This window comes from Somniosus microcephalus, chromosome 1 (genome assembly GCF_052327205.1).
Source record: "Somniosus microcephalus isolate GS21.2 chromosome 1, FLI_Smic_1.0, whole genome shotgun sequence".
Classification (NCBI taxonomy): Eukaryota; Metazoa; Chordata; class Chondrichthyes; order Squaliformes; family Somniosidae; genus Somniosus; species Somniosus microcephalus.
The window spans coordinates 157,316,883-157,461,061 of NC_140987.1; positions in this window are offsets into that span (position 1 = coordinate 157,316,883).

The following is a 144,179-nucleotide window of genomic DNA, read 5'->3' on the forward strand; positions in this document are numbered from 1 at the left end:
TTGATTTCACAGTCACCAGCTCAGATACTGAAGCTGCGCATATCGTAGAGGATAACATAGAGGCGGGATCTGCACGGGGTGACACACAAGTGCGGTGCAGCCAGGGCAGGGGGACAGGATAGCGCAGGTGCCAGCTCACTGGAGGGTGAGGTTGCACATAAGTTCTGCAGCAGAGGACTCAGGTGAGGACTTCGATGGGCCAGGCTACAGAAGAAGGCTGATGAGTGTACACAAGGAAATGCTTGGTGCACTAGAAAGCCTGCCTAAAAGCCTACATTCAATGTCAAGGAGCATGGTGGAGTCTGACTCCAACTTGAAACAGGGCTTTGTGCAGAGCTTGGAGCCCATCTTTTCCAGCATGGAACAGGTGGCCAACTCCATCAACACACTTGTGGACCCAACCATGATGCAGTGTCTGATGGCCAATGTCTCAGCTTCCATTGCAGCACAAACAGCTTCCACCAAAAGTTTGAGTGCTGCAGTGGATGCTCAGACTGATGTTATGCAAGCTCAGCTTGCTGTCATGCAATACAGTTATGGCAATACAAAAGGAATATGTCTCCACAGGTTGAGATACGGCCCCTGATGTTGGCCTTTGTTTTTGTAATTCACTGCGGATGTTGTAACATTCCAACACAATGGTAACTGCAGCTAACCTTGGTTCCCAGACTAGCTGTACTCTGTCTCATCCTTATTGTTGGCTAATATCCAACTTTAACCCACAGCCTCTCTATTCGACTATAGCAATCCCCATTCTCACCCCAGGTTTTCTGGTTACAGCTTACTCACAGTGTTGTGTATGTACCTTTAAGAGAAGAACTGATTTTATACTGCAGTACCGGCAGTGACCACCCCTGTATAAAAGGCCCTAGCAGGCTTCTGTACTTCAGTCTGACGTTACCCTCTGTTCAGCAAAATACCTGTTTAATTGTTCTCCCGCAGTCCGTGTATTATTGAGGCGCGGACTTTACAGTGGCGACGAGCAAGTTCGAACTCACCTGCAGTACTGCATCACCTCATGGGGCTCTTTCCCTGAGAAGAAGTTTCTTGGAGGTCGAAGTCAGAGCAACGGGCGTCGACCGCGGGCAACCGCCCAAGGATCCATCGGTGTTCGGAGAATTGCGGGAGAGGCTGTGGAGAGCTGGGCTTGGCTCCCCAGTCAAGGTGTTCCAGCAAATAGTGCTGGTAGCCGGTAGTGCACTGACCCTTCCGGACTGCGGCGGGCTCGAGCTCGATCGAGCGGCTCTACAAAAAGGGCCACGCAGCGTCGCCGGGAGGAAAGAGAGAGAGAGAGGGTGGAGCGCAAAGGACGCGGTCGGTGCTCAAGAACCGGGCAGCGTAGAGGAAATAAAACGAGGGGAAGGAAAAGTGAGATGCGCCGAAGCCGTGGGTCACCGCCATTACCCTGTAGAACGCTAGGAGCAGCATGGCAGCAAGGGGAAGAAGGAAAAGCGCGGGAGGCGCCAGTTTATTCCATTGGGGAAGAAGGAAAAGCGTGGGAGGCACCATTTTATTCCATTGGGGAAGAAGAAAAAGCACAGGAGGCGCCATTTTAAATCACCCAAGATGCCGAAGAGTGGCAGTATCACTGCTTTCGACAATGAGGTAGAAGACTGGGCCATGTACGTGGAAAGAATTGAAGTGTACTGCAATGCCAATGAGGTGGCCAATGGAAAGAAGGCGCCGGTATTATTAAATTTAATGGGCGCGAGAACGTACGGCCTATTGCGGAATTTAATTACCCCAGCTAAACCAATGGAGAAAAGTTTGAAGAGATTGTTAATATCTTACAGGAACACCTAAACCCTACACCGCTGCTGATAGCAGAAAGATTCAAGTTCCATAAAAGAAACCAGCACAAAGATGAGAACAATGCTGACTATCTTACAGAACTACACAAGTTATCGAAGCACTGCCAGTTCGGAGCAGGACTGGCAGACACCTTATGGGATAAGTTTGTCTGCAGGCTCCAGAGTGAAGGAACCCAGAAACGACTACTTTCGGAAAAGAACCTGACGTTAGAACAGGCTTTCAGCATGGCAGTATCCTATGAAGCAGCAGCACGGGGAGCTGCGGAAATACAACAGAAACCACAAGAATACAGCGCTAACGAAATGGCGTATGGAGCAGAAAAGTGCTATCGCTGCGGCAGAACAACCCATGATCAGAAGGACTGCTGGTTTAAGGACAAAGTATGCAGGCAATGCGGGAAAATGGGACATATAGCAAGAGTCTGCAGGTCGGGAAAGAAAACCAACACTACAAGAACTACTAAGGAAAAGTACAAGAAAGTAAAAAAAATGACAGACAGTAGTTCAGAAGATCAGGAGAGTGATAACGACTCCGGGAGCAGGAGACTAAGTTGTCTAAAGTTACACAACGTGATCGCAAAGGAGGATCACCGAACCATTTGGGTCACCCTCATGATAGCAGGGTCCCAAGTAAAGATGGAATTGGATACAGGATCAGCCCTAACTGTCATGAATGGATGAGACTATGAGCGGCTATTCTCACACATACTCTTAAAGGACACGTCCATTGTATTGAAGACATACACAGGGCAAAAAGTCTACCCCAGAGGAAAAATAAGGGTGCCAGTTAAATATAACAGCAAGGAAACACAGAAACTGTTTCTATATATACTACAAGATGGAGGACCACCATTATTGGGACGTGAATGGATCCGAAAAATACAATTGGATTGGCATTCCATTCAGGCGCTAACTGTGACTGACAAAAAAGATGATGACGTCACACCTGGACGACTGTCACAAATTCTAACTGACACGAAAGAGGTGTTCCAACAAGGACTCTAAAAGGAGTAAAGGCAATGATAAAAATCAAGGATAACGCAAAACAAAAATTTTTTACGGCCAGACCGGTGCCGTACGCGATCCGCCCAGCCATCGAGGCAGAGCTGGAGAGTCTGGAGCATTCGGGTGTGCTGTCCAAGGTGGATTGGAGCAAGTGGGCCACACCCATTGTTCCTGTAATGAAGAAATCATTGAGCAGCACGCCTGGGGAGCCGAAGAAGGTTCGCATCTGTGGGGACTTCAAGGTAACTGTGAACCCAGTCCTGCACACAGTACAATATCCACTTCCATGGATAGAAGATATTTTCGCCTCACTATCTGGAGGGAAACGCTTTACGAAGATTGATCTGGCACAAGCGTATCTACAAATGGAGGTGGAAGAAGCATCTGGGAAATACCTCACGATAAACACTCGACTGGTATTCGGGGTAGCATCAGCCCCGGCTATTTGGCAGAGGGCAATGGAACAAGTCCTGCAAGGGATCCCAGGGACCCAGTGTTATTTGGATGACATCCTGGTGACGGGCGAAAATGACAGTGAACACCTTGCCAACCTGGAGCAGGTGCTCACTAGATTGCAGGAATATGGGCTACGAGTCAACCGCCCCAAATGCGAGTTCTTCAGGAGACAAATATGGTATTGTGGCCACATGATTGATGAGGAAGGGTTGCATAAGTCGCCAGACAAGATTGAGGCTGTAGTCAAGGCTCCAGCACCGGAAAATGTGTCGCAGCTGAGGTCATTTCTCGGGCTGGTGAACTACTACCATAAGGTCTTGCCGAATTTATCTACAATTCTGCACCCACTGAACGCCCTGCTGCAAACTGGAGTAACATGGAAATGGAGTGATGAGTGTAAGCGTGCCTTTCAGAAATGTAAATGCCTAATCACTTCAAAAGAAGTATTGGCCCACTACAACCCAACACTACCGATTCGGTTGGCATGTGGTGCGTCTCCCTACGGCATTGGAGCGGTGTTGTCACACAAATTCCTTGACGGTTCAGAGAGGCCAATAGCCTTTGCGTCACGATCGTTAACCTCAGCCGAGCGTAACTACGCCCAGATTGACAGGGAGGCCCTCAGCCTGGTGTGGGGGGTGAAGAAGTTCAATCACTATCTGCACGGGCAGAAATTCATCCTACTGACTGATCATCAGCCCCTGGTCTCCATTTTTAACCCAAAGAAGGGCGTTCCGGTGATGACGGCGCAACGGCTGTAAAGATGGTCACCTTTTCTAGGGGCACATCAGTACGACATAGAATACAAGGGTACGAAGCAGCATGGAAATGCTGATGGGCTGTCACGCCTACCGTTGCCTACGGTAGAGGAAGCACCTGCAGTGGACCCTGTTGAGATATTCCATGCGACCATAGTCGAATGTCTGCCTGTTACAAACTCAAGTATAGAGAAGGAAACCCGAAATGACCCGACACTCTCTCGGGTCGATGATTTGATGGTGAAGGGATGGCCAGCACATGGCGACTCACTGTTGCCAGCATTCTCGCCAAGGAAAGAACAGCTGTCAGTGTGCCGGGGGACCTTGATGTGTGGATCCCGAGTGCTAATTCCACCCAAGTTGAGAGACAGAGAACATAAGAACATAAGAACATAAGAAATATGAGCAGGAGTAGGCCAATCGGCCCCTCGAGCCTGCTCCGCCATTCAATAAGATCATGGCTGATCTGATCCTAACCGCCAATCCACTATCACAGAACCATCTCCTGAATCTAACAGAATTAGACACACGAAATAGGAGCAGGATCAGGCTACCTGGCCCTTGGGCCCGCTCCGCTACCCACAGGGCCATGACCGATCCAAACCTAGACTCATGTCCAAATTCCTGCCCGCTCCCCGTAACCCTTAATTCCCTTTACTTCTAGGAAACTGTCTATTTCTGTTTTAAATTTATGTAATGATGTAGCTTCTACAGCTTTTTGGGGCAGCATATTCCATGGACCTACCACCCTCTGAGTGAAGTAGTTCCTCCTCATCTCAGTTTTGAAAGAGCAGCCCCTTATTCTAAGACTATGCCCCCTAGTTCTAGTTTCACCCATCATCGGGAACATCCTCCCCGCATCCACCCGATCCAACCCCTTCACAATCTTATATGTTTCAATAAGATCGCCTCTCATTCTTCTGAACTCCAATGAGTAGAGTCCCAATCTACTCAACCTCTCCTCATATGTCCATCCCCTCATCCCCGGGATTAACCGAGTGAACCTTCTTTGTACTGACTCGAGAGCAAGTATGTCCTTTTTTATGTATGGACACCAAAACTGTACGCAGTATTCCAGGTGCGGTCTCACCAATACCTTGTACAACTGAAGCAATACCTCCCTATTTTTATATTCTATCCCCCTAGCAATGAAAGCCAACATTCCATTGGCCTTCTTAATCACTTGCTGCACCTGCATACTAACCTTTTGAGTTTCGTGCACCAGGACCCCCAGATCCCTTTGTACTTCAGTACTTTCCAGTTTCTTGCCATTAAGATAATAACTTGCTCTACGATTTTTCCTGCCAAAGTGCATAACCTCACACTTTCCAGTATTGTATTCCATCGGCCAAATCTCTGCCCACTTACTTAGCCTGTCTATGTCCCCTCGCAGGTTTTTATGTCCTCCTCACTCACTACTTTCCCTCCCATCTTAGTATCATCTGCAAACTTTGATATGTTACACTCAGTCCCCTCCTCCAAATCGTTAATATAGATTGTAAAGAGTTGGGGACACAGCACTGACCCCTGCGGAACACCACTAGTTACTGATTGCCAGTCTGAGAATGAACCATTTATCCCAACTCTCTGCCTTCTGTTAGATAGCCAATCCTCTATCCATGCCAGAATATTACCCCCAATCCCATGATTTTTTATCTTAAGCAATAATCTTTTGTGTGGCACCTTGTCAAATGCCTTTTGGAAGTCTAAATACACTACGTCCACTGGTTCCCCTTTATCCACCCTATATGTTACTTCCTCAAAGAACTCCAGCAAATTTGTCAAACATGACTTCCCCTTCATAAAACCATGCTGACTTTGTCCTATTAAATTATGATTATCCAAATATCCTGTTACTTTCTCCTGGACTCCAAAATTTTACCTACCACAGATGTTAGGCTAACCGATCTATAGTTTCCAGCCTTCTGTCTACTGCCCTTTTTAAATAAGGGTGTTACATTAGCAGTTTTCCAGTCTGCTGGGACCTTTGCCGAGTCCAGGGAATTTTGGAAAATTATTACCAATGCATCCACAATCCCTACCGCCACTTCCCTCAAGACCCTAGGATGTAAGCCATCAGGTCCAGGTGATTTATCCGCTTCCTTAGTGATTTTGATCGTGTTTAGCTCCTCCCCCCCTTTAGCCCCCTGTTTGTCCAGTGTTGGGATATTCTTAGTGTCTTCTACTGTAAAGACTGATACAAAATATTCATTCAGTGTTTTTGCCATCTCCATATTTCCCACCATTAATTTCCCGGTCTCATCTTCTAAGGGACCAACATTTACTTTAGCCACCCTTTTTCTTTTTATATAACTATAAAAACTCTTATTATCTGTTTTTATATTTTTTGCTAATTTACTTTCATAATCTATCTTCCCTTTCTTAATCAATCGTTTTGTTATTTTTTGCTGTCTTTTAAAGTTTTCCCAATCCTCTATCCTCCCACTCGATTTGGCTACCTTATATGCCCTTGTTTTTAGTTGAATACTATCCTTAATTTCTTTACTTAGCCACGGATGGCTGTCCTTTCTTTTACACCCTTTTCTTCTCAGTGGAATATATTTTTTTTGGAAGTTGTAAAATAACTCCTTAAATGTACAGCACTGATCATGTATCGTCTTACCCTTTAATCTATTTTCCCAATCCACTCTGCTCAATTCCACTCTCATACCTTCATAGTCTCCTTTATTCAAGCTTAGCACGCTTGTTTGAGATCCAACCTTCTCACCCTCTAATTGAATATGGAATTCAACCATGTTATGGTCACTCATTCCAAGGGGATCCTTTACTAGGACATTTTTAATTAATCCTGTCTCGTTACACAGGACCAGATCTAAGGTTGCTTGCTCCCTGGTCGGTTCAGTTACATACTGCTCAAGAAACCCATCCCTAATACACTCAATGAACTCATCCTCAAGGCAGCCCTGCCCAATTTGATTTGTCCAATTAATATGATAATTAAAATCCCCCATAATTATAGATGTTCCCTTATTACAAGCCTCAACTATTTCCTGATTGATACTCCGTCCAACAGAGCTGCCACTGTTCGGAGGCCTATAGACTACGCCCACTAGTGTTTTTTTCCCCTTATTATTCCTTACCTCCACCCAAACTGTTTCATTATCCTGATCTTTTGACCGAATATCATTTCTCTGTATTACAGTGATTCCTTCCTTTATTAACATAGCCACCCCACCTCCCCTTCCTTCCTGCCTGTCCTTCCTGATCGTTAAATAACCTGGTATGTTTAATTCCCAGGCATTGTCACCCTGCAGCCATGTTTCTGTAATGGCCACAAGATCATACCCATATGTAGTTATTTGTGCCATTAACTCGTCTATTTTGTTACGAATGCTACGTGCATTCAGATAGAGAACTTTCAAATATGTTTTGTGACACTTAGTTCCTGCTTTTGCCCTTTTTATTACTTTACCTTTTACTCCATACCTTCTGCCCCTTCCTGACACGCTCTGGTTTTTAATTTCCCCACTGCTACCTAAGTCTATGACCTTCTCTGTTGTCATTTTTATTATTTGCTCTCTAGGAACCTCCCCCCCACTAGTTAGTTTAAAGCCCCCTCTACAGCCCTAGTTATATGATCCGCCAGGACTCTAATCCCAGTACTGGCCAAGTGAAGCCCGTCCCAATGGAACAGCTCCCTCCTGCCCCAGTACTGGTGCCAGTGTCCCAGGAAGCAAAACCCATTTCTCCCACACCAGTCTTTGAGCCACGCATTTAACTCTCTAATTTTATTTGTCCTAGCCAAATTTGCTCGTGGCTCAGGTAATAATCCAGAGATTATTACCCTTGTGGTTCTGCTTTTTAATTTGGCCCCTAGCTGCTCAAACTCCCTCAGCATAACCTCCTTCCTTGTCCTATCTATGTCGTTGGTACCAACATGGACCACGACAACTGGATCCTCCCCCTCCCACTCCAAGTTTCTCGCCAGTCCAGAGGAGATGTCCTTAGCCCTGGCACCGGGCAGGCAACACAGCCTTCGGGACTCTCGCTCTCGGCTGCAAAGAACTCTATCTATCCCCCTAATGATACTATCCCCTACCACTACAACATTTCTTTTAACTCCCCCCACTTGAATGGCCCCGCGCTCCACGGTGCTGTGGCCAGGTTGCTCATCCGCCCCGCAGTCCCTGTTCCCATCCTCACAGGGAGTAAGAGCCTCGAACCTGTTGGACAAGTGCAAGGGCTGCGGCTCCTCCAACACTACCTCCTGGATCCCCGTACCTGCCTCACTTCTAGTCACACCATCCTGACCCTGGCCACGGACTACATCTGAATTAATTAATCTAATTGGTGTGAATATCTCGTGATGCACAGAGTCCAGGTAACTCTCCCCCTCCCTGATGTGTCTCAGTGTTTGAAGCTCGGACTCCAGCTCTTCAACACGGAGTTGGAATTCCTCGAGCAGCCAACACTTACTGCAAATGTGATCACCGTGAGCATCAATGGTGTCCACCAGCTCCCACATATTGCAGCAGCAACACATCACCTGATCTCCCATTCTATGTAATTAATTAAATTTATTAATATTATTCTTAAATACCCTCTGTCCCGATTCTAGATGGTGAATATCACACCTTAGAAACTATAAACCAAAGAGATTTAAGCTTAAAAGGGAGAAATACTTGCCAACCAATCACTTACCCGCTTTCTGGTGACGTCACACTTGGATTACTTTTTACCTCTCTCCTTCCCTCCGAGTTCCCAGACTGGAGACTGGTAAACCTTCCTGGTCTCTGGGGCCTTTTATAGCCCCGCTCTGCCGCTCGAGTTTCCCGCCGACACTGTGAGGCCTTACCTGGTCTCTGGGACTTTTATAGCCCCACTGCTGCCGCTGAAACACCCGCCAACGCACTGAGGCCAACTGGTCTCTGGGACTTTTATAGCCCCGCTGCTGCCGCTGAAACACCTGCCAACGCACTGAGGCCTACCTGGTCTCTGGGACTTTTATAGCCCCGCTGCTGCCGCTGAGTTCCCGCCGACGCACTGAGGCCTTACCTGGGTCTCTGGGACTTTTATAGCCCCGCTGCTGCCGCTGAGTTCCCGCCGACGCACTGAGGCCTTACCTGGTCTCTGGGACTTTTATAGCCCCGCTGCTGCCGCTGATTTCCCGCCGACGCACTGAGGCCTTACCTGGTCTCTGGGACTTTTATAGCCCCGCTGCTGCCGCTGAGTTCCGGCCGATGCTCAATGAGCTTCATGAAGGTCATCTGGGAGGGGTAAAAATGAAAAGCCTAGCCAGGGCTTATGTGTGGTGGCCGGGAATCGATAAACAAATCGAGGACCTGACCAAGAGCTGCTCAGGATGCCAGAAAGTCCAAAATGCACCACCACAGGCCCCTCTACACCCATGGGAGTGGCCCTCATCTCTATGGCAACGGGTACACATTGATTTTGCTGGTCCATTTATGGACTCAATGGCCTAGAAATTCAGTTGCGTTCGCCAGCCGTTAACGCCATAAGAGGGGTAGATTTCCAGCGCTAGGCACTTAGCGCCCGGGCGCAGGTCGATCTGCGCCTACGCCCAACTTCAGTTGACATTTAGCGCCGGCGCAAAGTGTTTGCGCCCGCTCAGCTGCGCGCGCAGCTTATGACGTCATTTCGTCGTGCAACGCTGTTTGTGCGCCCCAAACCGGAAATTCAGTGGCGCCCGCCCAATGTGGGCGTGGCGCTGTTAAGAACTGTGAAGTGGAACGCAGCAGAGGCCCTGCGGGCCTCGGGGAGCGCTAATTAAAGGGCACTTACACTGAACTATAAAGGCCAGCCATTTTGCTGCAATGACTTTAGTGCTTTGGATTTCTGGACAGAGATCAAGGAACAGATCTTACTGATTTGGGACAACATAGGAGAGGTATTTTTGGCTTCTGGCCAGAGCTTGGAAATTTGACTCATTGTGATTTCACTGTTTGCAAGTTTATTATGGGGGCTGCATGGGGTTCCAACCCTCAGTTCCAGCATTATGTGCGAAGGGCTCGCAGACGCTGTGTGAGAGGGCCAGCCATGCCTAGACGCAGAGGGGCCATCAGGCGTCGGCAACGTAGGCCTTACCCACTCAGGGAATACCGGCAGCAGGTGTCCTATCTCACCATGACTGCCGCGCATTGTGTTAAGAGGCTGCGCTTCAGAAGGGAGGTGGTTGCAGAGATCTGCCAGCTGCTTCACAGAGATCTGCATCCACAGCTGATGTGCAGGACGTCTCTCTCGGTGGAAGTGAAGGTCACGGTGGCTCTGAACTTTTATGCAAGCGGCTCCTTCCAAGCCGCTGCTGGGGACATAGCGAACATCTCCCAGTTCGCCGTGCATCGCTGCATCCGGCAGGTCCCCGAAGCCCTTTTCGCAAGGAGACACCAATTCATCTCCTTCCCCATGACCCTAGAGAGGCAGGAGCAGCGTGCAGTCGGATTTGTCAGGATCGCCGACTTCCCCATGGTGCAGGGCGCCATTGACTGCACGCATGTGGCTATGCGGGCACCTATCGACAATGCCGAGGATTACCGCAACCGGAAGGGCTACCATTCCCTCAATGTACAGCTGGTGTGTGACCACAGGCAGCGCATCCTAGCTGTCAATGCCCGCTTTCCAGGAAGCAGCCACGATGCATTTATCCTGCGCCAGACTACTGTGGCTGACATGTTCGAGGCACAGCCTCCACCAAGGGGATGGCTTATCGGGGACAAGGGCTACCCTTTGTGTACATGGCTCATGACCCCGCTCCGCGCACCCAGGACCCCTGCGGAGGAGGCATACAACGAAAGCCATCAAGCCACAAGGAACATCATAGAGCAAACGATTGGCGTCCTCAAGCAACGGTCCCGCTGCCTGGATCATTCCGGCAGATCTCTACAGTATTCGCCGGATAGAGTCTCCCAGTTCGTCGTCGTTTGCTGCATGCTGCACAACCTGGCTATCCGCAGGACTCAGGCACTGCCACCTCGCGTTGGACCACCACCTCAGGAGGACGAGCAGGAGGACCATGAGGAGGAGGAGGAGGTTGAGGAGTACCAGCCCAGGAGGGAGCCACAAGGTCCAAGGGCCGTCCGCCGGCGGCTTATTGAACGACACTTCTAGGCCCCCTGTCAGGGAATGGCCTGTGGCAATGAACGCACCTGAATGCAGCCGCTCCGCAAGCCCTCAGCCGGTTAACGCAACAACCACTTGAAACATGACACCTGGACAAGCTGAATAATTAAAAAGCTTTATTTAACAAACTCAGGGCCCTTCCCACATGAAACAGAAAAACAGACAAGACCCCCAAAAGACAGTCAAAAACATATCTCACTCCCACAACCTGGGGAGGAATAACAAAAATCGTCCATCCAATTGGCCTTCATCTTCGGCCTTACCAAAATAAGCCCCCCCCCTCCAGAACACAAACACCCCCATATAAAAAAAACAGTTGGCAACACACTCTACTTGGTGTGCCGAGAGGGCGAGACCTTGTGCAGGCTTCTCCGGCCCCTGCCCGACCTGTTGCTCCGCCTCAACCTGGGCCCTGTGGGTGTTGCAAGGCTGGGGGAAGGCTCCTGAGGGGCACAATGCGTGACGGCAGATGCCCTTGGGGGTCGGCCTAGACGAGGTCCGGCCCTGGAGGGGCCGGCTGCTGACTGCTGCAGCTGTGGCTGGCCAGCATCAGTCTCTCCAGCAGCTCATCGCACCTTGGCTGGGGGAGTGGCAGTGGCGGCTGCAGCAATGGGGGCAAGCTGGCTGATGCCAGGCGCTCGCTGATCGCCAGAGACACTGGCACTCGGCCGGGCTGGCACTGCAGCAAGCGCAGCAATCTGGTGAAGGCCAGACCGCTGTGCTGCAGCAGGGCGGCGGGTGCCCTGGCGATGCTTCCGTGACACAGCGAGTGTGGCAGAAGTGAGTGCGCGAATTGCCCTGGTCTGTGCCCGCATCAGATCAGCCAGTGTCTGGACGGCACCACTCATGAACTCGCGACTCGCGTCCTGTGCTGCTGCGAGTTGGTCGACACCCCTGGCCTGTGCTGCCGTGAGTTGCTCGACACCCCTGGCCTGTGAGTCCCCGAAATTGGCCACACTATGAGCCAGTGACTCAATGGCCTGAGGCAACTGTCCCACAACCCCCATGAACTCGTTGTGGCGCCGCTCCAAGGCCGCGGACATTTCATCAAGGAGGCGCACCTCCTGGGCGAGGACCGTCTCCGGACTGGAGGGCGGACTCTCCCTCTGGGGAGAAGGCCGCCGAGCTGCCCAACCCTTCCCGCGTGCCTGGACGCCACTGGGCCCAGGAATTGCCCTCCCCTGCAACACTTCCCCCCTCTGGGGAGAAGGCAGCCGTGCTGCCCGACCCTTCCCACGTGCCTGGACGCCACTGGGCCCAGGAACTGCCCTCCCCTGCAACACTTCCCCCCTCTGGGGAGAAGGCAGCCGTGCTGCCCGACCCTTCCCGCGTGCCTGGACGCCACTGGGCCCAGGAGCTACACCCCCCTGCAACACTTCCCCCTGGCTCTCCTCCAGGCAAGACGTGTCCCCTCCATTGCCATCCCCTGGCGCGGATGAGGGTTCCCCCGATGTGCCGCCTTCCTCTTGGTCCTCGTCGTACTCCTCTTCCGAGGGACTGGCACTCTCAGCTTCAGGGACCTCCTCCTCACCAGCTGAAAGCAGGAAGGCACAAGAGTAGCTTTAGAGTGAGGACAGGGCATCAGCGAGGGAGGCATGAGTGGTGCCATTATGCGCATTGGTGGGATAGTGGCAAAGGATGTAGATCTGAAGCGCAAGGGGAACCAGAGAGGTCCAAACGGTCATGTCCTTACCATTGGGTCCCAGCACAGGGTCGGCATCTCCAATAGCAACGGGGCCAGTCACCTGGCCATGCATGAGTCGAGCCACGCTCTCCTCCAGCTGACTGAGCTCCTGGAACTGGGCACGGCCTCCCCCGGTGACAGTCTGGCTCTTCAAATTCCGCGCCAGCTTGGCCTGCAAGAGAAAGGATGGCCTCTAAGTACAGTGTGGTGCCCTGTTGTTGTGTGCACTGCCTCCCATGGTCGAATAGCTTGGCCAGTGTGTTAAGTGCAGAGAGTGCTATTGATGATCATGCCAGTGCCATAGCTGCGGGAGGAGGGCTGGCCATTAGGCCTTTGAGGTCCCTTTGCCCATAATGTGAGGTGCACATGCAAGGATGAGGAGGACACTGGAAAGGGTACTCACCCTGACCAACCGACTGAGGTCGTTGTACTTCTTGCGGCATTGGTCACCAGTCCTGGGGACATCGCTGTTGGCTGACACCCTCTGGGCGATTTCCCTCCAGGCTCTCCTGTACTGCCTCCTGGGAGCCTTCTTGCCACTGTCCGGGCACAAGATCTCTCTGTTCTTTTCCAACCCCCTAAGCAGCACCCTCAAAGCATGCTCTGAGGAGCGCTGCGCTCGTTCACGGGCCTTCTGCATGGCTTCAGGCGCTATTTGGGTCCACCAGCAGTGTTCAGGCCTAGCTGCAGGGCTCCACTATCCAGGGCGTGGCTGCAGACAAAGTCGACCCTTCCCCCTTTAAGAGCTGGCCGGCGTCAGGGTGTCTGCTGTCAATCAAAACATGACCGCACCTGCGCTGCGCCCGGCCTCGGCGTTATCAGTCCGCACCGCCGGCTTAGCGCCTAAAGATAGGAGTGCAACGCCAGTTTCAGCGCTCGCCCAAACTCCTTGGCCAAAGCTACTGAATTTCGGCGAAGTGGCCTCCACTTTCCGGCGGGCGCTAACTTTAGCGCCCGCCCGACTGTACCGCCCCAAAAGTGGCTATACTGAATTTCTAGGCCAATGTTTCTAATCACCGTGGATGCCCATTCGAAATGGCCAGAGGTCATCAAAATGTCCTCCACCACCACGGAGAAAACTATTGCAGTCCTACGGACCATCTTCGTCAGGAATGGCTTGCCAGAACAGATTTGCTCCGACAATGGGCCACAGTTTGTGTCCGAGGATTTCCGGAGGTTTCTGAGGAATAATGGGGTGAAACATTACACATCTGCCCCATATCATCCAGCCACAAATGGATTGGCTGAAAGGTTTGTTCAGACCTTTAAAAAGGCAATAAAGGTGATGTATAACGACGACATACCACTACAGCACAAGGTAGATAATTTCTTGTTTGCTTACCGGAATGCGACACATGCAGTCACCAACCAAGCTCCAGCCATAATGTTCTTCAACCGAAGGCTAAGATGTCGCCTGGATTTGCTCAAACCAAAAATAAGACGAGATGTTGAGGATAAGCAATTCCAGCACATCAACGAGAAGCCAACCAGAAGCTTCAAGATAGGACAACCAGCCTTGGCCCGCGACTACCGAACAGAAAAATGGCAGCCAGGAACGATATGCACACAGCAGGGACCACTAATGTACACAGTGGATGTTGGAGAGAGCATCGTGAGATGCCATGCTGACCAGATTCTGGAGTCACAGGAACAAGCCAAACCTACACCACGAGCATGTGCACCTGGTAATGAGCCCGAAGTACAGATTGCGTCTACCTCAGAAGCAGTGGTATTGGAAGCTGATGAACCAACCAATGACAATGAGCCAGAATCGACTCCACCGCAAGAACAGGATACTCGAGAAAGGCGCTATCCAGTCAGGATTAGGAAGCCTCCTCAAAGACTGATCTTATAAATGATTATTTCAGTTGATGTATATAGTACCGAGAAAATTGTAATTGTAATTAGTTATTATTTAGTGTTAAATGAATGTTATGTACTGTTTATCTAAAAGGGGAGGAATTGTTGTGTATGTACCTTTAAGAGAAGAACTGATTTTATACTGCAGTACCGGCAGTGACCACCCCTGTATAAAAGGCCCTAGCAGGCTTCTGTACTTCAGTCTGACGTTACCCTCTGTTCAGTAAAATACCTGTTTAATTGTTCTCCCACAGTCCGTGTATTATTGAGGCGCGGACTTTACACACGGGCTTTTAATTATAAGTAGAAGGGTTACGTCTAATTCAGGTTATCATTACATACAGTTGATGATTGCAGACTTTTATATTTAATTCTTACACACGGTTATAAATCCATTACTGATGATTCTAAGATACTGATGATTATAAGATAGTAGAGCAAGTATTCTAAAAACCAACTAATCCATGATAATCTTACACTATGGAAAGCACCAAAAACATGTAGAATTGTAGCAACTGCTGGAAGAAATCAAACCACAACTAGCCTGTAAGTAGTTGATGATCCTTTCAAATAGCACTGGAGGCGGGTACTTCCTGCTGCTGATCAAGTATTCAGCTTTCGGAGGTTAAGGGAAGGCGTCGGCTGGAATGTGGCGCTCCCAAAGGGCAGCACTGGCGTCAAATCAGTGTTGCATGCTGATTGATGTCATGATCTGCCTGCTCTGTATACTTTCGGCGGACATTAACTGCGCTCCTGCTAACCCCTTTACTAAGATGGCGTCTGGCACGCTTCACATCATAAGTGTGTGCAGGAGCCATTTTGGAACCCTAAGGGCACTCGTAGCACCCAAATATTGGGTGCTACCAAGCGCTATGTCTTGCTCAAATTCTCCAACAGCAAGTCACTACCTGAAGGAATGAGACTCCACGGGGGGAAACATTCGGTTGCTTTGTGCCTAAAGGGTGCTAACAGGGCGCATAGCAACTAGCGCCTGGGCGCAGCGCCGCCAGCACCTCCCACAAAATTCAGCGGGAGGTTAGCGGCGGCAGTAACCGTTAGCGCCCCGCGGCGCTGCGATCTTCAGTAGAGCCTCCTGACTTACCGCCGGACACTATGTCTGACAGTGTCAGGGGGGCCTACCTGCAGCTGGGGCGGCGCTAATTAAAGGCGAGGTGCTGAGTGACCATTTTTGTTGCTGGCTGCCTGCCAGCACCTGCCCCCGATGCCTTCCCCGGTCTTCTGAGAAGCTCCCACCCCTGTGGAGTGTCGGCTGCACTCCGTGAGCCCGGCACTTTTCTTGAGTGCTGGGCTCTTTTGCCGGCACTCCGATCCCCGGGGGCCCAGCTGGGCCCCGAGTTGTGCTGCGCTATGCCTCTCCCCTTTAAGAAGGCCTGCAGTACTGCAACATGTAGCACCGCGATATTCCCACGCAGCGCACTAAGAGGGAGGCGGGGCACTTCCAGTAGCACCCCGCTTCCCTCTTGGGGTGCTACCGATGAATTTCAGCTGCAGGGGCCCTAATTATTTGTAGCGCCCCAGCGAAGTTAGCACCCCAAAGGGGGCGCGACTTAATTGTTCACTTTCTGGGCCAGAGATGTTGATTGGCAATCATTAACAATTTTCACATCGTTCTAAAGGTACTTACGCTGTTAATTACTAGACTTAACTTTTTGTGGCCTGTTTCATGAGCAATTAATGTGGAAATGCAACAAGTTCATGAAATTCACAGGGAGGTTAAGGGCACGATGCCGTTTTCGTGAAGCTAATGGCCAATAATCCAACAACTTGTGGTGATTCGCAATTCACCATTATCACAGTGCTGTTTAAAATATTGGGATTTTTTAAATTAATTTTTAAAATTGGAATTCATAAAGAAAAATTCTAAATGATTAGAATTTTCTTAAAAATGCACTAAATTAATTGTATACTATGAAACACTAAATGAATTCCCCAAAAAATCACAAACTAATTTCATAAAATAGTTCTTTTCTTAGTTACCAAAATACAATAATACCTCTGTGTTATAACTGTTTGAGTTGTTGAAATTGATTTTTAAAAATGACTCCCAAGTGGGCCAACCTCCATTGTTTATTCAATTTGATGGAGCAGCTTATTGTCTCATAAACTCACTGATTCATATATTGCTTAATTATAATCCACCAGGAGGCTGTTTCTGATTAAACTGAATGTGGTCTCCCAACAGTTGCACTCTTCAGTATCTCAATGCTTCTTGCACAAAACAGGCCCTATCATTTTTCACCAGGTTAAAAATGGCCAGCAATGTGAATCTGATTGTTTACAGTAGTCAGATTTAAAGTGTATTACTCAGTAAAGTTCTCTGTGATGATTATATGATATTTCAGATGGGACTGATACAGAAAGCAGTTAAAAATATATATCGCAAAGGATATAGAGATTAAGCTGAACACAAAATCCAAGCATTATATTTCATAGAATGATTTGGAGCAGGCCACGATTCATTGAAAATGGACAAAAAACAGTTCACTAACATTTTGAGAACTGAACACTGGTTCTTAGTTGCTTTTGTAAAAGCTGCTGCTTATTAGCAAAATTCGGATTTTATAGAATAATTTAATTACTTACAGAAAGGTGGTGGAAAGTTCGGTTTTGCAAAATCAGCAAAGGTTTTGTCAAAAGGAGCTGTGAAATTACAGAGCTGGAATAGCCAGTTCAGTTAGGAATCACATTTTGGGCTTATCCTCTAGAGGAAATAGTACTGACACCTGAATATTTATTCATTGTTCAGGTGTACATATCAGCAGATGTTAGATCATGATATGAGTTTTTGGGGTACAGTTTAGGTCACTTGTATTTGGGATCAACATAATGTACATGCAGGTATAATGGGGAAGATGTTGTATACATAGACGAAAAATATGGCTAATGGCGCTTGCAACATTCAATTGAAATATTGTTCAGTGAGTTTGCCTTTTACCTCTGATGTCAGTATTTATATGTTGTATTTTGGTGTAGGATCCTTATAGCTGGGGCAGGGATGTGTTCTTTTGTGGTATACACATGACTATCAGGTAATCTATACCAGCAAATTGATTGGTGATACCTACATCTCCGCACGAGTACTGTCCACCACGCCCAGTACTTTGGAGAATGCAGAAACAGCATATAATCATGGCTATTTGCACAACTATTTGTATGCATTCCTAGAGAAATAAGTGATCCTGCACGCCTTCCAGGACAGTATATCAGTTACCTGCTACTGATCAATCTGGTTACTTCCGCCTTCGTAATATCGCTCGACTCCACCCCTACCTCAGCCTATCTGCTGCAGAAACCCTCATTGTCTTTGTCACCTCTAGAATCAACTATTCTGACGCTTTCCTGGCTGGCTTCCCAGCCCCCATCCTCCGTAAACTTCAACTCATCGACAACTCTGATCCCCCTAACCTATGCCAAACTCTGATCCCACTATCATAAGTTCCACTTACCCATCGTCCCTTTCCTCGCTAACCTGCATTAGTTCCCAGTTCCCTAATGCCACAAATCTAAGATTACCATCCCTGTGCTCAAATCCCTTCATAGGCTTTCCCCTCTGTAACCTTCTCAAGCCTTATAACCCTCCAAGAACTCTGCATTCCTCCTACTGTGGCCTCTTGGGCATCCCAAAATCTCTGCCCCTTCCCCTCCCCTCCCCTCCCCCATCCACTATTGACAGCAGTGTCTTCTGTTGTCTAGGAACCACACTCTGGAATTCTCTCCCTAAATCCTTCCATCTCTCCACCTCCCTCTCCATCCTTAAGACCCTCCTTCAAATCTACTTCTTTGACCAATTGTTTGGTCACCTCACCTAATAACGCCTTCTTTGGCTCAGTTTTCATTTTTTAATTGCGCCTCTTTAAAGCACCTTTGGATGTTTTTCAATATTAAAGGGCTATATAAATGTAAGTTACAGTTGTTGCTGTTAGTAGACCTAATCATCTGGCTATTAACTCTGATTGATGTTTGCTGACAATTTCAAATTCAGAGACAAATAAGTTGGAGTCACCAAGGACAACTTCCAATTTGAGCACATTTTTGTAAGGTGCAGAGTTCTCAAAATTCCCGCACTCCCCAAGTTATGGATCAAGAGACCCTGTTTTGGACAAGTTATTGAAAACAGGGTACCCAAAATGGCTTCTGTAAACCTCGTGACCAATACTGACAGGATTTTTAAAAGCAAGGCTCTGCCAACAAGCAGGCCCGGAGACGAAACATTAAAATGCAGGAATCTGTGAACAGAGACCCTGTGGAGCCAGCCAGACAAAGTAAACAAGGAATACGCATTTATTCGACTCGAATCGAATCAAAATAGATTGGGCCTATAATCGTGGCCATTAAGTTTCTGCATGTTTAATGGGTAACAGTTCACAGTGGCCATTAAGTCAGGATGGGGACAATTAGATCTTACCCATGACAAAACAACCAGGACATCGGGGCCATTAGACCCAGAGACAACCACTCCAAAAGTAGTTAAATTAAATGGTTGTAATCATTTAAAACAGCCTGCCAAAAGTTAAACAATGGACTGACCTGATTTGGCGCGCAGATAAGGAGTTGAAGAAACAGATATAATTGGAGGCCCATCGAGTGGCAATCGCTCTCTTGCTCTTGCTCTTGCTCTTGCTCTTGCTCTTGACTTTGACTTTGGTCTGTGGTCTTGGGCTGCTGCCATTCATACTCGCGCCCTGGCCTCGTGGTGGGCTCTCTTCTCGCTCCCCGCACCGCTCAACAACCGAGGATTCCCATCACACCGGGGCTAAACACGGGAGGAGAACGAGACCCGAGTTCAATACCACACCGGACACGCAGGCCACAAAGGGGCGAGACGAGACGAGACGAAGAAGAAGGTAACCGATAAAAGCAGAGAAGGGAAGCGAAAGACGCATTGATAAAAACCAAACGCCTAGTTATAAGTTGGCGTTTGGTGAAGAAAAGTGGTAACGCATGTATGGACAGCGAGAATAAGTTGGCGTTTTGAACACTGCGAATAAGCTGGCGTTAGACACGGGTGTCCACGCCGCAATGAATATACTGACATTCAAAGTATGGTTAGTAAAATCGAATAAGCAGTGAAAACCGCCAACCGACCCCCAACCGCAATATTACCACCGCCGACCGCCCGAGGGAGAAGAAGAAAACCCATCGCAACGAGACGACGACGGTAGCTGAGGAAAGGAGGGTGCTTCGCAGCAACAAATTCAGTGCCGCGCCCTGAGACCACATGGCGACGGGGTACCCCAAAGGACAGCAGGACCAACCCTCAAAACTCACAACCGTTAAAGCAACAGGTTTTGGATTGGTGAGCATGAATTCCTGGCCCCTCATAGCTTAATCTAGTTAGGTATAGGGGTGGGATAAGGATAAGGGGATTGTTAATGTAGTTGTTTTTCCCTCGATGTGCCGTGTGTTCCCCATTCCCATATAAGTATAATTATTGTTTCATACCAACAATTTTTCATAAGATTGTTGTATTCTGCTTTTAATAAAACCTTGGTTTTCTTATACCAAACCACTTGTCTACTCGATTTTCTGCATCGCCGCCTGTACCTCTGTCTAGAACCCAGGGGTGTGGGAGCAATTCGAACCGCTCAAGGGACAGTCAGAGGCGAACCTGACTGGGCACATGTGCCACATGCCACCCACTGCAGAAAATGGCGACCGCGGCAGGACTCCGGCAACAGGGGTGTGACGCAGTAGATAATGGTTCAGATGAGCAAACCATGATGGAGGAAAGGATTTCTGATTATGTGTTTAGCAAGGTGAATATCACAAAGAAGTGGATCACCACTCTGTTAAGGGCTGGGCATCCGGTAGATGCAGCAGCTAAGTGGACAGAGGGAAAGGAACACAAGAAGTCCTTAGAGAAGGCAGTCTGGCTGCTGTATTTCAAAAAGCAGGTCCAGCTTTTGGACAGGCTCGTTGCAGCACAGGCAGCCGAGTTAAAGGAGTCAGCCCTGGAGATCCAGGATAAGGCTCTAGCAGGGGAGAAGTTAATGGTAGCATTGCAGGCCTTGAATCAGGAGAGGTTGCATTTAATGGGAGAACACAAGGCCCAGTTGGAATACCTACAGTGCCAATTCACCGAAGCCAAGGGTAATGAGTTAAGGTTGCGGGAAAAGAACGCCCGCTTGGCAAGGCAAGTTAGGGAACAGGAAGAGAAAATACAGGAGGTAAAGGCAGCTTATAAGCTAGCGAGCGAACAGAGGTTTGAAGATGCAGATCATGGCCCCTGCAAGGAGCAGATAGAAAATCTGAGCCTGGCCCTCAGGAAGGCAAAAGGCATGGTGTGCCTCATAAGCCCAAAGGCAGGTCAGGCGGATTTTATGGGGAACGAGGGGAGGACAGTTCAAACATCATTGGTAGTGCCCAGGGACGACCCGGTTTAGGAACAGGAGGTCTCACGACAACCACCCGTAGCGCCAGGGTTCAGTGAGGTCTGGCAGCAAGGGGGGGTGGCGCCAGAGGTGGGAGCGGAGGTGGAGCAACCCCCACCAGAGAGGCAGGAGCCGGGACCGATATGCCCAGCACGGCATCGGAGGTTCAGCCCACCCATCAATGGCGACGATGAGGGACCCCTCCAAAACCAGTTCGTATTACCCTATAGCATCCAACAGCTAAGGGCTATGGTGAGCCATATCCCAAGGCTCTCCGAAAAGGGAGACTCCTTGATCCACTTCAGGGAAGTAGAGCAGGCAGCCAGCGTCAACGACTGCGATGGTGCTGAGCAGGCCAAGATGCTGCTATTCTCCCTGGAGAGTAGGCTCCTCCAATCCCTCTCTGACGAGTGGAAGAAGGGGCACAGCGGGTATGAGGAGCTCAGGGATGAAGTTCTGGAGGCCATGGGGATGAATGAGGGAAGTCCTTTCTCCCGTGTGGAGAAGACGGTCCAGCTCACAGGGGAAACCCCGCAGGCTTTCGCGGACTGGTTATGGCCGGTGTACCGGAGTGCCTGTCCGGGGACACCTAACCGGGCATTCCTGAACGGGGATCCCCTGGCCCATTGGCTCCGATGCCTGGTGGCGAACAGCTTGCCACAGGTCCGGGCCAAGGCGGAGGCCTGCCTCGACCCCAAGAATCCCCAGACCACCGAGCTTACGGTGATCAGACAGTTGACCCTAGCCTATAAGAACAGTAGGGGAATTGTGCACACCCACCTAAGGGGAAGGTGCATGAGGTAAAACCCGGACCGGATAGGAAAGAGTGGCATCAGGAAGGGAGTAACCCACCCAACACAAAGACGAATTGTTACGGGTGTGGAAAGGATTGTCATTGGCGGAAGGAGTGTAAAAACCCTTGGAAAGACAACAAGGGAAAGAATTCCACAGCCCCAGCCCAAAAGGCAGAGGCCGGAATCCCTCCCGCCGCGGTCGAGTCATTTTTGGACACCATGAGGTCCTTATTGACTGGCCACGGGACAGTAGCAGCCGCTACCGGTGCTCTGACCCCATCAGCCCCATCCAACCCACAGCCCTGACTAGAGCCAGCGCAGCCTGTTTACCTGTGTTCTCTCCGGTACGATGAATGGAAAAGACCCTTCGTGGAGATGGAGGTGGAGAAAGTGATGGGGACCTATCTGTCGGACACAGGGGCATCATACACCGTGGTCCATTCAGCTAACCCCACCACCTCGCCTCGATCTAACGGGGTCCCATACAGTCTGTCGGGGTTCACAGGCAAAGAACAGGCCGGCTCATTTTCCATCCTGCTCGCCATTCGTTTAGGACCGCTCCGCTTCAAGTGGACCTGTGTCCTGATGAAGTGGGAAGTGGGGGGTGGAAGAGGGGTCCTGGGAGCCGACTTTATTGTAGGCCACGGGATCCTAGTAGATTTGAGAAATCATTGCCTATGGGGTACAAGTAAAGGAAAGGACGGTGAGGTAGTAGTAATCCCAGGGAAGGATGGGAAGGGGACCTTATGCACCATGAAGCCCAAAGAGGGTTATAACCTCGAGCTTATGGTCAGTAATACCTCACAGGAGTTCCAGGCATTTGTGCAGGCCCACCTGGCCACATTTGCCACACACAAACACGACTGCGGGAGGGTCAACGGGTTTGAGGTCAGCGTAGACGGTGACCCCATGGCCCGACCACAGAAACAGTATAACTTCCCCAGGGAGCAGAGCCAGACATGGAAGCAGCTATGTCCTCTTTAGTACAGCAGGGAGTTCTGAGACCGATAGCCACCCACGTGGACTCTCCATTGTAGTCGGTTAGAAAGCCGGACAATTCCTGGAGGGCCACGGTGGACTATCGGGTGTTCAATAGTAACATCCCAGCTTGTGCACCCACGGTAGCAGCAGTTGCCAACCTGATAGGAAGTATCCCAGCATCCGCGACCACTTTCACGGTGCTGGATATTTCCAACGGGTTTTTGTCCACCCCTTTAAGGAGGGAGGATCAGTACAAGTTTGCCTTTACGTTTAAAGGGCAACAGTACACGTGGAACTGCTTGCCTCAGGGCTTCCACAACAGCCCCAGCATTTTCCATCAGTGCATGGCAAACAGTTTAAAGGATTTCAGTCAGCCCAGACAGTTGGTAAAATATGTGGATGACCTGCTTCTCTTCACCAATTCGAGAGAGGAGCATGGCCCACTATTGTCCGAACTGCTGGAGCTGCTTGGGCAGAAGGGTTTTAAAGTAGACCCCAAGAAAGCGCAGATCGGCCAGCAGGAGGTGAAATTCCTAGGCCTGACCGTACGTGCTGGAGAAAGGGCCATAGATAAGGCTAGGAGAGAAGCGGTACAAGAGTTACCAGTCCCCAACACAGTAACGGGTGTGAGGTCATTTCTAGGGCTAACCGGGTACTGCAGGGACTTTATTGAGGATTTTGCAGCCACAGCGGCCCCTCTGCTCCGACTCCTACACAAGGGAGTGGAGTGGGTTTTGGATGAGGGCTGCCAGGCAACATTTGTCAGGCTCAAGAAGGACTTGCAGACCACACCAGCTCTAGGGGCCATAGAGGGGGGGAAAGAGTTTTTCCTGGAGGTAGCAGCCAGTGGGGATAGCTTGAGTGCTGTGCTGCTCCAAGAGCGGCACGGCAGGCTAAGGCTGGTGGTCTACTCCTCCAGGATACTCACGGATGTGGAGAGGAGCTACTCCAACTGTGAGCGGCACCTTTTGGCCACACATTGGGCTGTGAAAAGATCACTGATCTTCACAGGCACCTCTCCCATCACCCTCCTCACCCATCACACACCCACCCAGATGCTTCTGGATGGGAGGATCAAGGATGGAACAGTGAGCAGTGCCCGCATTGCCCGCTGGACCCTGCTCCTCTCACAGTGAAGGGTCTCTGTGAGCCAAAGCTCGCAGCCAACCTGGTATATCCTGGAACAGCCCACTGGTGTTCCATAGAAGGGGTTTGGGAAGTGAACATAGGTTTACGGGCCGGGATACACCCCACAGGCCGCAAGATCTATGTAGACGGTTCCAGCACGGTATCTGCTGGCGAGCGTCTCACGGTGTGTGGAGTTAGTGGCCTAGAAATCGAGTTGACACCGCGCCAGGGCTTTAGCACCAGAAATTTAGCGCCGGCGCTAATTCCCTTGCGCGCACCAAAAATTCAGTAGCGCCGCGCCCAGACGGCTGCCGGCGCTACTGGTGGGCGTGAGCGCCTCCCAATGGGCGCTGACTGCCGCATTGCGGCGCTAATCCGGCGCTGCGGGACCCGATGCGGTGCGGCAGGCTGGGGAAGTGCAGGCCTCCTCCTTCAGTTAAGGAGGAGCTGCCTGCACCCGCCCGCTGTCCGTTCAAATATTGAAAAAAATGAGCCCAGCACCTCGGACAAGTGCCGGGCTTGCAGGCCAGACGCATCTGTTCCGCGGGGGGGGGGTGGAGGAGTCCGGGGAGGGAGGTGCGGGCAGGCGGCCGGCGGGAAAGCGGCCGGCCGCCGCGCGACCTTAATGCGCCGGCGCTAACTCGGGGAAGACTCGGTTGCCAGAGTCTTAGTTGCGGCTGCCACGGGCGAGGCGGCCGCAACTGAATTTCGGCGCTGGGGCCCGTCGGCATGGCAACCGGGACGCTGCGCACACCGATGACGTCATCGGTGCCGGCGCAGCGCTACCGGCTTAACGCCGACGGAAGGGCCCCACTCAATTTCCCAACTGGCCATAACTCCGGCGCTAGGCCCTCTAGCGCCTCAAATGCGGCGCTAAGGCTACTCAATTTCTAGGCCTATGACCCAGCAGCAAACATTGCCCTGCGATTAAGCTCCCCAGCACCATGAGCGCCCAGCAGGCTGAGCTGTCTGCGGTAGTGTACGTCGTTACACACCCCGAAATCTCCCCCACCCCATACACGAATTGCTCGGACAGCATGTTTACGTGCAATTCGTGTACAGAGTACCTGGCCATCTGGTCCCGCCGCGGATACACCTCCGCCGACGGGAGACCCCTCACAGTAAAACCCCTGCTGGAAAAGATCCTAGCCGCAGTGGGGGAGGAAGGGGAGGTTTTCATCCACAAGGCGAAAGCCCATTCCTCCACAGAACCCCGCAGCCAAGGCAACCAGCAGGCTGACTTGCTCGCCAAGGAGGGTGCCCGCACAGGCACTTTCTGGGACCCATATGGGTCCAGACCCATGGCGGCAGTCAAAGGTAGGGACGGGACACAAGGGAGTGCAGGGGTAGCTTTAGCCCTGGACCTTAAGACGGTCCAAGCCCAAGACCCCGTCCTCAAAGCAGTCCTCAGTGCAGTGACTGAGGGGAAAAGGGTAGAGTGTCCGTACGGCACAGCAACCCTCCCCGTAAAAGAGGGCATGCTGTTCCGGGGGGAACAGTGGGTTGTGCCGCAGCAACACCGGAGGGAATTCCTTCAACTGGCCCATGAGGGTCCAGGAGCGGGACACCCCAGGCCTGAGACCACCTGGCAGCGTGTGGAACAGGCGGGATGGTGGCTGGGACTCAGGGAAGATGTCCGCGAGTTCTGCGCCGGCTGTCTTATGTGCGCTGCTATCAGGAGGTTAGAGGGACCATGGCAGTCGATACAGGTCGACTACATCGGGCCCCTGCCCACCGCCCAGGGAGGCTATAAGTACTGCCTAGTCCTGGTAGATGTGTTCATGAAATGGGTAGAGGCCTTCCCCTGCAGAACGGCCACAGCTCTGGGTACTGCCAGGATCCTGGTCCGGGAAGTTTTCTCGCGGTGGGGACTACGACAGTGTGTGGAGTCTGACCAAGGGAGTCACTTCACCGGGCAGGTGATGCAGAACACCCTTATGCTGCTAGGCATCGAGGGGAAGTGGCACGTGGCCCACAACCCACAGTCATCAGGGATTGTGGAAAGAATGAATAGGGCCCTAAAAGAAAGGTTGAGGAAGGAGACGGTAGAGTCGCCCCGGAAATGGGCTGAGGTCCTACCGTTGGTTCTGGTGGGAATCCGGGCCAGCCAGTCCAAGAGCACGGGGTACTTCGCGTACGAGCTGATGACTGGGCAGGGTTATGCGGACCCCCACCCATGTATTAGCCCCGGTGCTCACGGAGGGTCAGCTCAGAGAGGTAAGCCGGAACAGGTTCGCCCAAAACCTCTTTGAGCACCTTAAACAGATCCACGAGCAGGCAGCTGGGAACATGGGAAAGCAGCATCGGAGCAACCGATTGCTGCTCGAACCCCGAAGGCACCACGAGTGGGAGGTAGGAGATCAGGTCATGGTGAGGAACTATGCCCAAGTAGGGAGTTTGGAACCATTATACATGGGGCCCTACAGCATTGTAGACAAAGCCAGCCCCATGCTATACGCCGTTAAAATGCCTCAGTGCACAAAATGGTTCCACATTAATCAGTGCAAACTGTTTAAACCCGAAAGGAGAAAACAGCCAGTTGGGGTAAGGTCTGAGGATAGAGATCCTCAGCCTGCAGCAGGAGCGAGTTCACAGACTGCACAGGCAGGCGCTGTGGCTTGCTTAATGGGAGGGGCCATCCCGCCCACCGATTGGGATACTCCCCCACTCTTCTGGGATCTAGAGGAGGAGGGACCCGAGGGCGAAAACCCCGCCCCGGACCCAGTTATGGGACCTGGGGACGGAGACTCTCAGCTTGCGAAGAGTTACCTGCCCCTAGCCCAGGTTCGGGAGAGGTAAAGCCTGAGGGCGGGGAACCCCAGCCAGCGGCAGTGGTGAGCCCACAGGCCACGCCGGAGGGGGCAGTGGTTCGGTTTAAAGCACCGCCAGCCAGGAAAACCCCACCCGCCAAAGCCCCTAGAAGGTCCCCACGGACGCCCCAGCCAAGGAAACCGTGGTCACCAGCTCCCCAGTTCAAAGGGACAGCCTCCTGAGTCAGGGGGAAGTCCAAGGACAGAGGTCCCCAGCCAGCAGCCATGGGCAGTGAGGGGCCAACAGTGCAGGATAGTGCGGCCATGCCGGAGGGAGCGGTGTGCCGCAGCCCAACCAGGAATTAGGCTGGCCACCCGGAGACGGGCGGCGGATGTATATAGTTTAGGTAATTTAAGTTTAGGTATTTAGCTTAAGTTTGGGTGTTTTAACTTAAGTTAAGTAAGGTGGCAGGTAGTTTTAATTAAGTAGTAATCTGCTTAGAGTGTGTGTATTAGAATCGAGGTCGCGAGACCCGACTATGTTTCACCCAAGCCAGAGAATCTCCTCGGTGTTATGTCCGTGTATAATCAGACACAGACTGCGGAGAACGGTACAAATGATGTTTACTCAACGTGGCTCAGACTGCAACTGAACTGTACAGATTACTACTCAATGTTATATACAGGTGTGGTCACTGCCGGTACTACAGTATACATGAGCTGTAAAAAGTAGTTCTCCCCCTTAAAGGTACATACATTACAATTCCTCCCCTTTTAGATTAACAGTACCATAACACTCATTTAACAATTAAATATCAAACGAATTACAATTAACACTTTTAACATGCAACATTAGCTGAAAATAGTCTATTTAAAAATTCAGTCTTTGGGGAGGCTTCCTGATCCTTTCTGGATAGCGCCTTTCCCGAGTGTCTTGCTGTTGGTGCGGAGGCGATTCTGGCCCCCTGTCGTCGGTTGGTTCATCAGCTTCCGATGCTACTGTTTCTGGGGTAGATGCTTCCTGTACGTTGGGTTCATCACCAGGTACGTATGGGCGAGGCATGGGGTTGACTTGTTCCTGTGACTCTAGGATCTGGTCAGCATGGTGCCTCATGATGCTCTCCCCAACGTCCACTGTGTACATTAGTGGGCCCTGCCACGTGCATATCGTTCCTGGCTGCCATTTTTCTGTTCGGTAGTCGCGGGCCAAGACTGGTTGCCCTACATTGAAGTTCCTTGTTGGCTTCTCATGGATGTGCTGGAATTGCTTACTCTCAACATCTCTTCGTACGTTTGGTCTGAGCAAATCAAGGCGAGATCTTAACCTTCGGTTAAAGAACATCATGGCTGGGGCCTGGTTGGTGACTGCATGTGTCGCATTCCGGTAGGTGAACAGGAAATTGTCCACCTGGCGCTGCAGCGGAATGTTGTCATTGTACATAGCCTTTATTGCCTTCGGAAAGGTTTGTACGAACCTCTCAGCCAATCCATTTGTGGCTGGATGATACGGGGCGGATGTGTAATGCCTTACCCCATTCTTTTTCAAGAACCTCCGGAACTCTTCGGACACAAACTGTGGTCCGTTGTCGGAGCAAATCTGTTCTGGCAAGCCATTCCTGGCAAAAATGGTCCGTAGGACTGCAATAGTTTTCCCCGTGGTGGTGGAGGACATTTTGATGACCTCAGGCCATTTCGAGTGCGCATCCACGGCTATTAAAAACATTGAGTCCATGAATGGACCAGCAAAATCAATATGCACCCGTTGCTATGGAGATGAGGGCCACTCCCATGGGTGTAGAGGGGCCTGTGGTGGTGCATTTTGGACTTTCTGGCATCCTGAGCAGCTCTTGGTCAGGTCCTCGATTTGTTTATCGATTCCCAGCCACCACACATAAGCCCTGGCTAGGCTTTTCATTTTTACCCCTCCCAGATGACCCTCATGAAGCTCATTGAGCACTCTATCCCTTAACTTGGGTGGAATTACCACTCGGGATCCACACGTCAAGGTCCCCCGACACACTGACAGCTGTTCTCTCCTTGTCGAGAATGCTGGCAACAGTGAGTCGCCATGTGCTGGCCATCCCTTCACCGTCAAATCATATACCCGAGACAGTGTTGGGTCATTTCGGGTTTCCTTTTTGATACAAGCATTAGTTACCGGTAGGTATTCAACTATAGTCGAATGGAATATTTCGACAGGATCCACTGCTGGTGCTTCCTCCGCAGTAGGCAGTGGCAGGCATGATAGCCCATCAGCATTTCCATGCTGTTTCGTGCCCTTAAATTCAATCTCATAGTGGTGCGCCCCTAGAAAAAGTGACCATCTTTGTAGTCGTTGCGCAGTCATCACCGGAACACCCTTCTTCGGATTAAAAATGGAGACAAGAGGCTGGTGATCAGGCAGCAAGGTGAATTTCTGCCCGTGCAGATAGTGATAGAACTTTTTCACTCCCCACACTAGGCTGAGGGCCTCCCTGTCAATCTGGGCGTAGTTACGCTCGGCTGAGGTTAGTGATCGTAACGCAAAGGCTATTGGCCTCTCTGAGCCGTCCGAGAATTTGTGCGACAGCACCGCTCCAATGCCGTAGGTTGACGCATCACATGCCAACTGAATTGGTAATGCTGGGTTGTAATGGGCCAATACCTCTTTCGATGTGTTAGTGTTTTGCTCTTCTGGAAAGCTCGTCTACATTCGTCACTCCACTTCCATGGCACCCCAGTTTGCAGTAGGGTGTTCAGCTGGTGTAGTATTGTAGACAAATTTGGCAAGAACTTATGGTAGTAGTTTACCAGCCCGAGGAACGACCGCAGTTGTGACACATTTTCCGGTGCTGGAGCCTTGAATACAGCCTCAATCTTCTCTGGGGACTTATGTAATCCCTCTTTATCGATAACGTGGCCACAATACGAGATCTGTTTTCTAAAATACTCGCATTTGGGGCGGTTAGCTCGGAGCACATATTCCTGCAATCTAGTGAACACCTGCTCCAGGTTGGCAAGGTGATCACTATCATTTTCGCCCATGACCAGGATGTCGTCCAAATAACACTGGGTCCCTGGGATCTTTTGCAGGACTTGTTCCATTGCCCTCTGCCAAATAGCCGGAGCTGATGCTACCCCGAATACCAGCCGGTTGTATTGGTAGAGACCTTTATGGGTGTTGAATGTGAGGTATTTTTTTGATGCTTCTTCTACCTCCATTTGCAGATACACCTGGGCCAGATCAATCTTAGTGAAGCGTTTCCCTCCAGATAGTGAGGCAAAAATATCTTCAATCCGCGGAAGTGGATATTGTACGGTGTGAAGGACCGGGTTCACTGTTACCTTAAAGTCCCCACAGATGTGAACCTTCCTTGGTTCCCCAGGCGTGCTGCTCAACGACTTTTTCATCACAGGGACGATGGGTGTAGCCCACTCGCTCCAGTCTACCTTGGACAGTACACCTGAACGTTCCAGACTCGCCAGCTCTGCTTCGATGGCTGGGCGGATCGCATTAAAAATTTTGGACTTGCGTTTTCTTCAATTTTAATGGTCGCTGTCATGCCTTTTAGTGTTCCGAGTCCTTGCTGGAACACTTCTTTCGCGTCAGTTAGGATCTTTGACAGTCACCCAGGTGTGACGTCGTCATCCTTTTTGTCAGCCACAGTCAGTGCCTGTATGGAATGCCAATCCAGTTGTATTTTCCGGATCCAGTCACGTCCCAGTAATGGTGGTCCTCCATCTTGCAATACATACAGTTTTGGTGTTTCCTTACCGTTATATATAACGGTTGTATTGATTTCTTTGTGGGTTCAATGATGAGACATTTATGAAAGAGAATGAGTTTTAATCTAAAGTCTGTTCAACTCTTTATACAGCATTCAGGAGACACCATTATGCTAGTGATGCCTCTAGAACAAAACTGAAACTAAACTAACTGCCTTGCTTCTCTCGGTCACATGACCTCTGCTGGTCAGGCACAAGCAATCAATACATGCAATCATGCTGGTAGGCATCATAATCGAACAGGCAAATAACATCACTATTTGCTGATATCATTACATCTCCTTTTCTTAAAACAAAAGTATTTTACTTTTAACTAACAACATGTTTTCTTTGTAATAATCTGCATTTTAACTGTAACACTTAATGAACTTACATTATCATTATCATGATCAAGGTTTTTTAACCTTGCTTTGTGTGTTCACATGAAATATGTAACTACACTAGAACTTGAAGAAAGAATATGATAACATTACTTCCTTCTATAACAATAGTCCTTAAATTTGCTCAATGAGTCTCTCAGGAGGCTTCACGTGTCTTGAGGATTTTCTGATTGATTGTCCTTGAATCTGAGTTGTTGCCTCAGATGATTGGTTCTCAGCTGTGTGATCAGGTTGTTCAAAAGTATCAGTCTCTTGACCTGCTGTGGCTGGTCCCATGAGAAGATCTCGACGATTTCTTCTCAGAACAGCACCCTCATCTGTCTGAATGGTGTATGATCTTGGTTGAACTTCACTCAGGACAGTTCCCTTCTGAGTCCATGTGTTTGTTTTGTCTTTGAACCTTACTTGGTCACCAGTGTGGAGTTCAGGTAGGTTTTGTGTTCCTCTGTCATAGTAGTACTTTTGCTTTTCTTTCTGTTGTTCTTTGAACTTCCTCACTTTCTCCCCCTCTTTTGTTTTCAGTAGGTTCTCCGGGATGGGTAGCTTTGACCTTTGCCGATGTCCCATAAGGAGTTGGGCTGGTGAAAAACGACACTCGAGCGGCGTTGTGCGGTATACAAGCATGCTTTGGTAGAAGTCAGTTCCACTGTCTTTTGCCTTGTACTTCAGTCTTTTCACTGTGTTTGCGGGCTCTCCTGGGTCAACAGCTCTGGACAACGTGTCTGCTGTATACGTCAGCTTACCCGGTGTGTACGCAACATTCAGTTCATCATAGACTGTCTCTCCTTCGCTTTCCACAATGAGGACTCTCTTTACCAGGTTCAGTCTCTCACAGGCTTTTAAACCTAGTATGGCTTGCACATCCTTTGGCACCACGATTAATGCTAGCGTGTGCTCTCTGTCCTTGTGTGTTACTTTGACAATGCATCTTCCTTTCACTGGTATATCAGTACCTGTGTATCCTGTCACTTTCACTTTTATTCCATGTATCTTTGGTCTGGGTCTAATTTTCTTAAAATCAGTCTCTGATATCACATTAACTTGTGCTCCAGTATCCAATTTAAATGGAATGTGTATGTCATTCACTTTTAGTGTCAACATCCAGTCTCTTTCTTCTTTTTTGTTTTCAGACACAACATCTACATTGAACTCCTCTATCTCGCTTTCATCTACTGCATGGACCTTGCTTTGTTGCATTTGGTTATTACAGCAACGGGCATAATGGTTGTTTTTGTTGCAATTATTGCATTTTTTACCATATGCTGGACACTTTTTTGGTGGATGCTGTGTACCGCATCGACTACATGGCTTTCGATTGTCCCTTTCATTTTCGTTCGCTGGCCACGCCTCTTTTTTCACATTGGCGCTCTTTTTGTTAAACGGTTTGTGTCCGTTCTTACTCACTGCATCCACGTTGCAGCTACTGTCACTGAACAGCTCCTTTGCCTGCGAATTCACAGTTTCTGTAGCCCTACACAGTGCTATGGCTTTTCCCAGGTCTAGATCTTGCTCTCTTAGCAGTCATTCCCTTAGACCATTACCTGGAATACCACACACCAGTCTGTCTTTTATCAGCGAGTCTGTCAGTCCCCCAAATTCACACGATTTGCTTCTGTTTCTCAGTTCAGTCACATACTGATCAATAGTCTCACCCGTTTTCTGTACACATGTGAAAAATCTGTGCCTCTCAAACGTCACGTTACGTTTAGGTATGCAGTAGGCCTCAAACTGTTCCATTATTTTATCTAGTTTCATTTTGTCTCCATTAGCAACGAATGTGAAGTTATTATACACCTCCAGCGCTTCATCACCTACGACATGTAAGAACAGTGATGATTTCTGTTTATTACTTTTCTCGTCAGCTCCGATTGCTGATAAATACAACCCCACACGTTGTTTGAATCTCCTCCAATTTTCAGCCACATTACCTGTCAATTGAAGCGTCGCCGTGGGAGTAAACCTTCTATTCTTTCACTTCGTTAGCTATTCTCTAATGGTAAGCAACGATGTTCTCTTTTGGCTTGCTAATCTGTGGAGAGCTGATTTAACTTCAGAGTTTTTCTCTTCATCTCTTTCAGCCACTTCTGACACCATGTATTGATTTCTTTGTGGGTTCAATGATGAGACATTTATGAAAGAGAGTGGCCTAGAAATTCATTATAGCCACTTTTGGGGCGGTAAAGTCGGGCGGCCGCTAAAGTTTGCGCCCGGCGCAAATTCGAGGCCACTTCGCCGATATTCATTAGCTTCGCCTTAAGAGTTTGCTCGAGCGCTAAAACTGATGATGCACGGCTCTCTTTAGGCGCTAAGCCGGGGGTGCTGAGCGATACCGCCGAGGCCGGGCGCAGCGCAGGTGCGGCCATTTCTTGATTGACAGCAGACACCCTGGCGCCGGCCAGCTCTTAAGGGGGAAGGGTCAACTTGGTCTGCTGCCACGCCCTGCACACTGGAGCCCTCCAGCTAGGCCTGAACACTGCTGCTGGACCCATATAGCGCCTCAAAGTATGGAGAAGGCCCGTGAACGAGCGCAGCGCTTCTCAGAGCTTGATCTGAGGGTGCTGGTTAGCGCTGTGGAGAAGAGACGCCATATTTTGTTCCCAGACAATGGGAGGAAGCCGCCGACCCGCGTCTACCAGAGAGCCTGGAGGCATGTCGCCACCAGGGTGACATCGAACAGTGAGGTCACCAGGAGCGCGGTACAATGCCACAAGAAACTAAATGACCTCGCCAGGATTGTCAGGGTGAGTACCCTTTCCAGTGTCCTCCTCATCCTTGCATGTGCACCTCACATTATGGGCAAAGGGACCTGAAAGCCCTAATGGCTAGCCCTCATGCAGCAGCTATGGGTCAGTCATGAACATCAATTGCACATTGTACACTTAACACACTGGCCAGGCTATTCGACCATGGGAGGCAGTGCACACAAGATCAGGGCTACACACTGGCCAGGTTATTCAACCATGGGAGGCAGTGCACACAAGATCAGGGCTACAGACTGGCCAGGCTATTCGACCATGGGAGGCAGTGCACACAAGATCAGGGCTACACACTGTACTTAGAGGCCATCCTTTCTCTTGCAGGCCAAGCTGGCCAATAATAAGAGGAGCCGGACTGTGACCGGGGGAGGCGGACCCCAGATCCAGCCGCTCACCAAGCTGCAACAGCGCATGGAGCGCATCATGGGTGCCCGGGTGATTGGCCCCGTTGCATCTGGAGATGCCGACCCTGTTCTGGGCACCAATGGTAAGGACATCATTTTTTGGACCTCTCTCGTCCCACTTGCGCATCAGATCTACATCCTTTGCCACTGTCCGACCAATGCGCTGAATGCCACCACTCATGCATCCCTCGCTGACGCCCTCTCCTCACTCTAAAGCTACTCTTGTGCCTTCCTGCTTTCAGATGGTGAGGAGGAGATCCCTGAAGTTGCCAGTGACAGCCCCTCAGAAGAGGAGGAGGAGGAGGAGCAAGAGGAAGGCGGCCCATCAGGGGAACCCTCAGCCGCGGCAAGCCATGCCACTGTAGGGGAGACGTCTTCCCTGGAGGGGAGCGTGGGGGAAGGGTTGGAGGGGAGTCCAATTGTTGGGCCCAGCGGCGTCCAGCAACGCAGGAAGGGTCGGCCAGTTCGGCGGCCTTCTCCCCAGAGGGAGAGTCCGGCCTCCAGTCCGGGGACGGTCAACGCCGAGGAGATGCGCCGCCTCGAGGACATGTCCGCGGACTCGGAGCGCCGGCACACGGAGCTCATGGGGGTAGTGGGACGGATGCCTGAGGCCATGCAGTCCCTGTCTCGGAGTGTCACCGAATTCGGGGCCTCTGTGGCAGCGACTGGCCAGGTGATCAGTGGTGCTGTGCAGTCACTGGCTGCTCTGATGCGGTCACAGAACAGGGCAACACGGGCACTCACTGCTGCCACACTCGCTGTGTCAGCCTGGCATCGCCAGGGCACCCGGCCCGCTGCAGCAGCACAGCGGTCTGTCCCTTGGCAGATTGCTGCGCATGCTGCAGTGCTGGCCCGGCCGAGTGCCAGTGTCTCAGGCGACCAGCGAGCGCCTGCCATCCGCCAGCTTGCCCCCATTGCTCCAGCCACCACTGCCACTCCCCCAGTGGAGCTGCCACGAGCTGCTGCAGCGACTGATGCTGGCCAGCCACAGCTGCAGCATTCACCAGCTGGCCCCTCGAGGGCCAGACCTCGTCTAGGCCGACCCCCAAGGGCATCTGTCATCACGACATGTGCCCCTCAGGAGCCATCCCCCAGCCTTGCAGCAGCCACTGGCCTCACTTTGAGGAGGAGCAGCAGGGCGTCCAGGGGCCGGCAAAGTTTGCAGAGGGCATCGCCCTTGCGGGACACAAAGTAGAGGGTGTGTCCAAATGTTGTGTTTTTTGGTATGTTTGTTTTTTGAAGGCCGAGGATGAGGCCATTTTTGTTGACATCTTTTGTTAATCCTCCCCAGGTTGTGGGAGTGAGTCATGTGTGTGAGTGTTTTTTGGGGGTTTTGTGTGTTCTTGGTTTTCATGTGGGAAGGGCCCTGAGTTTGTACAATAAACCATTTTATTTATTCACATTGTCCATGTTTGATCTTTGAAGTGTTTGTTGCCTTAACCGGCTGAGGGCTTGCGGAGCGGCTGCAATCATGTTCTTTCATTGGCACAAGCCATTCCCTGACAGGGGGCCTAGAAGTGACGTTCAATAAGCCGCCGACGGGCGGCCCTTGGACCTTCTGCCTCCCTCCTGGGCTGGTACTCCTCGTCCTCCTCCTCCTCATGCTCCTCCTGCTCCTCCTCCTGAGGTGGTGGTCCAACGTGAGGTGGCAGTGCCTGAGTCCTGCGGATAGCCAGGTTGTGCAGCATGCAGCAAACGACGACGAATTGGGAGACTCGCTCCTGCGAATACTGGAGGGCTCCCCCGGAGCGATCCAGACAGCGGAACCATTGCTTCAGGACGCCGATTGTTTGTTCGATGAGGTTCCTGGTCGCTTGATGGCTCTCGTTGTATGCCTCTTCAGCAGGGGTCGTGGGCGCGCGGAGCGGGGTCATGAGCCAGGTACACAAAGGAGAGCCTTTGTCCCCGATAAGCCATCCTCTTGGGTGAGGCTGTGCCTGGAACATGTCAGCCACAGTTGTCTGTCGCAGGATAAAGGCATCGTGGCTGCTGCCTGGAAAGCGGGCATTGGCAGCTAGGATGCGCTGCCTGTGGTCACACACCAGCTGTACGTTGAGGGAATGGTAGCCCTTCCGGTTGCGGTAATCCTCGGCATGCTCCAGAGGTGCCCGCAAAGCCACATGCGTGCAGTCAATGGCGCCCTGCACCATGGGGAAGCCCGCTAATCTTGCAAATCCCACTGCACGCTGCTGCTGCTTGTCCAGGGTCATGGGGAAGGAGATGAATTGACGTCTCCTTCTGAAAAGGGCATTGGTCACCTGGCGGATGCAGCAATGCACGGCGAACTGGGAGATGTTAGCGATGTCCCCAGCAGCGGATTGGAAGGAGCCGGTGGCATAGAAGTTGAGAGCCACCGTCACCTTCACTGCCACCGACAGAGACGTCCTGCGCATCAGCTGTGGACGCAGATCTCTGTGAAGCAGCTGGCAGATCTCTGCAACCACCTCCCTTCTGAATCGCAGCCTCCTAACACACTGCGCGGCAGACATGTTGAGATAGGAGAACTGCTGGCGGTATACCCTGGGTGGGTAAGGCCTCACTTGGCGACGCCTGTTGCCCCCTCTGTGTCTAGCCAGGGCTGCCACTCTCTCACGGCGTCTGTAAGCCCTTCTGGCATAAGGCTGAAACTCAGCGTTGGCACCCAATGCAGCCCCCATAATATGCTGGCAAACACTGAGACCTCAATGAAGGCAAAGAGAATTGCACAGCTCTGGCCTGAAGCCAAAAAGACCTGTCCTAGTGTTGGGCCAAAGCAGTAAGCTCTCTTCCTTGGTCTCTCTCCAAAAATCCGTTGCACAAGAGTGAATGCTGCAAAATGGCTGCCCTTTATAGTGCAGGGTAAGTGCCCTTTAATTTGCGCTCCCCGCGGCCCGCCTCGGCTGTGTACCGTTCCACTTCACAGTCGTTAGGGCCGCCCGGCGCACAATGGGGCGGCGCGAGTGAAGTTCCGGTTCCGGGCGCACAAAGGGCGTTGCACGACGAAATGACGTCATGATTTGCGCGCGCAGCTGAGCGCGCGCAAAGACTTTGCGCCGGCGCTAAATGTCTACTGAAGTTGGGGCGAGGCGCAGATCGCGCTGCGCCCGGGCGCTAAGCGCCTAGCGCTCGAGATCTGCTCCTCCTAAGGCACTAACGCCTGGCGCAGCCAACTGAATTTCTAGGCCCATGAGTTTTAATCTAAAGTCTGTTCAACTCTTTATACAGCATTCAGGAGACACCATTATGCTAGTGATGCCTCTAGAACAAAACTGAAACTAAACTAACTGCCTTGCTTCTCTCGGTCACATGACCTCTGCTGGTCAGGCACAAGCAATCAATACATGCAATCATGCTGGTAGGCATCATAATCGAACAGGCAAATAACATCACTATTTGCTGATATCATTACAACGGTCACCCTTATTTTTCCTTTGGGGTAGACTTTTTGCCCCGTGTACGTCTTCACAATAATTTTTGTGTCTCTCAAGGGTATGTGTGAGAATAGCCGCTCGTAGTCCCATCGGTTTATGACTGTTAGGGCTGATCCTGTGTCCAATTCCATCTTTACCTGGACTCCTGCTATCTTGAGAGTGACCTAAATGGTTCGGTGATCCTCTGTTGTGATCACATTATGTCGTTTCAGACAACTCAGTTCCCTGCTTTCGGAGTCGTTATCACTCTTTTGTTCATCTGAACTATTCTCCGTTATCTTATGTACCTTATTGTACTTTCCTTTGGTCAGTTTCTTATTGCTGGTTTTCTTTCCCGACCTGCAGACTCGTGCTATGTGTCCTACTTTTCCGCACTGTCTGCACACTTTGTCTTTGAACCAGCAATCATTCTGGTCATGTGTTGTTCTGCCGCAGCGATAGAACTTCTCTGTTCCACATGACATTTCGTTTGTGCCATATTCTTGCAGTCTCTGTTGTATCTCTGCAACGCCCCGTGCTGCTGCTTCATATGATACCGCAATGCTGAAAGCCTTTTCTGGTGTAAGGTCCTTTTCAGATAAAAGCCTTTTCTGGGTTCCTTCACTTTGAAGCCCACACACAAACTTGTCCCTTAAAGTATCTGCTAGTCCCGTTCCAAACTGGCAGTGTTTCGATAGCTTGCGCAGTTCTGTTAAATACTCAGCATTACATTCATCTTTATGCTGGTTCCTTTTGTGAAACTTAAATCTTTCTGCTATCAGCAGCGGTGTGGGGTTTAAGCGGTCCTGTAGGATTGACACTATGTTTTCAAAATCCTTTTCTCATAGGGTCATAGAGTTTTACAGCACAGAAAGAGGCCTTTCGGCCCATCGTGTCTGCGCCGCCCATCCATCCCTGTCCAGTCTAATCCCATTTTCCAGCATTTGGTCCATAGCCTTGTATGCAATGGCATTTCAAGTGCTCATCCAAATGCTTCTTGAATGTTGTGAGGGTTCCTGCCTCTACCACCCTTTCAGGCATTGAGTTCCACATTCCAACCACCCTCTGGGTGAAGAAGTTCCTCCTCAAATCCCCTCTAAATCTCCTGCCCCTTACCCTGAATCTATGCCCCCTTGTTATTGACCCCCCTACTAAGGGGAAAAGTTCCTCTTTATCTACCCTATCTATGCCCCTCATCATTTTGTACACCTCAATCAGGTCCCCCCTCAGCCTTCTTTGCTCCAAGGAAAACAACCCCAGCCTGTCCAGCCTCTCTTCATAGCTGAGGCGCTCCATCCCAGGTAACATCCTGGTGAATCTTCTCTGCACCCTCTCCAAAGCAATCACATCCTTCCTATAGTGAGGCAACCAGAACTGCACACAGTACTCCAGCTGTGGCCTCACCAGCGTTTTGTACAGCTCCATCATAACCTCCCTGCTCTTATATTCTATGCCTCGGCTAATGAAGGCAAGTATCCCATATGCCTTTTTAACCACCTTATCTACCTGTTCCGCTGCCTTCAGGGATCTATGTACATGTACACCAAGGTCCCTCTGACCCTCTGTACTTCCTAGGGTCCTACCACTCATTGTGTATTCCCTTGCCTTATTTGTCCGTCCAAAATGCATCACCTCGCACTTTTCAGGGTTAAATTCCATTTGCCACTTTTCCGCCCATCTGACCAACCCGTTTATATCGTCCTGTAGCCTGAGGCTTTCCTCCTCGCAATTTACCACCCCACCAATTTTCGTGTCATCTGCGAACTTACTGATCATACCTTTTACATTCTCATCCAAATCATTTATGTAGATCACAAACAACAAGGGACCCAGCACCGATCCCTGAGGTACCCCACTGGACACAGGCTTCCAGTCACAAAAGCAACCTTCGACCATCACCCTCTGCCTCCTGCCACTCAGCCAGTTTAGGATCCAACGCGCCAAGGCACCCTGGATCCCATGGGCTCTTACCTTCTTGACCAGTCTCCTATGCGGGACTTTGTCAAAAGCTTTACTGAAGTCCATGTAAACCACATCCACAGCATTTCCCTCATCCACCCCCCTAGTCACCCCCTCGAAAAATTCAATCAGATTTGTCAGACATGATTTACCCTTGACAAAGCCATGCTGACTATCCCCGATTAATCCTTGCCTCTCCAAGTGGAGACTAATTTTGTCCCTCAGAATTTTTTCCAATAATTTCCCTACCACAGATGTTAGGCTCACTGGCCTGTAATTCCCTGGTTTATCCCTGCTACCCTTCTTGAATAATGGTACTGTGTTAGCTGTTCTCCAGTCCTCTGGTACATCCCCTGTGGCCAGAGAGGTTCTGAAAATTTGTGTCAGAGCCCCTGCAATCTCCTCCTTTGCCTCCCACAGCAGCCTGGGATACATCTCGTCCGGGCCTGGGGATTTATCCACTTTTTGGCCTGCTAAAACCGCTAGCACCTCCTCCCTCTCGATGCTAATATGTTCAAGTATGTCACAGTCCCCTTGCCCGATTTCTATGTCTGCATCGTCTTTCTCCATAGTGAACACAGATGCAAACAATTAATTTAAAACCCCGCCTACCTCATCTGGCTCTACACACAGATTGCCACTTTGGTCCCTAATGGGCCCTACCCTTTCCCTGGTTATCCTCTTGCCCTTAATATACTTCTACTGGCTTCTCTGTGGTTACTAGGTTTCGTAGTAAGCCATACGTTTTTGCACCCATTGAATTCAACAATACCAGCGCTTTCTTGTCATCTGGCACTTCATTCGCCTTGCAGTATACTTCTATGCGTTCGACATATGTCGTCCAATCTTCGACTTCATTGTCGAACGCTGTGATACTGCCACTATTCGGCATTTTTGGGTTTGGTTAGACTGGCTTAAAATGGCGTCTCCCGTGCTTTCCGTTCTTCCCCGCTGCGGCTTAAAATGGCGTCTCCCGCACTGCTGCCAACGCCGCTCTCGGCGGTCCTCGTGGCAAATGGCGATGCCCTGTGGGTTTCACGCGCTGCTCCTGCGCTGCTGCCAATGCCGCTCCCTGCGGTCCTCATGGCAATGGCAGCGCCTCGCGTTTTCCTGTGCGCCTCTCTCCCCCGTTGACGCTGCTCAGCCCTTGAACACCGGCTGCGCTCTGCTCTCTCTCGTCTCTCTCCCCCATTGACGCCGCTCGGTCCTGAACACCGGCTGCGCCCTGTGCGCTCTGCCCTCTCTCTCTCCCCCGTCGACGCTGCTCGGTCTTTTTCTGTACCGCTCGGTCGGGCTCTAGCCCACCGCTGTCCGGGAAGGGTCTGCACAGTCCCTGTTGCCAGCCCGTTTCGCTGGACCACCGTGACTGGAAAGCCAAGCCTGGCTCTCGACAGCCTCCCCTGTGATGCTCAAATCTCCGCTGGATGACTGGGCGGTTGCCCGTGGTTGACGCCCGTGCTTCTGGACTCGACCTTCTTCCACTGTTCTCCAGGAGCGAATCCCTGGGATGTGATGCAGAGTTGCAGGTAGGTTCGAATCTGCCTCGTCGCCACTGTTATGTCCGTGTATAATCAGACACAGACTGTGGAGAACGGTACAAACGGTGTTTACTCAATGTGGCTCAGACTGCAACTGAACTGTACAGATTACTACTCAACGTTATATACAGGTGTGGTCACTGCCGGTACTACAGTATACATGAGCTGTAAAAAGTAGTTCTCCCCCTTAAAGGTACATACATTACACTCGGGACCTGGATATATGTTCTTGTATCCCTTTGCAGAGAATGAAGGGGGGCGTACTCCTACTCGCCCTACTAGGGATGAGCGTCGGAAAGCGAGGCGACGTGGAGGACTCTCACATCTACGGGTGCTCAGGAGAAAAGGCTCCAGTGGTGACTGCCGGGAGCAGCGAACAAGGCGCGGAGGGACCTGCCATCTACACCCACGAAGGCAGATGGCCCGGGTGGTTGGGATCAAACTCCACCCGATACTCCAGCCAGACCGGATTCACCTATGGGGAGGCCTCCCTCCCCTGCCCCAGCATACAGGTTGTGGCCTCACGGATCGGGGTCACTGAAGGAAAACGCGTGTGCCTGACTTGCACAGGACAGATTCCCCTGGGAAGATGGTGGTGGCTCAGAAAGCTGAGCACGGACATGGGGGATCGTACAGCTGACTGGGAACGGATTGGAAACGATGGTCACCGGGACCCAAGAAGGGACTAGTGTATGTTGGGACAAGTGGTGGGAGTCGGAGCAGGGAATCTATGTCTGTATGTGGGGGTCGAAAAGGGCCTGCCCTACAGGCATATCTATCATCGTCTCCGCATCATGGCAGGATAAGGGGAAGGGGGTGGAATGGGATTCCCACCTGCACACATGCATAGTCCCACGGTACCCAGCCCCAGTTAAAGCCACTGAGCTAGTGGCACGTGCCCGGAAGTCCTTGCCCACGACTCAGGCAGCAAGGACACACAGGGAGGGGTGCCCCACCACCACCAGGAGACCAATGAATGGGCTGGTATTGGTGCCTACGGATCAGGTACTGTACCAGGGGGTACACTACGCGGTAGCCGCTGTGATTTTAAATCTCACCGAGGTACCCTTACCGGAGTGGTGTCCCAAAGAAACAGAGCAGCTATACCAGGCCCTATTAAAGGAGATGTTCAGGAAATTTTATGAGTTCTATTTCGCCAATGTCGACAAAACCCAACTGTGCACCACACACCGTGAGTTTTTGAGTATTGCAGGGAGACAAAGAAGGGGAGTGTGGAATGATGTTTTTACTGCATTTAACACTGGGTCCTCTGTCATCAACAGTCTGGATGCCATAGAGCTGCAGACCCAGATAAACGGTTTAAAAACACAGTTAAGGAAGATATTAATGGATGAGAACAAAGTAGTGGGCTCGGAGTTACATGAGGACCAGGCCAGTACAGTCCATTTAAAAGAGATTATACCGGAGCTGGAGAAGTACGCAAAGACTGGAAATGCCCTCATAAGGGAGGACAGAAATGCTTCTGACCAGGCTGCGCAGAACGAGGTGTGCGTGCTGTATGGGGCATGGATGCTGGGCGAGGACCGCAGTAATCTGGAGGATTTAAAACAGGGTTTAGTCCCCTCCTGGATCAGCAACAAACACCTCACAGCCCTCCATCCATTTGAGAATGCATTAAGCCCGTGCCAACTCCGGCTAGCTTCCGAGGCCTACCCAGTCCCAGTGGATTGTGGGCAGTCCAACCACACCATCATGGGAATAGTAGTTAAAATGGGTAGGACAGCCCAACCCGCACCGGTATACAGGGTTGAGAACATTGGAGTCATTCAAGGGGGTGCACACATTCGTTTCACAGCGGTCCCACCTTACGTCATAAAGTGGGAGCACGCTATGACAGGTACTGACCTCTCGGGGTGCCGGAGCTGGGGAGCACACATAATCCTGTGTCCCCAGCACTGGAACGCCTATTCAAAACTACAGTGCGGGTTTAAAGCTGTTGGCGCAAAACCTATAAATTGCACCATGGAGGCAATGGCACAAGGCCATGTTCCCCCACAGGTAGCATATATAGGAGGTGAGACATGTTGTGTCACCACAGGCATGCCCCACTACCAGCATAGACAGCATAGCTGGTGTCCGATAAGTGACAGCAGCTTCTGCTTTAAACCCGAGGCAGAAGTTCAAGTGGCCCAGGAACGAATTGTCCCCATTCCTGAACCCTCCACTGTTCACCTCACTGTAAAGGAGAATTTTACCAATTTGCAGAAGTATGTTGCGCATTTCAGCTATGAAATTTCCCCTCTCCCAAAACACCTTACCAAGATACTCAAAGCTGTTATAGTTTCACAGAAACATTTTTACACTCTGGAGCAGAAAACAGTAGAGATAGGGCTAAGATATTGGACATTGTGATCCCACCCTGGTGGGACATTTTCAATAATATAGAGGTCCCTTCGTGGATTAGGCTGGCTTCCCACATTCTCATGGTTTCCCAGTTGGGGATAGTATTGTACCTCGTCTGCACTCAGTGCGAGGGAAAGGGTCAGACACTAGAATTCTAAAACCAGAGGATCTGGAAGGAACATTACATGAAGGTGGAGGGAGATACACCTGTTTGAGTTTTTTTTATTTCTGATTAAAGATTGTTTTTTTGTGTTTGTTGTTTTAATAAAGATTTTTCAACGCGTTGTTAATAAAGATGTATGTGTACCAAGTGGTGCAGGGGTGTTGGACCCCCTTCATGCTTGGATGTGTGTAAACATAGAAACATAGAAACATAGAAACATAGAAGATAGGAGCAGGAGTAGGCCATTCGGCCCATCGAGCCTGCTCCACCATTCAATGAGATCATGGCTGATCGTCCAAATTCAGTACCCTGTTCCTGCCTTCTCTCCATATCCCTTGATCCCCCTAGCCTTAAGAAATATATCCAACACCTTCTTGAATATATTTAATGAATTGGCCTCTACTGCCTTCTTTGGTAGAGAATTCCACAGGTTCACCACTCCCTGGGTGAAGAAATTCCTCCTCATCTCTGTCCTAAATGGCTTACCCCTTATCCTTAGACTGTGACCCCTGGTTCTGGACTCCCCGACCATCGGGAACATCCTTCCAGCATCTAGTCTGTCTAGTCATGTTAGAATTTTATAAGTTTCGATGAGGTCCCCTCTCATTCTTCTAAACTCCAGCGAGTACAAGCCCAATCGAGCCTAACATCAGTGGTAGGGAAATTATTGGAAAAAATTCTGAGGGACAGAATTAGTCTCCACTTGGAGAGGCACGGATTAATTATGGATAGCCAGCATGGCTTTGTCAAGGGAAGGTCATGTCTGACCAATTTGATTGAATTTTTTGAGGGGGTGACTAGGTGTGTGGATGAGGGTAGTGCAGTGGATGTGGTTTACATGGATTTCAGTAAGGCTTTTGATAAAGTCCCGCATAGGAGACTGGCCAGGAAGGTAAGAGCCCATGGGATCCAGGGTGCCTTGGCACATTGGATCCAAAACTGGCTTAGTGGCAGAAGGCAGAGGGTGATGGTGGAAGGTTGTTTTTGAGACTGGAAGCCTGTGTCCAGTGGGGTACCGCAGGGGTCGGTGCTGGGTCCCTTGCTGTTTGTGGTCTACATTAATGATTTGGATGTGAATGTAAAAGGTTTGATCAGTAAGTTCGCAGATGACATGAAAATTGGTGGGGTGGTAAATAGCAAGGAGGGAAGCCTCAGGCTACAGGACAATATAGATGGGTTGATCAGATGGGCGGAACAGTGGCAAATGGAATTTAACCCTGAAAAGTGTGAGGTGATGCATTTTGGATAGACTAACAAGGCATGGGAATACACAATGAATGGTAAGACCCTATCAAAGACAGAGGATCAGAGGGACATTGGTGTGCATGTACATAGACCCCTGATGGCAGCAGAACAGGTGGATAAGGTGGTTAAAAAGGCATATGGGATACTTGCCTTCATTAGCCGAGGCATAGAATATAAGAGCAGGGAGGTTATGATGGAGCTGTACAAAATGCTGGTAAGGCCACAGCTGGAGTACTGTGTGCAGTTCTGGTCGCCACACTATAGGAAGGATGTGATTGCTTTGGAGAGGGTGCAGAGGAGATTCATCAGGATGTTACCTGGGCTGGAGCGCTTCAGCTATGAAGAGAGACTGGACAGGCTGGGGTTGTTTTCCTTAGAGCAGAGAAGGCTGAGGGGGGACCTGATTGAGGTGTACAAAATTATGAGGGGCATAGATAGGTATAGAAAGGAACTTTTCCCCTTAGTAGAGGGGTCAATAACAAGGGGGCAAAGATTCAAGGTAAGGGGCAGGAGGTTTAGAGGGGATTTGAGGAAAAACATTTTCACCCAGAGGGTGGTTGGAATCTGGAACTCACTGCCTGAAAGGGTGGTAGAGGCAGGAACCCTCACAACATTCAAGAAGCATTTGGATGAGCACTTGAAATGCCATAGCATACAAGACTATGGACCAAATGCTGGAAAATGGGATTAGATTAGACAGGGCTTGATGGCCTGTAGAATTCGCAAAATTGAACATTGTCCTATAAGGTTCTAATGGCAGAAAAGGCCTTAACTTTTAAAGACTGTTTTAAAAGAAGCCCAGAAAAAGGGGCACACAAAATGTCCACCAGATCCCGTGACCAGCGTTTGGGACACTTTAAAATGGTTCCTGCAGTCCACAGACAGCTTTTGTGGATTCAGCCCACAGTAGGTTCTGGAAGGCAGTTTCAGGGAAAACGAAACCAGACAGAGCCCCATACATATAGATTGGATGCAGATCCGATCAGATCGGCCTGTAGATAAAGGCCATCTAAATGTTTACCCAGACAAAGGGGAACAGATTCAAGTTCGAAGAAGGACATTAAAGACAATACAGGGTCATTCTAGACCAGAGATGGCAGTTACCGGCCATCCCGAAGATACTTTAAAAACAAAGACTACCCCGCTGTGCTACAAGCCCGCCAAAAGTTAAACTAAGACTAACCTTGATTTGGCGGGAGATAAGGGCCTCTTTGAAAAGTATAACTGGAGTCCTGGGGTAGCGTTGAAGGGTAGAGGAAGGAATTCGGATTGGAGTCCTGGGGTAAAAGCCCAGAGAGAGAACTGGGATCGGAGACCATCGGGTTTTCGGTAGCCCTTGAGGAGCATCAGCTTCATTGTTGCAGAGTTCGAGTGGAGACGACGGAGGATCGAGATTCGAGAGGTTCGAGAGGGGAGATCAAGTCAGCATCCAGCCCCGGGGTAACTGTCGGGAGATCATCGACCTACCCGGGACATTGACGAGACGAGATGAAACCCATATTACAATGGTAAAACAGATGGCCTCTCTCCACACCGATGTCCAGGCCTGCTAACATCCAGCCTGTCCGAGTCCATTACCCCGAGGGAGGAAGGAGTGTGTCGCAGCACGCTGCGTTCCGCTGACCATGTGGAGACAGGATGCCTGAGAGGATCAAAACGCAGACTTCAAAACCTCTATGTTTCTAACTGGGATTGGTGAGCATGTTTCTGGCCCCTCGTAATCTAATCTAGCTAGGCTTAGGGGGTGGGCATTTTGGGTATAATTTAACAATGAGTTGTTGTCCCTCGATGTTCCGTGTGTTTCCCTATTTCAGGATGAACCTTGTAAAGCATAATATGCCTGTAGATATGTTGGTTAGTACTGTATTATGATTTGTTTTTCCCTCCCATGTACCTTATTGGCTTATATTTAATTTTTCCTCCATGCAGGAAAATTTCTATTTGTTTCATTAAACTTGGTCTATAGAGTATTCTCTGCATTGCAGTTCCTGCCTCAAAGTGCAGTGTATAGAACCGAAGGGGTGAGTGAGTCAAACCACTCGGTGAATTACTGTGCGAGAGAGCAAGGCCTCTAGAGCGAGAGAGAGAGACCTCGGTGATCGAAAACCCCTTACAGAAAATGGCGACCGCGACAGGACACTGTCAGCAGGATTGCAATGTATTAGACCCAGGTTTAAATGGACAAAATGTTATGGATGAGAGGATAGTGGATTATGTTTTTGGCAAGGTAAATCTCACTAAGCAGTGGATTTCCGATCTCTTACTGGATGGGCGTCCGGTAGACACAGCCGTCAGGTGGACAGAGAGTAAAGAACATAAAAAGTCAGTAGAGAAGGCAGTGTGGCTGATGTGCTACAAAAGACAAGCCCAGATTTTGGATAAAGTCGTTGCAGCGCAGGCAGCCAAGATCAAAACCCAGGCTTCAGTGATAGAGGAAAAGGCCATGGGTGGGGAAAAGCTCATCGCAGCGCTTCACGCGCTGAATCAGGAACGCCAAACTGTAGCCAGCCAACATCAGGCTAAAGTAGAGTACCTGGAATGCCAGGTTACAGAGGCAAAGTTGCATGAAGCGAGGATACGGGAGTAAAGTGCCCGCCTCGCACAACAGCTAAGAGCGCAGGAGGAGAGAGTAGTAGAGGTCAAGGCAGCTTACAAGCTGGCCATTGAGAACGGGTTTGAGGGCGCAGACTATGGCCCCTGCCAGAAGGCATTAGAAGACCTAAGAATGGCCCTGGCAAAGGCAAAAGGCATGGTATGCCTCGTAAGCCCAAAAGCGAGTCAAATAGACTTCTTGAAGGAATCCAAAAGACCGATTCCACACGAAGTAGTTGTGGCACCAGCCACTGAAGCCTCAGCACCGCTGAGCTATAATGAGGTTTGGCCCGAAGTGGGGGTGGTAGAAGGGGAGGAAGCCGAGGTAGAACCGGAGGAGGAACAATCCCTGGTAGTGAAGCCGGAGCCGGCACCAATGTGTCCTACTCGGCACCAGAGGTACGGTCCCGTCGACGCGAATGGCGCTGATGGACCCCTCCTGAACCAGATTGTGTTGCCCCATGGTGCCCAACAACTCAGAGCGATGGTGAGCCACCTCCCAAAACTCACCGAGAAGGGAGATCCCTCAGTCCATTTCAGGGAGGTAGAGGAGACAGCCGCCGTCAATGATTGTGATGATCCTGAACAGGCGAAGATGTTGCTATTCTCCCTGGATAGCACAATCCTTCAGTGCCTCTCAGACAGGAGTAAGAGGGGACGGAAAGGGTATGTGGAACATAGGGACGAGGTCCTGGAGGTTATGGGAGTTGACGACGGCAATCCGTTCCTCCGTGTGGAAGGGACTGTGCAGCTAACTGGAGAACCCCCACGGGTTTTCGCAGAAAGGCTGTGGCTAGTGTATCGGCGCAGCTGTCCGGGCATGCCTGAGGGGTCGCAATGAACGGTGTTCAGCGAGTTCATTGGCTCCGCTGCCTGGTTGCCAACAGCTTACCACAGATACAGGCCCAAGCCAAATCTTGGTTTGACCCCCAAGGTCCCGGTACCACAGAGGAGACAGTGCTCCGACAGCTCACCATTGCATACAAGAATTGCAGGAGTCAGGAGGCACCTCCCTCTAAGGGAAAAGTGCATGAGGCAAAACCCGCAGCCCCAAGTAAAAAGGAGTGGCATCAGGAGGGGAATTGCCCTCCCCAGGCCAAGCTCAATTGCTACGGGTGTGGGAAGGATGGACATTGGCGCAGGGACTGTAAAAATCCGTGGAAGGATAATAAGGGAAGATCTCCCGCAGCCCAAGCCCAAGCCCAGACCGCCGCCCCAGAAAAGGGAACTGGTGCAGCTATGGATCCCGCTGCAATAGAGTCAATTATAGAGGCAATGCGGTCTCTTATGATCTCGCAGGGGAGGGTAGCAGTCACCACCGGTCCTGTCATTCCCACAGCCCCGATCGTTTCACCCAAATGACTGGAGCCCGTGCAGCCCATTTACCTGTGTCCGTTGCGATATGATTTATGGAGACGACCCCTCGTGGAGATGAAGCTAGAAGAGGTAAAAGGGACCTATCTGGTGGATACGGGGGCATCGTGCACCGTGATCCACGCAGCTAACCCTACCACCTCACCTCTGTCCACCGGGGTTCCATATGTTCTGTCGGGCTTCACGGGCAAAGAACAAGCTGGCGCATTCTCCATCCCTCTCTCCATTCATTTAGGACCACTCCGCACCACGTGGAAGTGTGTACTGATGAAGTGGGAGATGGAGGGGGGAAAAGGGATCCTTGGGTCCGATTTCTTAGTGGAACACGGGATTCTCATGGATCTTAGAAATCACTGTCTCTGGGGAACGAGTACGGGTGAGAAAGGAAAAAGGGGTTTCAAGGTGAAACCAAAGAAGGCACGGATCGGCCAGCAGGAAGTAAAATTTCTGGGTCTGACCATCCGCGCTGGAGAGAGGGCCATAGACAAGGCCAGACGGGAACTGGTACAAGACCCACCGGTCCCCACCACTTGCATAGTGGAGGTGCCCTGGCGCACTAAATGGTTTCACATAAATCAGTGCAAACTATTTAAGCCGGGTGCAAAAGAAACAACAACCGAAGCCAGGTCTGAGGGTAAAAATCCTCAGCCTGAGGCGTGCAAATAGTCACAGATCACACAGGCTGGAACCGCAGCCTGCTTGAGGGGAGGAGCTATCCCGCTTACCTGGGAGGTCTCCCCATTGGCCTGGGACTCGGACGGGGAAGAGCCCGAACAGCTAGGCCCCGCCCTTGACACGATTCTGGAGGAGGTAGAGTCGCAGGACGGAGGTCCCGTCCTCGGCTCAAGCTCGGAGGTAGAATTTGGGGGCGGAGATTCTCCACCTGTAGGGACAGGTAGGGAGGAGTCGTCTGCCACAGACCCAAATCCCGAAGGGGCGGAGCCTGACGGAAGGGAGCTGAAGCCGGCAGTCGTGGTGGAGCCACGGGCTGTGAGGGCTAAAGTCCCAACCAAAGGTCCACTCGCTAAGGGAGCCTCGCCCAAGGCACCCCCTCGCAGGTCGTCTCGAACACCTCAGCCAGTAAAGCCCTGGCCAGATTCCCCCTACTTCAGCAGACACTGACTTGGGAAATCCCTAGAAAGACGCAGTCCCCAATTGGCAGCAAAAGGCTGCAAGGGACTCAAGCTACAGGTCAGTGTGGCCCCGCCACAGGGAGCGGTGAGCTGCAGTCCAAACTGGGATTAGGTAGGCCGCCCGGGGACGGGCGGCGCTGTACATAAGTTTAGTTAAGTTTAAGGTTGGTTAAATATAAGGTGTGTACATTTTTAAGGTGATGGGTGTTATAAGGAATAGTTTTAGAATTTGCACAGCATGTGTGTTTGCTTTGGATCGAGGTCGAAAGACCCGATCATGCCTTCACCTAGGCCAGAATCTCTCGGGAACCTGGCTGTATCATTTAATCTGTTGCAGGAACCAAAGGCACAATGGAAAGGATTCTCATCGTGTTCGTGGTGATCGGGTGTAGCTTGGCTTACCGGGGCTACACCAAGGACTCCATCATATATGGATGTCCCGGGGACACAGCCCCCATCGCGACTGATGGGACAGGAGTACGGGACGTTGAAGAAACAGCTACCTACTTCCATGAAGGGAGGTGGCCAGGATGGCTGGGGTCGAACTCTACGGAATACTCCAGCCAGTCCGGATTTGCAAACAGAGAGACTTCTCTAATGTGTACCAGGGTGAGGATCCTCGCGCCCAGTGTCAGCGTCACCGTCGGAAGGAAGATATGTTTGATATGCCATGGACATGTTCCTTTGGACAGATGGTGGTGGCTCCGGAAGCTGAGCAAGACCATGAAGAACTCCACGGTCGAGTGGGAGCGACTGGGTAACAATACCCATCGGACTATTATGGGGACTCATGGGGGATTGAGTGTCTGTTGGGACAAATGGTGGGAACCAGATGAGGGGATTTACACCTGTATGTGGGGTTCAGAACGCGTCTGCCCCACAGGCGTCTCCATCTTTTTCCAAAGACAGTGGCAGGATGCTGGGAAAGGGATGAGGTTGGACGTCAGCACACGGGCGTGCAGAGTCCCATACTCTCAGATCCCAGTGAATGCCACTGAGCCCATCACCCGCCCCCGCAAGCCCCTGCCCACGATTCCAGTAGCAAAAGCCCGCAAGGAAGGGTGCCCCACCACTACCAAGGGACACGGGAACGGATTGGTATTAGTGCCCACAGGTCAGGTGCTGTACCAAGGGGTGCACTACGCGGTGGCCTCGGTGATTTTAAACTTCACCGAGGTGCGATTGCCAGAGTGGTGCCCCAAGGAAACGGAGCAATTGTACCAGGTCCTGTTAACAAACATGTTCAGACAATTTTATGAGTTCGACTTTGCCGATGTCGAAAGAGTCGGATTGTACACCACACCACATGAGGTCTTGGACAGGGTAGGGAGACAAAGAAGGGGTACAGTCAATGATATTTTTACCGCATTTAACACAGGGACTTCCGTCATCAACACTCTGGATGACGTGGAGCTGCAGACTCAGATCAATGGTTTAAAAGGATGGTTAAGAAAGATACTGACGGATGAGAATAAGGTAGTGGGTTCTGAGTTACATGAGGACCAGGCCATGACACTACACTTAAAAGAAATCATAGCTGAGCTGGAGAAACACGCTAAAACGGTAAATGCTCTCATCAGAGAGGATCGGAATGCGTTAGATCAGGCTGCGTAGAAAGAAGCGTGCGTGCTGTACGTGGCGTGGTTACTGGGCGACAGCTGCAGTCATCTGGAGGATTGAAAACAAGGTTTGGTCCCCTCCTGGATTGGCAATAAGCACCTCGCAGCCCTCCACCCTTTTGAGAACGCATTAAGTCCGTGCCAGCTCAGACTAGCTTCAGAGGCCTACCCAGTCCCAGTGGACTGTGGGCGGTCTAATCACACCATTATGGGTATAGTGGTAAGAATGCCGGTTATGGGAAAGATAGCTAAACCCGCCCTGGTATACAGGGTGGAAAACATTGGAGTCATTCAAGGGGGTGCACACATTCGCTACACAGCGGTCCCACCGTACGTCATTCGATGGGAGCATGCAATGACGGGTACCGACCTCTCGGGGTGCCGGAGCCGGGGAGCACACATCATCCTGTGTCCGCAGCACTTGAATGCCTATTCGAAACCACAGTGCAGGTTCAGAACTGCTGGCGCGAAACCTATAAATTGCACCATGGAGGCAATGGCACAAGGCCATGTGCCCCCGCAGGTGGCATATATAGGAGGTGGGACATACTGTGTCACCACTGCAGCGCCCCACTACCAACATGGACAGCACGGCTGGTGTCTGGTCAGTGACAGCAGTTTCTGCTTCAAACCCAAGGCAGAAGTTCAAGTGGCCCAAGAGCAAATTGTCCCTATTCCTGAACCGTCCACTGTTCACCTCACTGTCAAGAAAAATTTCACCGATCTGGAACGATTCGTTGCACATTCCCCCGCTCCCTGAACACCTCACCAAGATACTGAAAGCCATTGCCATTTCACAGATATATTTTTACACGCTGGAGCAGAAGAATTTAGAAATAGGGGCAGACATATTAGATATAGTGACCCCACAGTGGTGGGACCTGTTCAGTAATATAGAAGTCCCTTCTTGGATTAGGATAGCCTCCCACATCCTTGTAGTATGTTAGATTTTTATAGTGATTTATTTACTTTTTGTACATTGTAAGAGGGACAAACGTTTCCAAAAGTATGAGAACAGAGGAGGGTGGAGGGAGCATTATGTGCGGGTAGACGAGGAGACACCCATTTAAATTTTGCTGCTATGTATAGAGTTAAAGTTTCCCTCCCTCCTCTATTTTTGATCGTATTCATGTGTGATTTTGTGTGTATTTTCTTTCTTTATTATTTTTATTGAAGTTTATTATGTGTGTTGTTGTTAATAAAAATAATATGTATGAACCAGGTGGTGTAGGGGTATTAGGCCCCCCTCCACGCCTGGAAATGTGTGTATCAGATTTTAATTCCAATGTACTGCCATCTATAGATGCTTAATGTACACTGTGGGTTTTTCTGAAATGGGAAATGCATGTGTCGTGGGGTCATAGACAGGTAAATACAGGGGATGGTTTAATTATGGAGAGTCAGAAAATTTTGCTCACACAGAATTATGATACTTCAAGCAAGTTATAGTATCATCAGGGGGGACTGTAGAATTCGCAAAATTGAACATTGTCCTATAAGGGTCTATTGGCAGAAAAGGCCTTAATTTTTCAAGACTGTTTTAAAAGAAGCCCAGAAAAAGGGGCACACAAAATGGCCACCAGACCCCATGACCAGCTTTTGGGACACTTTGAAATGGTTCCTGCAGTCCTCAGACAGCTTTTGTGGATTCAGCCCACAGTAGGTTCTAGAAGGCAGTTTCAGGGAAAACGAAACCAGACAGAGCCCCATACATATAGGTTGGATGCAGATCCGATCAGATCGGCCTGTAGATAAAGGCCATCTAAATGTTTACCCAGACAAAGGGGAACAGATTTAAGTTCGAAGAAGCACATTGAAGACAATACAGGGTCATTCTAGACCAGAGATGGCAGTTACCGGCCATCCCGAAGATACATTAAAAACAAAGACTAACCCGCTGTGCTACAAGCCCGCCAAAAGTTAAACAAAGACTAACCTTGATTTGGCGGGAGATAAGGGCCTCTTTGAAAAGTATAACTGGAGTCCTGGGGTAGCATTGAAGGGTAGAGGAAGGAATTCGGATTGGAGTCCTGGGGTAAAAGCCCGGAGAGAGAACTGGGATCGGAGACCATCGGGTTTTCGGTAGCCATTGAGGAGCATCAGCTTCATTGGTGCAGAGTTTGAGTGGAGACGACGGAGGATCGAGATTCGAGAGGTTCGAGAGGGGAGATCAAGTCAGCATCCAGCCCCGGGGTAACTGTCGGGAGATCATCGACCAACCCCGGGACGTTGACGAGATGAGAAGAAACCCATATGACAATGGTAAAACAGATGGCCTCTCTCCACACCGATGTCCAGGCCTGCTAACATCCAGCCTGTCCGAGTCCATTAGCCCAAGGGAGGAAAGAGTGTGTCGCAGCCCACTGCGTTCCGCTGACCACGTGGAGACAGGACGCCTGAGAGGATCAAAACGCAGACTTCAAAACCTCTATGTTTCTAACTGGGATTGGTGAGCATGTTTCTGGCTCCTCGTAATCTAATCTAGCTAGGCTTAGGGGGTGGGCATTTTGGGTATAATTTAACAATGAGTTGTTGTCCCTCGATGTTCCGTGTGTTTCCCTATTTCAGGATGAACCTTGTAAAGCATAATATGCCTGAAGATATGTTGGTTAGTACTGTATTATGATTTGTTTATCCCTCCCATGTACCTTATTGGCTTATATTTAATTTTTCCTCCATGCAGGAAAATTTCTATTTGTTTCATTAAACTTGGTCTATAGAGTATTCTCTGCATTGCAGTTCCTGCCTCAAAGTGCAGTGTATAGAACCTAAGGGGTGAGTGGGTCAAACCACTCGGTGAATTACTGTGCAAGAGAGCGAGGCCTCTAGAGCGAGACCTCGGCGATCGAAAACCCCTTACAGGCCGGCGTGGACGCGATGGGCCGAAGGACCTCCTTCTGTGCTGTATAACTGTATGACTCTATGACTAATCTCTCCTCATACGTCATTCCTGCCATCCCAGGTATCAGCCTGGTGAATCTTTGCTGCACTCCTTCCATGGCAAGAATATCCTTCCTCAGATAAGGCGACCAAAACTGCACACAATACTCCAGATGTCGTCTCACCAAGGCCCTGTACAACTGCAGCAAGACATCCTTGTTCCTGTACTCAAACCCTCTTGCTACGAAGGCCAACATACCATTTGCCTTCTTAACCGCCTGCTGCACCTGCATGCTTACTTTCAGCGACTGGTGCACAAGGACACCCAGGTCTCGTTGCACTTCCACTTCTCCCAATCTATTGCCATTCAGATAATAATCTGCCTTCCTGTTTTTGACACCAAAGTGGATAACCTCGCATTTATCCACGTTATATTGCATCTGACATGCTTCTGCCCAATCACCCAACCTGTCCAAATCATACTGGAGTTTCTCAGTATCCTCCTCACAGCACACACCCCCACCCAGCTTTGTGTCGTCTGCAAACTTGGAGATATTACATCTAGTTCCCTCATCCAGATCATTAATATATATTGTGAATAGTTGGGGTCCAAGGACTGATCCCTGTGGTACTCCACTAGTCACTGCCTGCCACTCGGAAAAGAGTCGTTTATTCCAACTCTTTGCTTTCTGTCTGCCAACCAGTTCTCCATCCAAGTCAATACCTTGCCCCCAATCCCATGTGCCTTAATTTTACACGCTAATCTCTTATGCAGGGCCTTATCGAAAGCCTTTTGAAAATCCAAATACACCACATCCACTGGTTCTCCCTTATCTATTTTACCAGTTACATCCTCAAAAAATTCCAGTAGATTAGTCAAGCACGATTTACCTTTTGTAAATCCATGTTGACTTTGTCCGATCCGGTTACTTTTTTCTAAGTGCTCTGCTATTACATCCTTTATAATGGACTCTAGCATTTTCCCCACTACCGATGTTAGGTCTGTAATTCCCTGTTTTCTCTCTACCACCCTTTTTGAACAGTGGGGTAACATTAGCTACCCGCCAATCCATGGATACTGTTCCAGAGTCTATTGAATTTTGGAAGATGACCCGCAATGCATCTACTATTTCTAGGGCCAATTAAATGTCTGTAATTATTCTATGTATATTTATGTACACTACATTTTCGCAGAATGGGAAGTGCATGTGTCGTGGGTATGTTGGACAGGTAATTACAGGGGAAGGTTGACTATGGAGGGTCGAAATTTTGCTCACCTTATCAGGATGATACTTAAAGCAAGTTTAGTATCAACGGGGGGAGTGTAAGGTGCAGGGTTCTCAAAATTCCCGCACTCCCCAAGTTATGGATCAAGAGACCCTGTTTTGGACAAGTTATTGAAAACAGGGTACACAAAATGGCTTGTGTAAACCTCGTGACCAATACTGACAGGATTTTTAAAAGCAAGGCTCTGCCAACAAGCAGGCCCGGAGACGAAACATTAAAATGTAGGAATCTGTGAACAGAGACTCTGTGGAGCCAGCCAGACAAAGTAAACAAGGAATACGTATTTATTCGACTCGAATCAAATCAAAATAGAATGGGCCTATAATCGTGGCCATTAAGTTTCTGCATGTTTAATGGGTAACAGCTCACAGTGGCCATTAAGTCAGGATGGGGACAATTAGGTCTTATCCATAACAAAACAACCAGGACATCGGGGCCATTAGACCCGGAGACAACCACTCCAAAAGTAGTTAAATTAAATGGTTGTAATCATTTAAAACAGCCTGCCAAAAGTTAAACAATGTACTGACCTGATTTGGCGCACAGATAAGGAGTTGAAGAAATTGGTATAATTGGAGGCCCATCGAGTGGCAATCGCTCCCTTGACTCTTGCTCTTGACTTTGATATTGGTCTCTGGCCTTGGGCTGCTGCCACTCGTACTCACGCCCTGGCCTCGTGGCGGGCTCTCTTCTCGCTCCCCGCACCGCTCAACAGCCGAGGATTCCCATCACACCGGCGCCAAACGCGGGAGGAGAACGAGGCCCGAGTTCAATACCACACCGGACACACAGGCCACAAAGGGGAGAGACGAGACGAGACAAAAAAGAAGGTAACCGATAAAAGCAGAGAAGGGCAGCGAAAGATGCATTGATAAAAACCAAACGCCTAGTTATAAGCTGGCGTTTGGTGAAGAAAAGTGGTAACGCATGTATGAACAGTGAGAATAAGTTGGCGTTTTGAACACTGCGAATAAGCTGGCGTTAGGCGCAGGTGTCCACGCCGCAATGAATATACTGGCGTTCAAATGATGGGTAGTAAAATCGAATAAACAGTGAAAGCCGCCAACCGACCCCCAACCGCAATATTACCGCCGACGACCGCCCGAGGGAGAAGAAGAAGAAAACCTATCGCAACGAGACGGCGATGGTAGCTGAGGAAAGGAGGGTGCTTCGCAGCAACAAATTCAGTGCCGCGCCCTGAGACCACGTGGCGACGGGGTACCCCAAAGACAGCAGGACCAACCCTCAAAACTCACAACCGTTAAAGCAACAGGTTTTGGATTGGTGAGCATGAATTCCTGGCCCCTCATAGCTTAATCTAGTTAGGTATAGGGGTGGGATAAGGGTAAGGGGATTGTTAATGTAATTGTTTTTCCCTCGATGTGCTGTGTGTTCCCCATTCCCATATAAGTATAATTATTGTTTTTGCCTGTATTTCATACCAGTAATTTTTCATAAGATTGTTGTATTCTGCTTTTAATAAAATCTTGGTTTTCTTACACCAAACCACTTGTCTACTCGATTTTCTGCATCACCGCCTGTACCTAAGTCCGGTGTCTGGAACCCAGGGGTGTGGGAGCGATTCGAACCGCTCAAGGGACAGTCAGAGGCGAAGCTGACTGGGCGCACGCGCCACACGCCACCCCCTACATTTTAGTTCTTAACTTCCTATTGAACTACAACATCCTATATCATTTTTCTGGCACACTAAGGTAATTGAGCCATGGCTGGTATGCCCTTTTACAGGAATAAGCCCTTGTCTTGACTACTCGCCTTTGTCATTATCATGTTATCCTTTCGTCCTGATTTTCTTCTGACAAAACAAGTCCAAAGCTTTTCCATTGTTGCAATCAAACTAACCAACTTCCGTCGGGCAATTGAATGTCTAGTCCAGATGGTGTAAAGGCTAAGTGATATCAGATAATAGAGTCTTATTCAATTTTAATTGAATCTGTTGTTAAAAATGAGCTCATTTGTTGTTTTTGTTCTACTGATAGTAACCATCATGGAGTTAAACCCTGATAGGAAAATATGATTTGGTATATATTAATGTTAATTCTGCCATTTCCTCATTGGAATCAGTTCAAAAATTATGAACAATTTGAAAGTAAGTGTTAAAGAAACTAAATGTAATTCTAAACAAGCAACCATGTGGTTTAAAATAAAAAGGAAAAATGTCATTGTTAAGATAGTCGACAATGGAATTTGATCGGGACACATTAGCTTGTTTATTATTAATATTGCACAGAGTGATTTCAACTTACATATACTTTGAATCAAATTAATCCTAGGGGTAGCCAAATCTCCTGTTGAATTTCACTGTGTAGTTATCATTTCCTTACGATTTACTTCCTCTAATCTTATTTAGTGCTAATAAATTCAGCCAGAAGTATTGGATTGCGTCAATCTTCTCTCTGGAGTTTGAGAATCTATGAAATATCCAAATCCTGCACAAAACTAATCATTCTACTGCAACTGACCAGGTTTTTATGGAACAAAAGGTATAATCACAATCCTGTGTTTGTCTTTCCACCCATAGCTCTCTCTAAACAGTTAAAATGTGTGGTTGTTCACAAGTAAGTAGACTATCAAAAATGCCTGCCAACTACGTTAAAAAGGTTTGCCTTTCCCATTTAGATGCAATTTCTTTTGTGTTTCTGTCAAATCAGTTAATCTGTTTTTTAGTTATTAATGATCTCCCATAGTGCTGTGAAACTGTAAGGTATATTATAGTAACCAATAGTTTGCTTTCAGTTTGGGTGTACATGTTCCAATCTGGTGGACTGCATAGTTAATCTGAAAAATTTGTTTTGCAAAATCAAGCTGTAAGGTTGTCAGTTGATGTCATTTTAGGTGCACACTGCATCACAGTAAAAACATCAATGATACATTTTGCATTCATTAAACTTTTCATCCGGAGTTTTTTATTCTTTATTCGTTCCCGGGATGTGGGCATTGCTGGCAAAGCCAGCCTTTATTGCCCATCCCTAATTAGTCTTGAGAAGGTGGTGGTGAGCCACCTTCTTGAACCGCTGCAGTCTGTGTGGTGAAGGTACTCCCACAGTGCTGTTAGGGAGGGAGTTCCAGGATTTTGACCCAGCGACGATAATGGAATGGCGATATATTTCCAATGCAGGGTGGTGTGTAACTTGGAGGGGAACTTGCAGGTGATGGTGTTCCCATAACTCTGCTGCCTTGTCCTTCTAGGTGGTAGAGGTGCTGCCGAAGAAGACTTGGCGAGTTGCTGCAATGCATCTTTTAGATGATACACACTGCAACCATGGTGCGCCGGTGGTGGAGGGAGTGAATGTTTAAGGTGGTGGATGGGATGCCAATCAAGAAGGGCTGCTTTGTCCTGGATGGTGTCGAGCTTCTTGAGTGTTGCTGGAGTTGCACTCATCTAGTCAAGTGGAGAGTATTCCATCACACTCCTGACTTGTGCCTTGTAGATGGTGGAAAGGCTTTGGAGAATCAGGAAGTGAGACACTCGCCACAGAATACCTAGCCTCTGACCTGCTCTTGTAGCCACAATATTTATGTGGCAGGTCCAGTGGCAGGTCAATGGTGATCCCCAGGATGTTGATGTTGGGGGATTCAGCGATGGTAATGTCATTGAATGTCAAGGGGTTAGACGCTTGCTTGTTGGAGATAGTCATTGCCTGGCACTTGCGTGGTATGAATGCTACTTGCCACTTATCAGCCCAAGCGTGAATGTCATCCAGGTCTTGCTGCATTCGGGCATGGACTGCTTCATTATCTGAGGAGTTGCGAATGGAACTGAACACTGTGCAGTCATCAGCAAACACACCCACCTCTGACCTTATGATGGAGGGAAGGTCTTTGATGAAGCATCTGAAGATGGTAGCGCCTAGGACACTGCCCAGAGGAACTCCTGCAGCAATGTCCTGGGGCTGAGATGATTGACCTCCAACAACTACAACCAACTTCATTTTTGCTAGGTATGACTCCAGCCAGTGGAGAGTTTTCCCCCTGATTCCCATTGACTTCAATTTTACTAGGGCTCCTTGATGTCAAGGGCAGTCATTCTCACCTCACCTCCGGAATTCAGCTCTTCTGTCCATGATTGAACCAAGGCTGTAATGAGGTCTGGAGCTGATTAGTACTGACGGAAGCCAAACTGAGCATTGGTGAGCAGGTTATTGTTGAGTAAGTGCCGCTTGATAGCACTGTCGACGACACCTTCCATCACTTTGCTGATTAATGAGAGTAGACTTATGGGGCATTAATTGGCTGGACTGGATTTGTCCTGCTTTTGGTGGACAGGACATACCTGGGCAGTTTTCCACATTGTCGGGTAGATGGCAGTGTTGTAGTTGTACTGGAACAGCTTGGCTAGAGGAGCACCTAATTCTGGAGCACAAGTCCTCAGCACGACAGCCAGGATATATTCAGGGCCCATAGCCTTTGCTGCATCCAGTGCGCTCAGCTGCTTTTTGATATCACGTGGAGTGAATCGAATTGGCTGAAGACTGGCTTCTGTGATGGTGGTGACCTCAGGAGGAGGCCGATATGGATCTCCCAGTTCACGGTTCATTGCTGCATCCGTCAGGTCACAAATGCCCTCTATAAAAGGAGACGAGAGTACATCTCTTTCCCCATGACCTCGGACAAGCAGCATGAACACGCTATGGGCTTTGCGAGGATAGCGGGTTTCCCCATGGTGCAGGGCGCAATTGACTGCACGCATGTGGCTTTGCGTGCTCCGCATGAGAATGCAGAGGATTTCCGCAACCGAAAGTGGTTCTATTCCTTAAACGTGCAGTTGGTCTGTGACCACAGACAGCTGATACTTGCTGTCAATGCCTGTTATCCTGGCAGCAGCCACGATGCATTCATCCTGCGCCAGACTACTGTGGCAGAACTTTTCCAGACACCGTATCACCCAGGTGGTTGGCTTCTCGGGCAAGGTTTATCCACTGTGCACCTGGCTGATGACACCGCTCTATACGCCCAACACCCCTGCTGAGCTGCGGTACAACGAGAGCCATCTAGCTACCAGGAACATCATTGAGCATACAATCGGCGTGCTCAAGCAACGGTTCCGCTGTCTGGACCATTCTGGAGGAGCCCTGCAGCACTCGCCTGAGCAAGTCTCCCTCTTCATTGTTGTGTGCTGCATGCTGCATAACCTGGCAATCCTCAGGACCCAGGCAATGCCACCAGGCCTTGGAGCACCACCAGAGGAGGAGGAGGAGGAAGAGGAGGAGGATGATCATCAGCAACACCAAGGCGGGAGGGAGGCCCACAATGTAGAAACTGGAAGAGCCGTCCGTCAACGGCTGATAGCAAGCCCCATCTAGGCCCCTGCTGAGGAAATGGTTTCTGCCATTGAGAACAACATGAATGAAACCAACCCGCAACCCCTAAGCCGACCAAGGCAGCAATGATTGCAAAGACCAAGCATGTACATTTTGAATACAAAAACTTATTTATTTTACAAACTGTGTGTGTGTCATTTCCTCATGACAAACTAATAGAAAGAAACACAAAAAAACAGTCATTAACATAACTGGTTCTCACAACCTGGAGACAATGCACAAAGCACGAAACAAACGTTTGACCACGAACCTCGGCCTTTAATAAATAAATGACCAACATTTTGTCACACCTCCTACTTTTTGCCCTTCGAGGGTGATCTCCTTCCCTTGCGTACTTCCCCCCCTTCCCACTCTACTTCTCCTCCGTAATGGGACCCCAGTGGCTGCAGCAAGGCTGGTGGAAGGCTGCTGATTGTCAGAACCTGAGACTGCAGATGCCCTTGAAGGACGGCCTCGACCAGCTCTGGGCCTGGAGGGCCCGGCTGCAGACTGCACCAACTCTGCATGGGCAGCAGCAGTCTGTCCTACAGGCGGTGGCAAGTGTAGTGGAGAAGTGACAGTGGTGGCATAAGGAATGCTGTCATCTTGAGAGAGGACAGCAACTCCCTGCTCGACCGACACACTAGCACTTCCACGGGGCATCACTTCAGCATCCGGAGCAATCTGCTGGAGCACAGATTGCTGGCCTGCTGCGGCGCAGTGAGGGCCGGGGAAATGTGTTTGAACCAGCGAGGATGGCAGCAGTCAGTGCTTGCATGGCCTCAATCTGAGTCTGCATGAGAGCAGTCAGAGATGGGGTCACGGCAGCCAGTGACTGAATTGCAGCACTAAACATTTGCGTTGCATCCGCCTCTGCTACAGCGAATAGCTCCACACTCCTTGCCAGTGATTCAATGCATTTGGGCACCCTTCCCACTGCACCCATGAGCTCAGTGTGCATGTCCACCACCTGGGTGTTCATTTCAGTGATGAGCCGCTCCTCCTCTGCGTCCAGTGCAGTAGGACTCGTTGGCATACTCTCCCTCCGGGGAGAAGGCCCCCGAGCTTCCCTACCCCCCATCACGTTGCTGCAGCCCACTGGGTCCTGGAGCTTCACCCTCATCAGACCCGTCCCCCTTGCTCCCCTCCAGGGAAGGCATGTTCCCAGTGTGGGTATGGGCTTCCTCAGGAGAGGGTGGCGCTGATGCTCCGGCTACATCTTCCTCCTCACCTGCAGCTTCACTCCCACTGGCAGCTTGAGGGCCCGTCTCCTCAGCTGGTGAATCACCATCTGAAAGCAGGGAGGTACAAGAATGGCTTTAGCATGAGGACAGGGTGGCAGTAAGGGAGGAATGAGTGCAGCGATTTAGTAAGTTGGATTGAAAGTGTCAAAGGCTGGTGTTGTGAGGCACAAGTGGAAGGAAAGAGGACAAAAAGGTGATGACCTTACCATTGCTGTCCAGAACGGGGTCGGCCTCTCCAGTGATGACGGGACCGATCACCCGGCTTGCCACAATCCTCTGGACGCACTCCTCAACATCGCTGAGAAATTGCAGCTGAGGCCGTCCTCCACCCGCCCGTTGCTGCTGTCTACTATTATGAGGTAGCTTGGCCTGCAAGAAAAAGGATGGTGTCTGAGTAAATATACAGCCATGGTCTTGCCTGATGTGCTTCCCATAGGTGAATAGCCCTTACTGTATGCAGCCATGGTCTTGCCTGATGTGCCTCCCATAGGTGAATAGCCCTTACAGTATGCAAAGTGTGGAATGTGCATGTGTGTTTCATGAGAGGGCCATAGGTGTTGGATGAGTGTTGGGCATTGGGGTTTTAAGACCCTCTGGCCATAGAGTGAGGTTGAGATGGAGGGATGGAGAGGTATTGAAAAACAGCCACTCACCCTGACGACCTGAGTGAGGTCATTGAACTTTTTTCTACATTGTATATGGGTCCTGGGCACCATGCTCCTGGAGGAGATGCTCTGTGCCACCTCCCTCCACACTCTTTTGTAATCGTGTGGCAAAGACCTCCTGCCACTCTTTGGGTACTGTATTGATCTTCGGCACTCCACCGCGCCAACCAGAGCCTCCAAAGCCCACTCGCTGAAGCGCTGTGCTCGCTCCCTGGTCCTCTCCATAGTCCTTGGCTGCAAGATTTAGGCACAGGTCTCTCCAGGCCGAGATTCAAGGCTCTAATGAGCAGGGTGTGGCTGGAGAGCAAGATCGACCCTCCCCTTTAAGAACTGTCTGGCGTCAGTGAGTCAGTGTTCCATCACTAACTGACAGCAACTGCGCTGCACCCGCGTTCTGAGTTAGCGCCTCGCTCCTCGGCCTTTGTGCCTTAAGAGATGTGTGTAGCACCTGATTTAGTGCTCCAATCACCTCCGGGGGCGATAGAAGCCAAGTTTGCAGTCGGAGGTGATAATTAGCACCAGGCACTAAACTTTGCGCACGGCCGATAATCGCACCCCAAACGGGGCGATACTGAATTTTTCCCCCATAAGATGCTGAGGGGGCTTGACAAGGTAGATGCAAAGAAGATGTTTCCCCTCATGGGGGAATCTAGAACTAGGGGGCATAGTTTCAGAATAAGGGGAAATCCATTTCAAAAAGGAGATGAGGAGGAATTTCTTTTCTTAGAGGGTCGTGAATCTGTGGAATTCTCTACCCTAGAAAGCTGTGGAGGCTGGATCATTGAATATATTTAAGGTGGAGAGAGACAGATTTTTGAATGATAAGGAGTCAAGGGTTATGTGGAGCGTGCAGGGAAGTGGAGTTCCCTCTAAGAGAAGAAATCATCTTATGGGGGAAAAATTCAGTATCGCCCCGTCTGGGGTGCGATTATCAGCCGTGCGCAAAGTTTAGCGCCTGGTGCTAATTATCATCTGATGATGTGGAATCTGTATGGGTAGAATTGAGAAATACTAAGGGGAAAAAAACATTAGTGGAGGTGGTATATAGACCTCCAAACAGTAAGGCGGAGGTTGGGGATGGCATTAAAAGGGAAATTAAAGAAGCATGCAATAAGGGCACAGCAGTCATCATGGGTGACTTTAATCTACATATAGATTGGGCTAACCAAATTAGTAACAATATACTGTGGAGGAGGAATTCCTGGAGTGTTTACGGGATGGTTTCCTGGACCAATATGTCGAGGAACCAGCCAGAGATCAGGCCATCTTAGACTGGGTATTATGTAATGAGAAAGGATTAATTAGCAATCTTGTTGTACGAGGCCACTTGGGTCGGAGCGATCATAATATGATCGAATTCTTCATTAAGATGGAGAATGAAGTAGTTGACTCAGAAACTAGGGTCCTCAATTTAAATAAAGGAAACTATGATGGTCTGAGGAGCGAGTTGGGTAGGATTGATTGGGGAATGGCACTCAAAGGGTTGACAGTGGATAGGCAATGGCAAACATTCAAAGACCGAATGGATGAACTACAGAAGTTGTTCATCCCAGTTTGGCATAAAAATAAAACAAAAAAGGTGACTCAACCATGGCTAACAAGGGAAATTAGGGATAGCATAAGATCCAAGGAGAGGACATACAAATTGGCCAGAAAAAGCAATAATCCTGAGGATTGGGAGCAGTTAAGGATTCAACAAAGGAGGACAAAGGGATTAATTAAGAAAGGGAAAATAGAATATGAGAATAAGCTTTCAGGGAACATAAAAACTGACTGTAAAAGCTTTTATAGATATGTGAAGAGAAAAAGATTGGTGAAGTCAAGCGTAGGTCCCTTGCAGTCAGAATCGGTGAAATTTATAATGGGGAACAAAGAAATGGCAGACCAACTAAATACATATTTTGGTTCTGTCTTCACAAAGGAGGACACAAATAACCTCCCAGAAATACCAGGGAACATAGGGTCTGATGAAAGGGTGGAACTGAAAGAAATCAGTATTTGTAGGGAAATGGTGTTAGGGAAATTGATGGGACTGAAGGCCGATAAATCCCCAGGGCCTGATAATCTACATCCCAGGGAACTTAAGGAAGTGGCCCCAGAAATAGTAGATGCATTGCTGGTCATCTTCCAGAACTCAATAGACTCTGGAACAGTACCCATGGATTGGAGGGTAGCTAATGTTACCCCACTATTCAAAAAAGGTGGTAGAGAGAAAAAGCGGGGAATTATAGGCCTAGAAATTCAGTTGGTTGCGCCAGCCGTTAGTGCCTTAGGAGGAGTAGATGTCGGGCGCTAGGCGGGTAGCGCCCGGGCGCAGCACGAACTGCGCCTCGCCCCAACTTCACTAGAGATTTAGCGGCGGCGCAAAGTCTTTGCGCGCGCTCAGCTGCGCGCGCAGATCATGACGTCATTTCCTCGTGCAACGCCCTTTGTGCGCCCCCAACCGGAACTTCAGTGGCAACGCCCCATTGTGCGCCTGGCGCCCCTAGCGACTGTTAGAGTGGAACGGTGCTCAGCCGATGCGGGGGGGCGCAAATTAAAGGGCACTCCTCCTGCAATATAAAAGGCTGCCATTTCGCAGCACTCCCTCTTGCGAAACGGATCTTTGGAGAGAGACCAAGGTAGATAGCTTTCTGCTTTGGCCCAACACTCGGACAGGTACTTCTGGCTTCAGGCCACAGCTTTCCACTAGTCTTTGCCTTCATTGACATCTCATTGTTTGCCAGCATATTATGGGGGCTGCAATGGGTGTCAACGCTGGCTTTCTCAATTACATCCAAAGGGCTCACAGACGCCGTGAGAGAGTGGCAGCCCTGGCTAGATGGAGAGGGGCAACAGGCGTCGGCAAAGGAGGCCTTACCCACCCAGGGTATACCGCCAGCAGTTCTCCTATCTCAACATGTCTAAGGAGCAGTGTGTTCGGAGGCTGCGATTCAGAAGGGACGTGGTCACAGAGATCTGCCAGCTGCTTGGCGGTGATCTGCAGCCACAGCTGAGGAGCAGGACGTCTCTGTCGGTGGCAGTGAAGGTGACGGTGGCTCTCAACTTCTATGCCACCGGCTCCTTCCAATCCGCTACTGGGGACATTGCCAACATCTCCCAGTTCGCCGTGCATTGCTGCATCCGCCAGGTCACCAATGCCCTTTTCAAAAGGAGACGTCAGTTCATCTCCTTTTCCATGGCCCTTGCCAAGCAGCAACAGCGTGCAATGGGCTTTGCAGCATTCGCGGGCTTCCCCATGGTACAGGGCGCCATTGACTGCACGCATGTGGCTTTGCGGGCACCTCTGGAGAATGCCGAGGATTACCGCAACTGGAAGGGCTACCATTCGCTGAACGTCCAGCTGGTGTGTGACCACAGGCAGCTCATCCTAGCTGTCAATGCCCGCTTTCCAGGCAGCAGCCACGATGCCTTCATCCTGCGACAGACTTCTGTGGCAGACATGTTCCAGGCCCAGCCTCACCCACGAGGATGGCTTATCAGGGACAAAGGCTATCCTTTGTGTACCTGGCTGATGACCCCGCTCCGTGCGCCCAGCACCCCTGCTGAAGAGGGATACAACGAGAGCCATCAAGCGACCAGGAACATCATCGAACAAACAATCGGCGTCCTGAAACAACGGTTCCGCTGTCTGGATCGTTCCGGTGGAGCCCTACAGTATTCGCCGGAGCGAGTCTCCCATTTCGTGGTCGTTTGCTGCATGCTGCACAACCTGGCTATCCGCAGGACTCAGCCACTGCCACCACAGATTGGAGGACCACCTGAGGAGGAGGAGGAGGAGGAGGAGGACCAGCACAGGAGGGAGGCAGAAAGTACAAGGGCCACCCGTCACTGGCTTATTGAACGTCGGTTCTGTTGAGTCTGTGGGTCCCAGTTATGCGTATGATCAATCACTGGACACAGACAACAAGAATAACTTTTAACAGGTCTTTACTATTCGGAGGTCAGGGCTGAACTGCCCAGCAAATCCCTACACAACACTTATATACCGGTGTGGTCACCACCGGTATTACAGTATACAGCAACCAAGAGAAAGTAGTACATCTCTTAAGGTAGTTCTGTCAAGGTGGAACAGGTTACATACACCACAATCCTCCCTTTTTAGCTTAACAGTTATATCCCCATTTAACATAACATAATAACATATATATATATACAACTTCATGCAAAACAGTTCAAAGATTCAGTCTCTGAGGAGGCCTCCTGATTCGAGCTGGATAACGCCTTTCAGGGGTCTCTGATTCTCGTTGCTGGGGTGACTCATCTAGTTGGTCTCTTATGGGTTGGACATCATCATCAGGTACATTCACTTCTGAGGTAGATGCTTCAGGTTCACTAACTTCTTCCACGGCTGTCTCTGCCGTAACCATGGGTTCGACCCTTGTTCTCGATTCTACCAGTTGGTCGGCATGACACCGTATTACATTTTCACCAATATCTACCGTGTACATCAGGGGTCCTTGTCTGGCCCTAATTGTTCCAGATTGCCATTTCTCGTTTTTATAGTCCCTGGCTAACACTGGTTGTCCTATTTCGAAACTCCGAGTGGTCTTGCTATTTATATGCTGGAACTGTTTGTTTTCAACTTCCCTCCGCACATTTGGTTTTAACAAGTCCAACCTGGACCGCAACCTCCTGTTATAGAACATCATGGCAGGACTTTGGTTTGTCACTGCATGAGTGGCGTTTCGATATGCCAGTAGGAATTTGTCCACCTTGTGTTGTAGTGGAATCTGATCTTCGCTCATGGCCTTTACTGCATTTTTGAACGTTTGTACAAATCTCTCGGCCAACCCGTTTGTAGCTGGATGATATGAGGCAGAGGTATAATGTTTCACCCCATTCTTCTTCATGAATTTCTGGAATTCTTCTGACACGAACTGCGGTCCGTTGTCTGAACATATTTGATCTGGCAATCCATTTCTTGCAAATATCGTTCTTAGCACCACGATCGTCTTTTCCGAGGTAGTGGTAGTCATCTTAATCACTTCTGGCCATTTAGAATGTGCGTCCACCGCAATTAAAAACATGGAGTCCATGAATGGACCAGCAAAGTCTATATGTACACGTTGCCATGGAGTTGAAGGCCATTCCCATGGATGCAGCGGTGCAATCGGAGGTGCATTTTGCACTTTTTGGCACCCTGAACAGCTTTTCGTCAGATCCTCTATCTGTTGGTCGATAGCCTGCCACCACACATAAGCCCTAGTAAGGCTTTTCATCTTGACTCCCCCCAAATGACCTTCATGCAGTTCCTTTAGAACTCTCCCTCTTAACTTAGGAGGAATAATCACCCTTGTTCCTTACATCAATGTTCCTTGACAGACGGACAGCTGTTCTCGTCTTGCTGAGAATGCCAGTAACAGTGGATCACCATGTGCTGGCCATCCCTTCACTGTCACTTCGTAGACCCGGGACAGTGTCGGGTCATTCCTGGTTTCTCTTTCAATACTTGCATTGGTGACTGGTAAACATTCGATGATGGTCGAGTGAAATAACTCAACAGGGTCAACCGTCGGTGCCTCCTCCTCTGCAGGTAGTGGCAGGCGCGACAGCCCATCAGCATTACCATGCTGCTTTGTACCTTTGAATTCAATCTGATATTGATGTGCCCCTAGGAAAAGGGACCATCTCTGGAGTCTCTGTGCTGTCATCACTGAAACACCCTCCTTAGGGTTAAAAATGGATACCAACGGCTGGTGGTCTGTCAGAAGCGTGAACTTTTGGCCCTGCAGGTAATGATTAAACTTCTTTACTCCCCACACAAGGCTGAGAGCCTCCCTATCTATCTGAGCATAGTTGCGCTCAGCGGAGGTCAATGATCTGGATGCGAACGCAACTGGCCTCTCCAGGCCATTTGGCAACTTGTGTGAGAGTACTGCCCCAATAGCATATGGAGAAGCATCACAAGCCAAACGAATAGGCAGCGTTGGGTTGAAGTGAGCCAACACTTCCTCTGAGGTGATCAATGCCTTGCTTTTGCGAAAGGCCCTCTTACAGTCCTCGCTCCACTTCCATGGTACTCCCTTCTGCAAAAGAGCGTTCAGCGGGTGCAGCACCATGGATAAATTTGGCAGAAACTTATGGTAATACTTAATCAACCCTAGGAACGACCTCAACTGGGATACATTATCCGGAGCGGGAGCCTTCACAACAGCTTCGATCTTGTCAGGAGACTTATGAAGCCCCTCCTGGTCAATGACATGACCACAGTACGAGATCCTCTTCTGAAAGAACTCACATTTCTGGCGATTAACTCGAAGTCCATATTCTTTCAATCTGGTGAGCACCAGTTCCAAATTTGCAAGGTGTTCCTCGTCATCATCTCCTGTAATCAGAATATTGTCCAGGTAACATTGTGTGCCTGGAATTCCCTGTAATACCTGCTCCATGGCCCTCTGCCAAATTGCTGGAGCCGATGCCACTCCAAAAACCAGTCTATTATACCGGTACAAGCCTCTATGCGTGTTGATCGTGAGATACTGGCGTGACTCTTCCTCAACTTCCATCTGTAAGTACGCCTGCGCCAGGTCTATCTTGGTGAAGTGTTTCCCACCAGACAACGAAGCGAAGATATCCTCAATCCGCGGAAGCGGATACTGCACCGTGTGAAGCACCGGATTAACAGTGATCTTGAAATCTCCACAGATGCGAACCTTCCCCGGTTCCCCCGGCTTGTTGCTCAATGAACGCTTCATGACGGGAACAATGGGCGTGGCCCACTCACTCCAGTCTACCTTAGACAGTACTCCTGAACATTCTAGCCCTTCCAGCTCAGCTTCCACAGCAGGTCGTATCGCATAAGGTACCGGTCTGGCTTTGAAAAATTTCGGGTTTGCATGTTCTTCAACCTTGATGTTTGCCGTAATTCCTCTCAGTGTTCCCAGTCCCTGTTGAAACACCTCTTTAGCATCGTCCAATATTCTGGACAATCGTTTAGGTTTGACATCTTTTTTACCGGAATCTACCGTTAGTGCTTTTAAGGAATGCCAGTCCATATTTATTTTCCTAATCCACTCCCGTCCCAGTAGTGGTGGACCTCCCTCAGGTAGCACATATAAGTCCATTCCTCGGCTTTCTTTGCCCTTGTGGACCACCTTTACCTCTATCTTCCCGATGGGGTATACTCTTTGCCCCGTGTATGTTTTCAATACAATCTCCGTATTCTGTAGGGGAATATGTGGGAATAATCTTTTGTAATCTTGCTTATTCATGACCGTCAATGCCGATCCAGTGTCCAATTCCATCTTCACTTGGACTCCTGCTATCTGAAGTGTGACCCAAATTGTTTGGAGGTCTGCTTCCTTACCAACATTGTGTACTCTTAGACTACCCAGTTCATTACTGCTGGAGTCTGAATCTGACTTCTGTTCGTTCGAACTGTTCTCTGTCACCTTGTGTACCTTTTTGTACTTTTCCTGTGGTGACTTTTTGTTGCTGGTCTTCTTTCCTGACCGGCATACTTTAGCTATGTGACCAAGCCTGCCACATTTTCTGCATTCCTGATTTTTGAACCAGCACTGGTTCTGATTGTGCGTTGCCTTTCCACAACGATAACATTTTACTGTACCCAAGACCATTTGATTGGTGCTGAGTTCCGGTGACCGTAGCTGCATTTCCGCCGTGCCTCTCGCTGCGGCTTCGTGCGATGCTGCAATAGTGACAGCTTTATCAAGCGTAAGATCATTCTCCTCAAGCAGTCGCTTTTGTGTTCCTTCTTTTAACAATCCACACACAAATTTATCTCTCAGCGCATCTGCTAGTCCTATTCCAAACTGACAGTACTTTGCTAGCTTACGCAGTTCAATTAAAAATTCAGCGTTGTTTTCGTCTTTCAGCTGCGTTCTTCTGTAAAATTTAAATCATTCCGCTATCATCAGCGGCGTGGGGTTTAAATGATTTTTCAGGACAGTAACAATATTCGCGAAAGTCTGATCCGCCGGTTTATTTGGTGATAGAAGGTGCTTCAATAGCCCGTATGTCTTCGCACCCATTGAGCTTAATAAGGTTAGTGCTTTCTCATCATCTGGTACCTTATTTGCTTTACAATAAACTTCCATGCGTTCTACATACGTGGTCCAATCTTCGATATCGCTATCAAAGGTATTAATGTTCCCATGTTTAGGCATCCTTGCAAGTTTTTTAAATTTTTCTTTTTCTCAAAATGGCGGCTTCCCGCGCTTGTCTTCTTCCCCCGCCTACTAAAATGGCAGCTTCCCGCGCTTGGCGGTCTTTCCCACGCTCGTCTTCTTCCCCCGCCGACTACAATGGCGGATTCCCGCGTTTGCCTTCTTCCCCCGCTGGCTGCAATGGCGATTGCCTTATTGCTGCTGTTCTCGCCTCCCCAGCGGTTCTCAATTCCCCGACGCTGCTTTGCCTCGCAGCCCCGCTTGCAGCCCGGTCCTTTACACCGGCTGCGTTTGAGTTCTCCGCGGCTCTCGTGCCTTAAGCTGCCCCAGTCGCTGTGCCTCTCGGCCTCGATTGCAGCCCGGCCCTTTTTACCGGCCGTGGTCGAGTTCTCCGCCCTTATTCCTCCGTTTTCCCTCCCTTACTCCACAGCCAACGCGGCTGACTTTCTGCTCGTGTCGCTGATCGGCTTACCCACCACCGTGGTAGAAGGGATGATCACTGCCTGTCGCTGATGGAGGGCTTCGTAGTCAGAATTTTTTTTTCTTTTTAACCCGGGTTCTCGATGCCTCCCGTGCGATGGTGCTCAGCAGGATGATGAGGGCGGATGCCTCTTCTCGACGCCCGTTCTGAGGACGAAGCTGCCTTGGATGTAAAACTGCCGCAGGGTAAGATCGGACTCGTCGCCACTGTTGAGCCTGTGTGTCCCAGTTATGCGTATGATCAATCACTGGACACAGACAACAAGAATAACTTTTAACAGGTCTTTACTATTCGGAGGTCAGGGCTGAACTGCCCAGCAAATCCCTACACAACACTTATATACCGGTGTGGTCACCACCGGTATTACAGTATACAGCAACCAAGAGAAAGTAGTACATCTCTTAAGGTAGTTCTCTTAAGGTGGAACAGGTTACATACACCACAGGTTCTAGGCCCCCTCTCAGGGACTGGCTTGTGCCAATGTCAGCAGATGAATGTAGCCGCTCCACAAGCCCTCAGCCGAGCAGGGCAACCAGGACTTAACCAAAAAACCATGCACACTGCAATTTAACAACAATAATTTATTGAAAACCTCTGCCCTTCCCACATGACATGCTCATGTGGAGAAGCCCCCTCCAAAAACACAAAACTACCAGCCTCGGCCTTACAAAAAGAAAGAAAGACACCAGTCTCGGCCTTACAAAAAGAAAGAAAGACACCAGTCTCGGCCTTACAAAAAGAAAGAAAGACACCAGTCTCGGCCTTACAAAAAGAAAGAAAGACACCAGTCTTGGCCTTACACAAAAACAACTGCACCAGTGTCAGCCTTACAACAAGCACCAGGCATTTGTGCATACCTCTACTTTTTGCCCTGCGAGGGCGATGCCTTGCGCATCCTTGCCTGGCCCCTGCCCGCCCTGCTGCTCCTCCTCAATGGGAGCCCAGTGGCTGCAGCAAGGCTGGGGGAAGGCTGCTGAGGGGCAGATGGCGAGATGGCAGATGCCCTTGGGGGTCGGCCTGCACCAGCTCTGGCCTTGGAGTGGCCGGCTGCTGACTGCTCCAACTCTGGCTGGGCGGCAGCAGTCTGTCCAGCAGCTCGTGGCAGCTGCAATGGCGGAGTGGCAGTGTCGGCTGCAGGAATGGTGGCAACCTGGCACATCGCAGGTGCTCGCTGGTCGCCTGACACATTGGCACTCGCACGGGCCAGCACTGCAGCATGCGCAGCAAACAGCTGAAGGACAGACTGCTGGGCTGCTGCTGCATGGCGAGTGCCCTGGCGATGCCTGGCTGATCCAGCGAGGGTGGCAGCAGTTAGTGCCCGTGTGGCCCTGGTCTGTGTCCGCATGACACCAGCCAGTGAATGGACGGCACGACTGAGCACTTGGCTAGAAGCCGACTGTGCTGCCGCGAAGTCCTGCAGACTCCTGGCCTGTGCTGCCGCAATGTCCTGCAGACTCCTGGCCTGTGCTGCTCTGAATAGTTCCAGACTCCTGGCCTGTGCTGCACTGAATTGTTGCAGACTCCAGGCCTGTGCTGCCCCGAATTCCTGCACACTCCTTGCCAGTGACTCTATGGAGTCAGGCATCCTTGCCACTGCAGCCATGAGCTCAGTGTGCCTGCACTCAGCCTGGACAGCCATTTCCTCTAGGAGGCGCACCTCCTCTGCGCTGACCATCGCAGGACTGGAGGCCGCACTCACCCTCTGGGGAGAAGTCCGCTGAACTTCCCCACCCCTCCCGCGTTGCTGCAGGCCACTGGGCCCCGGAGCTTCACTCTCCTCCGACCCTTCCCCCCGGCTCCCCTCCAGGGAAGACGTGTCCCCTACATCGCCATGGGCTGGCGCGGCTGTGGGTGGCACTGATGGGCCGGCTTCCTCTTCCTCCTCCTCGTCTTCCGAAGGGCTGACAGTGGCAGCTTGAGGGCCCGCCTCCTCACCTGGCGATTCACCATCTGAAAGCAGGAAGGCACAAGAGTAGCTTTAGAGTGAGGACAGGGCGGCAGCGAGGGAGGCATGAGTGGTGCCATTCACCGCATTGGTCAGACAGTGGCAAAGGATGCTGATCTGATGCGCAAGTGGAACGAGAGAGGTCCAAAACGTGATGCCCTTACCATTGGTGCCCAGAACAGGGTCGGCATCTCCACTGGTGACGGGGCCAATCAGCCGGCCTCCCATAATGCGCTCCACACGCTGGTCAAGGTCGGAGAGCTCTTTGAGGTCAGGACGGCCTCCCCGGTCTCAGTTCGGTTGCGCCGGTTGTGCGCAACCTTGGCCTGCAAGAGAAAGGACGGCCTCTAAGTACAGTGTGTAGCCCTGATCTTGTCTGCACTGCCTCCCATGGTCGAATAGCTTGGACAGTGTGTAGCCCTGATCTTGTCTGCAATGCCTCCCATGGTCGAATAGCTTGGACAGTGTGTAAAGTGCTGAATGTGCAATTGATTTTCATGCCAGTCCCATAGCTGCTGGATGAGGGCTGGCCATTAGGGCTTTCAGGTCCCTTTGCCCATAATGTGAGGTTCACATGCAAGGATGAGGAGGACACTGGAAAGGGTACTCACCCTGACAACCCAAGTGAGGTCGTTGAACTTCTTCCGGCATTGCACAGGAGTCCTGGCAACCACGCTGTTGGACACCTCCCTCCAGGCTTTCCGGTAGGCGCTGGGCAGCGGCCTCTTGCCACCTTCTGGGAACAAAACATGGCGCCTGCGCTCCACTCCGCCAACCAGCACCCTCAGGTCACCGTCGCTGAAGCGCTGCGCTCTCTCCCTGGCCTTCTCCATAGTCCTGGGCGTTGTACAGGTGAAGCTGAAGTGGTCAGGCCTAGGTTGAGGGCTGCAGTGTGCAGGGCGTGGCAGGCAAACAAATCCACCCTCCCCCTTTAAGAGAAGACCGGCGCCAGAGTGTCTGCCGTCAATCAAGAACTCGCCGCACCTGCGCTGCACCCGGCCTCGGGGCTATCGCTCAGCACCGCCGGCTTAGCGCCTAAAGATAGTCGTGCATCGCCTGCTTTAGCGCAGCAGCAACCTCTTGGGGCGATGCGACTGAATATCGGAAAAGGGGGCGTGACTTTGCGCCGGGCGCAAACTTTAGCGGCCGCCCGACTTTACCGCCCCAAAAGTGGCTATACTGAATTTCTAGGCCATAGACCGGTAAGCCTGACATCGGTAGTGGGGAAAATGCTAGAGTCCATTATAAAAGATGTAATAGCAGAGCACTTGGAAAGCAGTGACAGGATCGGACAAAGTCAACATGGATTTACAAAAGGTGAATCATGCTTGACTAATCGACTGGAATTTTTTGAGGATGTAACTGGTAAAATAGATAAGAGAGAACCAGTGGATGTGGTGTATTTGGACTTTCAGAAGGCCTTCGATAAGGTCCCGCATAAGAGATTAGCGTGCAAAATTAAGGCACATGGGATTGGGGGCAAGGTATTGACTTGGATAGAGAACTGGTTGGCGGACAGAAAGCAAAGAGTTGGAATAAACGGGTCGTTTTCCGAGTGGCAAGCAGTGACTAGTGGGGTACCGCAAGGATCGGTCCTAGGACCCCAGCTGTTCACAATATATATTAATGATCTGGACGAGGGAATTGGAAGTAATATCTCCAAATTTGCAGATGACACAAAGCTGGGTGGGAGGGTATGCTGTGAGGAGGATGTCATGAAACTCCAGTACGATTTGGACAGGTTAGGTGATTGGGCAGAAACATGGCAAATGCACTATAATGTGGATAAATGTGAGGTTATCCACTTTGCTGGCAACAACAGGAAGGCAGTTTATTATTTGAATGGCAATAGATTGGGAGAAGGGGAAGTGCAAAGAGACCTGGGTGTTCTTGTGCACCAGTCGCTGAAGGTAAGCATGCAGGTGCAGCAGGCGGTTAAGAAGGCAAATGGTATGTTGGCCTTCGTAGCAAGAGGTTCGAGTACAGGAACAAGGATGTCTTGCTACAGTTGTACAGGGCCTTGGTGAGACCGCACCTTGAGTATTGTGTGCAGTTTTGGTCGCCTTATCTGAGGAAGGACGTTCTTGCCATGGAAGGAGTGCAGCGAAGATTCACCAGGCTGACACCTGGGATGGCAGGAATGACGTATGAGGAGAGATTGCGTCGATTGGGCTTATACTCACTGGAGTTTAGAAGATTGAGAGGGGATCTCGTCGAAGCCTATAAAATTCTGTCAGGCCTGGACAGACTAGATGCTGGAAGGATGTTCCCGATGGTCGGGGAGTCCAGAACCAGGGGTCATAGTCTAAGGATAAGGGGTAGGACATTTAGGACTGAAATGAGGAGGAATTTCTTCACCCAAAGAGTGGTGAACCTGTGGAATTCTCTGCCACAGAGGGCGGTGGAGGCCAGTTCATTAAATATATTCAAGAAAGAGTTGGATATATTTCTTAAGGCTAAAGGGATCAAGGGATATGGGGAGAGGGCAGGGACAGGGTACTGAATTTGAATGATCAGCCATGATCTCATTGAATGGCGGAGCAGGCTCGAAGGGCCGAATGGTCGACTCCTGCTCCTATCTTCTATGTTTCTATGTTTCTATGAGTTGAGGCCAAGATCAGATCAGCCATGATCTTATTGAATGGCTTGAGGGGCCAATGGCCTACTCCTGCTTCTATTTCTTATGTTCATGTTAGCACGGAGGTAGTGCCACACAATGATGGACAGTGTCCTCTGTGAAGATGAGATTTCATCTCCACAAGGACTGTGCGGTGGTCACTGCTACCAATGCTGGCATGGACAAGTGCATCTGTGACAGGTAGATTGGTGAGGACGAGGTCAAGTAGGTTTTTCCCTCATGTTGGTTCTCTCAATACATGCCGCAGTCCTAGCCTGGTAGCTATGTCCTTCAGGACCTGGCCAGCTCAGTGCTACCAGACCACTCTTGGTGATGGGCATTGAAGATACCCACCCAGAGTACATTCTGTGCCCTTGCAAACCTGTAGGGGTCGCAAAATCCCCTCAGCCCCCGAAGATCGGGAAATATTAATCCACGTCGTGGATGAAGAATTGTGTGATTTAAATTGTCTCTGGGTTGGACAATGTTTTAAAACATACCCAGAACCGCAAAAGGCTGCGTTAAAAAGCTCGTAGCTAGGCAGCACTTGGACACTGGAATCAAAGAACTTTGTGAAAATCGCACTAGCAAGACAATCCAGTGAGAAGTAAAGGGTTGGTAATTTAAGGGAAATGTTGCTAAGATTGTAAGATTAACATTGTAGCCATTTATCCCTCGTCTTTGTCGTCTGCCTTCCCCTGTTAAGCAATTTTGCCGTGATTATTTTGATCGTGTGGTGTAGTTTCTTTAGTTTTAATAAAATTTGACTTTCTTGCATCCAGACCATTTGTCCGTTTTTAATATATCATTAATTATAAGTTCCTCCAGTCAGAACTGGAAGGAGGGTTTAGCGATTTGAAACCGCTGATTGGAATTGGTCACAGTGCATTGGCAAAGACTGCCTGACCAGGTAAATTACCGTAAACGAGGTAAAGGATGCCCCCTACAAATTGACAACCGCGGCAGGACTGGAGGCAGTTTTTGATATGATAAGTGGTCTGGATCTGGAGAAAGCATCAGCTCTTGCTTTTCTTGCTTTCAGTCTGTGGGTAGCCCTGCAGAAGTTAGCGGCAGCGTGTAAGCTGACCTATTATAGTATAGGTGGCTGGGTTAAGAAGGGTGAGATGAGGGTGGGGGAGGAGGTTACAGAGGCCAAGAATCGGGAGTCAGAGTTTGAAAAATGCCAGGCGGAGGTAGAATGCCTCATAAGAGAGGTGAATGAGGCCAGAGATAGTGGGATGAGGGTGCGGGAAGAAAATGCACGCCTCACACTAGAGGTCATGAAATGCCAGGTAGAGATAGAGCGCCTTGTGCAGGAAGTCACAGAGGCTAGGGACAGTGAGATGAGGCTACAGGAGGAAAACGCACACCTCACCCAAGAAGCTAGCGAGGGCAAAAGCCACACGAGACACAAGATAGCGTTCCTAAAGTGCCAAATTACAGAAGCAAAGAGTAACAAGATGAGACTGCGGGAAGAGAATGCCCGCCTCACCTCAGAAGTAACAGAGCAGGAGGGAAAGGTTAGGGAGGTAAAGGCAGCTTATAAGCTGGTCTGCGACCAAAGGTTTAGTGGAGCAGATCATACCCCATGTAACAGAAAGATAGAGAGTTTGGGTGTGGAGTTATTAAGGACTAAAGGGATGGCATGTCTCATAAGTCAGAAGCGAAGTCCGTCGGACAGTACCAGCAGCCCAAATCAAACCGCCTCACAGGCAGCACCCAGAAAAGAGCTGGCTAGGGAATTAGAGATCCCAAGACTGCAGCCCACAGCTCTGAGTTTTGAGGAGCTCTGGCAGCAAGAAGGGGTGGACAATGGGGTGGTAGGAGAATGTCAGCAGGTCCCGTTAAGCAGGCGAGGACCAGGACCAGTGTACCCCCTCCGACAACAGAGGTATGGTCCGTCCGTGAACGATAATGACCCAGGGGCTGTTCAGCATACCTATCTGGTACCCTATGATACCCAACAGCTCAGAAGCCTGGTGAAACATATTCCCCTGCTCTCCGAAAATGGAGACCCCTTAATGCACTTCCAAGAGATAGAACAGGCAGCCTATGTTAACGGCTGTGATGATGAAGAAAAAGCTAAAATGTTGCTTTTCTCTGTAGATAGTAAGCTCTATCAGACCCTTTCAGATGAGGCTAAGAGAGGGCAGAAGGGTTTTGAGGACCTAAAGGAGGAAATACTGGAAGCCATGGGTGCAAACGACAGCAGTCCATTCGATCGCATAGGGAAAACACTGCAGAAGGAAGGGGAGACCCCACAGGCATTTGCAGACAGGCTGTGGCCAGTCTACAACAGCACGTGTACAGGGGGACAAAGTAGGGCACAACTGAACCCGCAGCAGCGGACCCAATGGCTTCGTTGCCTGGTGTCCAATTGCCTGCCCCAGATAAAAGCAAAGGCTGATACTTGGTTTGACCACCGAGACCCCCTAGCAACCGAAGAGACTGTAATCCGGCAGCTCACGGGAGCATATAGGAACGGTAGGAATAGTGGGACCCCCCAGCAAAAGGGTAAGGTCCACGAGGTTAAACCTGGGGCTCAATACAAGAAAGAGTGGCGCCAGGAGGGGAGCCGTCCCTCCCAGAACAAGGTCACTTGTTACAGGTGCGGGGAGGATGGCCACTGGCATAGTGATTGGGAAAAGCCTGGGAGAGACGATAAAGCCAGGACCCCCACAGCCCCAACTCAGAAGGCAGAGACAGAAACTTCTCCCGATACAGTCGAGTCCGTCATGGAGTCGATAAAATCTTTCCTCAGGGCCAATCAGGGAAAGGTAGCAGCCATCAGTGGTGCTGCAGCCCCCTCGCCCACCTCTGCCTCCCCACAATGACTGGAGCCCGCGCAGCCTGTCCATCTGTGTAATCTCCGATACAATGAATGGAAGAGACCGCTCGTACAGATGGTGGTAGAGAAGGTTACAGGGACTTATCTATTTGATACAGGGGCATCATGCACCGTGATCCATATGGATAATCCCACCACCTCACCTCTGTCTAATGGTGTTCCATACATACTATCGGGATTCACCAGTCAGGAGCAGGCAGGGGTATACTCCAGGCCCCTCTCAGTCAAACGAATTTATGGGCAGGCAGCAGACAGCATGGGGAAGCAGCATCGGAATAACCGGCTGCTGCTCGAGCCTAGCAAGAGCCACCAGTGGGAGATAAGAGACCTAGTGATGGTAAGAAACTATGCCTGGGTGGGAAATTTAGAGCCACTCTACATGGGACCCTATAGTATAGTTGATAGGGCCAGCCCCATGGTCTATGCAGTAACACTACCCCGGTGCACAAAGTTGTTCCACACCAACCAATGTAAATTCTATAAATCTGACCATACAAGTTCAAGTTCACAGGCTGTAAAGACAGGCGCTGTGGCTTGTTTCAAGGGAAAAGTTGTCCGGCCCACCAATTGGGACACTTTCCTGCCCCAGTGGGACCTAGGTTTTGGCCAAAGTTTAAATTTGAGCCAGTTATCTAGTTCAGAAACAGAGAAACCGCAGCCTGAGAGTAGAAATCTGCAGGCTGCTGCAAGTTCATTCACAGAAAATCGCTTGGGGGGCTCCAGGGAGGAGCCGCCCTTTGAAGAGACTGCCCGTGCATGCGTAGTTGCTGGTCTGGAGACAGGAATTCCCCAGTCTTTTGAATGGTCTGTTCGCGCAGACGCAGTTCCCCAGCCCGTGGCCATAGCGGCTCCTCTTCAGTTTCCCTGCGCAGGCGCAGTCGCGCACCTGAGGGGCGAGGTTTCCCAACACTGGGCTTGCGCAGGCGTAGTTCCCCAGCCCGTGACCACAGCGGCTCCTCTTCAGTTTTCCCGCGCAAGCGCAGTCACCTGTTTGAATACAGAGGTTTCACAGCCTCTGCCGTGGGACTCCAGGGAGGAGGTTCGCGCAGGCGCAGTTCCCCAGCCCGTGACCACAGTGGCTCCTCTTCAGTTTTCCCATGCAGGTGCAGTCGCCTGTTTGAATACAAAGGTTTCACAGCCTCTGCCGTGGGACTCCGGGGAGGAGGTTCGTGCAGGCGCAGTCGCCTGTTTAAACGGACAAGCTTCCCAGCCCGCTTCTAGAGTGGTTCCCCCTATGGTGTGGGACTCTGGGGAGGAAGGGATAGCAATTCCTCTTGCAGGGGACATACTGAAGGAGCTGGTACCAGGTTTTGGACCTGTAGAGGAAGATTTTCAGCCACCAGCAGCGGGTGGTGAGGGGATACCTGCCCCCAGCACAGGAGTGGGTAGGGAAAAGGAGACAAACCCAGATTACTGGCAGGCTGTCAGGTATATTAAACAGTGCGGGCTGTTTGCATCAGGGGGAGAAGGTTCCCAGCCAGCTAGGGCTGTGACCCAGGCTCAGGGTCCATCAGCCAAAGTTTCCCCCACAGAGACGCCCCTCAGAAGGTCTCAGCAGGTCCGCAAGCCCAAGATAAGATGGTCACCAGAGTACCCACCACAAAGAGCAATCTCCCGAGCCCGGGAGGAAACAGAGCACAGAGGTCCCCAACTAGCAGCCGTAAGCTGCCAGGGACAAGAAGCAGGAGGCATTCCAGCTTCGCTGCAGCCAACAGTAATCTGCGACAGTGACACCAGAGATTAGCCTGGCTGTCGGAGACGGGCGGCATTTGTATTATAGCTTTGTGTTAAGTTACCAATGTTTATAGCTTGCTTTTAAGGTGTTTAAATTTTAAGTTTAGAATGTAACTTGTAGTTTTGAGTTTAAGTTTAAGTTTATAAGTGTGCCAAATGCTTGTCTTTTGGTCCGAGGTCGAGGGACCCAACCATGCCTCCACCTAAGGCAGCAGGTCAGTGAGAGACCTGGCTGCATGTCCTTTTAAGTTCTTTTGCAGGAGAGTGGACAAAGGAGCAGCCCTGTTCGCCCAGCCCAAGCTGGGCATCGAAATAAGATATGATTATACAGAATGTTGGGGGTCACCTCGCCACTGGACAAATCCAGGAGGAGACCCTGCAGCGACCTTCGGGAGAAATCGGACAGGGTCCGGAGGAACCTGCCTACTCATCCTACGCGGAAGAGATGGCCCCAGCTGGGTGGGGCAACCCAGCACTATCCTGACCGAATTTCACTTGCGGGAGACCTCGCTATTGAGGAGTCATGGTGGGGAAGCGCGGGCGCCTTGTCAGATAGGGACGCGTTCCCCGGGAGAGGGTGGTGATGGCCCGGGAAAGATTGTAAAGGGGAGGGGGAGACCAAAGAGTTGCGTGGGTGCGTTCGGGGAAGGGAGGAACTCACCCGGGGCCCACGGGCAAGGTTAGAGTGTAAGTGTGGCTGGGAAGGATGAGTGGGTGGCCGGATCTGGGATCCAAGTTTGGGTGTGGGGCCAGTGAGAGCCGCCACACAGGCACCCATCATTTTCTGCAGCCAGTCGCGGGAAGACGGGAGGGGGAGGGACTGGGAGTCGCGATCCCATACTCCCCGGTCTCGGTCTGTGAAACATGAGGGGTACCCCGCCTCCCCAAAGGGACAAGGGAACGGCTCGGGGCTGGCAGATCAGAATGTTCTGTAAAATCCATTCTTCTGTCTTTAAAGGTTTGAGACCATTAAAGGGGGGGGTGGAAGGAACATTTACTGCCTGGGTGGGAGGAGCAATACCCACTCGAATTTCGTGACCCATCATTGGCATGTGATGGTCGGGGTTTATTTCAGCATTTTGTTTCAAGTGTTTAATGAAGATTTTTGTATTTTGTTTTACAGTTCCGAGCGGTGTAGAGGTGTAGGACCCTCTCCGTGCTTGGAATCATTTTGATTATATTGTATAACCAAGATTGCAACATTTTGTAATATGTTACAATGTAACAAGTGGTGTAGGTGTATTAGACCCCCTATTGTAACATTTTTAATTGATGTGTCTGTAGATGTCTACCGCACCACAGTTTTCCTCGGATTTGAGGGGAATAGACGGGTCAGGGGATCGGTAGCGATAGGTTAATACAGGGGATGATTGTTTGTGGGGGGTCAGAAAATTTTGCTCACTTCTTCAAGAGGATACTACAAGCAAGTTGGAAGTATCCAAGGGAGGAATGTCGGGGTCGCAAAATCCCCTCAGCCCCCGAAGATCGGGAAATATTAATCCACATCGTGGACAGAAGACTTGTGTGATTTAAATTGTCTCTGGGTTGGACAATGTTTTAAAACATACCCAGAACCGCAAAAGGCTGCGTTAAAAAGCTCGTAGCTAGGCAGCACTTGGGCACTGGAATCAAAGAACTTTGTGAAAATCGCACACTTTAAGATTGTACATTTTATTAAAAGGTGTACTCTTGAGTATTGGACTGTTTAAATTGCCCAGGGCATAAAAATGGCTGAACAGACCTCATGGAAACAGAATTATAAAAAGGCAGCAGAACAGGACAGACAGGCTGTTAGCATATGAAAAGCTCAGCGCTGCCCTGTAGTAAGTTTGAATGGAGCCCGAGCTGTTGGTCACCCCGTGGTATTGGGCCGGTCCGGTAACCTACAAGCTGCTTGTTTACACTGGGGAGTAGCCCATTTGAATCAGCCAATCATCGGACAGCAAGCACAATGTGTTGTTTACACACATCCATTCACTGAAATTGACTCTACTACGTGATGTCTCCATGTATGAATGGAAGAAGTTAAAAGCCCTTCTCTTGTGTATTCGGACTTTTCGGCGCGAAATTGCGCACGGACCTTTTTGGCGCGAAAACAGCAGGGAGTCCCAGGGTATAAAAATTAAGCCCAGGAAGTCCTCTCTCCCTCTTCTCTTTTACTCTTTGGACTGCAGGTGAGCAAGGCTTCTGGCCCACTAGCAAGACAATCTAGTGAGAAGTAAAGGGGTGGTAATTTAAGGGAAATGTTGCTAAGATTGTAAGATTAACATTGTAGCCATTTATCCCTCGTTTTTGCCGCCTGCCTTCCCCTGTTAAGCCATTTTACCGTGATTACTTTGATCGTGTGGTGTAGTTTCTTTAGTTTTAATAAAATTTGACTTTCTTGCATCCAGACCATTTGTCCGTTTTTAATACATCATTAATTATAAGTTCCTCCAGTCAGAATTGGAAGGAGGGTTTAGCGATTCGAAACCGCTGATTGGAATTGGTCACAGTGCAGTGTGCAAAGACTGCCTGACCAGGTAAATTACCGTAAACCAGGTAAAGGATGCCCCCCTACAACCCTCAGTGCTTCTTCCAAGTGGTGTTCAACATGGAGGAGTAATGATTCATCAGCTGAGGGAGGGCGGTAGGTGGTAATCAGCAGGAGGTTTCCTTGCCTGTGCTTGACCTGATGCCATGAGACTTCATGGGGTCTGGAATCAATGTTGAGGACTTCCAGGGCCACTCCCTTCCAACTTTATACCACTGTGCCACCACCCCTGGTGGGTCTGACCTGCCGGTGGGACAGGACATACCCAGGGAGGGTGTTGGAGGATTCTGGGACATTGGCTGAAAGCTATGATTCTGTCAGGGTGTTGCTTGACTAGTGTGTGGGACAGCTCTCCCAATTTTGGCACAAGTCCCCAGATGTTAGTGAGGAGGACTTTGCAGGGTCGACTGGGCTGAGTGTGCTATTGCCATGTCCATAGCCGGTGCCGAGGTCAAGGCCGGGTGCGCCATCTGGTTCTATTCTTCTTCGTAGCAGTTTGTTACAACTGAGTGGCTTGCTCGGCCATTTCAGAGGGCAATTAAGAGATAACCCCATTGCTGTGGGTCTGGAGTCTCATATAGCCCAGACCAGGTAAGGACGGCAGATTTCCTTCCCTAAAAGGCAAGATGGGTTTTTATGACAATCCGATAGTTTCGTTACTGATACTAGCATTTTATTCCAGATTTATTTAATTAACTGACTTTAAATTCCCCAGCTGCCGTGGTTGGATTTGAACTCACATCTCTGGATCATTAGTCCAGGCTTCTGGCTTATGAGTCCAGTAACAGAACCACTATGCTACCATTCCCCATACCATTCTGGAGTTGTCCAGTTTGATACAAAAAATGATTCATTATTCACCAACACAGCACGTAATTGCTAAGGAAATGAACATTGAACTTTCCACTCCTGTGTCCAGCCGCTGCTGAATAAGGGATTATTCTTGGTCTCTTCTCCCGCCCCCCTCCCCAACTCCTCTGGTATCTTCTCCTCCTTTGAGCACCTCACTTTGCTCCACCTCTCTCACCTCTACTTTATAATCCTCATTCTCTACCACCCTTCCAAATTCAGTCCGAGTTTCCCGACCAGCTAGCCACACTCTTTCCCTCCTTCAGCCTCTGCACTGAGCGACTGCCCTCTTGTCCTCCCTTAACTTCTTCCCTGAAATAAACCCTTCTACCCATATTGCTAGCTACCCTCTCGAATTACCATCTCACGTGGCCTCTCTGCTCCTGATCAGCCTAGGCCATCTCTAATCAGTTAGCTTTAGGAAGAGGAGAATGAGACTTGGTAGTATAGGTTTGCTTTATCTCCAAGCTTTCAAGCTAAATGGATAAAAGAAAACATGACAGAAGCAAGGGCTATGGCTCCCTTTTTATAAATCCCAGGGTCCTGGCCTTGCTAGAATTTAAATTAAATTTTAGAACTTTAAACAGGACGGACCCCTGTTTCTACTTGTCCCAGCAGCAGAGAAATTGATGCTCTAAGAAATCCAATTTTCTCTCTAGTGCACATGCCTACAATGGTGCTAAAGCCAAATTAAAGTTGGCCCTAAAAATGTACCATTTTAGAAAAGAAAAGCAACTAAAAAAAATTGGGAATAATAATCTCATGCCCCATTACAGCACTCACTCACTCGGCATTAGCGCCTTAAGAGAGGTGTGTAGCGCTTGATTTAGCGCTCCAATCACCTCCAGGGGTGATAGAAGCCAAGTTTGCAGTCGGAGGCGATAATTAGCGCCAGGCGCTAAACTTTGCGCCCGGCTGATAATTGCATCCCAAACAGGGCAATACCGAATTTCTCCCCCAAAGTGTTAACCAGGGAATTCAGCGAGTCTATCATCACTCTTCTTCTTGCCTGGTATTGGTACTAATTCTGAAATCTACCACCGAGCTTCCCTCTTTCTTTCATTCCTATTTTTCCCTTCCACTCCTTTCTGGCTGCGACTCATGCTGGGTTACATTTCCATGGTGGGAGCCAGCAGCTCTCCAGCATATTGCCCAACTGGCCAATTTTCAGGTGCAAGTCTAGACAGTGAGTGCTGCAATGGGGCATGAGATTATTAATCCAAATTTTTTTAAGTTGCTTTTCTTTTCTAAAATGCTCCCTTACTGTCTCCCTGACCAGGCACTAAAGCAACTCTTGTACCTCCCTGCTTTCAGATAGTGAACCACCAGCTGAGCAGCCTATCCCTCAACCAAGCAGTGGGAGCGACGGCCCAGGCGAGGAGGAAGAGGAAGCCGGAGTCTCAGTGCCTGAGTCTCCTGGAGGGCAGCAGGGGGGAAGGGTCTGATGAGGGTGAAGCTCCGGGACCCAGCGGGCTGCAGCAATGCCATGGGGGTAGGGAAGCTCAGGGGCTCCCCGGAGGGAGAGTAGGCCAGCGAGTCCTGCTGCACTGGACGCAGAGAAAGAGCGCCTCATCGTGGAAATGAATAGCCAAGCCTTGAATATGCACACTCAGCTCATGGGTGCAATGGGAAGGGTGCCCAAAAGCACTGATGGACTGGCAAGGCATGTGGAGCACTCCGCTGCAGCACTGGCCGACACAATGCAACATCTTAGTGCTGCAATTCAGTCACTGGCTGCTACAATCCAATCTCAGACTGCTCTCATGCAGTCTCAGATTGATGTAACGCAAGCATTGACTGCTGCCGCCCATGCAGAGTTGGTGCAGTCTGCAGCCGGGGCCTCCAGGCCCAGAGCTAGTCGAGGGCATCCTTCAAGGGCATCTGTAGTCTCAGCATCTGACATTCAGCAGCCTTCCACCAGCCTTGCTGCAGCCATTGGGGCCCCATTACGGAAGAGCAGTAGGGTGGGAAGGGGGGAAGTGCACAGAGGATGGAGATCACCCTCGAAGGGAAAACAGTAGGAGGTCTAAATAAATGGTGGGAATGTTTGCAGTAAAGATCGAGGTTCGTCTGATAACATTTGTTTACTGTTTTGGTGTTTTTCTCCAGCTTGTGAGAACCAGTTCTGTAAATTCATGATTTGTTGTGTTTGTTTCTATTTGTTTGTCCTGAATACATGACACACACAGAGTTTGTTAAATAAAAACATTGTTGTATTCAAAATTTACATGCTTGGCCTTTGGAATCATTGAAGCTTTGGCCAGCTATAGGGGTTGCGGGCTGCTTTCCATGATGTTGTTCTCCATGCCAGAAGCCATCTTCTGAGTAGGGGCCAAGAAATGGCTTGTTATAAGCCCTTGACGGATGGCCCTTGCAGTGGCAACATTGTGGGCCTCCCTCCCACCTTGGTGCTGCTGCTGATCATCCTCCTCATCCTCCTCCTCCTCTTCCTCCTCCTCCTCCGGTGGTGCACCAATACCTGGTGGCATTGGCTGGGTCCTGAAGATTGCCAGGTTGTGAAGCATGCAGTATACAACTATGAAGAGGGAGACTCGCTCAGGAGAGTACTGCAGGGCTCCTCCTGAGTGGTCCAGACAGTGGAACCGTTGCTTGAGCACGCCGATCGTCAGCTCAATTATGTTCCTGGTGGCGATATGGCTCTCATTATACCGCAGCTCGGTAGGGGTGTTGGGGTCACGGAGCGGTGTCATCAGCCAGGTGCAGAGTGGATAACCTTGTCCCCCAGGAGCCAACCACTTGGCTGATGCGGTGCCTGGAAAAGGTCTGGCACACCAGTCTGGCGCAGGATGAAAGCATCGTGGCTGCTGCCAGGATAGCGGGCATTGACGGCAAGTATCAGCTGTCTGTGGTCACAGACCAACTGGACACTTAAGGAGTGGTAGCCCTTGCGGTTTCGGAAAAACACTGCATTTTCAGGCGGTGCCCGCAATGCCACATGCGTGCAGTCAATGGCGCCCTGCACCATGGGGAAGCCCGCTATCCCAGCAAAGCCACAAGCACGTTCATGCTGTTTGGCCCGGGTCATGGGGAAAGTGATGTACTGGCGTCTCCTTTTATAGATGGCATTTGTCACCTCCCAGATACAGAAATGGACAGCGAACTGGGAGATATTGGCGATGTCCCCAATAAATGCTTGAAAGGAGCCGCTGGCATAAAAATTCAGAGCCGACGTCACATTCACCAACAGAGACGTCCTGGTCCTCAGTTGGGGCTGCAGATCTGGTTGCAGCAGGTGGCAGAGCTCAGTGACCACCTCCTTGCTGAAGTGCAGCCTTCGCAAACACTGCTCCTCAGACAAATGAATGTAGGAGAATTGTTCCCGGAATACCCTGGGAGGGTAAGACCTCCTGTGCAGAGGCCTGTTGGCCTTCCTCCCTCTGGCCATGTTTGCCACTCTCTCTATGCGTCTCTGATGCCTCTGATTCTGCAGGCGCAGGACGATGCCCTGAATCAGTGCAGCCCCCATAGTCTCTTCTAAATCGATGCAAGGAAGGTCAAATCAAAAAGAACCTGCAAACTGCTGCTCAGTACCCAAAACTCTTTCACACAGCGTTGAATCTCTCCAGAAGTCTCTCTCCCCATGCCTTCTCCCCATATCCCAAGGGATATGGGGAGAAGGCAGGGACAGGGTACTGAATTTGGATGATCAGCCATGATCTCATTGAATGGCGGAGCAGGCTCGAGGGGCCGAATGGCCTACTCCTGCTCCTATCTCCTATGTTTCTATGTTTCTCAGAATTTCTCTCTCTCTCCCTCAGAATGCGTGGTGCAAAAATGTCTCCGACAAAAAAAGGCAGGAAGAGGCTGCCTTTAAATAGCGCTCCCCTAGCCCCTTCCCGACTGCAAAACGTTCCCCTCTACCTGTCGTTGCTAGCGGCAGGCGGAAAGGAAGGGGGCGCCACTCATTATCCGGTCTGGGGCACTACCAGGGCATTGCACGCTCAACTGACGTCACGATCTGCGGGCGCAGGAGATTGTGGCAGTAGTGTTTAGTGCCGCCGCAAAATGTCTGGTCAATTTCACGAGTGGCACAAACATCACCGCGCCTGGGCGCTAGTTGCTTTTTGCCCCGTTAGCGCCCTAAGAGGGCACTAACAGGAGGCGCTAATCAACCCAATTTTTCCCCTTTCCTTCTTCAAGAATGCTTGAAATGTCTGCTTTCCAGTGCCAGAGACATTTTAATAATTCAACTTTATTGTCATTGTACAAGTACATGAACAACGAAATGTGATCTTGCAAGCTCCCATGAGTCCAGTACAAGTAACATTAACATTAAACGTAAATAGCACTGTCCTGGGAGAAGCAAAGCCGCTGCATCTGTGCACGCCACCATTCCATTTCCACCATTCCTCCTGCCCGACAATCTTCAGCCCAACGCCCGGGCCTGCTCACCAGCCGCCCCTGCCGGGGCTCCTCCTGTGACCTTCGCACCAACCACCCCTCCTGGGGGCTCCTTCTGTGACCTTCTTACCAACCGCCCCCCCCTCAGGGCTCTTTCTGTGACCTTCTGCACCTGGTCTTACCTCTGATGGTCACCCCTCCAGGTATTAACCAGGCCTGGCTCTGCTTAGCTTCCTAAGCCTTGCACCAGTGACCCTGTCCCTAGTCCCAGGAACAGGGCTGTGATGGTGTTAGTGTCAGCGTCAGCGCTAGAAGCATATGCCGTAAGTATGCAGAGTGCGCAGATCATAAAGTCAATCAGTGTGTAATGCTAATTTGACGCCAGCGCTGCCATTTTAGACCTCAATGCTGGAGTTTATGCTTTCTCTTAACCTCGCACAGCTGAACTTGCATTCAGCAGCAGGAAGGATCTGCAACCAGCGCTATTTAAAGGGATCATCACCTACTTACAGGTTAGTTGCTGATTTATTTCTACTAGCTGTTGCTGAGTTTTGTAGAAGTATTTGGTGCTTTCTAGACTTCTTTAAAGTTGCCTAAAGTCTAAAAGGAGTGGTGTGACATATGCTCAAGGACTTGGTATTGACTTGCAAGGGGGCTGCTTAGACCAGTAGCTCCAAGACATGGGTGCAGTAGTTTGTATTGCCATTGGCCTGCAGCATGACAGGGAGAATGAGCAGAGGCAACACAGAGCAGGACAAGCTGCTAGAAGAGGCAGGAGGAGGAGGGGGGAACGGGCTCTCAGCAGGAGGCCATATCCACACAGGGTCATCAGGGAGCTTTTCTCCTACCTCAACCTCAGCGAGGAACAGTGTGTGCGACGTCTCCATTTTACTAAGCAGGTGCTGACTGAAATCTGCCACCTGCCACCTCAGTCCAGGGTGAGGACAGCACTGCAAGGTGACCGTGGCCTTCAGCTCCTTCCAGGCTGGAGAAAGCGATATTTGTAACATCTCCCAGTTCGCTATCCACTCTTCTATTAGGGAGGTCACTGAGGCTCTGTATGCAAAGAGAGGTGAATACATTTCATTTTCTCTTGCCAGACAGAATCAGCCAGAGCGAGCATGCAGCTTCATCATGATAGAAAGCTTCCCCATGGTGCAGGGCGCCATTGACTGCACGCATGTTGATTTGCAGGCACCGCATCTCAATTCGGAGATGTACCACAACCAGAAGGGATGCCACTCCCTCAAAGTCCAGCTGGTGTGCGACAATATTCAGTGAATCATGCAGGTCAATGCTCAGTACCCTGGCAGCAGCTATGATGCCTTCATTATGCGGCAGTCCGCTGTACCATCAGCTTTTGAACCACCACGACAAACCAAAGGGTGGCTACTGGGCAACAAGGGCTATCCGCTGACCAGCTGGCTCATGATTTCTCTGCGCAACCCACGCACATATGGGCAGCATGCGTACAATGAAAGCCATGCTGCCACATGGAATATGAGCAGACCATTGGGACCCTTAAACAACGCTTCCGCTGCCTGGACCGCTCTGGTGGAGCCCTGCAGTACTCACTAGAGTGCATCTCAAGATTTGTTGAGGTCTGCTACATGCTCCACAACCTCACCATCATGAGGGCACAGCCCTTGCCACCAGGTATATGAAGACCAGCTGAGGAGGAGGAGGAGGAGGAGGAAGTGGAAGGGAGGAGGCAACCCAAACAGCCCCATCCTGACCAGGATGTGCGTGATCAAGTCATCCGACTTCAGTACCAGTGAAAGCAACACCAATTTCACATTCACCAATAGTCCCACACCTTACCTTTCCTCTGTTATTGACCATCACAGCGTCCTCTTGGCCACAATGCTGCAATAAAATCCACCACAAAACAAACATTCCAAACAATGTTATTTATCAAACCAACACAATATTTAATTCAAAGGTCAACTAATCACCCTTGTGCATTCCCTTAGTGTCGGTGTTCCATGTGCCTTTGCCTGTCCTACTGCTCCAGTGCAGTGCAACCCCAGTAGCTGCAGCATGGCTGGTGGAAGGCTGCTGACTTTCAGTGGGGGAGACTGCAAATGGCCTTGCAGGATGAAGTTGCGCAGTTCTTAGCCTAGGAGACCCAGCTGCAGACTGCACCACCTTGACATGGGCGGCAGCAGTCAGGGCTGACTGGCTGACAGGCAACGTCAAGGGCACTGGCAGAATGGCAGTGGTGTGAGGACGAATGCTGTCATCCTGCGAGAGGACAGCAGGTTCGTGCTCCATGGGGCCACAGCCACTCCCCCGGAGCAGCGCCTCAGCAATCCAAGTAATCTGCTGGAGGACAGATTGCTGGACACCCTGCAAGCTCCTTTCAACACTGGCAAACTCAGCCATGTTTGCAGCAGTCTGTGCTTGCGTGGCAGCAAGCTGAGTTTGCATGAGTTCAGTTTCAGCTTCCACTGCAGCACTCATAATTTGGATGGGTTCTACTTGTGCTGCAATGGAAGCTGAGACATTGGCCATCAGATGCTGCATCATGGTTGGGTGCACAAGTGCATTAATGGATCTTCCCACCCCTTCCACGCTGGAAATGATGGGCTTCAAGCTCTGCACAAAGCCCTGTGCAAGGCTGGAGCTGGACTCCTTCATGCTCCATGACTTTGCCTAGTCTTTCTGGCAGGCCTGCCAATGCACCAATTATTTTATTGTGCATACCAGCAGCTTTGTTGTGCAGACCACCCCATCGAAATCCTCAGCTGAATCCAGTGCTGCAGAACTCGTGTGTGATCTCACCCTCTGGGGAGCTGGCACCTGCACTACCCTTTCTCCCTGCTCTGACTGCAGGCCACTCGTGCCTGGTGTCTCACCACGTGCCGATCCCGCCTCTAACCTATCCTCTAAAGTATGCCTTCTTCATCTTGCATTTCCTGCTCCTCCACCAGTGCCTGGCCAGGTTGCAGTTCTTGGCTATTTGAAAGGAGAAAGGCACGTGTAAGGTTATGGTGAGGGAAGGAGTGGAAAGCAAGAGGTGCATGCTTACACAATCTGCAGCTTGTAAATCAGAAGAGATTGTGGGATGAGGAGAAGTAGGATGTGAGAAGGAGGTTAGATATGAGGATACCATCATGTTCAATTGATTCAGCCCACCGCTGGCCATGGGCTCAGCAATGTCCCACCCAAGAATGGCCAGCACCATCTTCCATCGGGGTGAGATTATGTAGGCGTGCCCGTGTTCCTTCAGGTAACCCATGCTGCCTCCTGTTATGTGCCACCTTATCCTCAAGAAAGAGGGAAGTGTGCCAGTGAGCGTCATACAATGTGTTTGGGTGATGTGCCTGTCATGGATGAATAGCTGGCAGTGTGTGCAAGCTGTGAGATGTGGGTGTGAGGCTTGCAGCAGTTGTAAGGGGTTTTAGATCGCAGAGGTTTCTCTCTCTAGAGGCCTCTCTCTCTTGCACAGTAAAACCTTGAGTGGTTCGACCCACTCGCTCCTTAGGTTCTAGACACTGGACTTGGATGCAGGAACTACAATGTAGAGAATACTCGATAGGCCAGGTTTAATGGAAACGAAATGAAATTTTATTGCATAGAGTAAAACAAATCAAATGCAAGTCAATAACAGGGTACATGGGAGGGAAAAACAAATTCATAATACATTACTAACTGAGATAGATACAGGCATATTATACTTTACAAAAGTCATCATGAAATGGGGAAACACACGGAACATTGAGGGACAACAACTCATTACCACTTAAATGCCCACCCCCTAAGCCTAGCTAGATCAGATTGTGAGGGGCCAGAAACATGCTCACCAATCCAGTTGGAAAGTGTAGAGTTTTGAAGCAGGTCTGCGTTTTGATCCTTTCAGGCGTCCTGTCTCCACGTGGTCAGTGCTGTGGGCTGCGACACTCTCTCTTCTTCCTCGAGGTGAAGGTCACGGACAGGCTGGACACTGGCAGGCCTGGACGTCGGCGGGGACGGCGACCACCTGTTTGACCATGGTTGAAGAGGTCTCTTCGCGGAATCTAGCTGATTACCATTTTCAGCTAGATTTCTTCTGTAGGGCTGCTGTCCTTTGTCTCGTCAATGGCCCGGGGTTTGTCGATGATCTCCCGATGGTTACCCCGGGGCGGGACGCAGACTCGACTCACCTTCTTGGTCTCTGGATCGACGGTCCTCCACGGCTCTCAAAAGGACAAGCTCAAAAGCGCTTCTGGCTGATCGCTCCCGATGGCTACCTGGGACTCCAAATATACTTCTCAAGAGAAGCCTTTATCTCCCGCCAAATCAAGGTTAGTCTTTGTTTAACTTTTGGTGGGCTTGTATCACAACGGGGTAGTTATTATATTTAAACTGCTTTCGGGATGGCCGGTGATGGCCATCTCTGGTCTGGAATGATCTTGTATTGTTTTGAATGTCTTCTTGATGTCTTTAATGGGTCTTTGATGCTCCCCTTATGAATATAAAACTGTTTCCCTTTGTCTGGGTAAACATTTAGATGGCCTTTATCTCCAGACCGATCTGACTGGATCTGCATCCAATCCATATGTATGTGGTTGTGTCTGGTTTCGTTTTCTCTGAAATGGCCTTCCAGAACTTACTGTGGGCTGAATCCACAAAGGCTGTCTGGGGACTGCAGGAACCATTTTAAAGTGTCCAGAAAGCTAGTCACGGGGTCTGGCGGCCATTTTATGTGTCCCTTTTCTGGGTTTCTTTTAAAATAGTCTTTAAAAGTAAAGGCCTCTTCTGCCAAAGGACCCTTATCTGACAATATTAATTTTGCGGATCTTACAGTCCTCCCTGATGATACTGTAACTTGCTTGAAGTATCATAAATCTGGGTGAGCAAAATTTTCTGACTCTCCACAATCAAACCATCCCCTGTAATTACCTATCTATGACCCCACGACACATGTATTTCCCATTTCAGAAAACCTACAGTGTACATTAAGCATCTATAGATGGCAATACATTGGATTTAAAATCTGACCCACTAATTTCCAGGCATGGAGGGGGGCCTAATACCCCCACACCACCTGGTTCATACACATTATCTTTTATTAACTACATCTCACTTAATGAATTTCAATAATAAAAATAAAGTACACACAAAATTACACATGAACAACCATCAAACATAGAGGAGGGAGGGAAACTTTAACTTTATACATAGCAGCAAAAATCTAAACGGGTGTCTCCTCATCTACCCGCACATAATGCTCCCTCCATTCTCCTCTGTTCTCATACTTCTGCGAATGTCTGACCTTTTTACAGTGTACAAACAGTAAATAAATCACAATAAAAACCTGACACACTACAAGGATGTGAGAGGCTATCCTAATCCAAGAAGGGACTTCTATACTAGTGAACAGATCCCACCACGGCGGGGTTACTATATCTAGTATGTTTGCCCCTATTTCTAACGTCTTCTGCTCCAGCGTGTAAAAATGTTTCTGTGAAACGGCAATGGCTTTTAGTATCTTGGTGAGGTGTTCAGGGATAGGGGGAATGATATAGCCAAAATGTGCAACGAATCGTTGCAGATCGATGAAATTCTCTTTGACAGTGAGGTGAACAGTGGAAGGTTCAGGAATGGGGACAATTCGCTCTTGGGCCACTTGAACTTCTGCCTTGGGTTTGAAGCAGAAACTGCTGTCACTCACCGGACACCAGCCGTGCTGTCCACGTTGGTAGTGGGGCGCTGCAGTGGTGACACAGTATGTCCCACCTCCTATATATGCCACCTGCGGGGGCACATGGCCTTGTGCCATTACCTCCATGGTGCAATTTATAGGTTTCACGCCAGCAGTTCTGAACCCGCACTGTGGTTTCGAATAGGCATTCAAGTGCTGGGGATACACGATGATGTGTGCTCCCCGGCTCCAGCACCCCGAGAGGTCAGTACCCGTCGTTGCATGCTCCCATCGAATGGCGTACGGTGGGACCGCTGTATAGCGAATGTGTGCACCCCCTTGAATGACTCCAATGTTCTCCACCCTGTATACCGGGGCGGGTTTAGCTGTCTTTCCCATTACCGGCATTCTTACCACTATACCCATAATGGTGTGATTAGACCGCCCACAGTCCACTGGGACTGGGTAAGCCTCTGAAGCTAGTCTGAGCTGGCACGGACTCAATGCATTCTCAAAAGGATAGAGGGCTGCGAGGTGCTTGTTGCTGATCCAGGAGGGGACCAAACCTTGTTTTAAATCCTCCAGATTACTGTGGCCCTCGCCCAGTAACCACGCCCCATAGAGCACGCACACTTCGTTCTGCGCAGCCTGACCGAACGCATTCTGATCCTCCCTGATGAGAGCATTTACCGTTTTTGCGTATTTCTCCAGCTCAGCTATAATTTCTTTTAAGTGTAGTGTCATGGCCTGGTCCTCATGTAACTCAGAACCCACTACCTTATTCTCATCCGTCAGTATCTTTCTTAACCGCCCTTTTAAATCATTGATCTGAGTCTGCAGCTCCACGTCATCCAAAGTGTTGATGACGGAAGTCCCTGTGTTAAAAGCTGTAAAAATATCATTTACTGTACCCCTTCTTTGTCTCCCTACCCTGTCCAAAACCTCATGTGGTGTGGTGTACAATCCGGCTCTGTCTACATCAGCAAAGTCGAATTCATAAAACTGTCTGAACATGTTTGTTAACAGGACCTGGTACAATTGCTCCGTTTCTTTGGGGCACCACTCTGGCAATCACACCTCAATGAGGTTTAAAATCACCGAGGCCACCGCGTAGCGCACCCCTTGGTACAGCACCTGACCTGTGGGCACTAATACCAATCCGTTCCCAGGTCCTTTGGTAGTGGTGGGGCACCCTTCCTTGTGGACTTTGGCTACCGGAATCGTGGGCAGGGGCTTGCGGGGGCGGGTGATGAGCTCAGTGGCGTTTACTGGGATCTGAGAGTATGGGACTCCGCACGCCCATGTGCTGACGTCCCACCTCATCCCTTTCCCAGCATCCTGCCACTGCCTTTGGAAAAAGATGGAGACTCCTGTGGGGCAGATGCGTTCTGAACCCCACATACAGATGTAAATCCCCTCATCTGGTTCCCACCATTTGTCCCAACAGACACTCAATCCCCCATGAGTCCCCGTAATAGTCCGATGGGTATTGTTACCCAGTCTCTCCCACTCGACCGTGGAGCTCTTCATGGTTTTGCTCAACTTGCGCAACCACCACCATCTGTCCAAAGGAACATGTCCGTAGCATTCTAAACAGATCTTCTTCCCGACAGTGACGCTGACTCTGGGTGCGGTGATCCTCACCCTGGGACACATTAGAGAAGTCTCTCTGTGCTTGAAACCCGACTGGCTGGAGTATTCTGTAGAGTTCGACCCCAGCCATCCTGGCCACCTCCCTTCGTGGAAATAGGTGGCTGTCTCCTCGACGTCACGTCTTCCCATCCCATCGGTCGCGATGGGGGCTGTGTCTCCGGAACAGCCATACACGGTCGAGTCCTTGGTGTAGCCCCGGTAGGCCAGGCTACACCTGACCACCGTGAACGTGATGAGAATCCCTTTCATTATCCTTTTGGTTCCTGTAACAAATTAAATGATACAGCCAGGCTCCCGAGAGATTCTGGCCTAGGTGAAGTCATGATCGGGTCTTTCGACCTCGATCCAAAACAACACACATGCTGGGCAGATTCCAAAACTATTCCTTATAACACCCATCACCTTAAAAATACACACCTTAAACTTAAACAACCAAACTTAAACTTAACTAAACTTATGTACAGCGCTGCCCGTCCCCGGGCGGCTTGCCAATCCCTGTTTGGACTGCAGCTCACCGCTCCCTGTGGCAGGGCTGCACTGACCTGTGGCTTGGGTCCCTCGCAGCCTTTTGCTGCCAATTGGGGACTGCGTTTTTCCATGGGTTTCCCAAGTCGGTGTCTGCTGACGTAGGGGAGATCTAGCCAGAGTTTCCTTGGCTGAGGCGTTCGAGCCGATCTGCGAGGGGGTACCTTTGGTGAGGCTCCCTTACTGAGTGGACCTGTGGTTGGGACTTTAGCCCTCACAGCCCGTGGCTCCTCCACGACTGCCGGCTTCGGCTACCTTTCCTCAGGCTCCGCCCCTTTGGGATTTGTGTCTGTGGCAGACGACTTCTCCCTACCTGTCCCTACAGGTGGAGAATCTCCGCCCCCAAATTCTACATCCCCCAAACTTGAGTCGAGACGGGATCTCCGTCCTCCGACTCCACCTCCTCCAGAATCGTGTCAGGGGCGGGGCCTAGCTGTTCAGGCTCCCCGCCGATGGCGTTCGGATCAGGAGGAGGGCCTTGGTCTTCAGGCTCCTCCTCATCCGAGTCCCAGGCCATTGGGGAAGACTCCCAGATGGGCGGGACAGCTTCTCCCTTCAAGCAGGCTGCGGTTCCAGCCTGTATGGTCTGTGACTTATTGCACGCCTCAGGCTGAGGATCTTTACCCTCAGACCTGGCCTCGGTTGTTGGCTCTTTTGCACCCGGCTTAAACAGTTTGCACTGATTGATGTGAAACCATTTAGTGCGTCGGGGCAACTTCACTGCATAAACCATGGGGCTGGCTTTATCCACGATACTGTAGGGTCCCATGTACAGTGGTTCTAAACTCCCTACTCGGGCATAGTTTCTCACCATGACCTGATCTCCAACTTCCCACTCCTGTGCCTTACGGGGTTCGAGCAGCAGTCGGTTGCCCTGATGCTGCTTTCCCATGTTCCCAGCCGCTTGCCCATAAGCCTGTTTCAGGCGCTCCAAAAGGGTCCGGGCAAACCTGTCCCGATTCACCTCTCGGAGCTAACCCTCAGTGAGCACCGGGGCTAGTACATGGGTGAGGGTTTGCATGACTCTCCCGGTCATTAATTCGTGCGGGGAGTATCCCGTACTTTTAGACTGGCTAGCCCAGATCCCCATGAGGACTAGAGGCAAGGCTTCCGCCCATTTCTGGGGCAAGCCCATCGTCTCTTTCCTCAACTTTTCTTTGAGAGTGCGGTTCATGCGTTCCACAATCCCGGATGACTGAGGATTGTGGGCCACGTGCCACTTCCCTTTGATGCCGAAGAGCATGAGGGTGTTCTGCATCACTTGGCCGGTGAAATGACTCCCTCGGTCAGACTCCACGAATCGTGGTAGTCCCCACCGCGAGAACACTTCCCGGACCAAGAGCCTGGCAGTACTAAGTGCCATGGCTGTTCGGCATGGGAAGGCTTCTACCCATTTGGTGAACACATCCACCAGGACGAGGCAATACTTATCGCCTCCCTGAGCGGTGGGCAGGGGCCCAATGTAGTCGACCTGTATCGATTGCCATGGTCCCTCTACTCTCCTGATGTACCCCATGGGCACCTTCCTTTTCTGGGGGTCTGGGTTGTTTGCAACGCACACAAGATAATTAGCGCAGAACTCGTAGACATCGTCCCAAAGTCCCGGCCACCATCCTGCCTGTTCTACCCATTGCCAGGTGACCTCAGGCCCGGGGTGTCCCGCTCCTGGACCCTCATGGGCCAGTTGAAGGAATTCCCTCCAGTGCTGCTGGGGCACAACCCACTGTTCCCCTTGGAACAGCATGCCTTCTGTTAAGTCCGTGAATGATTGAGACACGGACTAGCAGGAGAGAAACAAACAGAACTTTACTAGTGCAAGGCATAAACGAATCTAACAAAACAGAGGCTCTCTAGCTCCTTTTATACAGGGGTGGTCACTGCCGGTATTGCAGTCTGAGACCAGTTATTCTCTTAAAGGTACATACACAACAATTCCTCCCCTTTTAGATAAACAGTACATAACATTCATTTAACACTAATGATAACGAATTACAATCACAATTACTGTTGCTAGATACATTGGTTAAGTTTAAGCAATTATAAGTTCAGTCTTTGAGGAGGCTTCCTGATTCTGTCTGGATAACGCCTCTTTGGAGTATCAGGTTCTTCTGGCAATATTGAGTTGAAATCAATGTCGTTGTTTGGTTCATCTGCTTCCAATATTACAGGTTCTGCGGTAGCTGCAATTGGAACGTCGATTTCATTACCAGGTGTATCAGATCGTGGTGTGGAGTTGAAGTTTTCCAGTGACTCTAGAATCTGGTCAGCATGGCGTCTTACAATGCTCTCCCCAACGTCCACGGTATACATGAGAGGTCCTTGTCGTGTACAAATCGTTCCTGGCTGCCATTTCTCAGTGCGGCAGTCCCGGGCCAAAACTGCTTGACCTATCTTGAAACTCCTGGTCGGCCTTTCATTCATATTCTGAAACTGCCTGTTCTCCACATCTCTTCGGACGTTTGGCTTAACCAAATCCAAGTGGCATCGTAGTCTTCGATTGAAGAACATCATGGCTGGAGTTTGGTTGGTAACCGCATGTGTCGCATTCCGGTAGGCAAACAAGAAGTTGTCCACCTTGTGTTGTAGGGGTATATCTTCATTACACATTGCCTTGATAGCCTTCTTGAATGTTTGGACAAACCTCTCGGCCAATCCATTAGTGGTTGTTAAGGTGTTCACTGTCATCTTCACCTGTTACAAGGATGTCGTCCAAGTAACACTGAGTCCCCAGAATCCCTTGCAGGACTTGTTCCATCGCTCTTTGCCATATCGCCGGAGCCGATGCTACTCCGAATACCAATCAATGATATTGGTAAAGACCTTTGTGAGTGTTTATCATGAGATACTTCCTAGAGGACACTTCAACCTCCATCTGCAAATATGCTTGCGCTAGGTCAATTTTTGTAAAACGCTTCCCTCCAGACAGTGAGGCGAAGATGCCTTCTATCCTTGGAAGAGGATATTGTACTGTGTGAAGGACAGGGTTCACCGTCACCTTGAAATCCCCACAGATGCGAATCTTCCTTGGCTCTCCGGACTTATTGCTTAACATTTTTTTCATGACAGGAACGATGGGTGCCGCCCACTCGCTCCAGTCGACCTTAGACAACACGCCCGCCTTCTCCAGATTCTCCAGCTCTGCCTCGACGGCTGGACGAATTGCATATGGTACCGGTCTCGCTTTGAAAAACTTGGGAACTGCATTCTCTTCTATTTTTAACGACGTGGTTACGCCTTTAAGCGTGCCTAGTTCTTGTTGAAATACCTCTTTGGCGTTAGCTAAGATTGTTGACAATCATCCAGGAGTGACGTCTTCATCTTTTTTACCGTCCACCGTCATTGCATGAATGGAATGCCAATCTAAGTTTATCTTCCTGATCCATTCCCGTCCCAATAACGGTGGTCCACCATTTGGCAGTATGTAGAGATACAATTTCCATAGTTTCTTGCCATTGTATTCGACAGGCATCCTTATTTTTCCTCTGGGGTATACTTTTTGCCCCGTATACGTCGTCAAGACGATGGATGTCTCTCTCAAGGGTATGTGTGAAAATAGCCACTCATAGTCTCGTCGATTCATGACAGTTAGCGCTGATCCTGTATCCAATTCCATTTTAACTTGGGACCCTGCTATCGTGAGGGTGACCCAAATGGTTCGGTGATCCTCTTTTGCGATTACATTGTGAAGTTTGAGACAGCTTAATCTCCTGTTCTCGGATTCACTATCGCTCATCTGGTCTTCGGAACTACTGTCCGTCATCTTTTGTACTTTCTTGTACGGTTCCTTAGTAGCCTTTTTGTTGTCACTGGTCTTCTTCCCAGACCTACAAACTCGTGCAATGTGTCCAATCTTCCCGCATTGTCTGCATATTTTGTCTTTGGACCAGCAGTCCTTCTGGTCATGGTTAGTTCTGCCGCAGCGATAACATTTTGCAAATCCCCGTGTCATTTCGTGGGTGCTGTATTCCTGTGGTTTTTGTTGAATTTCTGCAGCTCCCCTGGCTGCTGCTTCATACGATACTGCCACGCTGAAAGCCTTATCTAGCGTCAGCTCTTTTTCTGCGAGTAACTTCTTCTGTGTTCCTTCACTCAGGAGTCCACAGACAAATTTGTCCCGTAGGGTATCTGCCAGTCCTGCTCCGAACTGGCAGTGCTTTGATAGCTTGCGTAGTTCCGTAAGATACTCAGCATTGCTCTCATCTTTGTGCTGAGTTCTCCTGTGGAATTTAAATCTTTCTGCTATCAACAGCGGTGCAGGGTTTAAGTGCTCCTGTAGAACAGCAACAATTTCGTTAAAACTCTTCGCCTTCGGTTTGGCTGGAGTAATCAGGTCCCGCAATAGGCCGTACGTTCTAGCGCCCATTAAGTTTAACAATACCGATGCCTTTTTCCCCTCCGCTATATCGTTTGCCTCGAAATATACTTCTACTCTTTCCACATACGTGGTCCAGTCCTCTAATGTATTATCAAAAGAAGTGATACAGCCAGTCTTCGGCATCTTGCAAATCTAAAATGGCGCCTCCCGCGCTTTGCCTTCTTCTCCGATTTAACAAAATGGTGCCTCCCGCGCTTTTCCTTCTTCCCCGCTGTTGTTAGCGCTGCTTTCCACGGTTTCCTGCACGTTAAATATTAATTCGTTTTCTTTTATTATCTTCCCGTCATGGAGCGGACCCTCTGGAACACTCCCTCCCTCTTCTGAGGTCCGAACGCTGCCCAGCTTCGAAACACCGGCCGCGCCCTGTATGCTCCACCCTCTCTCTCTCTTCTTGCTTCCCGACTCGCTGCCCGGCCCCGTTGCAGCCCAGGAAGGATCAGAGCACTACCTGCCACCAGCCCGATTAGCTGGGAAACCACAGACCGAGGAACCCAGCCTGGCTCTGGAAAGTCGCTCCTGCAAAGCCTTGAACCCGATGATTGACGGTCGACGCCCGTTCCTCGAGTTTCAATGGACTCTATTTTTTTTTTTCTTCCGACCTTCAACGTCGTCGGAGCTGCTGCTGAGTTGCAGGTAAGTTCTTTCTACCTCGTCGCCAGTGTTAAGTCCGTGAATGATTGAGACACGGACTTGCAGGAGAGAAACAAACAGAACTTTACTGGTGAAAGGCATAAACGAATCTAACAAAACAGAGGCTCTCTAGCGCCTTTTATACAGGGGTGGTCACTGCCGGTATTGCAGTCTGAGACCAGTTATTCTCTTAAAGGTACATACACAACACCTTCCTTGATGGAGAGGGCTGCTGCACCATACGGACCCTCTACTTCCTTGCCCTCAGTGATGGCATTGAGGACTGTTTTTAGGGCGGGATCTAGGGTTTGGACGGTCTTGAGGTCTGGGGGCAGTGTTACCCCTGTGGTCTCCTGAGTCCCATCTCTGCCATGGATTACTGCCACGAGTTTGGACCCATAGGGATCCCAGAAAGTGCTGGTGCGGGCACCTTCCCTGGCTAGCATATCCGCTTGCTGGTTACCCTGGTTGCGGGGTTCCGTGGAGGAATGGGCCTTCACCTTGTGGATAAAGACTTCCCCTTCCTCCCCCACTGCGGCCAGGATCTTTTCTAGCAGGGGCTTTACGGTCAAGGGTCGCCCGTCCGCAGAGGTATATCCGCGGAGGGACCAAATGGCCAGGTATTCCGTACATGAATTGCATGAGAACATGCTGTCCGAGCAAATCGTGTATGGGGTGGGGAAGATCTCGGGGTGTGTAACAACGTACACTACCGCGGACAGTTCAGCCTGCTGGGCGCTCATAGTGCTGGGGAGCTTAATCGCCAGGGCAATGTCTGCCGCGGGGTCATAAACTCCACACCCTGTGAGTCGTTCGCCAGCAGATACTGTGCTGGAACCGTCTACGTAGATCTCACGGCCCGTGGGATGTATCCCGGCCTGTAATCCTACGTTCACTTCCCATACCCCTTCTACAGAACACCGGTGGGCTGTTCCGGGATATACCATGTTGGCCGCGAGCTTCGGCTCGCAGAGACCTTTCACCTTCAGATCCATCTGTGAAAGGAGGAGGGTCCAGCGCGCAATGCGGGCACTGCTTACTGTCCCATCCTTAATCCTTCCATCCAGAAGCATCCGGGTGGGTGTGTGATGTGTGAGGAGAGTGATGGGAGAGGTGCCTGTGAAGATCGACGACCTTTTCACAGCCCAATGCGTGGCCAAAAGATGCCGCTCGCAATTGGAAAAACTCCTTTCCACACCTGTGAGCACCCTGGAGGAGTAAACCACCGGCCTTAGCCTGCCGTGTCGCTCTTGGAGCAGTACAGCACTCAAGCTATCCCCGCTAGCCGCTACCTCCAGGAAGAACTCCTCCCCCCCATCTATGGCCCCCAGAGCTGGCGCGGTCTGCAAGTCCCTCTTGAGTTTTTCAAATGCTGCCTGGCAACCCTCATCCCAGGACCACTCCACTCCCTTGAGTAGGAGTCGGAGCAGCGGGGTTGCTGTGGCTGCATAGTCCTCAATGAAGTCTCTGCAGTACCCGGTCAGTCCCAGAAAGGACCTCACACCCGATACGGTGGTGGGGACCGGTAGATCTTGCACCGATTCCCGTCTGGCCTTGTCTATGGCTCTCTCTCCAGCGTGGATGGTCAGACCCAGGAATTTTACTTCCTGCTGGCCGATCCATGCCTTCTTTGGGTTCACCTTGAAACCCTTTCTGCCTAACAGCTCCAATAGCTCGGCCAATAGTGGGCCATGCTCCTCTCTGGAACCTGTGAACAGGAGCAGGTCGTCCACATACTGCACTAGCTGATTGGGCTGGCTGAACTCCTTTAAGCTCCCTGCCGTACATTGATGGAAAATGCTGGGGCTGTTATGGAAACCCTGTGGCAAGCAGTTCCAGGTGTACTGTTGCCCTTTAATAGTGAAGGCAAACTTGTACTGGTCCTCCCTCCTTAAAGGGATGGACCAAAACCCGTTGGAAATATCCAGCACCATGAACGTGGTCGCGGATGCTGGGATACTCCCTATCAGGTCGGCAACTGCTGCTACCGTCGGCGCGCAGGCTGGGATGTTACTATTGAGGACTCTAGTCCACCGTGGCTCTCCATGAATTGTCCGGCTTCTTCACTGGCCACAAAGGAGAGTTTACGTGGGTGGCTATCGGCCTCAACACGCCCTGCTGCACCAGTGAAGACATTGCTGTCTCCATGTCGGGCTCCGCTTCCCTGGGGAAGTTGTACTGTTTTTGGGGTCGGGCCATGGGATCCCCGTCTACTCTGACCTCAAACCCGGTGACCCTCCCGCAATCGTGTTTGTGAGTAGCAAACGTGGTCAGGTGGTCTGACACGAATGCCTGCAGATCTTGTGGGACACTGGCGACCATGAGCTCGAGGTCGTAGCCCTCTTTTGGCTTCACGGTGCACAGTGTCCCCTTTTCTCCCTTCCCTGGGATGATGGCTACCTCGCCCTTCTTACCCCTACCTGCTCCCCAAAGACAATGATTTCTTAGATCCACGAGGATCCCGTGTTCTACCAAGAAATCGGACCCAAGGATCCCCTTTCCACCCCCCACCTCCCACTTCATCAGTATGCAGTTCCACTTGGTGCGGAGTGGTCCTAAATGAATGGAGAGGGGAATGGAAAATGCGCCAGCCTGTTCTTTGCCTGTGAAGCCCAACAGAGTATAGGGAACCCCGGTGGACAGGGGTGAGGTGGTAGGGTTATCTGTGTGGATCACGGTGCACGATGCCCCCGTATCCAACAGATATGCTCCCTTCTCCCGCTCTACCTCCATCTCTACGAGGGGTCGCCTCCATACATCATATCGCAGCGCACACAGGTAGACGGGCTGCGCCGGCTCTAGTCATTTGGGTGCAGCGGTCGGGGCTGCGGGAACGACGGGACCGGTGGTGGCGGCTATCTTCCCCTGCGAGGTCATAAGAGACCGCATTGTCTCTAAAGTTCACTCTATCGCAGCGGGATCCATAGCTGCACCGGTTCCTCTTTCAGGGGCAAGGGCTGCGTCTTGGATCTGGACTCGTGCTGGGACGGTGGTCTCGGCTTGGGCTTGGGCTGCGGGAGCTTTTCCCTTATTATCCTTCCATGGATTTTTACAGTCCCTGCACCAATGTCCATCCTTCCCACACCCGTAGCAATTGAGCTTGGCTTGGGGAGGGCGATTCCCCTCTTGATGCCACTCCTTTTTACTTGGGGCTGCAGGTTTTGCCTCATGCACTTTTTCCTTAGAGGGAGGTGCCTCCTGACTTCTACAGTTCTTGTACGCAATGTTAAGCTGTCGGAGCATGGTCTCCTCCGTGATACCGAGACCTTGGGGGTCAAACCAAGATTTGGCTAGGGTCCATATCTGGGGCAAGCTGTTAGCAACCAGACAACGGAGCCAATGAACCCGCTGTTTGGCGTTCATTGCGGCCCGTTCCGGCATGCCCGGACAACTGCGCCGATACACTGGCCACAGCCTTTCTGCGAAAACCCGCGGGGGTTCTCCAGTTAGCTGCACAGTCCCTTCCACGTGGAGGAACGGATTACCGTCGTCCACTCCCAGAACCTCCAAGACCTCGTCTCTGAGTTCCACATACCCTGTCCGTCCCCTCTTACTCCCGTCTGAGAGGCACTGAAGGATTGTGCTATCCAGGGAGAAGAGCAGCATCTTTGCCTGTTCAAGATCATCACAATCATTGATGGCGGCTGTTTCCTCTACCTCCCTGAAATGGACTGACGGATCTCCCTTCGCGGAGAGTTTTGGGAGGTGGCTTATCATTGCTCTGAGTTGTTGGGCACCGTGGGGCACCATGAGCTGGTTCATGTGGGGTCCGTCCGCGCCATTTGCGGCGGTGGGACCGAACCTCTGGTGCCGAGTAGGACACATTGGTGCCGGCTCCGGCTTTACTACCAGGGGTTGTTCCTCCTCCTGCTCCACCTCGGCTACCCTTTCTTTCACCACCCCCCACTTCGGGCCAAGCCTCACTATAGCTCGGCGGGGCTGAGGGCTCAGTGGCTGGTGCCACAACTACTTCACAAGGAATCGGATGTTTGGATTCCTGCAAAAAGTCTATGTGACTTGCTTTTGGGCTTACAAGGCACACCATGCCTTTTGCCTTAACCAAGGCCGTTCTCAGGTCCTCTATGGTCTTTTGGCAGGGGCCATGGTCTGCGCTCTCAAACCCGTGCTCAAGGGCCAGCTTGTAAGCTGCCTTAACCTCTACTACTCTCTCCTCCTGCGCTCTTAGCTGTTGTGCGAGGCGGGCGTTTTTCTCCCGTATTCTCACTTCATGGATCGTTGCCTCAGTAACCTGGCATTCCAGGTACTCTATCCTAGCCTGGTGTTGGTTGGCTACAACTTGGCGTTCCTGATTCAGCGCGTGAAGCGCTGTGATGGGTTTTTCCCCACCCATGGCCTTTTCCTCTATTTCTGCTTCCTGGGCAGTGATCTTGGCTGCCTGTGCTGCAACGACTCTGTCCAAAATCTGGACTTGTTTCTTGTAGCACATTAGCCGCACTGCCTTTTCCACTGACTTTTTATGTTCTTTGCTCTCTGTCCACCTGATGGCTGCGTCTACCGAACGCCCATCCAGTAAGAGATCGGAAATCCACTGCTTAGTGAGATTTACCTTTCCAAAAACATAATCCGCTATCCTCTCATCCATAACATTTCGACCATTCAAACCTGGGTCTAATACATTGCAATCCTGCTGCCAGTGTCCTGCCACGGTCACCATTTTCTGTAAGGGGTTTTAAATCACAGACGTTTCTCTCTCTAGAGGCCTCTCTCTCTTGCACAGTAAAACCTTGAGTGGTTCGACCCACTCGCCCCTTAGGTTCTAGACACTGGACTTGGATGCAGGAACTACAATGTAGAGAATACTCGATAGGCCAGGTTTAATGGAAACAAAATGAAATTTTATTGCATAGAGTAAAACAAATCAAATGCAAGTCAATAATGGGGTACATGGGAGGGAAAAACAAATTCATAATACATTACTAACTGAGATAGATACAGGCATATTGGCCTAGAAATTCAGTCGCGTTTGCGCCCACTTATTGGCTATAGAGTGGTTTGCGCCGGAAGTTTTTTAGCGCCCGAAATTCAGTTGGTCCCTAACATCGGCGTTAGCCGGTAGCGCTGCGCCGGCACCGATGACGTCATCGGTGTGCACAGCGCCCCGGTTCCAATGCTATTCCGTGCCGATGGCCAAATTCAGTTGCGGCCGCCTCGCCCGTAGCGGCCGCAAACAGCGTTTGAAAAACGGTGCCTTGCAGCTCTGAGAGGCCGGCGCATAAAGGTGGAGGGGCGGCCGGCCGCTTTCCCGGCGGCCGCCTGGCCGCATCTCCCTCCCCGGACTCCTGCACCACCCTCCCGCGGCATTGGTGTCTGACTCCCGCGAGCCCAGCACTTCTCCGTGGTGCCGGGCTCATTTGCCGGGGGAATCCAGCGGCGATCTCACGGCTGCAGGCAGCTCCTCCTTAAGAGAAGGAGGAGGCCTGCAGAACCCCAGCCTGCCGCACCGCATCGGGTGCCGCAGCGGCAGCTGGACGCCTGAAACTGACTTTCATCGCCCCAAACGAGGCGGCCAAACCCTGCAATAGCGCCCGCCTCCGTCTTGGGGCGGCGCAACTGAATTTCAGGCGGGCGCTATGGGAATCCGGGCGAGCGCAAAATTTCGGGCACTAAAGACCTGGCGCGGCGATGCCGAATTTTTAGCCCATTATACTTTACAAAAGTCATCATGAAATGGGGAAACACACGGAACATCGAGGGACAACAACTCATTACCACTTAAATGCCCACCCCCTAAGCTTAGCCAGATCAGATTGTGAGGGGCCAGAAACATGCTCGCCAATCCAGTTGGAAAGTATAGAGTTTTGAAACAGGTCTGCGTTTTGATCCTTTCAGGCGTCCTGTCTCCACGTGGTCAGTGCTGCGGGCTGCGACATTCTCTCTTCTTCCTCGAGGTGAAGGTCATGGACAGGCTGGACACTGGCAGGCCTGGACGTCGGCGGGGACGGCGACCACCTGTTTGACCATGGTTGAAGAGGTCTCTTCGTGGAGTCTAGCTGATTACCATTTTCAGCTAGATTTCTTCTGTAGGGCTGCTGTCCTTTGTCTCGTCAACGGCCCGGGGTTTGTCGATGATCTCCCGATGGTTACCCCGGGGCGGGACGCAGACTCGAATCACCTTCTTGGTCTCTGGATCGACGTTCCTCCACGGCTCTCAAAAGGACAAGCTCAAAAGCACGTCTGGCTGATCGCTCCCGATGGCTACCTGGGACTCCAAATATACTTCTCAAGAGAAGCCTTTATCTCCTGCCAAATCAAGGTTAGTCTTTGTTTAACTTTTGGTGGGCTTGTATCACAACGGGGTAGTTATTATATTTAAACTGCTTTCGGGATGGCCGGTGATGGCCATCTCTGGTCTGGAATGACCTTGTATTGTTTTGAATGTCTTCTTGATGTCTTTAATGGGTCTTTGATGCTCCCCTTATGAATATGAAACTGTTTCCCTTTGTCTGGGTAAACATTTAGATGGCCTTTATCTACAGGCCGATCTGACTGGATCTGCATCCAATCCATATGTATGTGGTTGTGTCTGGTTTCGTTTTCTCCGAAACTGCCTTCCAGAACTTACTGTGGGCTGAATCCACAAAGGCTGTCTGGAGACTGCAGGAACCATTTTAAAGTGTCCAGAAAGCTAGTCACGGGGTCTGGCAGCCATTTTATGTGTCCCTTTTCTGGGCTTCTTTTAAAACAGTCTTTAAAAGTAAAGGCCTCTTCTGCCAAAGGACCCTTATCTGACAATATTAATTTTGCAGATCTTACACAGTGCTATGTGTGTGAGGGTGGGATGAAGCTCTGATTGTGAGGTATGAGTCGTTGATAGGTGATTGAAGGGGGGAATGAATTGACAGCTTGTGAGCCTAGTGGTTCAGTTGAAGATGAATTTACTGACCTTAACCACTCATGTGAGGTCATTAAATTTTTGCGGAACTGCATCCAGGTCCTCAGGGCTACAGTGCTGTCATTGACCACAACGACTATCTGCTCCCATTGCCTTTTCTGATTTTGCCTGGAGGGCTTCCTGGCCCCCTGCACATGCAGGACCTCTCTCCTCCTTTCCACCTCCTGCACAAAGGACTCCAGTACTACATCTGAGAAGCTTAGAGCATGCACTTTCTCATGTTGTGCCATCATTACTTCTTCTTCCAGCTTACACTCTGCTCCCCAGCCAGTTGAATCACCTGCTGCAGCCAGAATGCACCTCCCCTTTAAGAGTTGCAGTCTGCCGTTAAGAAGTGGAGTCTGGCTTTAAATTGGTGCTAGCCTCGCATGAACTTGAGCCCTCTGCTGCATGTTCAGCTAGCCAGCAGCACGTTTAATGCTGGGCTGAACACCACAATTATTCTAATTAGCACGCAGCATGAATTTGGCGTGCTTCCTGCATCACTTTTAACGGGCGCGGATGGATCCCATATCGTGCCCGTTTCTAGGGACAAACCAGTTTTTAGCCTTTTAGTTGTGGAAAATATAAAACAAATAGTAATAGCATTCCCAAAAATAATAAAGGCCAGATGTGTTGGAATAAAGAGAGCCTTCATTAGCAATAGTTACATCATTGTGGATAGGGATTATGTTGTAAAGCAGTAAATGCAGAAACAAGGCATCACTGAAGATATTTGTAACCAGTAAAATTGATTGTTAGAGACTGGGAAAATTTGGCTTTTTATAGTAAAGTATATACTGTACTCCACTAACTTTGTTTTATTTTAAAGTGTAGCATTCATAAATAATAATCAATGGCCTAGAAATTCAGTCTGGCCACTTTTGGTGCGGTAAAGTCGGGCGGTCGCTAAAGTTAGCGCCCGCCGGAAAGTGTAGGCCACTTCGCCGAAATTCAGTAGATTTGGCCAAGAGTTTGGGCGAGCGCTGAAACTGGCGTTGCACTGCTATCTTCAGGCGCTAAGCCGGCGATGCGGACTGATAACGCCGAGGCCGGGCGCAGCGCAGGTGCGGTCATGTTTTGATTGACAGCAGACACCCTGACGCCGGCCAGCTCTTAAAGGGGGAAGGGTCGACTTTGACTGCTGCCACGCCCTGCATAGTGGAGCCCTGCAGCTAGGCCTCAACACTGCTGGTGGACCCAAATAGCGCCTGAAGCCATGGAGAAGGCCCTTGAATGAGCGCAGCGCTTCTCCCAGCATGCTTTGAGGGTGCTGGTTAATGGTGTGGAAAAGAAAAGAGAGATCTTGTGCCCGGACAGTGGCAAGAAGGCTCCCAGGAGGCAGTACAGGAGAGCCTGGAAGAAAATCGCCCACAGGGTGTCATCCACCAGCGATGTCCCCAGGAGTGCGGACCAATGCCGCAAGAAGTACAACGACCTCACTCGGATGGTGAAGGTGAGTACCCTTTCCAGTGTCCTCCTCATCCTTGCATGTGCACCTCACATTATGGGCAAAGGGACCTCAAAGGCCTAATGGGCAGCCCTCCTCCCGCAGCTATGGCACTGGCATGATCATCAATAGCACTTTCTGCACTTAACACACTGGCCAAGCTATTCGACCATGGGAGGCAGTGCACACAGCAACAGGGCACCACACTGGCCAAGCTATTCGACCATGGGAGGCAGTGCATACAGCAACAGGGCACCACACTGGCCAAGCTATTCGACCATGGGAGGCAGTGCACACAGCAACAGGGCACCACACTGGCCAAGCTATTCGACCATGGGAGGCAGTGCACACAGCAACAGGGCACCACACTGTACTTAGAGGCCGTCCTTTCTCTTGCAGGCCAAGCTGGCGCGGAATTTGAGGAGCCAGTCTGCCACCGGGGGAGGCCGTCCCCAGTACCTGGCGCTCAGTGAGCTGGAGGAGAGCATGGCTCGACTCATGCATGGCCGGGTGACTGGCCCTGTTGCCATTGGAGATGCGGACCCTGTACTGGGACCCACTGGTAAGGACATGACCGGTTGGACCTCTCTCGTTGCCCTTGCACTTCAGATCTACATCCTTTCCCACTGTCCGACCAATGCGCATAATGCCACCACTCATGCCTCCCTCGCTGACGCCCTGTCCTCACTCTAAAGCTACTCTTGTGCCTTCCTGCTTTCAGCTGGTGAGGAGGAGGTGGTCCCTGAAGCTCAGAGTGCCAGGCCCTTGGAGGAGGAGGACGACGAGGACCAGGAGGAAGGCAGCACATCGGGGGAACCCTCATCCGCGCCAGGGTTGGCAATGAAGGGGAGACATCTGGCCTGGAGGAGAGGCAGGGGGAAGTGTTGCAGGGGGGTGTAGCTCCTGGGCCCAGTGGGGTCGAGGCACGCGGGAAGGGTCGGGCAGCACGGCGGCCTTCTCCCCAGAGGGGGGAAGTGTTGCAGGGGAGGGCAGTTCCTGGGCCCAGTGGGGTCGAGGCACGCGGGAAGGGTCGGGCAGCTCGGCGGCCTTCTCCCCAGAGGGGGGAAGTGTTGCAGGGGTGGGCAGTTCCTGGGCCCAGTGGGGTCGAGGCACGCGGGAAGGGTCGGGCAGCTCGGCGGCCTTCTCCCCAGAGGGAGAGTCCGCCCTCCAGTCCGGAGACGGTCCTCGCCCAGGAGGTGCGCCTCCTTGATGAGATGTCCGCGACGTCGGAGCGGCGCCACAAGGAGTTCATGGGGGTTGTGGGACAGTTGCCTCAGGCCATTGAGTCCCTGGCTCATAGTGTGGTCGCTTTCGGGGAATCACAGGCCAGGGGGGTCGAGCAACTCGCGGCAGCACACGACAGGGGTGTCCAGCAACTCGCGGCAGCGCAGGACAGGGGTGTCCAGCAACTCGCGGCAGCGCAGGACAGGGGTGTCCAGAAACTCGCGGCAGCACAGGACGCGAGTCGCGAGTCCATGAGTGGTGCCGTCCAGACACTGGCAGATCTGATGCGGGCACATACCAGGGCAGTTCGGGCACTCACTTCTGCCACACTCGCTGTGGCGCGGAAGCATCGCCAGGGCACCCGCCGCCCTGCTGCAGCACAGCGGTCTGGCCTCCACCAGATTGCTGCGCTTGCTGCACTGCCAGCCCGGCCGAGTGCCAGTGTCTCTGGCGAACAGCGCGCACCTGGCATCAGCCAGCTTGCCCCCATTGGTGCAGCCGACACTGCCACTCCCCCAGCCAAGGTGCGACGAGCTGCTGCTGAGACTGATGCTGGCCAGCCACAGCTGCAGCAGTCAGCAGCCGGCCCCTCCCGGGCCGGGCCTCGTCTAGGCCGACCCCCAAGGGCATCTGCCGTCACGCATTGTGGCCCTCATGAGCCTTCCCCCAGCCTTGCCACACCCACAGGGCCCAGGTTGAGGCGGAGCAGCAGGTCGGGCAGGGGCCGGAGAAGCCTGCATAAGGACTCGCCCTCTCGGCACACCCAGTAGAGTGTGGTGATAGCGGTTTTTTTTATATGGCGGTGTTTGTGTTCTGGGGGGGGCTTATTTTGGTAAGGCCGAAGATGAAGGCATTTTTTGTTTTTATGGGGGTGTTTGTGTTGTGGAGGGGGGGGCTTATTTTTGTAAGGCCGATGATGAAGGCCAATTGGATGGGCAAGTTTTGTTATTCCTCCCCAGGTTGTGGGAGTGACAGATATTTTTGACTGTTTTTTGGGGGTCTCGTCTGTTTTTCTGTTTCATGTGGGAAGGGCCCTGAGTTTGTAAAATAAAGCTTTTTATTTATTCAGCATGTGCAGGTGTCATGTTTCAAGTGGTTGTTGCGTTAACCGGCTGAGGACTTGCGGAGCGGCTGCATTCAGGTGCGTTCATTGCCACAGGCCATTCCCTGACAGGGGGCCTAGAAGTGTCGTTCAATAAGCCGCCGGCGGACGGCCCTTGGACCTTGTGGCTCCCTCCTGGGCTGGTACTCCTCCTCCTCCTCCTCCTCCTCCTCATGGTCCTCCTGCTCGTCCTCCTGAGATGGTGGTGCAACATCAGGTGGCAGTGCCTGAGTCCTGCGGATAGCCAGGTTGTGCAGCATGCAGCACACGACGACGAACTGGGAGACTCTATCCGGCGAATACTGTAGAGATCCGCCGGAATGATCCAGGCAGCGGAACCGTTGCTTGAGGACACCAATCGTTTGCTCTATGATGTTCCTTGTGGCTTGATGGCTTTCGTTGTATGCCTCCTCCGCTGGGGTCCTGGGCGCACGGAGCGGGGTCATGAGCCATGTACACAAAGGGTAGCCCTTGTCCCCAATAAGCCATCCCCTTGGTGGAGGCTGTGCCTCGAACATGTCAGCCACAGTAGTCTGGCGCAGGATAAATGCATCGTGGCTGCTTCCTGGAAAGCGGGCATTGACAGCTAGGATGCGCTGCCTGTGGTCACACACCAGCTGTACATTGAGGGAATGGTAGCCCTTCCGGTTGCGGTAACCCTCGGCATTGTCGATAGGTGCCTGCATAGCCACATGCGTGCAGTCAATGGCGCCCTGCACCATGGGGAAGTCCGCGATCCTGCCAAATCTGACTGCACGCTGCTCCTGCCTCTCTAGGGTCATGGGGAAGGAGATGAATTGGTGTCTCCTCGCGAAAAGTGCATCGGTGACCTGCCGGATGCAGCGATGCACGGCAAACTGGGAGATGTTCGCTATGTCCCCAGCAGCGGCTTGGAAGGAGCCGCTTGCATAAAAGTTCAGAGCCACCGTGACCTTCACTTCCACCGAGAGAGACGTCCTGCACATCAGCTGTGGACGCAGATCTCTGTGAAGCAGCTGGCAGATCTCTGCAACCACCTCCCTTCTGAAGCGCAGCCTCTTAACACAATGCGCCGCAGTCATGGTGAGATAGGACACCTGCTGCCGGTATTGCCTGAGTGGGTAAGGCCTACGTTGCCGACGCCTGATGGCCCCTCTGCGTCTAGGCATGGCTGGCCCTCTCACACAGCGTCTGCGAGCCCTTCGCACATAATGCTGCAACTGAGGGTTGGAACCCCATACAGCCCCCATAATAAACTTGCAAACAGTGAAATCACAATGATTCAAATGTCAAAGCTCTGGCCAGAAGCCAAAAATACCTCTCCTATGTTGTCCCAAATCAGTAAGCTCTGTTCCTTGGTCTCTGTCCAGAAATCCAAAGCAGTAAAGTCATTGCAGCAAAATGGCTGGGCTTTATAGGTCAGTGTAAGTGCCCTTTAATTAGCGCTCCCCGAGGCCCACAGGGCTTCTGTTGCGTTCCACTTCACAGTTCTTAACAGCGCCACGCCCACATTGGGCGGGCGCCACTGAATTTCCGGTTTGGGGCGCACAAACAGCGTTGCACGACGAAATGACATCATAAGCTGCGCGTGCAGCTGAGCGGGCGCAAACACTTTGCGCCGGCGCTAAATGTCTACTGAATTTGGGCGTAGGCGCAGATCTCTGTGACGCCCGGGCGCTAAGTGCCTAGCGCTGGAAATATACCCCTCTTATGGCGTTAACGGCTGGCGAACGCAACTGAATTTCTAGGCCAATATTTCATAGTGGGCCTTTATGAATTTATGTTGCAACAGTAGTTACTGATATCTGTGGACATGACTGCTGTATAATTATGTATTCTGTTCACCAGCTTAAGTGAAGCCAACAAGCTTAAGAACACAGCTAAAAACAGACATTGCCCCCCACCCCCACCCCAAACTCCCTGTCCCTCTGACTCTAGCCTCTTGTACGTCCCCCACTACCTTCGCCCATTCATTGGTGGCTGTGCCTTTAGCTGCCTAAGCCTCATGCTCTGGAATTTCCCGCATGATGCACTCCACCTCATCACCTCCACTCCTTTAAGACTCTCCTTGAAATCCTCTTTGAACTTCACCCCTCCTAATCTTTTTGTCTATGACTCAGCGTCCATTTTTTCTTGATATTTCTGTGTCGGCTGCAAAACGCTTATTTACAACTCTATTTCTTACAACCACCTTGCTTACAGCTACTATTTCATTTGCAACAGCCAACATGAGCAGGATGAGAATTCCTTTGAGCACTCCTAGATTTGGAGAAGGAAAAAGAGTTCTTCAAGGGCAAGAAAGGTAGGTGCAGCTATACTTACTGCATTATGTATGCATCTATCCTTACCCGAGGACCCACAGGAGACTGCCACATTCCTATTCCATCCCTTGAAGACAGTTTTTAGCATTGGGATGGATCTTTCTGTGGTTACACATGTCACCAGTGCATAAAATTGTATTTCATTTCCAAGACATTAGCCTCAAGCAAGTGCCAGGTCTTGTTTGCCCAGATGTAACATGTTCATCACTTTTTCTGGTGACACAGAACTTCTTACAGGTGGTTGGATTCTCAAGAGTGCCCTGAATCGTTGATGGTACCTATGTATTGTACGGATCATTGAGCCTGGCCACCACCTCTTGAGAGGCTATGTGCACTATAGTCCTCTGGTGATAAGTATCTTGAAGTACCAAACAGGGCAACTTTTCGTGCAGTTAATTCATGCAGTAACACATCCATTTTTCCAACAATCATAGACTGAGGAGACCCAATGTATAGGCACAAAATAGCATATGTGGAGCATTGCAAATCAGGTGCTTCACTTGCATCACTTGCCCACAGATACGTTTTGTGCCAGTACATTGGATTTTCTTTCACATCATATCTGCCTGCCACTTCTTGACCTCATCCCATCCTCAGCAAAGACTGCCAAATGTTTCAGATCTACTTTAAGCTTTTATAAAGGCTGAAACAATATTTGCCTCCACAGGCAGCCATTTACCTTTAGGTGGGCACATTCTCTTAAATTTGAGTTGCTGTCTAGATGTTCTGCATGCTTCATTAGTTTAGCTACTGACCCCAGGCTAAAGCTATGCTGGGAGATTATCACTTCATAAAATTGTGCATAGTTATCTCAGTGCACTGTGGGCTAGCTTTGCCTAGGCAACAGTTATTCCTGGCACACATTTTTTGGGAGTGCAAATTCAAGGATACGGTGTACAAAGCTGCTACACTCAACTAATCTCCTTGACGTTGACTTTTAAAAATAATCTGTTTTAAATGTATATGAAAGAGCTAGTTGGTGCTGTTCTGGCTGCTGTTCTTGGGAATGTTGATATTTGCCTTGGCATCCTTTACTTCTTCTCCCAAATAACATATACAACCCGATGCAGTGGAACAGCAGAATAATTTGTTTGTGCTTCATTTTATCTAAAGCAGCTGCATGAATAAACAGCAGCAGGATTCATTGGGGGTAAATACTTATAAATGGCGCAGCTGCTCAAGCCAGCATGCAATCATTGAATGGCTTATACATTTCTTCCTGATATTATTGAAGCTTGAAATATACAGGTTGGATAACTTGCTGTTTTAAGGCAAGCAAACATCTGCCACCTGCCATCCAAGCTCTTTCAGAGTCAGACTGTTTCCTCTCATTAATTGTTTTAAAGAAAGATTGGGTCATTAGCAATAAACTATGAAAGCTATTTCACGTGTACATACTTATCTCTACAATCAGAGATAGAATCAAATAATACACAATAGTCAGCAGCACTCACAAGACAGTTCAGAAAATTAATGATCTTTATGTTCAACTGGATATTGTTGTGTATTGTGTGTTCTATTGTGTGTTCTCCTCCCACCTGTGGTGGCACTGTCACAGGAGATAAATGGTTGGGTATTCTCGGTTAAGTTTAGCTCTCTTTGTTCGGAACTTGCCAGAACTTCCTTTCCTTCCAATAAAGCACTTCATGTTTGAACCTCTGAGTTCTGAGTCCTAAATTGTGTCTAGGTAGAAAGGTACCAACACAACAAGTGGCGACGAGGATCAGATGAATCTGTGTTGTGGGAACTTTCTTGTTTCTGACTACAAAACACTCGGAACAGAGACAGGTGCAGTGAGTAAACAGAAATTTTAATTTGAAACGTGAGATGGCTACTATTAGGGAAACATCGGTGATTTTGATGAAAATGTGGAGCAATGGAGCGCATATATGGAACGTTTTGACTATTTTGTATTGGCGAATGCGGTGGCAAATGAAAAGGTCATGCCTACCTTTTTGAGTGTAATCGGGCCGAAGGCATTCAATTTACTTCGCAGCCTCATGCAACCAGATAAGCCAGGAACTAAAACATATAAGCAACTAGTGGAAATTCTTAGAGCGCATTTTTCACCAAAACCTCTGGCTATTGCTGAGAAATTTAGATTTCACAAATGGAATCAAGAGGAGGGGGAATCAGTGACGATGTTTATTGCTGTTTTAAAAAGGTTATCAGAACACTGCGAGTTCAAGGAGGTGCAGAAGGACACCATTAGAGATAGACTCGTGTGTGGTCTGCAAAATGCAGCCACACAGAAGCGCCTTCTTACTGAGGACAACCTTACTCTTGAAAAGGCCATTGAAGTTAGTGTCTCCATGGAGATGGCAGAAAAGGAGGCTCACCAGTTGAGTTCAACAGGGAGAGTTCACAAGGTGTCATCTGAGCCGAAAGGTGCGCGGAACGGCACATGTTACCGTTGTGGGAAAACGGGCCATCATGCTAATGAATGCTGGTGTACGGAGCTGGAATGCCGAAATTGTGGCAAAAAGGGTCATATTGAATGCACCTGTAGAGGTAAAAAAAGAACAGACAGCGCTGGGAAGCATGGAAGCAAAATGTCTGTATTTGGACAAGAGAGGAAAAAGAGTGTTCATTCAGTGCAGTATGATGGAACAAGCAAAACAGAGGGGAGCGACACCTCTGAGGAGGAAGAGGTGCACATACTGACGGTTGCAGGTGATTCAAATGGCTACTGGGTGTCACCATTGGTGGAGGGACAATCAGTGCGGATGGAGGTGGACACAGGCGCGGCTGTGTCCCTTGTTTCAGACACTGTCTACAACAAAATGCTAAAGCATCTTACCCTTCAGCCAACAAACATTGTGCTAAAGACGTATACCGGCGAACCTGTGGCCATGAGAGGCGTCATTGAGGTGACAGTTAAATTGAACGGACAGACTGCAAAACTGCCACTATATGTGGTAAAGAGAAATTACCCATCGCTACTGGGACGTGCGTGGCTAGAGAAAATCACGCTGGACTGGCCTGCAGTCCGCATGATGTCAAAAGGGGAGTCAGGTCTGACTGCAGTGTTAAACAAACATGCAGAACTCTTCAATGGGGAACTTGGGAGCATGAAAAAGATCAGCGTGAGACTGGACATTAAACCTGACAGCAAGCCGAAGTTTCACAAAGCCCGACCTGTACTCTATGCAATTAGGCCAAAAGTTGAGGCTAACTTGGAGGCCTTAGTCGAGAATGGAGTCCTGGAGCCTGTGAGCGTGAGCAAATGGGCCACACCCATTGTTCCTGTCCTGAAAATGGATGGATCTGTTCGAATCTGCGGGGATTTTAAAGTGACTATTAACCCGATGCTGTCTGCGGAACAGTACCCTCTTCCCGTCATTGATGATCTTTTTACGGGCCTGGCCGGAGGGCAAAAGTTCAGCAAAATAGACTTATGCCAGGCTTATCTACAAATGCATGTCGATGACAAATCAAAGGAGCTGCTGACAATTGTGACACCCAAGGGGCTATACAGGTACTGCCGCCTTCCGTTTGGAATTACGTCGGCCCCTGCTCTATTCCAAAGGGCAATGGATCAGATTTTGAGTGGACTGCCAGGAGTCCAGTGCTACCTGGATGACATCCTTGTCACTGGGACAAATAAGGAGGATCATCTTCTGAACTTGGATGCGACACTACAACGACTGAAAGAGTACAGACTCAGAGTTCGTAAAGACAAATGTGAATTCTTTCAGTCTTCAGTTGAGTACCTGGGGCATGTGATTGACGCTACTGGCCTGCATAAGGCGCCGTCAAAGGTCAAGGCAATCGTGGAGGCCCCAGCACCCCAGAATGTGAGCCAGTTACGTTAATTTCTGGGGCAACTTAACTACTATGGGAAGTTTATTCCAGACTTAGCAACATTGCTGAAGCCGTTACATCAGTTGCTATGTCAAGGCAAAACATGGAAATGGACTGAACTGTGCAACGAAGCTTTCGCCCAAGCAAAGAAAGCATTGCAGAAATTGGAGGTCCTGACACACTTCGACCCAAAGCTACCCGTGCAGCTAGCATGTGATGCATCACCATATGGTGTGGGAGCAGTCATATCCCACATCATGCCTTCGGGTGAAGAGAAACCTATCGCCTTCGCATCACGCACCTTGAACAAGGCCGAGAGTAACTATGCGCAGATCGAGCGCGAGGCCTTGGGAATCGTTTTTGGAAATCGAAAATTTCATCAGTACCTGTTTGGGAGAAGGTTCACACTCCTGATGGACCACCGTCCATTGACTTCAATCTTTGGGCCCCACACCGGAATTCCTTCTCTTGCTGCAAGCAGGATGCAAAGGTGGGCTTTACTGTTGTCAGGACACACATACGACATCAAATATCGCAAATCAGACTTGCACGGCAACGCAGACGGTCTCTCGAGGCTACCCTTGCCTGTTACTCCCCCAGAGCCTCGTCAGATAGACATCTTCTACTTTAGACAAGTGGAGGGAGCACCTGTCACTGCAGTTCAGGTGCAAAGGTACACCCGCAACGATCCAGTCCTGTCTGAGGTAATGGACGATGTCATTCGAGGGAGAGCTATAGGACATTCTCCTAGTTTGAAACCTTACGTTTCAAAAAGAAATGAGCTCTCCGTCCAGGCAGGTTGTCTTCTTTGGGGATGCAGTGTCATCATTCCGCCACCTCTGAGGGAACCTATACTGCAACAACTTCATACAGGCCACAGTGGGATGATTCGGATGAAGGAAATGGCAAGAAGCTACTTCTGGTGGCCAGGTCTCGATGGGAATATTGAGGAGAAAGCCAAAACATGGTCCCCATGTCAAAGGGTCCGGAATGTTCCACAGCTGGCAACCCTACCCCCCTGGGATTGGCCTGCAGTCGTGTGGTAGTGAGTACATGTGGACTTCGCCGGCCCTTTCGAAGAGAAGATGCTTATGGTGGTTGTAGATGCTCGTAGCAAATGGCCGGAGGTCGCTGTGATGAGGTCTACCATGGCAGAGAAAACAATTGAGAAACTTGGTGAGATGTTCAGCCGTTATGGCTCACCGGAACAACTCATAAGTGACAACGGTCCACAATTTGTATCACAGGAGTTTGCAAGCTTCCTGCATGTGAATGGTGTCCAACACATCAGGTCTGCGCCCTATCATCCCTCTACTAATGGCCAGGCAGAAAGGTTTGTGCAAACTTTGAAGCATGCCTTGAAGGCATCGCAAGGTCAGGGCTCAATCCACCAACATCTGAACAGCTTCCTGTTGTCCTACAGGAACGAGCCGCATGTCACAACCAAAACTCCCCCCGCTTCGCTCGTGATGAAGAGGCAGTTGCGGACAAGTTTTGACTTACTCAAACCTCCAAGGGCAGAGCAGGTTGTCCATCGTCAACAACAAGCTCAAGTTGAAAAGAGAGAGAAAAGAACCAAGGAGAGACGGTTTCATCCGGGAGAGCACGTCCTAGCTCGAAACTACAACACTGGACCGAAATGGGTTCCTGCTACGGTGATCGCGCAGACGGGCCCTGTGTCTTACACAGTTGAGACTGCTGAGGACGTCGTCTGGAGAAGTCACACAGATCAACTGTTGCTAGGAGCAGAGACAGCCACAGAGGCTCCAACGGCTGGTTGGCCTGAACTGTTTCCGGATGATACCGCAAACCAGCATCCCTTGCCACAGTGCTCTTCTCCAACACAGGAAGTCAAAGAGACTGTTCCACCTGTGCAAACTCCTGACTTTCAACTGACACAGGCACCTTCTCCATCTAGGCCTGTGTCAATGCCTACTGCTGTGGAAGCCAGCGATGACCGCCGGTATCCTGTCAGAGAGCGGCGGCCTCCAAGACGCTTGGATCTGTAGGCTTAGCGACTTACCCACAAGACTGGGGCAGAATAAACCCAGGGTAAAGTCAGGGTTCGAGGCAGCCTACCTCTACCCTTGGTTAGTTGAGTGCATTGAAAGTAACTTACCTGTTGAGGAATAATGTGGACCTTCCATTTAAGAGGGGAGGAAATGTTATGTATTGTGTGTTCTCCTCCCACCTGTGGTGGCGCTGTCACAGGAGATAAATGGTTGGGTATTCTCGGTTAAGTTTAGCTCTCTTTGTTCGGAAATTGCCAGAACTTCCTTTCCTTCCAATAAAGCACTTCATGTTTGAATCTCTGAGCTCTGAGTCCTAAATTGTGTCTAGGTAGAAAGGTACCGACACAACAGCTATGGCTTAGCTGCAAATTACTTTTGCTAATGTTTTAACAATAGTGAATTTCAATCAAGCAGAAATAAAGGGCTGGATTTTAAGGTCACAACGAGCTGGGAGCAGAGAGTGGGGTGGAGGGGTCCGGTAGCGCACAGGAAACCCGGAAGTCAGTGCAGCATGTCTGTCAGTGCTTTTTAACCCAGCCACTGCATTATCATATCATTTTCGGGTTTCCCAACCAATTAGCATCAGCGGACATGATAACAACCCACATGACGCGATTTCAACTCCAGTATTTAAAGGGACACTCCAAACATGCAATTTGAAGGAGTTTGGAGTTGGGAGCCAAAGAGAAGGAAGTGGGAAAATGGAGTCAAGAAGGGCCATGGCTGTGCCTCGGTTCAGTGACACCTCCCTGGATGTGCTGCTGGGGGCTGTTCCTTAGCGACTGGAGAAAGAAGCCCGCTGGGGCACCAAGAAGGAGTGGTTGGAGGTAGCAGAGGAGGTCAGCAGCAGGAGCGCGGTGCCATGCACCTGGATACAATGTCGGAAGCGGTTCAATGACCTAAGCAAGGCAGGAAATGTGAGAGCAATGGTAAACTCTGCTACATCCTGGTGTGTGTATCACCACAACCCCCTCACTCTGCCTTTTCAAGCCCACTAGAGCACATCGCACCAACTTACCTTGCAGGTACACCCATCACTTCCTCTTATCTCCATCTGTCCATCCACCACTGACACTCACCCTCATCCTTATGCAATATCATGCCTCTCCCTCATAGTCACCCTCAACAAATGCCCTTCATCCATCCGTTCAACACATGCCACAACTCTCACTCATAGGTCTCTTCTTTCCCTCCTTACAGGAGAAGAGAGTTCAGAGCACAAGGGAGAGGCAGAGAACTGGAGGTGGATCTCCACAGATCTCACAGCTAACAAGCGCAGAGGAGGAGGTGCTGGAAATAAGTGGAGTCTCGGCATGCCTGGTCATCGGAGACGGGGAAATGGAGGCCTCCCAACTACCTGGTGACACAGTTGGACAGCCACATGGTATACAACACTCAGTCATGTTGACTTGATGCCAACAAGTGAAATATGATCATGTGCATAATGATAACGTCAAACTTTCTTACCTTGATAGTACTCATTCAAATTCAAATTCAAATTCAAATTCAAATCGCTTTATTGGCATGATAAGGTACATCTTATGTTGCCAAAGCATCAAAATACATTTATGGTTGAACACATAAACGCAGTTCTATTCATACAGTGTATAAACAGGTATATCCCTGAGTGTATAAATATACATTCGCATTGTTTATATATACTCTTTTCTTAGTTTACTGGTTGTCCCTCTGTTCATGGCAAGCTGTAACATAGTGTGCCGCCAGTGTTACACAGCTTCTCTCCTCCCCCAGTAGGAATGGGAGTTTTTGGTTGTCATTCAGATTTCTGAATTCAGGGCGTATTTGTGAGAATTTTTGGTAGAAATTCTCCCTGATGCCCTGATATTTTCCACAGGCTGTGAGGAAGTGCATCTCTGTCTCCACTACTCCCTGACTGCAGTGAGAGCATATCCTGTCTTCTCTTGGCAGCCTGGTCTGCCTGTGTCTGCCTTTTTCGATCGCTAGGCTATGTTCGCTAAGTCTGTACCTTGTCAAGGTTCTTCTCAGTTTGTTATCCTTTACCATGGTCAGGTAATCAGCTATGTTGTATTGTCTGTTTAGGGCCAAGTAGCAATTGAGTTTGCTTTGGGTTTTTGTTGTTTCTGCCCAATATGTCAGATATTTTTCCTTTTGCTTAGCGACGATTGTGTTGGGTCGAATTCTTTGTGTTACCCTGTCACTGTCCTGGGGCTGGTTATTGTTAGTATTGTTAGTAGTTACTTCATTGAGTCCCAGGACTAGTTGACTGAGGGTATTCTTCTTTATGGTCAGCTCTTGGCATTTCAGGGCGTCGTAGTGATAGCATTGGGGGTTGCTCATTTGTAGGTGATTCCAAAATTTGGTGGCTCTTTTTTGGATAGTGATTATTAATGGATATTGGCCTAGTTCCGCCCTGCATGCATTGTTTACTGTTTTCCTTTGAGTCCGGAGGATACTTTTACAGAATTCTGCATGTAGGATCTCAATTGGGTGTTTGTCCCATTTTGCAAATTCTTGTTGTGTTAGCGGTCCCCATACCTCACTGCCATAGAGCGCAATTGGTTCAATTACTGATTTGAAAATTTTGAGCCAAATGCTAATTGGGATTTCTATTTGGATTGATTTTTTGATGGCATAGAAAGCCCTTCTTGCTTTCTCTTTCAGTTCATTCACAGCCAGTTTGAAGTTTCCCGTAGAACTGATTTTTAAGCCCAAGTATGTGTAGTTAGTGGTTTGTTCAATTTTGGTTGTTCCTACTCATTCATGTCTTTTATCTCCCACAGAGCCTTCATGCATCCCTCAGGAGGTGATTCAGCTGGCTGCTGCCGCCACCAACTCATCAGAGGAGATCAATTCCTCTGAGGATGCACAGGACTCATGCAGACCATGCACCAGCTCAGGTACTCACATTCTGTGGAGTTAGTAAGGAAGATAGTTGGGTTTTCACCTGGTGACTCACACATCACAAGTGAGCAAGAGCAGATGGTGGAGACAGGGACAGCAGTGGAGAGTCCCTGTCGGAGGGTGCAGCATGCTCCAAGCTCTGCTCGGCTGGACACAAGATGTTGTACCTCAGGAACCATCAACAAACAGGAAATTTCTGGAGCAGCAGCAGAGAATGTGCGATGTACTGGCAGGCGTTCCAGTCACACTGTGCACACTTGCAGAGAGATTGGAGAAGTCCGTCTCAAGCATTCAAAACAGAAGTTGATAGATTTTTGACTAGTAAGGGCATCAAGGGATATGGCGATAGGGCCGGTGAATGGAGTTGAGGCAGAAGATCAGCCATGATCTCATTGAATGGCGGAGCAGGGTCGAAGGGCCTACTCCTGCTCCTATTTATTATGTTCTTATGAGTGGCATGATGTCGCAGACCTTTGCAATGACATCTTCATCCATGAAAAGAGTGGCCACCTGCATGGAGCATCAAATGCGGCAATCACACGATTGCATGCAGGCATTCACAATGGCTTGCACACTATGAATGCCACTTTAAATAGGATGGCTGATACCCGAGCTCTCCAGCTCATTGCTAGCAGGGAAGTGCGGCTGGGCCATGAGAGGAATGATGGTGAAAGGGGACATGGAAGTGGGGACTCTGCTCAATGTGCTTCCACTTCTCACCCATTGTCCCACCCTCAGTCAGTGCCCCACATGCTGCCTCCTCTCCTGATGGCCGAGTCTGCATCTGCACAGGTGTAGGTGGAGCAGCCTTTGGCGAGGCCCTCACGGGCTCAAAAACCCAGAGCAAGTCTACCAAGAGCATCTCAGCTGTCAGGGCAGGGATCTGAGCAGCCTGCCTCTACCTCTGCTGAACTCACAGGGGTTACACCTTGTAGAAGTGGTAGAAAAAGGAAGAGTAAAGATTTGTAGTTGCACAAGGGTATTCTCATGGGTGAGTTACACATTTTTATAATGTTAAGTTTCTGTTTTATATGTAAGCCACATAAATATTATTCTTTTGCACAACTTTCACTTCTTGCCCATTCTTGGTTGCTGGCAGGCAAGTGACCTTGATGCCAAGCAATAGGGGGCTGTGAAAGGAAAGCTTGGTTGTTTGCAGGACTGCTTTGTATTAGAGGCATTGGCGGAGGGGAGCGGGGCGGTGTGATGCTGGCAAAAGTGGCTTTTGCATGTGGTTGTTAGATGGGTGGATCCTTAGTGAACCTCGCAATATTTGAGGACTTCCTGGGCATCCTGGGCAACAAAAGGTGGTGCATTGCCCACATCACATTCCACCTGGCGTCATCACAGGGAAAGTTGACATAATTGCCGGCCCTGGCAAGTAAGTTATCAGTCACCTGTCTTCTGCATCTGTGCGCCGCCAACTGCAAGATCCCGCACTTGTCTCCGGTAATGCCCTGGAAGGATCCACCACCTGACGCAACACCCTGATCCTCCTGAGACACTGGTGTTCCAACAGGTCGAGGAAGCTTGTCCTCTGCCTATAGACCCTGTGTGCTAGCTATGGACTCCTGTGAGTTGCACCTCTCTGCTGCTCCCCTCTCTCCTGTGGAGTTGCAGGTCAGTGAGGAGCAGGTTGTTGCTGGTGCAGTTCCTGCTGCTGCTGCTGCTCATTTTGGTCCTCATCTGAGGTCCAAATTAATACAGCTTAAGTGGCAGCCATGCTGATATGATAGACCAGAGCTCAAAATGCAGATCAGACCTCCGAACCTCCAAGGTTTTTAAGGTAACCTCTCAGCACAAGTCCTGTGAACAAACCTTTTCACACAAACAATTAAGGAAGTAGCTGTGAGTACTCAGTGCTTATTGGCATATTTGTCAGTTGAGTGTCAGCTGTGGCTCAATGGGTAGCACACTCGCCTCTGAGACAGAAAGGTTGTGAGTTCCCACTCCAGGGACCTGAGCACATAAATCTAGGCGGACACTCCAGTGCAATGCTGAGGGAGAGCTGCTGTTATTCGGATGAGACGTTAAACCAAGGCCCCGTCTGCTCTCTCAGGTGGACTTAAAAGATCCCATGGCACTATTTGGAAGAAGAGCAGGGGAGTTATCCACGGTGTCCTGGCCAATATTTCTTCTTAGGCAGTCCCTCGGAACCGAGGATGACTTGCTTCCACATTAAAAATGAGTTCGCAGGTGACTGATGAGTCCAATGTGGGAACTACAGTCTCTGTCACAGGTGGGGCAGATGGTGGTTGAAGGGGCGGGTGGGTGGGGTGCTTGGGTTGACATGCGATCCTTGCGCTGCCTGCGCTTGGCTTCTGCTTGCTCCCGGCGAAGAGGCTCGAGGTGTTCGGCGCCTTCCTGGATGCTTCTCCTCCACTTTGTGCGGTCTTGGGCCAGGGATTCCCAGGTGTCGGTGGGAATGTTACACTTTTTCAAGGAGGCTTTGAGGGTGTCCTTGAAGCGTTTCTTCTGCCCACCTGGGGCTCTCTTGCCGTGCCAGAGCTCTGAGTAAAGCGCTTGTTTTGGGAGTCTCGTATCGGGCATGCGGACAATGTGACCCATCCCATCAGAGCTGATCGAGCGTGGTCAAAGCTTCGATGCTGGGGATATTGGCCTGAACAAGAACACTGACGTTGGTGTGCCTATCCTGCCAATTGATTTGCAGTATCTTGCGGAGGAAGCGTTGGTGGTACCTCTCCAATACTTTGAGGTGCCTGCTGTACATGGTCCATGTCTCTGAGGCATACAGCAGGGCGGGTATCACTGCTGCTCTGTAGACCATGAGCTTAGTGCCAGGTTTGAGGTCCTGGTCTTCAAACACTCTCTTCCTCAGGTGACCGAAGGCTGCACTGGCACGCTGAAGGCGGTGTTGGACTTCGTCGTCAACGTCTGCCCTTGTTGACAGTAGGCTCCCAAGGTATGGAAAGTGGTCCTAGTTGTCGTATGCCTTGTCATGGATTTTGATAATCGGGGGGCAGTACAGTGTGGCAGGGGCAGGTTGGTAGAGGGCCTTTGTCTTATGGATGTTTAGTGTAAGGCCCATGCTCTCGTACGCTTCGGTGAAGGTGTTGACGATGGTTTGGAGTTCGACCTCCGAGTGAGCGCAGACGCAAGCATCGTCTGCATACTGTAATTTGACGACAGAGGATGGGATGACCTTGGATCTGGACTGGAGGCGAACAGTTTCCCATTTGATCTGTAAATTAGCTCCACTCCAGTGGGGAGCTTACTGAGGGTGAGATGGAGCATTGCAGAAGGAAGATCGAGAAGAGCGTTGGTGCGATGACACAGCCTTGCTTGACCCCGGTTCGTACGTGAATTGGGTCTGTGGTGGAACCGTTGGTCAGGGTCATGGCTTGCATGTCATCGTGAAGCAGGTGGAGGATAGTGACAAACTTTTGAGGGCAGCCGAATTTGAGGAGGACACTCCATAATCCCTCACGGTTGACAGTGTCGAAGGCATTTGTGAGATCAAAGAAGGCCATGTACAGTGGTTGGTGCTGTTCACTGCATTTCTCTTGTAATTGACGTGCAGTGAAGATCATGTCCATTGTGCCCCTTCGTGGGCGGAATCCACATCGTGACTTTGGGAGGAGCTCTTCGGCCAATGGGAGAAGGCGATTGAGGAGGATTTTTGCGATGACTTCCCCTGTGGCAGACAGCAGGGAAATTCCTCTGTAATTACCGCAATTGGACTTGTCACCTTTCTTGAAGATGTTCACAATTATGGCGTCTCTGAGATCCCTGGCATGCTCTCCTCCTTCCAGATAAGAGAAATGAGTTCATGAATTCGTGCCAGTAGTGCTTCTCCGCCATGCTTTAGTGCCTCGGCGGGGATTCCATCTGCTCCTGAGGCCTTGTTGTTCTTCAGTTGTCGGATGGCCTTTTCAACCTCATGCCAGGCTGGGGTTGTGCTGAGATGGTGGCGGGTAGCATGCTGTGGGATGGAGTTGAGGACACTCGTGTCGAAGACAGAGTCGTGGTTAAGGAAATCTTCGAAGTGCTCCTTCCAGCAGGCACTGACTGCCTCTCTGTCCTTGATGAGTACCTTTCCGTTCTTGGCCCATAGTAGGGAAGGGCCTTGGGTGCTTGGGCCGTAGATGGTCTTGACTGCGCTAAAGAATCCACGCACATCGTGATTGTTGGCTAGCTGCTGGATCTCCTGCGCTTTCTCCACCCACTCTCTGTTCTTTAGGTTGCGAGTTTTTTGTTGGACCTCGGCCTTCAGGCTTCTGTAGAGCTGCTTTCTTGCTCTCGAGTTCTGTTGCTGTTTCCAGATCAGGAATGCCTTGCGCTTGCGGCTTATTAGCTCTTGGATCTCCTGGTCATTCTCGTTGAACCAGTCTTGGTGTTTCCTGGTCGAGTGACCGAGCGTCTCTTCACAGGTGCTGATTATGGAGGCCTTGAGTGCAGACCAGACGCTGTGGGCACTCTGTGTCTCTGCATCACTGGGCTAATATTTACCCTCAATCATACATACATACGAACATACATACAAATTAGGAGCAGGAGTAGGCCACTCGGCCCTTCGAGCCTGCTCCACCATTCAATAAGATCATGGCTGATCCAATTACTCCACATTCCCGCCTACCCCCGATAACTTTTCACCCCCTTGCTTACCAAGAATCTATCTACCTCTGCCTTAAAAATATTCAAAGACTCTGCTTCCACCGCCCTCTGAGGAAGAGAGTTCCAAAAACTCACGACCCTCTGTGAGAAAAAATTTCTCCTCATCTCAGTCTTAAATCAACATAACAAAAACAGATTATCTGGCCATTATCACATTGCTGTGTGTGGGAGCTTGCTGTGCTCAAATTGGCTGCCGCGTCTCCCACATTACAACAGTGATTACACTCAAAAAGTACTTCATTGTCTGTAAATCGCTTTGAGACATCCGGTGGTTGTGAAAGGCGCTATATAAACCAAGTCTTTCTTTCATTCTTTCTTATTTCCTTGTCATGGCTTCAGCCCCCTCAATTGTTGCTTTCTTCTCGGCTTGCTTTCACTGGCAAGTTCCAGGAAGCCTGGGAAACCCGCGGAGCCAAAGTTAAACTCCAAAACCCATGTTAATATCACTGTGTAGGAATTGACGAATTCCTACGAATAACTGAGATCGACACCAGAGAACGATCAAACAGGTCTTTACTCAATGGAGATGCCACGAGGACTGCCTGGGCAGTCCCGTGGTTTGCGACGTGACGTCATCGCATTTGCCCACGTTTTCCCGCGCTCTTAAAGGGGCCACACCCCGTACATGCAAACTCTATATACAAAACACAGTAATGCCTAACACAATGGTACACTTTTAGGCTGGTGTTAGAACATCGTTAAAGAGAATTATATACAGTTAGCCAGAGTCATTCAGTGGTTCTGCCACATGCGCCCCCCCAGAATTTGCTTTAACGGACAAAGTCAAACGGTGAGGGGGTCTGACAAGCCTGTCAGAATGACTCCTGTACTCTCGAGGCGGAGGCTGCTGGGCGGCTGGCGGTCTGACAGGTGGTCACACTTGGTCTGCCGTAACGATGACGGGTGGCCGACCCCGTCTCGGCGGTTGTGCTGTCTCGACGGGGCGGTCGAGGACCAAATGTGCTGGCTTTAAGCGGTCGACCGAAATGTGGTCCAGTTTACCACCGACATCTACCGTGAAGGTTTTGTCCCCTGCTTCCAACACGCGGAAGGGACCGGTATATGGGGGATCGGGTACCGATCAGGAGTGGTGGCGTCGTTTAGTCGTCGATAGTCGCCGCATGGCCGCCATCCGTCGCCAGGCTTCGGGACGATATGGAGGGGTGAAGACCAGGGACTATTCGACCAGCGAATAATCCCTAACCGTTCCATGGTTGCGAACTCCGCCTTTGTGACTGCCAGCTTGCCAGGTTCTAGGCGCCGGGCCCGCGCGTAGACCGGGGGGCCGTTGGTGGTGATGTGGTGTTCCACACCATGTTTTGTGGCTGTGGAGGAGAACGTGGGTCTTGTCAGGTCGGGGAATTCGCTGAGCAGGTGAGCAAACTCATCAGGAGTCGGGAACGCACAGGAGACGGTGCGTGACGTAGTGTTACTGCGGTAACACGGAAGAGAATTAAAAGTTGCTGCGTTGATCAGCCGTCGGTTCCTAACGTCGACCAGGAGGCTGTTGGCGCACAGGAAATCCACGCCGAGGAGGGGCTGGGAAACTTTGGCCGTAACAAACTCCCAGTGAAAATGTTGCCCCCCGAGGCACAACTCCACTCGTCGTCTGCCGAAAGTCCGAATTGTTCCGCCATTGGCCGCTTCAAGGGCGGGGCCGTGATTCCCCGTCTGCACATTGAGGGCGGACGTGGGTAAAATGCTGCACTGTGCTCCGGTGTCGCACAGAAAACGACGACCGGAGAGAGTATCGGTGATGAAGAGCAATTTTCCCGCATTGCCGATCGCCATCGCGGCCGCGGGGTGCCCGTTAGACCCGTTCCTCGGTGGTCACAGTGTCAGTCATTGTTTTTTGGGGGGAAAACTGCAGGGAAGGCGGCAACGCTTTGCTTTCGCGCCGAACTGCGCGTGGTAGAAACACAGCCCAGCAGGCGGAAGAGCTGGGGCGGTGTCTGCGGGGGTGGGTGCCTCGTGGCGGTGCAGTACTGCCGAGTTACAGCAAAAATTTTGTCAGCCTCCACAGCGAGTGTTGCGCAGTCTTCAACTTCAGATCTGGCCAGGGCAGCTTGTACCTGTTTAGACAGTTGGCTGAGGAAAATCTCGCGGAATAGGAAACATTCCCGTTCTGAGCCCAGGAGTGTGAGCATTTGGCTCATCAACTCTGAAGGCTTGGAGTCCCCGAGCCCGGGCATAGCGAGTAATCAACGGGCGCGCTCCGATTTTGTGAGCCCGAAAACCTGCAGTAACCGTGCCTTGAGGGTTTCATACTTGCGCTCCGTTGGGGGGTTTTCGAGGAGGCTGATGATCCGAGAGGCAGTAGAGCTGTCGAGTGCGGAGACCACGTAAAGATACTTGGTCTGATCCTCATCGATGTTCCTCAGGGCGAACTGGGCCTCGACCTGAATTAACCACGAGGGCGCTTGCTGCTCCCAGAACTGCGGTAGCTTTAGGGAAACAGTGTTCGCTTCCATGCTGTGCTCTTCTTTTGTGAAAACGTTCACAAAAACGGGGTCACCAATGTAGGAATTGATGAATTCCTACGAATAACTGAGATCGACACCAGAGAATGATCTTTAGTCAACAGAGATGCCACAAGGACTGCCTGGGCAGTCCCGTGGTTTGCGACGTGACGTTATCGTGCTTGCCTGCATTTTCCCGTGCTCTTAAAGGGGCCACGCCCCATACATGCAAACTCTATATACAAAACACAGTAATGCCTAACACAATGGTACAGGTTTAGGCTGGTGTTAGAACATCGTTAAAGAGAATTATATACAGTTAGCCAGAGTCATTCAGTGGTTCTGCCACAACTGTACTTGGCCTATCAACATATTGAAATCGACAACCCGCCTCTCCCAGCGAGGTTCCTCGCACGCAGCCTAACGCGTTACAGTTAAATGCGGAAGTCGGCGGGTTGGAGCTGGCTTCCCGACGTGCTCGCATTTTTCCAGGCTTTCAACTGCACCCGCACCCGAACCCACTCTCACCCTTGTTAAAATTCCCCCCAAAGAGACTGTTCCTGAAATTCCTACAGTTGCAATTTTAATATTTACTTCGGGATCCCACCCAATGGTGCCCTCAGCCTTGCCAGCAAGTGCGGGTCATCATCTCTCTTGTAAAGAGAAAACTGAACAAAGATGGGGGTGATGAATGAGCAGGACTTAGTGAGATTAAGGATATGTGAAGCAAAATTTTGGATGGCCTGAAGTTTGAAAGAAAGAAAGATGCATTTACATAGCGCCTTTCACAAACTCAGGATATCCCAAAGCACCTTACAGCCAATGAAGCAGTTTTGAAGTGTAGTCACTGTTATAATGTAAGCTATGCGGCAGCCAATTTGCGCTCAGTAAGTTCTCACAAACAGCAATGTGATAATGAGCAGATAATCTGTTTTTTAGTGATGTTAATTGAGGGATAAATATTGACTAGGACAACAGGGAGAACTCCCCTGCTCTTCTTCTAAATAGTGCCATGGGATCTTTTATATCCACCTGAGAGAGCAGACGGCACTTCAGAAGGTTTGTGGAAGGTAAAGGTTAGATGGCTAGCCTGGAGAGCATTGGAGTAACGAACAGACTAAATCTATAGAAGGGGTGAATGTGATGAAATATTCCATTCATCACTCATTGGTATTCTCTGCCTGTGACTGTGGTTGGTTTCAGCTTCATTTCCCTTACCTCAGTTCCGTTTCCTCACCATTGTATTGTACTGTGTGTAGGGCTCCGCCCATACCTGGCCCCTATGTAAGCTGGCCCAGCCTGCATTACATCCAGTACGGCAGACCTCTGGATGGAAGATACCTCTCCTCTGTGTGTTACCTTCTAAGTCAATAAAAGCCTTGTTTTGTTTCGCTAACATCGAGTCTCGGGTTTATTGAGGCACATCAGTAATTGGGCTGGATTTTCATTAAGGAGGCGGGTAGGTGGCGAGACTACAACTTTTGGGATTGTAGTTCTGCCTCCATTGAGTTCTAGGCAACCCACGTGATTTAGACTTGATTGACCTTGTTGAGCCCACCCAGCGGGCTCAGCAGGCCAATTAAGGGCCACCCAGCAACAGGTGACGTCACAGATTGAAATTTCATCTGTCAAGACCTTTTGACAGATGAAATATCAGCGTTTCACAGCTGTTTGAAGCTGTCAAACAATGACAATCTGTACTCCAGGTTAATTCCTTCCTCTCAGGATGATTTAGAGATCTCCCTGGAACAGAAAGCAGAGGCTGCAGATTTTGACAGCTGGCGGCCATTCTGCTTTCTGTGCCGGTGAGATGAGGGACTCCCGAGACCTGAAGGAAGAAAGGTTGTAAAGGTAAGTAAAGGTTAGTAGAACTTCTTTAAACACTTTACACAGACCAAACACACTTTCCTCTGCACTCATGCACCCATCACTCACCTGAACACCGGACATCTCGACCCCTCCAAGCCCTTCATCCCGACAGCCCACCTTGCTAACTTGGCGTGGTTTGGAGCCGTCAGGAATCCCACATTTCAACAATGAAAATAAGGATTAGGCTAAAAGATGCCTGTTAACTACCTGTTAACAGGCAGTTAATTGGCACTAATCCCCTTCCCGTCTCAGGGAGGCGGGTCCCAGTGCGGGGCGGGTACCCGCCTCCTTTGAAACTGGCATGGAGGCGGGTTGGGGGCGGGATGGGGTCGGGACCCCCAATTTCGGGATTTTAAACCCCGACACACCTCCAATCCCGACTCCATGGCCCAATGAAAATCCAGCCCATTGATTCTGGAGGTGAGAAATCTATGAATGAAGGATTCAGTAGCAGATGGGCTGAGGCATGCAAAGTTACACAGGTGGAAGTAACTGGTCTTTATGATGAAAAGAATATGGAGTCAAACAGGATGCCAAGGTTGCTAACAGTCCCATTCAGCCTGAGACAGTGTTGGGGGACGTGGATGGAGTTAATGGAAAGGGTACCTGTCTGTGGGAGAAAGATTGATGACAATGGTTTTGATCTTCCTAATGTTTAGCTGTAGGAAGCTTACATTTTAATTAAGTATCTCTGCACTCAATTTCACATTGGCCTAACTAAGTCTCATTTTCAATTCATCATTATCATACAGTATTTGTTGAAGCATATTTTCTGAATTATTATATTTATATTTAAATATTGGCTGAAAATAAAGGTGGGAAATACTTGGAAGCTATTAGTGCTTTGCACAAACACCTTTATTTCTTCAATGCACACAAATACTGGATCACGATAAACAGACATTTAACTTCCTACCATACCAAAGGGGTTTCTTGGGGAAATGTGATTGGCTCCACTTTGTTTCTTGTATTTATAATGGTGGATTAAATGAAACATGTATTTTTCACAGATAACACCACTATGTCACTGTGATTATCTTCCATCTGAAAGAAAAGCAGTGAGTTAATCATTGCAAGCATATAAACTTCCAGCATGAGAAATTGTGTGTTCTCATCCACACTGAGAAGATTAAGTTAACAAATTTGTTAAGAATGTATAACCATGATGGAACAACCCATTTCTCTTCAATAAGTTTTCTTCAGTGAATATTCAGTTCCCTCTTTGACTAATTCTGGCCATCAAATTAATAATGTCCAAACTACAAGTAATACATAAAATAGGTTTAATCTCGAATATAGAATCTTTGAATTTTATAAACCCACTAGAAGAAACATCTCTGATTCTGTGTAAAATATTTGTCTCTGTATCCTTCTCAATTTTATTTTCGTGGATCACATCCTCTGCCAGCAGCAGTATATGATGCCACATTCACATAATGTGTACTACAACAGCAACAACTTGCAGTTATATAACAACATTAATGTAGAAAAATGTCCCAAGGCACTTCACAGAGGCGTAAAGAAAAACAGATATCGAGCCAAAGAAGGAAAGATTAGAAGAGATGGCACAAAGCTTGGTCAAAGAGATGCATTTTAAGGAGGATCTTAAAGGTGGAGAGGGTGGTGGAGGGGTTTAGGGGTGGAATACCAGAGCATGGGGCTTAGGTGGCTGAAAGCATAGCTGCCAATAGTGGGTGAAGGGAGGAGGCTGTACAAGGAACTGGAGTCAGGGGAACACAAAGTTTGGGGACGATTGTGGAGCTGAAGGAGTACTGCAACTGAAGGAGGTTACAGAGATAGGAAGGGGCAAGGCCACGGAAGGACTTAAAAATAAGAATTTGAGGCATGGGGGACTAGGAGCCAATGTAATCAGTGAAGAAAGGAACAATGGGCAAGTAGTACTTGGGGAGAGATAAGATACAGACAAAAATTTCTGTTTGAGTTGAAGCTTATGAGGATGGAGGAGGTAGGCCGGCCAGGAGAGCATTGGAATAGTCAAGTCTGGAGAGGACAAAGGTGTGAATGAGAGTTTTAGTGGCAGATACGGGCAGAAGCAGGTGTTGCTATGAAGGTGAAAGTACACGGTCTTTGTATGGAGAAGATATGGGGATATAAGCTCAGCTAAAGATTAAACAGGATGCGAATGTTACAAACAGTCTGGTGCAGCCTGAGACCGTAGCCAGGGAGGGATTGGAATCACTATGAGGGCAGAGTTTGTGCCAGGGGCTAAAGAATATGGCTTTGGTCTCTCAAATGTTTACCTGGAGAAAGTTACAGCTCATCCAAGACTGGAATAACATATATTAAGTGCTTTGTTGAGGCAGTAGATTTGAATAATCCTAATTTGCTTCTGTTTGAGCATCTTCATTTACTGTTGGCTGGAAAACAAGGTGCTGTGTTTTGGAAGTTGCAGTATTCCGATGTGAGCAGTAAAGGTAGGCATTTGTTGTCATAGAACTATCTGAAGTGTCTTAATAATACAAGTTAGAACATTGCTCCTATATTTAAAATAAATCATTCAGTTCCCAATGAAACATGATTTACTGGAATCCCTTTTCACATCTCAAAATGAGTAATTCAATTATTTCTTATCTTGCTAAACACAGTGCTTTCCCCCGGCGGATGTGGAATTGAGGCAGATTAAAGTTTATAGAAGGTAGAAGTTAATATTTCATCGGATTTTTATTTGATAAAAATGGGCTATCACCATTTGGTAGGAAAAATGTCTGCTTAAAAGGTTTTCAGGCTTAATATGCTCTGTAAAAAATGATTAACAACTTGTTGATAATTTTTCTCAAACTGTGACACTAAATTGAATGTTTCTGCTGATTTGAACTGCACATATGCCAAGAAATGCTGCTATCTGCCCTAAGTTGAGCTACCTTGTTCACAGAATCACAGAATCACAGAAACCCCACAGTGCAGATAGAGGCCATTTCGGCCCATCGAGCCTGCACCGACACATATCCCACCCGATCCCCGTAACCCCTACACCAACACATATCCCACCCTATCCCCGTAACCCCATGTATTTAATCCCCCTAACACTAAGGGTCAATTTATCATAGCCAATCAACCTAACCCGCACATCTTTGGACTGTGGGAGGAAACCGGAGCACCCGGAGAAAACCCACGCAAACATGGGGAGAATGTGCAAACTCCACACAGACAGTCGCCCGAGGCCGGATTCGAACCCGGGTCCCTGGTGCTGTGAGGCAACAGTGCTAACCACTATGCCACCGTGACCGGGTGGAATGCAGCACTGCCGGGAGGACTTCCTGCCAGCGGGAGGTTGGGAGGCCCTTCAACTTTAAGGCTAAGAGGACGGCCTTCCATACCGTCGCGTTCTCTCTTTCCACCTGGCCATTCCCTCGGGGGTTGTAGCTGGTGTTCTTTTCTAGTTTTTAATAAATGTTTAACAAGGTGATTTTTGAAGAGGACAAATTTTATTAAGAATGATTCAACCCACTGTACAGTCATTTATATTCATAGCAATATCACATTTACTTTGCATTTGGAAATATATGGAAATAAAGGGCAGGATTTTCATTGAGCCGTGGAGGCAGGGTTGGAGGCGTGTGGGGGGTTAAAATCTCAAAAACTGGCGTGTGGGACCCCCCCCACCCCACCTGCCCCGGCCTGGTTCCCGACTCCGAGCAATTTTAACTCAGGCGTGTCTGATGGTCCCGACTCCATCCCGCATCCAACAGGCGGGATTGGTCATTAAGGCCCTTAACAAGCACTAAATGGCCTCTATAATCCTATTTTAAAAGGCCCTTACGAATTTAACCCTTTTCCCATGTGAAACATGCCTGGTGGGAAACACAAATATGAAACCTGGCGGGAGCACTATTGGATTGCTGACTATCAACTGCAGGTCAACCATTAAAGAGGAGATTTGATCAGCCATCATTTGCAGGTGGCAGTACTTAGTGGTCTCAGGTCTGGGCCAACCTTTAGAAGGCTTAACCACACCTGTGGAAGGTTGGAGCCTCACACCCATCTCCAGTGTGACCTCCTGGGAAACCTCTCTCGCCACTTTCACTCAGCGCTTCCTCAACGGAGGCATATACCAGAAGCATGGGAGCCATCTATTTCCTTCCCATCTGGGCATTAGAGGAGCTCAAGCACCAGCCGTGGCACCAGCAGAACCAAGAACAACAGCAGCACCAGCAACAGTACCAGCATCAGGAGCGCCAGGCAGCAGCTCACCACCTGAGGCTGCACAGGCCAGAAGGGGCCAGCGCCTGGAAGCCCGTCGGCGCAGGAGATAACCTCCAAACAGGGTCTACAGACGCAGGGTCAGCTATCTCAACATGTCTGAGCAGCAGTGCCAAAGGCGGCTCCGACTTTCGCGAGAGGTAGTGACTGACATCTGCGCAGTGCTACAGCAAGACCTGCTGCCCAGAGGACCAGGTGGACAAGCATTACCAGTGGCCGTCAAAGTTACCACCGCACGCAACCTTTTTGCCTCAGGCTCATTCCAGGGATCAGCAGCAGACATCAGGGCATCTCCCAGGTGGCCGCACACACTTGCACCATGCAGGTAACGAATGCCCTCTTTACCCTCGTGCACAATCACATCCATTTCACCAAGGATCGAGCAAGTGTCACGGTGCGAGCAGTTGGATTAGCTCACCTGGCAGGCTCTCCAAGGGTGCAGGGCGTCGTTGACTGCACACATGTGGCCCTTAAGGCACCCCAACGCAATCCAGGTATTTTTGTCAACCGCAAGGGCTTCCACTCCCTTAACGTTCAGCTGGTGTGTGACCACAAGAAGGAAATTTTGCATGTTTGTGCCATGTACCCTGGCAGTTGCCATGACTCCTTCATACTGTGCCAGTCTAATGTGCCTCCGCTATTCAGTCCGCCAGACCAACTTAACGGATGGTTACTTGGAGACAAGGGCTATCCCCTGAGGACGTGGCTAATGTCGCCGTTGAGGAGACCATCCAATGAAGCTGAGGAGAGCTACAACTCCAGCTACATGTCCACCAGAGCCATAATCGAGCAAACCATCGGTTTGCTGAAGATGCGCTTCAGATGCCTGGATAGATCAGGTGGAGCCCTGCAGTACTCAACAGCCAGGGTCTCCATAATCGTCGTGGTTTGCTGTGCACTTCACAACATGGCACAGCGTCATGGCTTGCAGATTCCTGAGGACCAAGTGGCTCTTCACATATCCTCCTCAGATGAGGAGGAGGAGGAAGAGGAAAACGAACATCCTGCAGAGGCCCATCAACCTGCGGCAGCATTGTGTGAAAACATTGCTGCCCGGGATGCAAGGAATGCACTCATCCTGGCCAGATTTGCTTAGCCTAGTCAACCAAACACTTTTGCCTCGCAGCTTCTTACCAGAGCATTGACAATGGCCAAGAATGAGAGGATTCCTAGCACTCTGACCACCATACTGACAGTTGCAAGCATGCCTAAGCCCTCAATGTGGAAGTCCCACTAGCGAAATGACAGACGATACAACTGCAACATTTGCCATCAGAAATTTTATGTACATTAGCGAAGTGATGGCATTTTTGCAGTAAACACAAAATTGCACCCAAGTGACGACCCTTGTGACTATTTGTCCAGAATTTTCCTCTTATGCATGCTCCTACGTGGTGCCTCCCCTGTGGCTTCAGCAGATGTGAAGGCCCCTGTTGAATCCATGAATCTTTAGGTAGTGTGTCCTTCAAATAATCGACAGAGACTGCAGAGGAACAATCAACAGGTGTTTACTGGATGAGGGTTGCTCTAAAACTAAACAGTACAGATCCCTACTCAGGGTTATATACAGGTGTGGTCACAGCCGGCACTACAGTATATAGGAGCTATAAAAAGTAGTTCTCCCCTTAAAGGCACATACACTACAATTCCTCCCCTTTTAGATTAACAGTACCATAACATTCATTTAACAATTAACACTTTTAACATGCAACATTAACTGAAAATAGTCCATTTATAAATTCAGTCTTTGGGGCGGCTTTCTGATCCTTTCTGGATAGCGCCTTTCCTGAGTGTCTTGCTCTTGGTGCGGAGGCGATTCTGGCCCCCTGTCGTCGGTTGGTTCATCAGCTTCCGATACTACTGTTTCTGGGGTAGATGCTACCTGTATGTCGGGTTTGTAATGTCCGTGTGTAATTGAGACACGGACTGCAGAAGTTGGTTATAACAGGTGTTTACTGAATGGAGACAAAACTGGAACTACTATACAAGTTACTACACAGGCTTATATACAAGGGTGGTCACTACTGGTACTGCAGTATACAGGGGCTGCAGAATATAGTTCCTTCTTCAAGGTACATACACTACAATTCCTCCCCTTTTAGCTAAACAGTACATAACATTCGATTAATAATTAAATAACATAGTTACAATTACAGTTGCTATATACATTAGCTGAAGTTAATCAATTATAATTCAGTCTTTGAGGAGGCTTCCTGATTCTGTCCGGATAACGCCTCTTTGGGGTATCAGGTTCTTCTGGCAAAGTTGATTCGGGATCAACGTCGTTGTTTGGTTCGTCTGCTTCCAATATCACCGATTCTGAGGTAGATGCAATTGGTACTTCGGTTTCATCACCAGGTGTATAGGATCGTGGTGTAGATTTGATGTATTCCAGTGACTCTAGAATCTGGTCAGCATGGCATCTTACAATGCTCTCTCCAACATCCACGGTATACATTAGAGGTCCTTGCCGTGTGTAGATTGTTCCTGGCTGCCATTTCTCTGTGCGGTAGTCCCGGGCCAAAACTGGTTGACCTATCTTGAAACTCCTGGTTGGCCTTTCATTCATATTCTGAAACTGCCTGTTCTCCACATCTCTTCTGATGTTTGGCTTAACCAAATCCAAGCGGCATGTTAGTCTTCGATTGAAGAACATCATGGCTGGAGTTTGGTTGGTAACCGCATGTGTCGCATTCCGGTAGGCAAACAAGAAGTTATCCACCTTGTGTTGTAGGGGTATGTCTTCATTACACATTGCCTTGATAGCCTTCTTGAATGTTTGAACGAACCTCTCAGCCAATCCATTGGTGGCTGGATGATATGGGGCGGATGTGTAATGCTTAACACTATTGTTCTTTAAGAACCTCCGGAACTCTTCAGACACAAACTGTGGTCCATTGTCAGAGCAAATCTGTTCAGGCAGCCCATTTCTGGTGAATATGGTTCGTAAGACTGTGATAGTTTTTTCTGTGGTGGTTGAGGACATTTTTATTACCTCTGGCTGTTGTGTATGTACCTTTAAGAGAATAACTGGTCTCAGACTGCAGTACCGGCAGTGACCACCCCTGTATAAAAGGCGCTAGTGAGCCTCTGTTGTTTCAGTTTCACTATTGACTTCCATCAGTAAAGACGTGTTTTGTTCAACTCCTGCTGTCCGTGTCTCAATCATTCACGGATGTAATACTGGCGACGAGGATGGGATACGAACCTACCTACAGTCTGCACCACCTCCTGGGATCCATTCCTACAGCGAAGTGAGCAGAGGCCGATAGCTTTTGCGTCACGCTCGTTAACTTCTGCCGAGCGTAACTACGCCCAGATTGACAGAGAGGCCCTCAGCCTAGTGTGGGGGGTGAAGAAGTTCAATCACTACCTGCACGGTCAAAAATTTACTCTACTAACCAATCATCAACCTCTTGTCTCCATTTTCAACCCTCAGAAGGGCGTACCGATAATGACAGCACAACGGCTGCAGAGATGGTCCCTTTTCCTAGGGGCACACCAATATGACATCGCGTACAAAGGAACTAAACAGCATGGGAATGCTGATGGATTGTCACGCCTACCGTTGCCGATGGTGGAAGAAGAAGACCTTGCAGTGGATCCAATGGAGTTATTCCACTCGACCATAGTCGAATGTCTCCCTGTGACGAATGCAAACATAGAAAAGGAAACACGGAATGACCCGACACTATCACGGGTCTATGATTTAACGGTGAAGGGATGGCCAGCACATGGCGAACCACTGCTGCCAGCATTCTCGCCGAGAAGAGAACAGCTGTCAGTGTGCAGAGGAACCTTGATGTGTGGATCCAGAGTAGTAATTCCACCTAAGTTGACGGATAGAGTGCTCAATAAGCTTCATGAGGGTCATCTGGGTGGGGTAAAAATGAAGAACTTAGCCAGAGCGTTTGTGTGGTGGCCGGGAATCGATAGAGAAATCGAAGAGATGACCAAGAGCTGTGCAGGATGCCAGAAGGTCCAAAACGCCCCACCACAAGCTCCTCTGCATTCATGGGAGTGGCCCTCATCTCCATGGCAAAGGGTGCACATTGATTTTGCTGGTCCCTTCATGGACTCGATGTTTTTAATTGTGGTGGATGCACATTCAAAGTGGCCAGAGGTAATAAAAATGTCCTCAACCACCACGGAAAAAACTATCACAGTTTTACGAACCATATTCGCCAGGAATGGGCTGCCTGAACAGATTTGCTCTGACAATGGACCACAGTTTGTGTCTGAAGAGTTCCGGAGGTTCTTAAAGAACAATGGTGTTAAGCATTACACATCTGCCCCATATCATCCAGCCACTAATGGATTGGCCGAGAGGTTTGTCCAAACATTCAAGAAGGCTATCAAGGCAATGTGTAATGAAGATATACCCCTACAACACAAGGTGGACAACTTCTTGTTTGCCTACCGGAATGCGACACATGCGGTTACCAACCAAACTCCAGCCATGATGTTCTTCAATCGAAGACTACGATGCCGCTTGGATTTGGTTAAGCCAAACGTCCGAAGAGATGTGGAGAACAGGCAGTTTCAGAATATGAATGAAAGGCCGACCAGGAGTTTTAAGATAGGTCAACCAGTTTTGGCACGGGACTACCGCACTGAGAAATGGCAGCCAGGAACGATTTGTACATGACAAGGACCTCTCATGTATACCATGGACGTTGGGGAGAGCATTGTAAGACGCCATGCTGACCAGATTCTAGAGTCACTGGAAAACGTCAACTGCACACCATGATCTGATACACCTGGTAATGAAATCGACGTTCCAATTGCAGCTACCGCAGAACCGGTAATATTGGAAGCAGATGAACCAAACAACGACATTGATCCCAACTCAACATTGCCAGAAGAACCTGATACCCCAAAGAGGCGTTATCCAGACAGAATCAGGAAGCCTCCTCAAAGATTGAACTTATAATTGCTTAAACTTAACCAATGTATCTAGCAACCGTAATTGTGATTGTAATTAGTTATCATTTAGTTGTTAAATGAATGTTATGTACTGTTTATCTAAAAGGGGAGGAATTGTTGTGTATGTACCTTTAAGAGAATAACTGGTCTCAGACTGCAGTACCGGCAGTGACCACCCCTGTATAAAAGGCGCTAGTGAGCCTCTGTTGTTTCAGTTTCACTATTGACTTCCATCAGTAAAGACGTGTTTTGTTCAACTCCTGCTGTCCGTATCTCAATCATTCACGGACGTAATACTGGCCACTTTGAATGTGCATCCACCGCAATTAAAAACATCGAGTCCATAAATGGACCAGCAAAATCAATGTGCACCCTTTGCCATGGAGATGAGGGCCACTCCCATGGATGTAGAAGGGCTTGTGGTGGGGCGTTTTGGACTTTCTGGCATCCTGTACAGCTCTTGGTCATCTCTTCGATTTCTCTATCGATTCCCGGCCACCACACAAACACTCTGGCTAAGTTCTTCATTTTTACCCCTTCCAGATGACCCTCATGAAGCTCATTGAGCACTCTATCCTTCAATTTGGGTGGAATTACTACTCTGGATCCACACATCAAGGTTCCTCGGCACACTGACAGCTGTTCTCTTCTCGGCGAGAATGCTGGCAACAGTGGTTCGCCATGTGCTGGCCATCCCTTCACCGTTAAATCATAGACCCTGGAGAGTGTCGGGTCATTTCGTGTTTCCTTTTCTATGTTTGCATTCGTCACAGGTAGACATTCGACTATGGTCGAGTGGAATATCTCCACAGGATCCACTGCAGGTGCTTCTTCCACCGTCGGCAACGGTAGGCGCGACAATCCATCAGCATTCCCATGCTGTTTAGTTCCTTTGTACTCGATGTCATATTGGTGTGCCCCTAGGAAAAGGGACCACCTCTGTAGCCGTTGTGCTGTCATTATCGGGATGCCCTTCTGAGGGTTGAAAATAGAGACAAGAGGTTGATGATCAGTTAGTACAGTAAATTTCTGTCCGTGCAGGTAGTGATTGAATTTCTTCACCCCCCACACCAGGCTGAGGGCCTCTCTGTCAATCTGGGCGTAGTTACGCTCGGCTGCAGTTAACGAGCATGACGCAAAAGCTATCGGCCTCTCTGAACCATCAAGGGATTTATGTGACAGTACCGCTCCAATGCCGTAGGGAGACGCATCACACGCCAGTCTTATCGGTAGTGATGGGTTGTAGTGAGCCAATACTTCTCTTGAAGTGATCAGGCCTTTACAATTCTGAAAGGCCCGCTTACATTCATCGCTCCATTTCCATGCTACTCCAGTTTGTAGCAGGGCATTCAGTGGGTGCAGAATTGTGGACAAATTCGGCAAAAACTTATGGTAGTAATTCACCAATCCGAGGAATGACCTCAGTTGCGACACATTTTCAGGCGCTGGAGCCTTAACTACCGCTTCAATTTTGTCAGGGGACTTATGTAACCCCTCTTCATCAATCATGTGGCCACAATATGATATTTGTTTCTTAAAAAACTCGCACTTGGGGCAATTGGCTTGTAGCCCATGTTCTCTTAGTCTAGTGAGCACCTGCTCTAGGTTGACAAGGTGTTCACTGTCATTTTCACCTGTCACTAGGATGTCGTCCAAGTAACACTGAGACCCCGGAATCCCTTGCAGGACTTGTTCCATCGCTCTTTGCCATATAGCCGGAGCTGATGCTACTCCGAATACCAGTCGATTATACTGGTAAAGACCTTTGTGAGTGTTTATCGTGAGATATTTCCTAGAGGATTCTTCAACCTCCATCTGAAAATATGCTTGCGCAAGGTAAATTCTTGTAAAACGTTTCCCTCCAGATAGTGAGGCAAAAATATCTTCTATCTAAGAGGATACTGTACTGTGTGAAGGACTGGGTTCACAGTCACCTTGAAGTCCCCACAGATGCGAACCTTCCTTGGCTCCTCAGACTTATTGTTTAACGTTTTCTTCATGACAGGAATGATGGGTGTCGCCCACTCGCTCCAGTCTACCTTAGATAACACACCTGCATTCTCCAGATTCTCCAGCTCTGCCTCGACGGCTGGGCGAATTGCATACGGTACCGGTCTTGCTTTGAAAATCTTGGGAATTGCATTCTCTTCTATTTTTATCGAGGCGGTTACGCCTTTAAGAGTTCCCAGTCCTTGTTGAAATACCTCTTTAGCGTTAGCTAAGATTTTTGACAATCGTCTAGGTCTGATGTCGTCATCCTTTTTACCAGCCACAGCCAGTGCCTGAATGGAGTGCCAGTCTAAATTTATCTTTCTGATCCATTCACGTCCCAATAACGGTGGTCCACCATCTTGCAGTATGTACAGATACAATTTCTGTATTTCCTTGCTGTTGTATTCGACAGGCACCCTTATTTTCCCTCTGGGGTATACTTTCTGCCCCGTATATGTCTTCAAGACAATGGATGTGCCTTTCAAGGGTATGTGTGAGAATAGCCGCTCGTACTCTCGTCGATTCATGACGGTCAGGGCTGATCCTGTATCCAATTCCATTTTGACTTGGGACCCTGCTATCGTGAGGGTGACCCAAGTGGTTCGGTGATCCTCTTTTGTGATTACGTTGTGTAGTTTGAGACAGCTTAGTCTCTTGTTCCCGGATTCACTATCGCTCTTCTGGTCTTCGGAACTACTGTCCGTCATTTTTTGTACTTTCCTGTACTTTTTCTTAGTAGTCTTTTTGTTGTCGTTAGTCTTCTTCCCGGACCTGCAAACTCGTGCAATGTGTCCCATCTTTCCGCATTGCCTGCATGTTTTGTCCTTGAACCAGCAGTCCTTCTGGTCATGGGTTGTTCTGCCGCAGCGATAACATTTTTCAAATCCCCATGTCATTTCATGGGTGCCGTATTCCTGTGGTTTTTGCTGTATTTCCGCAGCTCCCCTTGCTGCTGCTTCGTACGATACTGCCATGCTGAAAGCCTTATCTAGCGTCAGCTCTTTCTCCGAGAGTAACCTCTTCTGGGTTCCTTCACTCAGGAGTCCACAGACAAATTTGTCCCATAGGGTATCTGCCAGTCCTGCTCCGAACTGGCAGTGCTTTGATAGCTTGCGTAGTTCCGTAAGGTAATCAGCATTGCTCTCATCTTTATGCTGATTTCTCTTGTGGAATTTAAATCTTTCTGCTATCAGCAGCGGTGTAGGATTTAAGTGTTCCTGTAGGATATCAACAATTTCATTAAAACTCTTCCCCATCGGTTTGACTGGAGTGATCAGGTTCCGCAATAGGCCGTACGTTCATGCGCCCATT